The 144,179-nt window shown below is 44.6% G+C and overlaps 2 protein-coding genes across 2 annotated transcripts; both read left to right on the forward strand.

The window, feature by feature from the left end:
• The first annotated feature begins 15,200 nt into the window (after positions 1–15,200).
• Xpot (exportin for tRNA) lies at positions 15,201–58,223 on the forward strand. The gene is made up of 25 exons (XM_057757905.1): positions 15,201–15,568; positions 19,498–19,631; positions 23,809–23,891; positions 25,614–25,670; positions 26,114–26,183; positions 27,034–27,252; positions 28,612–28,796; positions 28,898–29,066; positions 31,273–31,509; positions 32,739–32,777; positions 33,502–33,564; positions 34,939–35,063; positions 35,498–35,642; positions 36,168–36,287; positions 36,544–36,638; positions 37,291–37,360; positions 38,070–38,308; positions 39,174–39,459; positions 41,638–41,827; positions 42,879–42,995; positions 43,262–43,377; positions 45,093–45,140; positions 50,287–50,358; positions 53,278–53,334; positions 55,558–58,223. The coding sequence occupies exons 2-25, from the start codon at positions 19,572–19,574 to the stop codon at positions 55,582–55,584; spliced, it is 2,889 nt and encodes a 962-aa protein (XP_057613888.1). The 5' UTR covers positions 15,201–15,568; positions 19,498–19,571; the 3' UTR covers positions 55,585–58,223.
• Positions 58,224–59,086: 863 nt separating this feature from the next.
• Positions 59,087–100,957, forward strand: Tbk1 (TANK binding kinase 1). The gene is made up of 21 exons (XM_057757906.1): positions 59,087–59,215; positions 61,822–61,937; positions 66,084–66,224; positions 70,050–70,179; positions 74,012–74,193; positions 76,600–76,760; positions 80,800–80,910; positions 83,096–83,275; positions 85,036–85,232; positions 86,943–87,001; positions 87,347–87,438; positions 90,674–90,775; positions 92,172–92,250; positions 94,214–94,335; positions 94,429–94,505; positions 94,987–95,026; positions 95,726–95,827; positions 95,922–96,018; positions 96,524–96,630; positions 96,818–96,889; positions 100,179–100,957. Exons 2-21 carry the CDS (start codon positions 61,851–61,853, stop codon positions 100,228–100,230), a joined length of 2,190 nt encoding a protein of 729 aa, XP_057613889.1. The 5' UTR covers positions 59,087–59,215; positions 61,822–61,850; the 3' UTR covers positions 100,231–100,957.
• Positions 100,958–144,179: the final 43,222 nt, after the last annotated feature.

Here is a 144,179-nt window from a genome sequence, read left to right on the forward strand (position 1 = left end):
GTCCTTTGGAATATGGCATTTAAAATATTTAAGAACTTAGGACTTTTCATGACAATGAGACACATCTGCTCCTAGCAGCACCCATTATTTCAAGAGGAAAATAGGCATTGAAGAGGCTCCTTGTGGACTTTGCTAGCCATTTGGGCATGAAACTGTTCTTGCCTGAACTGCTTAATGGGATACTGTATGAACTGGACATGCAGGATCCACAGAAAAATGACTGCTAAACTTGCCTAAAGGAAAAACAGTCCTTCAGGGTTCCTACTTCATAAAAGATTCTGCCAGAGGATATAGAAAAAAGCAACTGCCGGGCGGTGGTGGCACACGCCTTTAATCCCAGCACTCGGGAGGCAGAGACAGGCGGATCTCTGTGAGTTCGAGACCAGCCTGGTCTACAAGAGCTAGTTCCAGGACAGGCTCCAAAACCACAGAGAAACCCTGTCTCAAAAAACCAAAAAAAAAAAAAAAAAAAAAAAAAAAAAAAAAAAAAAGAAAAAGAAAAAAGCAACTGAAGAACTATCAATTGAGGCAAAACAGTTTTTCAAATATCCTGCTTCATGGAAAAGTCTGTAGGCTGAAGATAGATGCCCCAATGTTACAGAAGAACTTTGGGTGACTGTCCAGGCAGCAAGATGTCTCTGTCAACTCTAGAGTTTTAGAAGTTGCTTACAATGCACTTCCTGTTAACTTAGGCAATATTTATCCTTCTGGGGTCTTTAATGGAGTTAAAAATTAGATAATTATAATTTTCCATAGTTACGATAAAAGATAAAGTAGATATAAATATTGTAACTGTAATCTTGCTTGATAATGGTTTTGTATATGTAATTTTACTATGTTAAAATTAGAATCTTCCTTATTTGGACAGAAAAGGGAAAATGGTGTGAGAAGTCCTTCTGTATATTTGCTGCTTTTATTGGTTAATGGATAAAGAGGCTGCTTGGGCCTAAGACAGGGCAAAATAGAGAAAGGCGGGAATTCCAAGCAGAGGTAGAAGAGAAAAGAAGGCTGAGTCAGGGAGATGTCATGTAGCTGCCAAAGGAGACAGACACCAGAACTTTATCCAGTAAGCCACAGCCTTGTGGCAATACACAGAAAAATAAAAATGGGTTAAGATATAAGATATAAGAGTTAATTAAGAAAACGTCTAAGCTAATAGAACAAGCAAAGTTGTAATTCATATAGTTTCTGTGTTATTATTAGGTCTGAGTGGCCAGGAAACAAACGAGCAGTCTCCTCCTAGAAGCAAACCTTAATCCAAGGATGCAAAGCCAATAAACTGGAAATGATCTTCTCCAATCTCACCAACTAATAGCAATAGACCTCAAGTGTTTCAGTAGCCCATGAAACCGAGGGAAAGGACACTGTCAAACTCTTTTCATAAAAGAAGTATTATCCTGTAGGGCCCTGGTCTGCTCTTGTTCCTGGGGTGCATGTTGAGGACAGTTTCTGGTCAGCTAACTAAGCATCCTGTTTGTTCCTGTGCTCTCCCTGCCCCGACTGGTGATTAGCTGTAGGGCATTGACTCCATTGTTAATATGGTAATTTCCCACCTGCCTGGGCAGAGGTTCTTGTGCAGCAGTTAGGTACTTAAGGACTTCCCCAAGTCTGAATAAACTGGCATTCGGCTGATCTCCTTTCAAATGACCTAGGTCTCTTTGTGTGTTCTTTCAATCTCCAGGCCTTTGCCCGACTCGCATAAGGTACAATGGCATGCAAACTGTACAGAGGGTGTAACACAGAATCGGGTGTTACATTACCCTAAACTTTTAACTGTATAAGACAGTTTTGTTTGTTTGTTTGTTTTGTTTTGTTTTGTTTTGTTTTTGGATTTTTCGAGACAGGGTTTCTCCATAGCTTTTTGGTTCCTGTCCTGGAACTAGCTCTTGTAGACCAGGCTGGCCTCGAACTCACAGAGATCCACCTGCCTCTGCCTCCCAAGTGTTGGGATTAAAGGCGTGCGCCACCACCGCCTGGCTTATAAGACAGTTTTTAAAGATTCTACTTTCTGGCAATATCCCTGAGTGACAGAGTGGAAAATTATAAATGAGAGCAATAGATAGCACACATCAATTTCAACAGCATTTTAATAAGACCAACTTCATGATGGTGTCTTTAACAGGAACACTGAAGATTCATCTATGTACACAAACTGCAAAACAACATAACATACATACAACATTGAGGTAAGTCCTATAATCAGACTTCAAAGGAATGAAGTACCTTTTTCAGAAAAAAAAAAAACAAACAAACTTGAAACTAGAGAAAAAGTTACTGTAAACTGGCAAGTTCAACAAACACAAGTTGTTGTTCTTTCTGCGGGGTTAGAGAGAAAACACGAGATGCGCGGGGTCCCACGTGGGTAAACTTTAATGGGGGGGGGTGACGACAGGTGAGGGACGGGGGTGAAGAGACGAAAAGGGGGCGAGTTATGGCGTTCCCGTTTTTAAGGGGGATCCAGGTGCGTCTGGGGGAAAAAATGTCCTGTGCATGCGTGGCTTTTGTTGAATTGGGAATTGTAGTTCGATGGGGTGCTGCCGCTTTGGGGAATTGTAGTCCAATGATCCTTCTGCGCATGTGCGGCCTTGTCTCCAAAGGAACAGCACAAGTAATCACATTTTGTTCCCTACGGTCATGAGCAAGAAGGGACGTAGCCTTTGTATAATGGGAAGTAGAAGTCAAATTCAACGGATTGAGAAGTGAAATACAGCAGATAAATAGGACCAAAGTAGAGTATAGGCAGATATTAAAGTCATGGGCAAATTCCTTCTCCATACAGTTAATGTATACCACTACATATGTAAAATACACAAAAACACAGCCAAAAATGACAAAGAAAACAACTTGATAAAAGGAAAGTAAGTTGAAGAAAAAGGATGAACAGGAAAAATTAACAATTAAAAATTTAAAAAATCATTCTGCAGGTCACAGAAGGTAAATAAATGATACCAGGAAATTGATCAAAACATGTCTAACACCAAAAATTCATCAAAAGGATAAAAATTGATATACACCCCTTAATAATAAAGCTAAACTGGTCTCAGTTCACTAATTAATGACTATCAGACTAAATGAGAGAACAGGATTCATCTTTTTGCTTCCTCCAAGAAACATGTCTAATCAAGAGAAATAGACAAACCCATAGGGTTGGCGATGAGAAAAAGTACCCCAAGCAAATGGAGCCAGGGAACAGACAGATGTAGCTATTTTAACATCTGACAAAACAGATTACAAACTAAAACTAATCAGAAGAGATAAAGAAGGCCACACAGTATTTAACATACCAAGCTGGATACCACAATTCTAAACCCATCCACCAAATACAGGTGTCCCCACCTTCATAAAACACTATTAAATGTAAAGCTACAGATTAGCCCAACACAGTGACAGTGGGTGGTGTCAATAATGTGCCCTCATCTACAAGCAAGTCATGCAGACAAATACAAACAGAGGCACTGGAGTTAAATAACATTATAAACCAAATGGACCTACCAGACATCTATGGAACAGTCCACCACATTCTTCTCACAACTCATTGTACTTTGTATAAAATAGAGCACACAGTAGGACACAAAGCAAGCCTTAGAGAATAGAGGAAAAACAGATAACAGCCCATGTTTTAGATCAACACAAAATAAAGTGGGGCATCAAGAGTGAGGGAAATGCAGAAAGGAGTCTAAACACAGTATCGAGTGAACAGGATTCCACACCGACTGCCTAGGACCAGGCTTGCTGACTGGTGAGCTCCAGGGATCCGCTCATCTCTGGTCCCTACCCACCACCACATCCAGCTTTTCTTTGATGTAATGTGGATTCTGGGAATCAAACTTGGGTCCTCATGTTTGCATGTCAGACATGAGCTATCTCCTTAGACCCCAGTTATCAGGATGAACCAAAACATCTTGATAGTTTCCCATGGTATATACAGTGGATAAATGACCTCAGAATGAAGGCCATGTGTGCACCTCCTCTGGACCTTCGAAAGTCACCCAGCTGATCAATTTCAGCAACTGCAGAGAGGCCAGGATGGCGCCAGCCCAGACGCAAATCATCTGAGAGCATCTGTAGTCCCTTCAGCACCTGACTCAGCCCTCTGTGACCGTTAGGAAACTCAGTGGGACTTACAAATAAAGCACATGTGAGCTAATACCTCCAGCTTGTGTTTCATATCTAACCGAGTCCCAGTTAACAACAAGCCTTTATTCTGGCTCCCCCGGTGAAACAGGAAGAATTTAAGCAGTAAAGTCCCTCATGTGCCATAAGTGTCAGAGATTACTCATGATTCTTAGGAAGACTAAATGCAACTAAGAACCTCACTGGCCCGGTCTCTCTGCACAGTGAACGTGTTGTCTCTGTTTGGAGAGAGGGGCCGACCTATATGCTGATGCTCTGCACTGCACTCACAGGATTCCCCCCGAACCTGGGGTCACACAGAAATTTAATACAGATTGCAGTGGGATCTCCCAGTGTCGCCTGATGACAACGTCAACTAGAGATCTTGTGTGTCTCGCTTCTCTCCCTGAGGAGTTAACACATAGTGTTGTTGTAGATAAGCAGACCCATGTAGACTTACACATGTGGTTTTATTTAGATAGTACTCGTGATCTATAGTAAGATATACTAATGGATTAAAAAATGTTTGTTAGTTTTTAGTACCACTCTAGATTTAATTTACAACAGCATTGGTAATGCTGAAGATAATGTATACTCTTTATAAAACAAAAAAAGCTCCTTTCTACTCTGACTTACACACTCCCTCCAGACATTAATGGATTCAGAAGTATTTTTACAGAGTTCAGTAGACAAGATTACACAGTATTCATGCCCCTTGTCCTCCTCATAAAGATTTTGATGTGTTAAGAATATACAGGGATGAAAACACCCATCTTCTAACAGTGTCTTAGTGAATAAAATCTAAGTACTGAAGCTCGGAGTTTGTACAATCATTTATTTGCCTTCTGCAGTGCACTGATGTGCAGACTCAGGCTTCTTCTATCCAGCACCAACCCATGCATTTATGTATCCATGCACGCATCTATCCACAACCATGTACACCTCCATCAGCCCACTCTACAAACCATCCATCCCCCATCCATCCACCCACACACCTATCTACCCATCCTCCTACCTCTCCATCCTCTTTAATATCTACCCAACCACCCACTCATTTATCCACATACCCAACCGTCCATCTGCCCACTCACCTCCCCAGCAACCCCTCCATCTACTCATCTGCCTAAGAATATACCATGAGAATAAAGCATGCCAGATACTCAGCTAACACATGTGGAACACCAAAACTGGGAACGATTTGAGACAACCTTAAAGTCAGGAGCTGTAATCTTAGCATGAAATTTATGGACATTAAATATGCTATTAAATTCAGTTCTCCATTCGCTTTAGTAAATACTTTTAAAGCTAAAAACCAAATACTTAAAATTTGTCTTTGTTCTGTTTGTAATATATTGTATTAGAATCAAGTTGGATGTAAATTTTTTTAAATATTTATTTATTTATTATGTATACAGTATTCTGTCTGCTTGCATGCCTGCAGGCCAGAAGAGGGCACCAGACCTCATTATAGATGGTTGTGAGCCACCATGTGGTTGCTGGGAATTGAACTCAGGACCTTTGGAAGAGCAGGCAGGGCTCTTAACCTCTGAGCCATTTCTCCAGCCCCTGGATGTAAATTTTAGACTAGATCAATTTTGCCGAAAAGATACTCTAAAGGTAATCTAAATTGGATTTTATCCATTTTCCATTCTTTTCAACCTTACATAATGCATTGGGCAAAACCTTTCTCACTAGCTATAAAAAACCAAACTAAAACTAACTTGTTGATGAAAGTACGGGACAACCAACAACTGATAAGCTCATGTACATTTGTGAATCAAGCCCTAAAAACAACAGGTGTTCAGTAAATGTTTCAATAAATCAACATTTGAGAGATTACTTTCGCTATGCAATCTTGCCACAGTTTAGATAATAGGTGTTAGCAATTCAAGTTATAGGATGGGCCAAATAGTTTTGATGTGCCTGTAAAGCATCTTTGTCTCTATCTGTGTCCTTCTGGAGTTGGTGGTGTTTCACTCAGTCCTTCTCAGTGTTTGCTCAAGGCGTCCTTGGTGTTTAGTAGGTGAGAACTTCAGCTACAAAGCCCAGCTGTCCTAAAGTTATGTTGAGAGAGGACATCACAAGTGGAGTGTGAATTTCCCTCGTGAGTTCATGTGTGTTCATCAAGGAGTTTGTGTCCCAAAACACCTACATTCAAATTTACCTTTGGATGAAATTCAAATGAAGATACGCTTAACCCACCCTCCTTGATGTATGGTTAAACATAAGCACATTCACTAAACAGGCTCCATGTCTGTGTTTAGCATCATGAACCCTATGATGGAACGGAAATCATGGAGTCTGTGACTCGAATATGAAGGTTCACCTTCCCCTCCACTTGACTCCATCAGTCACATTTGGGCTCTGATTAGAGTGAATGATACTCTGTAATTTGTCAGTGATTTCAAGGACAATGAGAAGAAGTATGGTTACTCTAGTCATCCAATTCACACCAAATGTTCCCCATTCAATATTCTATAATGAACATTATGTGAAGGGTACAAATAAATATTTCCTTTGGAACATATTGTAATCCCATCAAGGCCAGGCTTCTCCCATTAGGACATCCAACCACCAGGTACCACCCACAGAACACTCTAATTGCCCTAATGGCTAAACCCATCCCCCACCGAACAGAGTAAAAGTCCCCCCAAGCTCAGGACTTGAAATCTCCACCCTGGAAAAATCGGCTCTCCTTCCCCAGAAACTATACAAGCCCTGTCTTCTGCTCAGCTCTCTGTTGTTTCTCGCCCAAGCTGAGGCAGCTACCTTCCTACTTGGCTCCCAATAAATCTCTTGTGTGCGGTTTGTTGTGCAGTATGACTTTGGGGTATTCCTAGGCTCACAACTGCCAGGATACCTTTCTCTTCATAGCTGTGATACTTATATTGGTTCCATGATTTGAATAGGTTTTCCTGGTGCCTGTGTTTCCCCTGGGTCCTACACCACACTGGGACCCTTTCCCTCATCTCCAGTCCACCCTCAGAAGACTTGCTTTCAGTGATCGTTCTGCACCCCATCCACCAGCAGCAATTAGGGAAGCTTCCCCTTTGCCTGGTGTAAACCTTTCCCTGAGTCTGATAAAGTGACTGATAAGAATCTGGTACCCCTCTGCTATTCTTGGATGCAGAGGTACCCTAGGTGATGGCCTTGAAGGCTCCGGGTGGCCCTCTTGACCTGACCATATCCCCCCACCCTTAGCGCTATAATTCTGCAAGTTCCTTAGGCCAAACTGGGCTACTGCTCCCCTTTTCGCCCTCTTCTCCCACATTCCCATTGGAGCTGCCTGTAATGCACAGGCCCCAAGACTTTTGTGACTCTATTCTCCAACCCTTACCTGTGGATAAGACCCCACCCACCCAACCAACCAAATGGAGGTCACTTTCTGTCCTCACCTTCTGACCTCTACAAAACCCCTGATCCCAGGGGCTGAGTTTGGCAAGGCTAAGCCCCTGACTCTCGTCTCTAAGCCTTCTTTATTCTCAGCTTACTGCGATTCGGTTATATGAGGATTCAGATGTCTTTTAAGTGTGAGTGGTGCCTTAGTCAGGGTTTCTATTGCTGCAAAGAGACACCATGACCATGGCAACTCTTATAAAGGAAAACCTTTAATTAAGAGGCAGCTTATAGTCTTTAGATGTACGGTCCATTCTCATGGTGGGACATGATGACATGTGGGAAGACATGATGGGACATGATGGGACATGATGGGACATGATGGGACATGATGAGACATGATGGCATGCGGAAAGACATGATGCTGGAGAGACAGCTGATGGTTTTATATCTAGCAGGCAACAGGAAGTGAACTGAGATACTGGGTGCGGCTTGAGCATATATGAGACCTCAAAGCCCACCTTCAAAGTGACAAGCTTTCTCCAACAAGGTCACACCCACTCCAACAAAGCCACACCTCCTGATAGTGCCATTCCTTTGGGGCTATTTACTTTAAAACCACCACAGGTGGCATTACACTGCTCTTCTGTGCTGTCCCCTTTCAATTAAAAGCTGGCTCTGGAGTTGGGATATGACTCCTCCTCCTCTAGACCCAAGCATGCTTGTTTAAGGATTTCCTCCAAAATTTCTGTCCCATATTAAGCGAGCCACCTACCTATGTGACAGAAAAAGGAACAAAACAAAAAAAGGGACAAAATATTAACAAAGGAGGCTATTGCTGTTCATCTCATACTCTTCTGGGGTTGGTTCAAGTCTTTAAAACTTTTGCTAAGGTATAAACCTTAATGCAAGATTTGTAAGCATATTGGGTATGATTAAAAAACTGTAAAATCTGGGTCCCAGCAGCTTTATCACTGGCCAAACTGGTCCTAGAACCCCAGAGAAGACACTGCCCAATGCCTGCTAGACCTTTAAATTCTGTCCAACAACCACAAACTGTACCCCAACCCCTTGGCTCCATATCCTCACCTAATACTTTGGGAGAAGTTTTTGGCTTTACCAGAAACCAGGCAGGATCTAGGAACCACAGGCTGTACCTCCTCTCTTGGGCTCCAAATCCAGGCCTACAAATTCAGAAGTGGACTTTAGCTTTACCAAAGCAAAAGCTTGAACTAGGGATGCCAACCCCAGCAGCCAGACCGAAGGCCAGATTGGTCACAGAGACCCCAGAGATCAGACCATCTAGGAACCTCAGACTATACCCTCTCCTCTTGGCTTTATATTCTGTTCTACAACTCTGGAAGAAGACTTTGGCTTTATACCATAGGCCAGAAGACCAGAGAGAAAGGAGAATCAAAGAACAAAACACCCATGTAGCAAAGACAAATGCAGGAATCAGCACCTACATCTATAATCACCCCAAATCCAGATGCCTAAACACCAGGAGAAGAACACAATAGCAGAAAGGGCAATATGGCATCAACAGAGCTGAACCATGCTACAACAGCAAGATCTGAACAATCCAACACAGCTAAACCACAAATCACAGCCCTGAAAGATAGCTCAGCGGTTAAGAGCACTGACTGTTCTTCCAGTTCAATCCCCAGCAACCGCATGATGGTTCACAACCATCTATAATGGGATCTGGTGCCCTCTTCTGGCAGAACACTGTATACTAAATAAATACTTAATAAAATCTTTTTAATCTTTTTTTTTTTTTTTTGGAGACAGGGTTTCTCTGTGGCTTTGGAGCCTGTCCTGGAACTAGCTCTGTAGACCAGGCTGGTCTCGAACTCACAGAGGAGATTCACCTGCCTCTGCCTCCCGAGTGCTGGGATTAAAGGCGTGTGCCACCATCGCCCGGCTTAATATCTTTTTTAAAAAAGGGGGGGGGGGCAACATCAAAAAAGAAGGAGGAGGAGGAAGACATGCATATAAAAGTGAAAGAGGGTAGGGCAGGTGTGCTCTGTGTGGCAAACACCTGTAGAGTCTGCTGCAGAACACTGCACACATTGCCCATGCATGCCCTCATCTGGATTACCTATGTCTCAAAACGACTGCTGTCCTTGTTTTCAGTCCATTTTCTTAACTTCCAACACGACAATCAATGTTAGAATCCAGCCAAATTCAAACTTAACATGAAATCTTGGTACATTTCCTCCCTCCCACCAAGCAAAATCGAGTTTTTCTCATGTTCTTTTAAGTCAGACTACTATGAGGGCAGCCTGTAAGGCCTCTCTCTGCTCCTCAGGGAGGTGCTTTCTGCCTTTTAGCCAGATGAGGGCAGCACAAATACTCGGAGGCTGGAGCAGGGGAGAAAACACTGCCACTTCTCTTGGGGGTTACTAGGTCCCCTGAAACTAGAAGAGACCTTTAACCTTATCTCTGAGGGTTCTCGTGGTTGAGTAAACTGAGGCCCATCACCACCTCAGCCCCAGCAGACACCCTCGCTTCCGCTTCCCCTGGCCGCCCATGCACACTCAGGTCAAGACGAGCTCTGCTTTCCAGAGCCGACAGCACAGCTCTCAGAGCCAGCTCTGCAGTCCTCTCATGACAAGTGGGCCCCATGCCAGCATCTCCCTGTGGAGAGAGACCAAGAGATGGTCTCAGAACTAACACCACGGCAGGTGTTAATCTTGCCTCCAGTCCGTGGTGTGGTCCCTCCATGTCTAGAGGCCCCTGTGTTCAGGAGCCTCTGAGTCTCTGTACCAAATGAGATGTTCTCTCACAAAACAAAACAAAATAAAAAAAAAAATCAAACCAAAAGTCCAGAACTAACTGTAGGAAATTAGCCTACCAAGTGTTAAAACTGTGGAAATGGGAACAAATACACAAAAGAAAATCAAATGACTACAGAATAACCCCGAGGACAACCGTAAGAAAGCAAAATGAGGCATGTGACAGAAGAAAACAGTGGAACAGACAAAAAGATACACCTAAAATCATGGTGCCGGAAATAATGGGCAAGAGAAATTCATGGGTGAAAGAAATAGTTAAAAGAGCCATTGAAGCCGGGTGGTGGTGGTGCACGCCTTTAATCCCAGCACTCTGGAGGCAGAGGCAGGCGGATTTCTGTGAGTTTGAGGCCAGCCTGGTCTACAAGAGTTAGTTCCAGGACAAACTCAAAAACTACAGGAAAACCCTGTCTCGAAAAACAAAACAAAAGAGCCATTGAAAGAAATGTGTAAGAAAACTGGTCCTTGAGTGGGTGTGGTGGCTAATCTTGGCTGTCTACCAATCTAGAATCAATTGAAACCCAAGCTGCCTGGGGGGATTTTCCTGATTGGATCTTCTGAGGTTGGGAAGACCCACACAAAATCTGGACCATGCCTTTTGGTGACAGCCCTCATAAAAGCAGTTGGAAAAAGGAAGTTTTTGCTTTTTTTGCCTGCTTGCCCTCACTATTGCTACTAAGTTAATTTATCCTGTTGCTAACCATTCCTTCTATAGTATTAGAACCTACCTCTTTGGGATTCCTGTATGGATGGAAAACCAGCAGTTCTCTGGGAATTCCCAGGGATTTCAGCACCAGATCAGGACTGCTGAGACATCCACCTACTGAATTCTTGGCCTTCCTATTGGAGACAGCCATCATTGGACTACCTGGACCACAGCCTAGAAGCCACTCGAATAAATCCCCTCTACACACCTACATTTTATATACACATAGTGTGTTTCCATCCTATCACCTCTATTCCTTTAGAGACAAATAGGATCCTCTCTAGTTGGAGTCCTTCCAGCACATCCTTAGTCATTCTGAAATAATGAGTTTACCGATCTGGAAGGGAATTTTGCAGTTCCACTTGAACTATCAGAAAGGACCAATGTTACTAAGTAAATTTAATTGTAGATAAGCTATAGACAAGTACTGTATAATGCTTACTAAAGTTCCCACAAAAATGAGTTTATAAGTGAAAAAGCAAATGTAATCACAATAGACTGAATTTTTAAAAACAGATAGTGGCCAGGTGGTGGTGGCACATGTCTTTAACCTCAGCACTTGGGAGGCAGAGGCAGACAGATCTCTGTGGGTTCCAGGATAGCCTGGTCTACAAAGCAAGTTCCAGGACAGGTTCCACAGCTACTGAGAAGCCCTGTCTTGAAAAACCAACCAACCAACCAACAAACCAACAACAAAAAGAATGAGGCAGTGAAATCTGCTCTGCAGTCACTCACACCAGGCTTAGCGCCAGGTAAGTTGTTTTACAGCTAAAGCAAAAATTCACTTAACAACACATTTGAACTGGAATAAGGGGCTGGCACAGTGCTAGACTCAGGACACACTGAAACAGACAGGAAGCAAAGCCAAGCCTGGCATTTTAAGACATAAAAAAAATAATAATAATTCGTGGGGGGAGGGGTGCCGTATGTGTGGACACAAGCAGTGGCCATTGGTTTTGAATTTCCCTGAAGTTGAAGTCACGAGGGGTTGTAAGTCCCCTGACATGGGTGCCAGGAATCAAATTCAGGCCTTCTGGAAGAGTAATATGTCCTTTTTTTCTACTTTTTTTATTTTTTGAGATAAACTCTGTATTGGCTTGACTGTCCTGGATCTGTAGACCATGCCGCCTCTACCTCCCACATGCTGGGATTAAAGGTGTGAGCCACCCACCATCAGCACCATCCACCCCACCTGTAGTATGAATTTCTGATTGTTGCTCCATCTCGCCAGCCTCATTGAGGCCTGACATTTCAAACAGTTCAAGGCTATATATGAAATGCTGTGTCTCAAACCGGTCAGCTGTTGTATAGGAATATCCTCTTAGGGCAAACTGTGGTGTCCTTACAAACGGTCATAGCAGGTAAGGCCTAGAGACTCAAATATCCAGCCAGTCCTTACCACCTGTTGCAAGCACCTCTGTTGGAACTGCACCTGACCTAGGGGTGGCAGTCCATATTTGTGGCTACAGAGAAGCCATCATCCTGGATAGGTAAAGACTTTCAGTGCAGTCTCTTTTAGGGGAGAGGAACACCTGCTTTCTAGTAAGTTATCCCTCACTCATGCTCTGTAAGAAAGCCCAATAAACTCACTGGTACCCAGAGCGAACTCTGGCGGAATCTAGGTGGGCTTGTCCTTAGACTCTTAAGATGGGTAGACTCTGCTTAAGACTCCCCCGGGAAAGAATTTTAGTGACATCAATAAATAAGTGTAGCTGTTAAACGGTTACATCAATTTTATTCTTCTTCTTCCATTCCCCTCCTTACTCCACTCCCAAGTTTTATAAGCTTTTCCGTGGTAGTAGGGCAGTGGTTCTCTACCTTCCTGGCGCTATGACCTTTAACACAGTTCCTCATGTTGTGGTGACCCCAAAGTTATTTTCATTGCTAACTTCCTAAGTCTAATTTTGCTACTGTTATGAATTGTAATGTAAATAACTGTGTTTTCCAAAGGTCTTAGGGGACTCCTTTGAAATGGTCATCCAACCCCCCTTCCCAAAGGGGTCACGATCCACAGGTTAAGAACTGCTGGGCTGGGCTGGAGAGATGGCTCAGTGGTTAAGAGCATTGCCTGCTCTTCCAAAGGTCCTGAGTTCAATTCCTGGCAACCATATGGTGGCTCACAACCATCTGTAATGAGGTCTGGTGCCCTCTTCTGGCCTGCAGACATACACACAGACAGAATATTGTATACATAATAAATAAATAAAAGAATTTAAAAAAAAATTAAAAAAAAAGAATTTTAAGAACCCCTGTGCTAGGGATTGACCTTAGTGTGGTAGATCTGAGGCAAGCATACTGTCACTGAGCTGTATCTCCAGACTTCTTTTTTACTTTTTAAGCTGGCCTTGAATTTGAGATCCTCCTGCCTTAGCTTCCCAAGCAGCTTGGATCACTGGCTTGCAGTACAAGGCAGATCTGCCTGTCCTTCATGGCAGTCTCTGACTGCACCAGCCTGTATTCAGGGTACCGAATAATCAGACATTAAATCTAAATGTTGAGCTAGATTTAGTGATGCACACCTTTGATTTCAGCACTCGGGAGGCAGGGGTAGGTGGATTTCTGTGAGTTCCAGGCCAGCCTGGTCTACAGAATGAGTTCCAGGACAGCCAGAGTTACATAGTGAGAGGCTGTCTTTAGAAAACAAAATCTACATGTTGACTTCACTGTGTTGCTTCCTCTGGGATTAACATCTTTCAATACAGATGGATGCTCAAGACACAAGGTATTAAAGGGGAGTTGAAACATTCCATCCTGTGAAGTAAACTCTAAGCTCAGGAAGTGAACAACTCAAAGGTTTCAATGTGTCTTTAAGTCATTTCTGTTCCTGTAAGTAAACAAAGTAAAAGTCACTGGTTCCCCAAGCTAGACGTTTTCCCTGTATCCCATCTGAGAACCTCTCTGAGGTGAGGAATGTTTGCTCCTGTGTCCCCAGGAACAGTGTCACAGAAGCTATGTCTAACACATGTACTAACAATCCTTACAATGGTGGCTTCTTGGGACCCCAGCACTCTGGAACTAGAGGCAAGAGATTCATCTCGGGTTGGAGGGCAGCAAGCTTCAGGCTAACCAGAGCTACATAGTGACCAACTGTCTCTAAATAAAGTAAATCAAACCAAACTGAGATGGACTTAGTAACACACCTGAAGCCAACAATAATGGAGGATCAGGCTTCGGATTCAGACCCAAGCAGCTGGAGTTGCTCCCTCAAAGTAACAGTAACGGGGTCAAATAAAAAAAGCAACATTTTGAGACAAGCACAGAACATAAGCACTAGACTTCTTAGCAATACTTTCTGTTTCCTTTTTTTTTCCGAGACACGGTTTCCTCTGTGGCTTTGGAGCCTGTCTTGGAATTAGCTCTTGGAGACCAGGCAGGCCTCGAACTCACAGAGATCCGCCTGCCTCTGCCTCCGGAGTACTGGGATTAAAGGTGTGCACCACCACTGCCCAGTTTGTTTTTTGTCTTCTCGGTGTAATCCTGGCTGTCCTGGAATTTAATCTGCAGGCCAGGTTGGATTTGAACTCACAGAGATCTCTCTACCTCCCGAGTGCTGGGATTAAAGGTGTGAGCCTCCACCGCTCGAAATGCTTTCCTTTTTGAGGGCAACATTAGAAACACCTAAACTAAGCATGGTGACTCATGCCTTTAATTCCAGGGACTTAGGAATTTGAGGGTGGTGAATTGCTAGAGTGTAGGCTAGCCTTGGTTAAGTTAAAACAAACAAAAAAACCAAACCGAGCGACCAGCCTGGGCTAGAGTGTGATCCTGAGTCAAAAGCATAACAAGTAAGTCAAAATAAAGTGAATTTTAAAAAGTTGTCAGCCCTCAACAGATCCTCAAGCTTCTGGACACTGGACACGTGGAACCCAGGTCAAGGAACTGAACAACTGACTCAACACGTGGCTTAAACCACATCCACTCTCCGATCTCGGGAGCTCAGTACTCTAAGCCGTCCACCACCTGACCAGTCCTTTCTGGAAGACGTCGAGCGTCCTTCTGGCCGCTGCTCAGGCAGGGCCCAACGAGGCCGGTCATTAAACAACCGAGAGAATCTCAGTAACCTGCTCCGAGGACGGCCGGATGCGCTCTCCCGACATGCACCACAGCCCCGCCGACCACGCCCCCACCCCACCCCCTGCGAGCTCCAGGGAGCACGTGCGCGGCCCGCCGCCAGGAAGCGCCCCTTGCGCGCGCGTTGAATGCTGGGAGTTGTAGTCCCCGGGGACACAGCCCGCGGGCGGCCGGCTTGCTCGCTCCATGAGGCTGCTGCTGGCGCCTGTCCGCGCGGCACGACGCGGGGGGCGTGCCTCGCGCTGACTCAGCGGCGGCGTTAGCCGGCCCCTGCGCAGTTTTCCTTCCAAGGCCGCCGACCCCGCCCGCCGGCTTGCCAACCTGCCCGCCCCGCTCCGCGCCACGCAGGAGAAGGCGCCCGGGGACGCCGAGCGAGCGCCGAGAGGAACGCGGCCCGGGCGAGCTCCGGCGCTAGCGTGCGGCTCGTAGTGGAGGACTACAGCGACAAGGACGAGGGCCCGCTCGCCGTCCTCCCTGCGTGCGCCGCCGCTCCTTGCGGCTGGCCGGCCCTCGGGAGTGCCGGCGAGGAAGAGATATTGGAGTGATGGTGACTGGAGGCTGGGGGCGGAGGGCCGGGGACCCTGCGTGGCCGGCCGGGCTTGGGGTTGGGGGCCAGAGGTGGCGGCCACGTCCCGAGTGCGTGGCTGCCGGTTGCCGGGTGTTTCATCACCCGAGTAGCCACGAGGCTTCGCCCAGGGAGGGATCGGGGCAAAGGATAGGGGCGAGGCCGGCCTCGGAGGCTGCCCCCCGACCCCATTCGTGATACTTTTGGAGTGTGTTTCAACTGTGGAGACCTCAAGTTGATACGCTCCCCGCCCCGGGACAAATAAGAGGAAAAAAGTGTCATTTCTGCGTAGTAATTTCCAGCACGGACAGCCCTTTCCCCCTCTTTGCTTCTTTACAGTCCTGCAGCAGTGGAGAAGCGTGATGTTTTCCTGTAACCTGAAAAACGAGTACTTTTTGAAAGCCTTAATTAGTTGTTACTGGGGGAAGTTACGTTGTATTAAAGCGACTTGTCAACTTGATGTAAAAAGGCTGGAAAGATTAAGTCAGTCTCAAACAGGCTTAAGTAGGTGTGGAGGAATTTTCCACATTGTTTGATTCTTGATGGCTAAGGAAAAATTATGGCTTCATAGTTTAAGTGTATTTCTCGCCCCCCCCACCTTTGCAGGTCGTATAAAATGTTACCATATTGTAACAGTATTTAAGTCTGCAAAGCTCTGTGGGTCAGTATACTAAGCGTCCTCTCCCGGGCTTTATTAGGAAGCTGTTACCCTTTAGCACTTAGGGGTAGCTTTTCAGTGCTTTGTTCACAGATTATTTTGATCACCCTAGTGCTTTTTCTGAACGTGTTAGATGGCGAGGGTTTGTGAGGGATTCTCTCTCTGTGGACAACTGTAACACGTTTGCTTAGGGTTTTTCTGTTGATCTGTGTTTCCGTGGGGCCTTTTTTTTTTTTTCTTGTCAAGATTAGACTGAAATGGCAGTTTTTCCCAAAGGAGTGGATAATTGAGAAGAACTTTTTAGAAGGTTTCTCAATTAGGGGTTCATAGCAATTCTTAAACTAACTTTTCTCTCTGAGCATTTATAAGAAGAATAATACTTTACTTTTCCTGGTGGAACAATTTTGCTTTCCCATCTCTTCAAAATACCATTCTAGTTTAAGAATGCTTCCACTAGTTCATCCTGTGTGCCTGCCTCTGGATTTGTAAGATTTGGAGGCATGCTGTGCCTACACTGTAGTCTTTAGGACTTTGCCTCTTTTCCTCTGATAGAAAGGAATGAATACTTCTGTTTTCTGTGTGGCCTCAATTTTTGTTTTGTTTTTGAGACAAAAATCTCACTGTAACTCTAGCTAGCCAGATAATCTGTATGTAGATACACCAGGCTAGCTTTGAAGTCTCAGAGATCCTGTGCCTCTAACCCTCCCACCCCCCCACCCCCAGCAATGAGATTAGAAGGTATGTGCTACCTTGACATTTTTGTTGTTGTTGTCCAGTTTGGTTTGGCTTAACCTTTTTTTTTTTTTTTTGAGATAGTTTCTCAGGTTGGTTGCCTTGGGACTCGCTCTGTAGACCAGTCTGATCTTGAACTCACCCAAGATCTGCCTGCCTCTCCAGTGCTGGGATTAAAGGCATGAGCTACCACCACCCCAGCTAGGTTTTTTTTTTTTTTTAATATTTATTTATTTATTATGTATACAATATTCTGTCTGTGTGTATGCCTGCAGGCCAGAAGAGGGCACCAGACCTCATTACAGATGGTTGTGAGCCACCATGTGGTTGCTGGGAATTGAATTCAGGACCTTTGGAAGACAAGGCAATGCTCTTAACCACTGAGCCATCTCTCCAGCCCCCTAGTTTTTGTTCTTTAATGACAAGATTGGAATATAAATCTACGGCTTCAAAATTACATTTATATATTTACCTTGTATATATACAGGTGTGTATGTGTGCACACACAGAGAGGAGTCAGTTCTCCTCTTTAATCATGTGGATCTAAGGAATCATTGAGCCATTTCCCTGCTTCAAATTCAGAACTTTTAAAACCCAAACCCTGCATTTTTAAATTCCAGGAGCACAGTGATGCATATTTCACAGTCCTTGTTTTTGACCGTCATTGAGAGAAAACTAGCTGGCAGTCGCAACAAAGCAGAGTTTGTAAGGGGGATCTCATCCAACTTGGTAGGGTCAGCGCCTGGGCGATCTGTAAGTTGCCATGTGAAGGCCTTGCAGGGTTTTACCACGAGGCTGGAAAGAGCAAGTGTACGCAAAAATGAGTACAAGGCCACTTGAGAGTCGGGCAATATGGTGTTGCAGGCCACTGCGTATTCTGCAGCATGGTAGGCTTGGTTGTTCAGAAATGTTTGGATCTAATCCCATGGACAGTTGGGTTTAGATGGCCTTGCAGTGGTCTGCTGACTGGCTGTGAGTGGTAAGAGAAAAGGCTGGCCTTTCTTTCCAAGGCTCTCAGGATCTTCTATTCTGATTTTGATTCCAAAAGGACTATGGAAAACAGGAATGTATAAGGATCCTGCGCCCTGGCTTCGATGTTACTAAAGGGCTGCACAGGACCCCCATTCATCTCTTGATCTTTTTTTTTTTTTAAATATTTATTTATTTATTTGCTATGTATACAATATTCTGTCTGTGTTTATGTCTGCTGGCCAGAAGAGGGCACCAGACCTCATTACAAATGCTTGTGAGCCACCATGTGGTTGCCGGGAATTGAACTCAGGACCTTTGAAAGAGCAGGCAATGCTCTTAACCACTGAGCCATCTCTCCAGCCCCTCTTGGTCTTTTTAAAAAAAGTTTTAGTTAGCTCTAATAATTTAAAAATAGATGAATAAAAAACCTTTATAGCTTTGGAATAGTAATGTAAGGCCCAATTTCCCTACCTTCACAGTGTTCCAGAAAATGTAATTTATGTGTTTGATGTGTCTGTATGTGCTTATAAGTGTGCAGTTGGAAGCCAATATCAATATCAGGTGGCTTCCCCCTTTAATTTTCACAATATACTTATTTTTTGACATTTCACAAATGTCCATACTGCCTTCTATTTCTCTGTCTCCCATCCTTGTAAACACTCCCCTCACACCTTTTTTTGAGGCAGGGTCTTACTGAAGCTGGAGTTCAGTAGTTTGACTTGAGTCGCTGGCCAGACAGCTTTGAGGTCCTGCCTGGTATTTCCCCACCTCTCTAACTGCCACACCTAGCCTTTACCTAGGTTCTGGGGAGTCACTTTATCCATGTTAGGGAGCACTTTTCCATCCCCGAGAGCACAGTGTTCGCATGGCTTTAAGTTTGTTCCATGTGCATAGAGAAAAGCATCTTGTGTATCAGAGAACTGTCTTTGGGGGCTTCCCAGGTTCTAGTTTGAGAATACTAGATTTTGTATTGTGAAGTAGATTACTTTCCAGGGATTTAGGGGAGAGGAAAGCAGGTGTGGGCCCGGGGGTAGTGCGTTCTAAAGTGAGGGAGGTCATTTACGAAGTATTTCTAGCATTGGCTGGCAAGAGCAGAGACCTGTAAAAGGCAGAATTAAGTCATTATTCAATGCTAAATAACTGGTTTTTCGCTCTTGAGCCCTTTCTCATAACTTCTCTAGGCCTACTTGTAGACACTCCAGTAAGGGCTTTAAACTCTGTGGCCTGCCATCCTAATTGTTTTAAGAGATGTCTTATGATCATATCTGAGAGTAGGGAACCTCTCATTTCCCCAGGCACACGTTGTGGGGCAGACAGCCCAGCACTGCACACATCCTTTTTTGGCTGGCAAGCTTTGCAGGACAGTAGTAGCACCTGAGAGCCTTAATGGCATGCTTGTTTATACTCCCCAAAATCAGCCCCTGGTGGTGCCAAGGGTCAGACCTGCCCCGGTCTGGTGAGAGATGTAGGCTCCCTTGACTCTTCTGAGCTGTGTCTTTTCAGCCACTTCTTATATTCCAGGTAACCATCTTTTGTTTTCTGTGTGCAGATGATTGTGAATTCTTGTGTGGGATTAGAAGCCACGTCGATTGTGATTGGAAAACTCCAGGAATAACGGCAGACATGGATGAACAGGCTCTTTTAGGGCTAAATCCAAATGCTGATTCCGACTTTAGACAGAGGGTAAGTCCGTCGATTTAGCTGTTCTTCAGAGCATGCTACACAAATGTGCATTGGAGGATTTAAACAGAAAACACATCTGACTTGAGTGAGCCTTAATACATCTTGACAGATTTGAGGTGAGTGTGTGCTGATATTGAAACATCAGGTGTTGTGATTGATTTCTGTTGATTTGGCTGAACCAGCATGCTGAAACCTGACATGTGAAGGCAGGTCCTTGTGTAACACCCGGCCTTTCTTTTGTTGTAAAGCCATAAGGCAGTTAGTTACAAGGGCAGAGTACTCTTGCAGTCTCCTAGTGCATACTCACTCTGCTTTCCCATTGCTGGCCTGGATTGTAAGTTGCTTTTCCTGTGTTGGGGACAGCTGCCTCCTTGCTGTGTAGTCGTTGCAGACTGGAAACAAGCGGTTTTGATATGCCACACCTTAAGTGATATGAACCGGTTTTGTGACAGGAAGCCCACTAGGAAGGAGATGCTGGCATGCTTGGTAAATGTAAACAATTAACCCTAAGATAGCCGATGCGTCTCGTAAGGACTTCAGCTGAGTGATGAAAGAAGACACTGAAGAACAAGCCTTTAATTAGTGCTTAAAGACGCGAGTGCTCTGAAGTTTAGGATCAAAGGAAGGAGGGGTTTTTCTCTCTTCCTACTCCGTGTAGCAAAGAAGAGAGCTTGCTGTAAGTGAGCTAAAAGTTAACCTCACCTAGCATTACAGCTGTATTTGTTTTGCTTTTAAGTACTAGAAACTTCTTTTAAAATGGTTTAAAAAAAAAGAACAAAACCTCCTAAGCAGTTTCTGATGATATGATATATGTCTCTGCTGATAAATAAGTAACTAACCCTTCAAGTATGGCAAATAATGGGAATCTAGTTGTGAGTATCTCAGAAACCTAGAAGTCCAGGCTTTTTATATATAAATGGTTTTATTTTCATAGGGATTTAAACCATCTGCTTTCAGAGGAGCTGAAACATTGCAGTCTGACCTTTAGCCTACTTTGATGTTGCAAGCTGATTATAATTAAAAGCTTTTGGCTGTTTTATATGTATTAGGTGATTGGGGGTTTGTTTGTGGTTTGTTTGTTTTAATAATATTTTTATTGATTATTTGGAAATTTCACATCATTAACCCCCAGCACACTCACTTCCCAATCCTCTCAGGTCTGCCCCCCAAAACCACCTCCCTGCAAAAAAAAAGGAAAAAAAAAGTCCAATTTGTGTTGCCCATATACTCACTGGAACATGGTCAAACTCCCCGTAGCCAGCCCCTGAGAGAAAACTTGTCCTTACCCACCAGTACCCACTCCGGAAGCTGTCAACTGTGAAAAGCTACACTTTAGCATCCTTATCGTGATTTTTTTTTTTTTTTAATGATTGGTTAAGAATTTCACATCAAGGAGAGAGGCAGGGAGGGGAGCAGAGAAAAATGTAGAGCTCAATAAATATCAATAAAAAAAATAAAGGGCGAGGGCACCGTGAAAAAAAAATTTTACATCATGCACCCCAATCCCTTCATATCCGCCCTTCACCCCTGCAGTGCCCACAAAAGAAAACTAAAAGAAATGTTTAATTATTGAAAACAAACAAACGCGCCTGTGTCTTTCCCGCCTCTGCATCACTTCTCCATTCACCTTGGTGGTGTTGGGAGCTGCCGCTGTCACATGTGCCACGCATGTCGTGAAGTCTACCCCTTTGTCCAAGCAGCTCTACTTGCAAGTGTAGCTTATGGTGGCTTCCTGGCTAGGCTGTTACCTGGGAATTGAGCCTAAGCAAGGACTCTACTGCTGAGTTTTACTCTAGTTTTTTGTTTTATGAGAACAACTTTCACTAAAACCCAGAGGTTTTAGCGGAGCTGTCTTGCAAGCACCATTCATTTTGTTTCTGGCAGCATCTTGCTGTGTCTCCTGGCCTGACGAGGTACTCACCGAGAACTGTCAGCCGTCTCCAGCTTCGTGTCCGCTGGAGTCGCTGCAGTCCGCCGCCACTGGCCTTTCTTCTGAGCAGTTCTGTTACTGTGCCCCTGGCATGTGTGTCAGTGTGGGGACAACTTCGTGGAAAATGTCCGTCTTCCCACTTCTCTGTGGGTTCCAGGATCCGTCTCCAATCACAGACAGGAAGCGCTTGTCACCTGCTGAGCAGTCTCCCCGTCCCTTTTCTCTGCTTTCATTAGTTTGTTGGACTGGTTGGACAGGGGATGGGCAGAGTCAGGGGTTAGTTTTTTCATGTATTTGGTGGGCTGAGAGCCTTGTGAGCCTGCGATGGTGTACGTGTATGTGTTCAGGGGACAACTTGAAGAAGTCTGCTTCTGCTTCCTCTACCACGTGGGCTCTAGGAATCAAAATTCATGCACTGAGCTATCTTGCTAGCTCTGTTATTTTTGTTTTGTTTGAGACTGAAGACAGGATGTAGGCCAAGCTAGCTCTGGATTAGCCATGTTGAGGATGGCATTGCATTTCTGATTTCCTCCTTCAGCCTCCCAAGTTCTGGAATTGTAGGTGTGCACCGCCATATCTGACACTTTCTGTTGGATGTTTTGTTGTTTGTGTGAGGCAAAAACTGACACTGTACCTCAGGATAGTCGCCAACTTTTGGCAAACCTACATTGATTTTTGAGTCCTGGGATTGTAGACATACGTACGTCAGCATGTCGAGTTCCTATTCTCATTTTTTAATATATTCTTTTTTAATTCTGTTAGTTTTGTTTGTTTTTGTTTTTGGAGACAGTTTCTCTGTGTGACCCTGCCTGTTCTGGAACTTACTGTAGACCAGACTGGCCTTGAACTTATAGATATACCTGCCTCTGCTTCGCAAGTGCTGGAATTAAAGAAGTGTGCCACCTCCTGGATTCTGTTAATTTTTAAGTTCCAATAGTCAACATTTTAAAAAATAACTGTGCAGGTGTGTGTGTTGTGGGGCAGGGGGATGATTATCCTGGCACTTGCATAGAGTTTGTTCTTTTCCTGAGTTCCAGGAGTTGAACTCAGGTGCCTTTTCCTGCTGAGCCATCTTACATCTTACCAGAGACCAAAATGGAAGGAATTCTAGTTATTCCCTCCCTCTTCCCAGGCTCAGACACCCAGTTTAGCTTAAAACCTTTTGTTGAATTTATTTTGAGACAGGGTCTCACTTATCCCCACCTCCCCCCAGCCTCAAACTTGTGTAGGTAGCTGAGAATGACCTTGAACTTTGGTACCACTAGGACAAGCACCGCCCCACCTGATTTCTGTTGTGCCTAGGGTTTAGCCTGGGGCTTTTAGCTAGCCAAGAACTCTACCTCCTGAGCTGCATGCCTGGCCCTTGCTGCTGTTAAAGAAAATAATATATTAATGAGGGTTTTAGCTGACGAGCCCCGCCCCTTACTTGTGAGTGAAATAATAGCAGCAGTGTAACGATGTCCTAGCTCCTGAAATGTTCACAGTGGTAGTCATAGGCTTTGTAGAAACTCTGACATTGCCAAGGATTTTAGGGCCACCCAAGACTGCTCTTCACTGCAGTTGTGACTCCAGACCGTCTGCACTGATGACTGCCTGCTGAACCAAGGACTACCAAGTCTTTCACAGATTTGATAACTGGTTATAGGAAGGCAATGTATTTAATATAGTCAGTTTGATAGAATTCATACAACTCAGAAACAGCTAAATGGAAGAGATGCCTAGAAGGGTCAAGGGTTTTTGTACCTTCGTGTCTCCTTCCTAGTGTTCACCAGCTTAGAAGGTAGAGGTTTTAAAAGAGATTGGCACCTCCCTCCCCTCTTACCCGCTACCCTTCTGTCCATCCTAGATTAGTTGTTGGCCAGAAAGTTTTGTGTTTTATTTTGTTTAGCATTTACTCATGCTGGGAGGCCAAGTGTGCTGTGTGCACCCTTCAGAGACCCTTTTATGACTATGTATACCTTGACAGTATTGTATTTGATAGAACACTTGGGCTTTTCTTCTGTCTTCTTCATTGCGCCATCTCCTTTACCATAAGGAAACTGTCTTAAGTGTCTGTTAACTGGTCACTGATCTATTTTGGGGAACCATCTGGACTTTGCACATATTCAGAAGCCTGGATTGGATGTTTTTGCTGACGTATTAAACCCAAATCGTTGTTGATTATTGGTTTACCCCGCCCTTTGTTTAGTATGCATAGGGCATCTGAATTTAGAATGAACCGTGTTGCTTTGTTTTGCAATCTTTCAGGCCTTGGCTTATTTTGAGCAGTTAAAGATTTCCCCGGATGCTTGGCAGGTGTGCGCAGAGGCTCTGGCACAGAAGACGCACAGGTAAAGACGGAGTCTCCATGTTGTCTAGAAGCATTGATGTTTCCAGAAAGTGAGGCATTTTAGTTTTTTTCTTTGGGAAGTATTTTCACAAAAACATTTTGTGATTTGCCTTTTAGAAAAACTATTAGTAGCATGCAAAGAGAAAAATAGGAAACCAATTTTTAGCCAATTCAGAATTGATTTTTCAGTAAAACTATCCTTTTTTAAAATTTTATTTATTTTTATTTTATTGGTGTTTTGCTTGTATGTGTGCGTGAGGAGTTAAAGTTATGTGGGTGCTGGGAACTGAACCCAGGTCCTCTGGAAGAGCAGTCGGTGCTCTTAACTGCTGAACCATCTCTCCAGCCCAAACTATCCTTTTCTTAATGTGTATTGTGCACTGGTATAGGTTACACTGAACTTGTTCTTGTCTTACTGTTTGTTGGAAGTTGGTGAAGGAGGTGACCATTAGTGATATATATCTTATTCTAAAGCTTTCACTTAGAGTATATCAGTATTCAGTTACTATTCCTTGTCTGGATCAAGGTCTTGTTGATGACTTCCATAGTCCATCCTGTGTGCCTCCAGCAGACCTCTGAGGAGAAGTCAGGAAGGGTCAGGAAGGGTGAAAGTGGGTCTTAGAGTATTTCCCGCCAGCTCTGCATTGCTGTTGACCGAGGCCACATACCACGCTGAAAAGGCTTGCCCCTGCAGTGTGACTTTGCGGTAGTCTCTCTGAAGCAGCAGGCGCAGTTTCATGGAAATAGGAATGTGTATGCCCATTTCATCATTAGTTAAGTTAGCTTCTTAGTAAGGATAGAAAATGGGCATAGTGAAGCTTGTGGAAAACAGTGAGCTCGCAGAGCACAGGCAGCCCGCTGATGGGAGCAGCTACGCGGGGCTTTAGTGACACCTCTGGCCGGAGCTGCTGGTGTGCTGCCCCATCCTGTTTTGCTGCAGCCTGGTTGCGTTTACTGGGACTGTTTTTCCTGAACACCTTAGGGTGTCCTCACACACAGCCTGCCACACTCACCATCTGTCTGGACTCCTAAGGAATTCTGTTAGAATTGTAGGTTGTGTTACCTCTAGAGAGAGTTAGAAATAGGTGGTGGACGGCTGTTGGGTCCTTCTCCCATCCTACAAAGGTGGGTTTGTTTATCCTTTAGTTTCTTGTGTGAACTTTGAGGTGACCTGAGTCCCTCTACCCTCTTTATTTTGTATTTACCTATAAGAGAATCAGACTAATAATGCTTAAGTTTCAAGTAAGCCATGCATGGCATCTTTGGTTTGGTCAGCCTTTGCTGCTGTTTGTCAGCTTGCATCTTTCTGACCATTATCAAATACAAAACAGAGATTGTACCAGGGACCTTGACTCTCCATATTAGCATTCGGGGCAGGGGCCTCTATGGAGCACTGTGTTTAGGGTAGGGTGTGTATTAGAGCATGTGGTCCTGTTGTTTAGAAAATGGAACAGACTGCCACGCGTTGGGAATTGTATTTAGAGCTCTATTAACCCTTTAAATCCAGGACTTGTGCCTATGGCTGATTGGTAAAGCCTTTGCCTGGAATTCATGAGGCCCTGAGTTAGGTACCTAGTACAATAATAAAAATAAGTAAAATAGAATTGGTAAATAGAAAGCCAGGCAAGCAGCCTTGCTTTAGAAACTTCACGATTGTTACTAGCATTTTGCCATTGTTTTCCCTGATTTATTTTCTGATTATCTATTTTTTTTTCTTTTTCAGTGATGATCACATAAAGTTTTTCTGCTTCCAAGTATTAGAACATCAAGTTAAATACAAGTACGTCTTTCCATTGTTTTTAATCTCGAAGATTTGTTGGAACAAGCGTGTCTAATTTTTCTGTCCTTGAGGAAACCAAAATATATATGGATAGTAAACGACCAGTGTAGTCGTTATATCTGGGCTGTGAATGTGCTTTCATTTATTTAGACTGAGCTAGCTAGTCTACAGGCTTATTCTGTAGACCACAGACTTCGGTGCATGGTTGGTTTAAGAAATCACATAGCTGTCATCTGTTTGAGCGTGAACTGAGCCGCAGATCTGAGCTCACTGACTGGCCTGTCTGGCAGGCTTGTCTGTGCATTCTTCACAACTGTGCTAATGGACTTTGCCATGCATTTTAGGAAACCAGGTGCCAGAATGCTGTAAAATTCCCTTTTGATAGATGAATTTGCATTCAAAGCCACAGACGGCAATGTAGTCACTGTTTATCACTTTACCAGGTACTCAGAACTCAGCACAGCTCAGCAGCAGCTGATCAGGGAGACGCTCCTGTCATGGCTTCAGGCTCAGGTAATCCGTTCATTTCATTCTATTGTCGCTAGAGTATTTTCCTTTAAGATCCAGCCAAAGGAAAACAACTGGATGTTTTCTTAGAAATTTTATGACCTGGGTGGCGGTGGTGGTGCAGGCCTTTAATCCCTGCACTTGAGAGGCAGGGGCAGGGAGATCTCTGAGTTTGAGTCCAGCCTGGTCCACAGAGTTAATTCCAGGACAGCTAGGGCTACACAGAGAAACCCTGTCTTGAAAAACAAAAGGCAAAAAGAGAAAAAGAAATGAACTATTAAGATTCTGTTCATGGAGCTTAGTAAAGGAGATCCCTTGGTCCATCCCTATATCTCAGTACTCAGGAAGCAGAGACAGGAAGATTGGTGTTTTGAAGCCAACTTGGAGTTTGAACAAGTTAAAGGCCAACTTGAGCTGCATAGGAGACCTTGTCACATAAAAATAAGGCATGGATGGGCTGGTCCTGGTGCCTCAAACCTTTGATCCCACACAGGCAGGAAGTTGAGTGGATCCCTTTGACTGAGGCCAACCTGGGCTACAAAAGACCCTGACTCAGAACAGGCAAACAACCCTGGTGGTATTGGGGGTTAAGAAAGGCCTGGGTAGAATCCTTAAGTAGCATACAGTTTTATCCCCAACACTGAGGGAAATACAAGTTCGTAGAGGCAGCCATTATTCACTTGCTCACATTTGACTGGTTACTTGCACGCATGGGTAATTTTGCAGTTTGCTGTGTTGCCGCTAATGTGGGCAATGTTGAAGTTTAATTGGGTTTTTGCCAACTAATGGTAAATAGAAAAAATAGTGTGCTTTTGAATTGTTTGGATTTAATTTCATGGATATTTCTCTTTGCCAGATGCTGAATCCCCAACCAGAGAAGACCTTTATAAGAAACAAAGCAGCCCAAGTCTTCGCCTTGCTTTTTGTTACAGAGTATCTCACTAAATGGCCCAAGTTTTTTTTTGACATTCTGTCAGTAGTCGACCTAAACCCAAGGGGCGTGGATCTGTACCTGCGCATCCTCATGGCCATTGATTCGGAGTTGGTGGACCGTGATGTAGTTCATACCTCAGAGGCAAGTAACTTCATGCTGTTTCTTAGTGTATGTTTTGTAGGGGAAACAAACATATGATGAAAAGCACAGGGAGTCTTACGTTGTTTCATTTGTTTGCTTCCCCCTGCTCCCTCCAAGACAAGGTTTCTCTGCGTAGCTCTGACTGTCCTGGAACTCGCAGAGATCCTACTTCCTCTGCCTCCCGAGAGCTGGATTAAAGGCCTGCATCACCATGCCCAGATGGCTCTTTTGCCTGTTCTTTGTGTGTGTGTGTTGGGGGGGGGGGTTCAAGACAAGGTTTTGCTGTGGTTTTGGAGCCTATCCTGGCGCTAGTTCTTGTAGAACTCACAGAGATCTGCCTGCCTCTGCCTCCTGAGTGCTGAGATTAAAGGCGTGCGCCACCACTGCCCAGCACTTTTGCCTGTTCTTAAATTACAAATGTATCTCACATCTTGAATTTGCTGACAATGAAATTTAACCCCTCCCACCACCGAAAAGAACATTCCATTATTTTTAAAGCTAAGCCACTGTTGTCACCAGTGAAGTACGTGTTTGTTTTTTCATACTGTGAAATGTCATCCATTCTCAGTGCTTCTGAACAAGTGTAAAGGCTTATGAGTGCAGATGTCGGGGCCACGCCAGTCGTGTGCCCAAGCCCTCCATCTGAGTCTTTATGCGTCTAGACATCTCCTTTGCCTTTGTTTGTTTGTTGTTAAGTAGTGTATTGTAGTGTTTCATCACTGATGAATAGTCTTTATAGCTGAGGTACAGCCTTAATCAAGCCGTATCCTAAAGGATATCTATATCTATCTATAGATAGATAGATAGATAGATGGAGCACTGGTGTATGGAGTGCAAGAGGCCCGGGGTTTGATCTCTACCACTTCAGTATAGAAGTGCTTAATAAAGAGTGTGGGAAGTCTCTAGCACTTGGAAACGGGGGTAGGAGCCATCCTGGGTTACTTATTGAGAACTTTGTCTCATTAAGAAAAAAACAACAACAGAAACACCACTGGAAATAGCTTTAAATGTTTATAATATTTTAAAACTATAACTACTGCACATATAAGCCACTCGTTTTTTCTAAATGCTTAAGTATCATTTGTGTCTAATTGGAGATAATTTCACATGCTTAAGATTTCTAAACAATGCTTATTTATAGTTTTAGTTAATGAATTAAGTCTGGCACCAAGGAATAGAACGGAAAAAGGAAACACAAAGAATCACAGGATGTAATTTTAGAGCAGATAAATAGGAAGCCATGGTCAGGACTGTTTAACAAGCCTGGAGGTTTCATGCAGAGGAAATTACTGTGTGCAACTGAACTTGGATGTCTAGCTCTGGCTCACAGTCTTCCTTGTCTTTTGTGTTTGTTTTTAGGAGGCCCGCAGGAATACTCTGATAAAAGATACCATGAGAGAACAGTGCATTCCAAATCTGGTGGAGTCGTGGTACCAGATTCTACACAATTACCAGTATACCAATTCAGAAGTGCTGTGCCAGTGCCTTGAAGTAGTTGGGGCTTACGTCTCTTGGATAGACTTATCCCTCATAGCCAATGATAGGTGCGTACACCTGTAATTCCTAAACTAAAGATTGGAGAGTTGGTGTCTAAAACTTGCGAGCTGAAAACGTTATAAGATCTTTATCCCCCGCCCGTCACCAGGTTTATAAATTTGCTGCTGAGTCACATGTCGGTAGAAGTCCTGCGGGAGGAGGCGTGCGACTGCTTGTTTGAGATGGTGAATAAAGGGATGGACCCCGTGGAGAAGATGAAACTGGTAGAGTCCTTGTGTCAGGTGCTGCAGACTGCCGGGTTTTTCAGCATTGACCAGGTCAGTGGATTTCTTCCCCCTGAATTTTGGGGGATGTCCTTGAACTAATAGTAAACCACTATATTCTGAGAGTGCCAATATTGTGTGATGTTTTTGCTCTTTTGACTTTTTGGAGGGGCCTACCACCCAACTCCTAAATAAATCACACACGGAGGATCATTAGTTATGAATGCTCAGCCTTGTCCTGGCTAATTTCTTGTCAGCTTTCCTTATTTTACTGTTTGTCTCTGGGCTTTTATCTTTATTTCCGTACATCTTATTTTCCTTCTTCGTGGCTGTCTGGGTTGCTGGCCCCTGATCTCCTCTCCTTGTTCTCTTGCTCCTTTTCTTCCTCCTTTCTCCTGTTTATACACTCTGCCTGCCAGTCCTACCTGTCCTTGCTTCTGCCACGTTACCACTGTTCATCTCTTGATTAGGACCATCGGGTGTTTTAGACAGCTTCACAGAGTTAAACAAATGCAGCATAAGTAAAAGTCACACACCTGAAAACAATATTCCCCAACCTCCCAACTAATATCTGTGGCATTTTCTTTGCACATTTGGTTACACCCATTCTGACACTTAACAGTCAGAGTGGTGTGTGCACTTTGCAAGTTTACAATGTTGATTGTGCCCAGAGTAACAAATCCATCATTTACATTACAGAACATTTGACCTTTGACCCAGGTTAGTCCTAGTAACCATAAAAGCTTCATTTTCATCATAGACTTGAATTTTAATGTAATTTTTCACATTTTATTTTATGTGTATGTGTGTTTTACCTGCATGGCTGTGCTTGCATCATTTGTATGCCTGGTGCCTAAGGACACCAGAAGAGGGGATCAGAGCCTCTGGGACTGGAGTTAAGGTGGATTTAGGCTGCCATGTGGGTGCAGGTCCTCTGGAAGAGCAAACAGCCCTGAGCCCTTTCTCCCACTCGTTTGAGACTGATGGCTCTCAGTGTGGTGAGTTAGTCACTTAGGTAATACGAAGACTTTTTGTTCTTGTGTGTGTGGTAGAAATGAAGTCACAGCATCCTGCTAGCACTGTCACCGAGCCCCGCTGAGCCCGTGGCAGCACTTCAGATTTAGCTACGGCTGTGTGTGCTCCAGTGCTAGAGTGCACGTGGGGACCTACCAGGTGGGTCTGAGGTGGACCTCGGGTTGTCAGCCTTGGTGGCAGTCCTGCCTGGCCCTAAGATGTCTTGTATTGGTGATGCCAGTAATATGGTTCTTGTAGATTCCTTCTTCGTGCACCACAGGTTCAGTTACCTTCTTCTGCCTTACTTAGTGTCTGGGTCTTTTAAGAGGAAATCTAAAATAGTGAAAGTCGAGCCTTTGTCTGCGGGAGAGGAGCTCATGGATAACTAATAATCGGGAAGCCTATAGCATTGGCAGTGACTCAAGCGGGCCACTCTGATAGCAGCCCGTGTCTTTGTAGGGACGTAGGGGCCGCAGTCAGACAGTTCCGGAAAGGACTGTTGTCAGCCATTACACAGGCAGTGCGGCAGCACTGATGAAGCTGAACAGTTAGGAAAGGCAGCTCGGAAACGTCTCTTTTACTTAAGGTCTTTCTTGTTTCCCTCCCTCCCTCCCTCCCTCCCTCCCTCCCTCCCTCCCTCCCTCCCTCCCTTTTTAGGTAATATCCACAGGACTGTCATCATTAGAATAGCAGTTATAGGCATGGTTGAGAACACTGGCTGCTTCTCCAGCATCTGAAACTACAGTTCCTGGACTCCAGTGCCCTCTTCTGGCCTCCGAGCACTAGACACATATGTAGCACAGATATGTGTGCAAAACACCAAACATGCAAAATATTTCTGTAATCAAAAAACAAAACGTAGTTGCTTTCAGAGTGCTATTGGCTAATAATGGTAGCAGAAAAATTCACATTCTGATAATTTTACTGCCATAATAATGAATTGATAGCTGTTGTCTTAACATTGAGCCCTGGGGCCAGCAAAATGCTCAGCAGATAAAATCCCTTACCTTGAGGTCCTTACGACTGGAGTTTCATTCCTGAAACCCCTGGTGGAAGGGGAAGACTGGCTCCTGAAAATGGCGCACACACACGCCCACACTAACCCCTCCGTGTCATAGCCGATTACATAGTATTTTATTTTTAAGACTGAGTCCTGTAATTGGCACTACATTCTTACTAAAGTTCAAGGGCTTTCCTCTTCCCAAGGTAGGTGGTTGTAATTGTGGTCTTTGCTTACTGCTCACAGGAAGAAGATTTGGACTTCGTGGCCAGGTTTTCTAAGCTCGTAAATGGAATGGGACAGTCCTTGATAGTTAGCTGGACTAAATTAATTAAGAACGGGGCTGTCAAGAGTGCTCAAGAGGCACTCGAAGCTATCGAGACAAAAGTTCCACTTATGTTACAGCTGCTAGTTCACGAGGATGATGATATCTCCTCCAACATTATTGGATTTTGTTACGATTATCTGCATATTTTGAAACAGGTGAGTCATCGTGTTCTTTTTGTCTAGTAGATATTTAAAGAGCTGTTAAAAATGGAGAATAAGAAAAAGAAAACAATCTCCTATTCCTTGTTCCAAGACAGAGAGATACATAGATGTATTCTGTTACTTATTTACTGGCTTGCTTCTTTGTAGTTTTTATTTATTTATTTATTTTATGTAAAAAATACAGACAATGTGAATAAGTTCTGAAATAGACTAGCCTGGACTTGGTGAGCCATACTTATGATCCCAGCACTTAGAATAGGGAAAGGGTTCTTCAGGTCATCATCTGCGTCACAGCAAGTTCAAGACTAGCCACGAGCAACTTGAGGCCCTTGCCTCAGAAGACAATACATTCATGAGGCATAAATGTGGTCTGGGGTTACTCTTGTTTTCTGTGTGTTCCTTTAAACCTGTGTGTTTCTAAACACAGCAACAACTTGTTAAACTCTTTGCTGACAACTGCTTCCCAGTAACAACACAAAGTGTGATGGTGAAGGTTCCCGTAGTGCAGTGTGCAGTGTTCTGAAGACTAGTTGCTTCTCATTATGACATTAAATGAAAGACCTTTCCTGTTTTTGTTAGTTTTTACCAATTATATTTAATTATATCGAGGCTTTCTTCATTCTTAGAAATGTAATTTTGCATGCAGAAGGGTTTTTAGGATTGTGTGAGCTATGATCGTTGTTTTAAGAAACTAAGCATGGTCAAGCATGTCTTTAATCTCAGTTGTCGGTGGGGCAGAGGCAAATCTCTGAGTTTGAGGCCAGCCTGGTCTGTATAGTGAGTTCCAGGCTAACCATAGCTACATACTGAGACCCTGCCTCAAAACAGCAAAAACACCCTTTACTGCCTTAGAGCTTAATTCTTTTCTAAATACAGGATAAACAATTTAATCAGTCAGATCAATTAAGTTATTTACTAGACATGATATTATTACATCTGAAGTTAGGAATTGACTGGTTGCTATCAAACTACTCAGCAAGAATTTGTGTGTTCTATTTTTTTATATTTTTGGTTGTGAGCCTAGCCTTTAACGGCTGAGCCATCTCTCCAGCCCTGTGTTCTATTTTTTTATGCTGGAGATTAGACCCAGGGATGCTGGGAAAATCTCTACCCTATAATTGTACCACCAGCTCCTTTGTGGGTTGTTTTAGAAGATACTGATTGCTTAGAAAAAAAATTGATAAGTATAACATTAAAAATAAATTGTTTATTTTTATTTTAAGCTTTCAGTGCTCTCAGATCAGCAAAAAGCTAATATAGAGGTAAGTGGCTTCTTTAAACCAATGATAGATTTTTCTTCCCCCAAATCAGTGAGTTTGCTGGGGTTCTTCACCAGACTGTGGGTGAGGGGGTTTCTTACGTGAGCAGAGACAGCTCCGAGGCAGCTGCATCCTTGAGAGCCCACCCAGCTTTGGGTGCTAACTCCTCTCTGCACAGTGTTGGAGAATCTTTTCCCAGCAGTCCTTCATGAGTGGATAGCCCTGAGGGACAGGGCTTGGTGAATCTGTTGAGTTTTAGGGACTTGTGATTTGTTTGTTTCCTGAGTCTCGGGTAGCCTTCCTCCATGAAGGACTGTTTGAACTCAGGTTTGTACCCACCACTCCACCCTTGCCATCCTACCACCTCCTCCTCGTGAGATTCCCTGAGTCTTGGAGTGAGTGGTATAGATGCCCATCTAAAGCAGATCAATCTGATCAATTCTTTTTTTAAATTTATTTTTATTATTTTATGTGCATTGGCATTTTGCCCACATGTGTATGTCTGTGTGAGGATATCAGATCCTGTAATTACAGACAGTTGCGAGCTGCCATGCGAGTGCTGGGATTTGAACCCAGGTCCTCTGGATGGGCAGTCAGTGCTCTTTAACCGCTGAGCCATCTCTCCAGCACTGACCTCATCAGTTCTTTGTCTGAAATCTACTTTGAAATGTAGCTCAACTTCTAGATTAAAAAGAACAATTAACAAACATTTCATTTTTAATTTTAGGCAATCATGTTGGCCGTTATGAAAAAATTGACTTATGATGAAGAATATAACTTTGAAAATGAAGTAAGTAATTTTACATCAGAGAACTGGTTTTAATTTTATTGTTTGTTTGCATTAGATTAGTATTTTAATTTTAGTTTGAGACCCTTTTAAAATGAGAAATAGTGTTTTAAGTCAATCTTGTTTTTACTGATGTATATTAATGTCAGTTTGGGGTAACACTCATGGAGACCTGAATCCTTAGCTGTAAGAGGTTGGAGAGGCGACTAATTTGGTCAAGTGCTTGATGTGTAAGCATTAGGATTGATGGCTGTAGACAGCTGGATTTGGTAGTGCCTGCTTGTAATTGAGAGCTGGGAAGGTGGGAAGGTAGACATCGGGGACTCCCTCGTGCATTTACAGCCAGCCTTTCCTACGTGTTGAGTCCCATGTCTTAATGAGGAAGATGGATAGCTCCTGAAGGCTCCTGAGGTGGACCTCTTGTCTGCTCATATCACTCGTACACAGAATCTTGTAAAGTGGCCTTGGTGGCCTATGCCTGAAACCCCTGCAGTTGGCAGCCTTAGGCAAGAAGATTGCCATAACTGTTGAGCCAGCCTGGGCTACATACTGGGTTACAAAGTGAGACCTTGTCTCAAAAGAAACAGAAGGAAACCTTTAAAAAAAATTGCAGGACCTGGATATAGCTCAGTGGGAGAGCCTTTGCTTGCTGCATGCAGGCCCTAGATTTTATGTATAGCAGCCCAAGGAAAGAAAAATAATAATTATTAACATTGAACTTACACCTGACATATTATTGATCTTCTCACACGGTGCATTTACTTAGGAGTGCTGGGTTGAGGCCCAGTCTGGAGGGGGTGAGTGTGAAACTCAGCTGGACTTGCTCATCTAAGTCTGTCCAGAGTCACAGGAGGACTGCTTCCCAGTGCGTCCTGGACACTGGGCGTGAGTTGCTGAGGTGTGTGCTGTGGAAGGATAACAGAGATGATAACCAGCACACTGGCCCCAGTCCTCACACTGTTAGCACGTCAGGGCCGCAAAGGGTGAGTGAAAACAGTAGGGCCCGTGCTGGCTGTGTTCTCAGCCCTGTCCCCCTCCTTAGCCTGTGTGTGCCCCAGGCCTTGAATGGCTAAGGTTATTGTTAGGATTGCTAGTTAGTGAGCAGGAAGGGCAGTGCTACTGAGCCTTTGTGATTTTTCTATCCGAAGATAAAGGTAGGAGTTAACTGATCGTTCATGTAAATCTATTGCTCGTCACTGTGAGACTAGGCCAGGGTGCTGCATCGGAGGCCCGAGGACTGCCTTGGTCAGTTCCTCCTCCCTCCCCGGCTGCAGGTAAGGAGAGCCGCTGTCAGCTCTGGCGTCAAGTGCTCCTAGCCTGCGCCATCTTGATGCTGCACTTAAACCATTAAGACCAAGCTTTTAACTTGTGTTGTAGGGTGAAGATGAAGCCATGTTTGTAGAGTACAGGAAACAGCTGAAGTTGCTGTTGGACAGGCTCGCTCAGGTGTCCCCGGAGCTAGTGCTGGCTTCCGTTCGCAGAGTGCTGAGTGCCACACTGCAGTAAGTTCTGCTGTTAGAGTAAGCTCCTCTTGTGCCGGGGTGGTATGCAGCAAATGAGTCGGCAGCGTCCATCACGCCTTATGTCCCTGCAGTTTGTTTTGCTCCGTAGTTTACTTGTGTCTACCTCTGGCATAAATTACATTGCTTGACAAAAAGGGTTTGACTTTTTAACTCACTCAGGACATTTCTAAGAATAGTTTTTATAGTAGCACGTCCGTTTAGTATACTTATGAAACTGCCATCCACGCAGTCAGTGCACTTCAGCCATCTTCCCCCACACACACAATGTTACTTCCCGCTGGGTTGGTTACAGGAGTGGGCAACTCACCAGTGGCTGTGCCACTGAAACGGTCTGGTGGTGCGTTCCTGTCCTGAGTATCAGGAGTTATCTAAAGTTTATGTCAGATCACAGACATACTTGTATGCCTTGGTAGGAATTGGCAGACCACACGCTTCATGGAGGTTGAAGTGGCAGTAAGATTGCTGTACATGCTGGCGGAAGCTCTCCCAGTGTCACATGGTGCTCACTTCTCAGGTGACGTTTCAAAAGCTAGTGCTTTGCAGGACATGATGCGAACGGTAGGTACACCAAGGGTCCTTTACTGTGACGTGATGTGCTCTGTGTGTTGTGCTGTGGGCTCACGGGTTCTTAGTTGTAGACAAATCAAGGGTCCTTTACTGTGACGTGATGTGCTGTGGGCTCATGGGTTCTTAGTTGTAGGTGCACCAAGGGTCCTTTACTGTGACGTGATGTGCTCTGTGTGTTGTGCTGTGGGCTCACAGGTTCTTAGTTGTAGACAAATCAAGGGTCCTTTACTGTGACGTGATGTGCTCTGTGTGTTGTGCTGTGGGCTCACGGGTTCTTAGTTGTAGACAAATCAAGGGTCCTTTACTGTGACGTGATGTGCTCTGTGTTTTGTGCTGTGGGCTCACGGGTTCTTAGTTGTAGACAAATCAAGGGTCCTTTACTGTGACGTGATGTGCTCTGTGTGTTGTGCTGTGGACTCACGGGTTCTTAATCGTTAGAGCTTGGTGTGTTTTTACAGAGGGAATTATGGATCTTTCAGTAAACAAAAATGGGTCTCTTCATTTTTCCCTTTCCAGTTGGTGACATCAGGTGTCAGCTCCTATCAGCACACGTCCGTGACTCTGGAGTTCTTTGAAACTGTCGTTCGATATGAGAAGTTTTTCACTGTTGAACCTCAGCACATTCCGTGTGTACTAGTAAGTGTGCGTTTCACTTGGTTTTTGATGATCAGATAGTGTTCTGTCCTTGTTCTCTAACTTTTCTCGGAGTCAGAAGTTTAATCTACGTTGGGTGACAGTTTATGTAAGTCCAGTGCTTAGGAGCTGTGTGTGATGCGCCATTCCTCCTTATTCCTGGCCCTGGCCAGAACTGCAGCTGGGTGTGAGCAGAAATGCAGTATTGACAATGAAATGCTTGAATCAGAACACAAATGATCACTGTCTCTTTCTTCAGATGGCTTTCTTAGACCACAGGGGTCTGTGGCATTCCAGTGCTAAAGTCCGGAGCAGAACTGCCTACCTGTTTTCTAGATTTGTCAAGTCTCTCAAGTAAGTATTGGCTTTCAGCGCTGTTGTGGAGTGTGCACATGGGGGCCGCTGGGGGTAGAAGGGGCTCCTCCTGCACGGGCTTCTTTCCCTGCTGACGGACCAATTACTGTAGTCAGCCTTGTTTGCATATTTTTATGTGACTTCATGTATTGGTATATTGTTTTATAGGTTCTATGCATTGAGTGTGTGATGTATGAGGGATACAGCCTTCCCACTATGGGATCAAGGTATCACCCTCAAGCCATCATGTTTGCAAGGCACATGCATTTAATTGCTGTGCCATCTCCCTAGGCTAGCGTTTTTGTTTATTTGCTTGGTCACGGAGAGTCTCTGTCTACCTACTACATACTGGGAGTATAGGCTTGCAACGTGATGCCCATCTTGCATGTACATTTTTAACCTAATCTGCTATCTGTAGTACCTTTGTAAGTACTTTTTTTTTTTAATGTGAAAAGTACTTAAGTAGGCATTCTCTTGGCAATACTTCACTACAGAGCAGGTGAACTTTTTAAATTGCTCATATGCTAATTTTAGTAATCAGATTGGCTAACATAAAACTGAGCCATGGTCCCTTCTCTTTTAAAAGGAGGGTTGATAATTTAGCAGCTCGTGAGCACATTACTTACCTTGTTTTCTTCTTGATTTCATTCAGTAAACAAATGAACCCTTTCATTGAGGATATTTTGAATAGAATACAAGATCTATTAACCCTTTCTCCACCTGTAAGTATCTTCTGGATGTCTTCCCAGATATCAACAATACCTATGCCTCTCGGGCCCCACTTGTTCTTAACTAGTGTGTGGGGGGGTGCGTGTGCACAGTTTATTTGGATCTGTTCACCAAGGTTGTTTTGATGACAAGCATATCAGTAATGGAAGGACTTTACAGTGTGGAGTATGTTTTGATTTCTCTGTGGTGTTAAGTGTAGCTGAAATTAATGGAAGAGAAGAAATTCACCTTGTAGATTGGTCTGTGATGACGTCGTACTTGCCATTGCCAGGGCCACTTAACACTGAAGTCTTGTCTCAGACTGAAGTCAGTGTCACTTTACTAGAAGGACTTAAGTTGAGATAGTTTATAAGTACATTTTGATATACATGTATATTTTGTTTTGGGGGGTTGGTTTGTGTGTATATGTGTGTGTGTGTGTGTGTGTACACATATTTTTTGAAACAAGGCTTTTCTGTGTAACAAGCCCTGGCTGACCTGGAACTCACATTGTAGAGCAGGCTGACCTTGAGGTCCTCCTGCCTCTGCCTCCCCTGCACTGGGATTAAAGGCATGTGCCACCACCATCTATCTTTATGAATGCTTGGTATATGATCCAGTGTGGTAGATTATATTTCCTATCTCTCTTGTGCTTATTCTTTATTAAGTTAAATGAGAGGCACTAAAATGTAAACATGCAGATAAGACAAAATTCCCTTCCAGGAGAATGGTTACCAGCCCTTGCTGAGCAGTGACGACCAACTCTTCATTTACGAAGCAGCCGGTGCACTGATTGTTAGCAGTGACTACCCAGCAGAGAACAAGCGGGCCTTGATGAAGGACCTCTTGACGCCGCTGATGGAGAGGTTCAAGGTCCTCTTGGAAAAACTGATGATGGCGCAAGATGAAGAGAGGCAAGCATCTCTTGCAGATAGTCTCAGCCATGCAGTGGGATTTGCCAGGTGAGCCCAAACGCAATTAAAATTAAAAAATGTGTGTCTGCGTAGGCAGAGCCTCTGCTGTGGGTCTTTTTAGCATGGACACACTAAACTGTTTTCGAAGCTGAATTCCTCTGGTTGTCTAAACCCTTGTCTCTCCAGTAAGTTAAGCTGTAGCTAGCAAAGAGGCTAGGTCATTTGCTAGCTGTGTGTTTACCAGGAAGACTGTCACTAACACACCTGCTTCTGACTTCAGTGTAAATCAATCTTGTCTTTCAGGAGGTTAGCCCAAGTTTCTCTGTAAAATAGCATATCGCGACATTGTGGTTTAGTATTGGTCCCCTCGAGAGAAGGTCCTGAGACCGCTTGGATGTTACACTGTGTCCCAAAGACCACCAAGCAGCCATTTACTTCTTCCCTGTATTGAAATGATTGAAATGATTGCTAATAAAGTTATACCGCAGAGTTGTTCTACGCCAGATACTTCAGTGCAGGAGCCAGGCCTCGGGTGATAGGAATCACCTGACTGTGAATGGAGGGGTTAGGTTGGTTCCTAAATTTAGTGAGTACTGCATACAGATTACCTAATGGCTTAGTCATAGTAAATACATTTTTTTCCCGAAGATATCTGGATTTTAGAGAAGCAGATAGACTCAAATTGTGTTAACTACTTCTTACTTTTTTAATGTATTTCACATTTGTTCTGTGATGACATCTGAAAGCATCATTTTCCCATAGCCATTAACTAAGGAGGGAAGTTAATATTGATGTAGGAAATAATCAATGCCTTAGTGTTTGTTGACAATTTGCCATCTGTTGTGCATTGTATTTTTAATACTCTGAAGTTTAAAGAAAACTAAATTTGACTGTCTGGGTTTTGGTCACATAGTCGAACCAGCAAGGCTTTCAGCAACAAGCAGACTGTGAAGCAGTGTGGCTGCTCCGAGGTTTACCTGGACTGTCTCCAGACGTTCTTGCCGGCCCTCAGCTGCCCTTTACAGAAGGACACTCTGAGGAGCGGGGTTCGCACTTTCCTTCATCGCATGATCATTTGCCTGGAGGAGGAGGTTCTTCCGTTCATCCCGTCTGCCTCAGAACACATGCTCAAAGACTGTGAAGCAAAAGACCTCCAGGAATTCATTCCACTCATCAACCAGATTACGGCCAAGTTCAAGGTACCGCAAACCCTGAGCGTCCTAAGACTCTGGTGACGGACGCATCCTCTGCAGACCTAAACTAGACGTGCGCATCTGAGTGTGGTGGAGGTGGGGTTGGCCTCCACCACATTTCACAGTATTTGTTAATACACGGTCTGTCACTAAGCTTGGAGCTCATTGATAGGGTTGCCTAGCTGTCTCGTAGGCCCTGGTGGGCCTCCCCATTTTCGGTGCACACAGCCATTCCCAGCTCTCATTACAGGAGACTGGGATTCAGACTCAGGTCCTCAACTGTGTGTAGGAAGTTCTTTGCAGGCCAAGCCCTCCTCAGCCCCACCTTTGCCTTGTAAATGACCCTGAGTTACCCGGTCACTTTGGTCATGGAGTGTCTAACATTCTGAATAGTCGACTGTCTGCCCCACAGGTAAGGCGAGGGAGATTTCTAAGTTGAAAAAAGTAATTTTTTTGTGTGTATGAGTGTGTTGCCTGCATGCACGTAAGTGCACCATGTGCATGACTGGTGTCTAAAGGATCACCAGGAACTGGAGGTACAGGACATGGAGTTGACATGCCTCCATGTGGGTGCTGGGAAAAGGACCTAGGTCCTTTGCAAAAGCAGCAAGATGGCTTAATCACTAAGCCACCTCCACGGCCCCCAAGTAGATGTTTTAATAAAAACATTAATCACTGTAGTGGGAGAAAAGTACCAGGAAAAGCAGGTGAACCTGGTGCTGAGTTCTGGCTGTGAACACGTGGCACTGGAACAAGAAAGAGTCTAGAAGTGATCCAAGGAATTAAAATAGGCATGAACTGGTTAGGGAGAAAGGCCAACATTTGCACAAGGCTTTCTGAGTTCAAACTCTGCCCTGAATGGTTTTGGATGTTGCTTTATATTCCTCATTTTATGTATTTTTATATGGTAAAAATTCTGCCTTACAAAAGAGGAAACTGGGGCCTAGATAGGTTAAGGAACTTAACTAATGGAAGTTACATATATTAGTTTAATTACAAAAGTAAGGCTTTGAGGTTTTTTTAGAATTTTTTCCCTTAGAAACTTAAATCTTAAAATATTTCTTGGCCGCCGGGCGATGGTGGCGCACGCCTTTAATCCCAGCACTCGGGAGGCAGAGGCAGGCGGATCTCTGGGAGTTCGAGACCAGCCTGGTCTACAGAGTTAGTTCCAGGACAGGCTCCAAAACCACAGAGAAACCCTGTCTCGAAAAAACCAAAAAAAAAAAAAAAAAAAAAAAATATTTCTTGGCCAACTTTGATCATGATCACTTGTTATTTTATTTCAATTTTTTTTTTTTCATTTTTCATGGATGCACATGCATGCCAAAGCATGGAGATCAGTTTTTTCTTTCCATCTTTTCATGGTTTCTGGGGGCTGAACGCAGGTCACCAGGCTTACACAGTAAGTAACTTTACCTGCTTAACCATCTTGCTGACCCACAAACAAAATTCTAAGATACAAGTTGAATTTTTTTGGTTTTTGGAGACAGGGTTTCTCTGTGTTAGCTTTGTAGCCTGTCCTGGAACTTGCTCTATAGACCAAGCTGGCCTTGAACTCAGAGATCCACCTGCCTCTGCCTCCCAAGTGCTTGGATTAAAGACAAGCCACAGCCAAGCAAGTTGAACTTCTTAAGATTCACTTTTATGTGTATGGTGTGTGGCCGGAACACGTGCTGTGCACCATGTGCATGCATTGCCTGGAGAACCCAGAAGAGGGCATCAGAGTCCTTGGAACAGAAGTTACTGATGGTTGCATTGCCATGTGGATGCTGGGAACGGAATCCAGGTCCTCTAGAAGAGCAGCCAGTGCTCTTAACCCCTGGGCCATCTCTTCAGCCCCATGCATGTTGAATTTAATCTTGAGTCCTTGGGTAGTGTATCTGTTTTAAATTTGTTAGGTTGTGCCGGGCGGTGGTGGTGCAGGCCTTTAATCCCAGCACTTGGGAGGCAGAGGCAGGCGGATCTCTGTGAGTTCAAGACCAGCCTGGTTTACAAGAGCTAGTTCCAGGACAGGCTCCAAAACCACAGAGAAACCCTGTCTCGAAAAAAAAAAAAATTTGCTGGGTTGTAAATTCCCTCCCTAGAGAGCACGGAAAGACTTTTTAACACACTCCTTCTGAAGCCTCACGGTACTGTTTTTCATCACTTCCAGGGTGCAGTAACAGATATTCTTTTTTTTTTCAGATTCAGGTGTCCCCATTTTTACAGCAGATGTTCATGCCCCTGCTTCATGCCATTTTTGAAGTGCTGCTACGACCAGCAGAAGACAACGACCAGTCAGCTGCGCTGGAGAAGCAGATGCTGAGGAGGAGTTACTTCGCCTTCCTGCAAACAGTCACTGGCAGCGGAATGAGCGAAGTGATCGCCAATCAAGGTAGGGATGTACGCCATGCCTCATGTGTCTGTTGAAGTCCCTGTCACAGTTGTACGCCCTGTGGTCAACGTGAGTGGAAGTAAACACCGAACTATGAGGGTGTGGTCTGGTGGCCCTGTGATTGTCCAGCACTTTAGAAATGAGTTACATGCATGTAAAGCACCTTAAAAGTAGTTTGTATTCAGTTTCTCTTGAATTGCTAGTGAGCAGTGTAGTGAGCATGTATCAGAATTGCCTGACAGTTGAGTCTTCCTGACTAGTTGGCCATCTTATAATTGAAAGTAGAACTAGCCAACCATAGTGGTTGTTATTGCACTTATCTGGGGGACTGCGGCAGGACAGTGAAGTGCAAAGCCTACCTGACTGCACAGTATCGGGGCCAGCCTCAGCAACTAGAGCCCTTTTCTTTACAAGGGAAGAGGGGTAACCTGGGCATAGTGAGTGTCTTCGCTACTCTATTGCTATGATGAGACACCATGGCAAAGACAACTTAAAAGACCTTATTGTTGCTTACAGTTTTGAAGGGTAAGTCCATGGCAGTCATGGCGGGGACACGACAGCAGGCACGGTGCTGGAGAGCTGCTGAGAGAACAGGCACAAGGCAGAGAGAGCTGACTGAGAATACTGGGGGCTTTGGAAGCCTCAAACCCAACCAGTGACACCCTTCTACCAACGAGGCCACGCTTCCTAATCCTTCCTAAACAGTCCACCAGCTGGGGATCAGGCTTTCAAATATATGAGTCTAGGGGTCCATTCTCATTCCAACCACCACACAGACCTTTAATTCCAGTATTGGTGTGGAAAAGGCAGGCAGACATCTGTGAGTTTGAGGACAGCCTGGTCTATTCAGCAAGGTTCAAGATAAATAAATGGATGAATAAATAATTCAGAGCAGGATATTAAAGGAGTCCTCGGTGCTTAGGTGGTTGGTTAATAAAAGAGGTGAAGACATTTTATCAATGCTGTAATGTGCTTTGATGTGGTGTGTATTTTGAAACACGTGCTTCGGGTTGTTTTTTCTTTTGCAGTTAAAGTCTCTCTTTTCTTCCAGGTGCAGAGAATGTAGAACGTGTGCTGGTTACTGTTATCCAAGGAGCCGTTGAGTATCCAGATCCAATTGCACAGAAGACATGTTTTATCATTCTCTCAAAGCTGGTGGAGCTCTGGGGTGAGATGAAGTTTTGTTTTCATTTTGTTGAGATTTTATCCTGACCTCCTCCACCCCCAGACTAGGACTCGACTTTATCCTGACCTCCTCCCCCCCAGACTAGGACTAGACTTTATCCTGACCTCCTCCACCCCCAGACTAGGACTAGACTTTATCCTGACCTCCTCCACCCCCAGACTAGGACTCGAACCCAAGGCCTCTTTTCCTTTACGTGGACTGATTGACTTTCTTTTTAACCAAGGTGAAAATTTGGATTCTCTTGGCAGGAGGCAAAGATGGACCAGTGGGATTTGCTGACTTTGTTTATAAGCACATTGTCCCTGCATGTTTCCTGGCCCCTCTGAAGCAGACCTTTGACCTGGCTGATGCGCAGACCGTGTTGGTAAGCACCTAAGTCTGTCTACCATGCACAGATCTTGTAGAAGCTTCTCTAATGACAGGTTGATTTTGCTTCATGGATTTTTTTTTTTTTGGTGGTTTTTCAAGACAGGATTTCTCTGTAGCTTTGGAGCCTGTCCTGGAACTCACTCTTCACCAGGCTGGCCTCAAACTCATAGTGATCCACCTGTCTCAGCCTCCTGAGTGCTGGGATTAAAGGCATGTGCCACCACCACACGTGTCTTTATGGATTGTTTTTATATATACATAATGACTTCAAATTAGGATTCATTGAGTTATTTGTTCTGGAGACAGAACAAGGATATCACACATTTGGTCGATCATCCCTCCTCTTTGTCGTTTCCACCTTTTCTTTGTCTTTCTCACTCTCTCCTTTCTCTCCTCTTCCCTCTTCAGTTTCTCTGTCTTTTCCTTCCTCCTCACTTGGGTTTTGCTATGTAGCCATAGCTGGCCAGGATCTCACTGTGTATACCAGACTTCCCTTAAACATGTAGCCAATCCTCATGCCTCTGCCTCCAGAGTGTTGGGATTATATGCATGTATCATCATGCCCTACTCTGAGGCTTCCCCTGTGATTAAGAGTATTAATAAACAATTTTCTTTTTGTGTGATGGGTCCCAGACCCCATTATCAGAGCACTTCATGTGAGAGTTGTCTCCTCACTTCTCATTGATTTAAAAGCCATACTTACATTAGGGCTGTGATGGAGGAAGGTCATTGGTTAAATAATAAAGAAACTGCTTGGCCTCATAGGTTAGAACAGAGGTGGATGGAGTAAACAGAACAGAATGCTGGGAGGAAGAGGGAGTGAGCTCAGATGCAGGGCAGCTCCTCTCAGAGCCAGACGCGATGCAGCCAGACGCGATGCAGCCAGACGCCAGGTCAGACATGCTGAATCTTTCCCGGTAAGTGCACCTAGTGGTGCTATGCAGATTATTAGAAATGGGCTAAATTAATACGTGAGAATTAGCCTAGAAGAGGCTAGATATAATGGGCCAGGCAGTGTTTAAAAGAATACAGTTTGTGTGTTGTTATTTCGGGGCATAAGCTAGCCAGGCAGCTGGGAGCTGGGTGGCAGGAACGCAGCCCACAGCTCCCCACAACAGAATGGCTACCCAATGTGTGGACAACTGAGTCCACAGAAAGCCTGAGAAGGCTTGGGAAAGAATAAAGCATGTCTGACCTGGCGGCTGGCTGCATCGCGTCTGGCTCTGAGAGGAGCTGCCCTGCATCTGAGCTCACTTCCTCTTCCTCCCAGCATTCTGTTCTGTTTACTCCACCCACCTATGTTCTAACCTATGAGGCCAAGCAGTTTTGTTTATTAATTAACCAATGACCTTCCTCCATCAGGGCTGCACTTTGCATTTTTTTTCTTTTTCTTTTTATGTCTATGGGTGTTTGCTTCCATGTATGTCTACATGCCATGTGCATGCCTAGTGCCTCCAGAGGCCAGAAGAGGGAGTGATCCCCTGGGACTGGAGTCACAGATGGCTGTGAGCCACTGTGTGGGTGCTGAGAATCAAACCCTGCTGGTTCTCAGGAAGAGCAGCCAGTGCTTCTACCCCAAGTCCTCCCTGCAGTCTCCAGTGGTTTGTGTTTTGCTTTCTTCTGTGCAGATTTTCCTTGCAGTAGCTTGGAGGTGGGAGGGTTTGCAATGAAGAGCTGCCCATATTAAAATCTGAAGCTTGTTTTTTGCAGGCGCTTTCTGAGTGTGCTGTGACTCTGAAAACAATTCATCTCAAACGGGTAAGGCTTACAGTCCTGCTCCTTCCCTCAGTTCCATATTTGCTCTGCTTTCAGTTGGCTCTGACTTATGCTTGAAAGCTGTGTTTTCTGAAAGGTGACTTCAGGACTGATTGTTGTGACTGTGGAAGGGACTGAATGAAAGTAGCAGTGACTGTTACTGCCTTCACATTGTGGGTCACAAGATAATTTCAGCATTCATCTTTTGTACAGCTAGATGTCTGTGCCCTGTTTGTTCTGGGCCTGTGTATAGATGTGCAGGCCAGAGGTGCCTATGGGGAGAGGGCACATTGCCTCAGGCGTACTGGACCTGGGGCTCCCTGCTGGGCTAAGCTGGCAGGGCATTCCAGGGAACCGTGGTTTCTGCCTCCTTAGCACAGGAGTTAGAAGCATCCCTCAGCATGTGGGCTTTTGTAATTAAAGTAGGTGTTGGGGTGCTTAGCCAACTGAGTTATTACTCTAGCCTTTAATGTATATATGTGTGTATGTATGTGTCTATATGTACATATGAACATATGTATATATTTGGTTCAAGATAAGGTTTCTCTGTGTAACAATCCTGGCTGTTCTAGAACTCAGTTTGTATACTGTGGCCCAAGCAATTCTTTTGCCTCAGCCTCTCACAGGTTGGGTTTACAGATAGGATTAGAGACTTCTGTTACTTGTAAATACCAGGTTCTTTCCCAGCAGTCTAATCTTATGTATAGCTTATAACTGACTTTAGGTATTTTCAGATAAATTGAATTAGTTCCCAACATTTAAAAATAAGTACCTTTTTTTCTTTTTCAAAAATTCCTATTTCCAAGTTCTCTGACCCAGCACAGACCTGCATTTCCTGAGCTGCAGTTAGCTGCAGAGTAGCCCATTCCCTGTCCCCGTAAAAGAACGAGACAGCAGCTCCTTTGCTTCTCTGAGCTTGAGTCTTTTTCTTCTGGTGGAGGACTGGCGGTTCTCAGTCCCACAGCTTGTGCCACCATGCATGCCACCTGTGCCTCCCTAGGTAGGGTCAGGGCTGCTGTTTGCAAGGAAAGGGGCGTAGGATGAATCCCCTGCTGCGGAATATTATTGAACTGTGTAAAGGTGTGTTAAGTTGTTTCTGGCTTTTGTCAGCGGTGAAAAGATGTGGTACATTTGTTTGATTAAATAAAATTAACCTGGGGTCAGGAGGCTGAGCGACAACTGACAGAAGAGGTAACAAGGGTTCTTTAGTGGGACTAAGCAGAAGGATGGCCCGTGTTTAGGGAGAGGAAGATGCCAGGGGCCACCCACACAGCCAGTCATAGAGGAAGAAGGAAAGAAAAGTATAGAGAATGAAGAAAGGTAAAAGCACAGACACAAAAGATAGATGGGATAGAAATAAGCAAGTTAAGGCCAGACATTTATAAGTAAGACTAGGCTTCCGTGTGTTTGTTTGGGAGCTGGATGCGGTCCCCAAAGAGTTTGGAAACACAGACACCCTACAATTTCCGCTACTTGTGGAGCTCAGAATCAAGGGAAAACAATGTATAAGTAATGTTCAGTAGTTTAAATAGGCATTTGAATGGGTATCTAAAATAGTAGAGGACTGAGACTGCCTAGCTGAACAGTAAGCAAGCCATAGAAAGAGGCGTAGTTTATCTGCTAGGTCTTAAGACAGATGTGCGCTGGTTGGACTGACTTTCTGGACAAAGCATGGTGTGTGAGGACAACAGATGTCCATGATGGATCTGGTGGAAGATTGGACTTAACCCTTCCCAATTATGCATATAGGTAGAAGCAATAGCTTAAAAATGCAATGGGGATAAATGTTAGAAGCTGTGTTGTTGAATTGAATGGCCGGGTGGTTGTGGTGTGGGTAGCTGGGTAGGAGAGACGGTCAGGAAACTGTTGGGAGTACGAGCAGTACATGCTTAGAACTAAATGCTGACTTTGGCATCCTCATCGTTAGTCTGTCAGAATTTATAAGATCAGGACCAAAAGAACTTTGCCTAAAGCAGCAGCAAAGAAATACCCAGAAAAAGAGGCAGCTTCAACAGGCACAGTACGTGCTGTCCTGCAGAGGACTGTGTCCCTTCACTCATGTGGGAAGGCCCTCGAGTGGGCTGTACCTCTAGCTCAAGGGATCCAGTGTCTCTAGACACACACACTCATTCAGTCACTGAAAACACACATACACATAATCAAAAATAACTTAAAAATGAGAGGGCTACCTGTGAGTTTCACCACAGTTAGGTTGTTGTGAAAGGTAAGGGCAGAGTCATGACGGGAGATACTTGAGAGTTAGGACAAGGGATGAGAAGCAGTGTAAAATGGTGATCTGAAGCAGTGCTTTCAGTCCAAATTAGTAAAAGTCCTAATTCAAACAGTTTTGCTTGGTTCTGCTTCCTGGTTTTGTGGCGAGAGGACTTCTTTTTTGGATTCAGTCTATTTGGTGTTCTGCAAGCTTCTTGTATCTTCATAGGCATATCTTTCTTTAGGTAGGGAAAGGTTTTCTTCTATGATTTTGTTAAAGTTTCTGTGCCTTTGAGTTGAACTTCTTCTGTACCTATTATTCTTAGATTGGGTCTTTTCATGGTGTCCCATATTTCCTGGATATTTTGGGTTAAGCTTTTGTTAGATTTAATGTTTTCTTTAACTGATGAGTCTATTTCCTCTGTTGTATCTTCAGCGCTTGAGATTCTCTCTTCCATTTCTTGTATTCTGCTCTTCATGCTTGCGTTTGTGGTTCCTGATCTTTTTCTCATGATTTCTGTTTCTATAATTCCTTCGGCTTGTGTTTTCTTTATTGTTTCTATTTCAGTTTTGAAGTCCTGAATAGTTTCTTTTATATGTTTGATTTCTTTTTCTTGGTTTTCTTTAAGTGATTTGCTGATACCTTCCAATTCTTTGTCTTTCCCTCAGTCTATTTAAGGGAATTTCTCTTTTCATCTTTAAGAATTTCAAACATTCTTTTGAAGTTATTTTTTAGGCCATTTTCTTCTGGTTCATCCATATTTGGTTGTTCAGGTCTTGCTGTTGTAGGGTCTTTAGGTTTTACTGGCGTTGTGTTGCTCTTTGTGATGTAGTATGTGATCTTACCTTGTCTACTCATCTTTTCCTCTAATAGGTGTGGTTGGGGCTGTCTGAGATTCTGTTAAATAATCTTCTAGGTGCCAGTGAATCCAAAGCTCAGATGGTTGTTCCTCGTGGTACAGTGTCACAGTTCTAGTTACCCTGTTGGTTACTCCTGTTCCTGGAGATAGCTCAGCGTTCCTGTGCCTTGCTCTGCTTCTTGCAGTTTGCCGTCTCAGGTCTACTTTGGCCTAGGTTGCTGGCTTTGCCCTGATTCTGTAAATCCTGTCTGGATCCCCTCCTGCAGAAGTCCCTGGCTTCTGCTCCTGGTGGAGCTTGCTTCCTCAGGCCCTCTCTGTCCTAGGTAGCTGGTTCTGAGCCTCTCCTGTGGAATTTGTTGCCCAAGATGGAGTTCCTTGCCTTGGGGCAGATGTGGCCTACTGGCTTTGATCTGTATCTGTAAATCCTGTCTGGATTCCCTCCTGCAGAAGTCCCTGGTTTGGAGTTGGGCCTGGAAAGGTTTCTGGCTCTGGTCTACTGCCTTGGAGGTCCCAGGCTCAGTGTGCCGAGACCCACAGAGGACCTGCTTACTCCCTCAGAGGTCCCAGACTCACACTCAGACCCGCAGAGGTTCCAGGTTCCTGCGTATTCCCTTTGATGTCCCAGACCAATGCCCGGACACCTGTTTCTGGTTTTGAATATTAGAATACAATCTACTTTCCCAGACACCCTTGTTTTGTGTTTTAAAAAGAAGTTAATTTATTTCTCTCTTTCTCTTCCTCTCTCTCTCTCTCACTCTCTCTCTCTCTCTCTCTCTCTCTCTCTGTCTCTCTTGCGCACGCACAACAACACAGGCGTATGGGAATGGCAGTCAGTGTGTTGGAAATAAGCAGGATGGTAGACTAAGGGAAAGGTGAGAACCAGTGTAGTGTTCATTCCCCACAGCTGACAGATTCTCTCTGGGGGGCCAGGAAGTTGAGACCTGGCCCATTTAGGTCAAGGGCCAGGAGTCAGAGCAGACAGGAAAGGAGAAGGACTGGTAGTAGTAAGCAGAAGAAAGGACAGTGGAGGGAAGCGGCCTCACCCCTCAGCAGGCTGGCACCATACTCAGAGCAGTTCTCACGCTTGAGCCTCCACCATCAATTTACTAAAGCCCTTAAAAGTTATTAAATGCAGGCCAGGAAAGATGGCTCAGCCATCGGACACAAGGACCTGTGTTTAGGTCTTCGGCACCCACAAAATAACCAGGAGTGGCGACGCACATCTGTAATCTCGTTGCTGGGGCGGGGGTGGGGGATGTAGACAGGTGAATCACCCCTGGAGTTTACTCCCAAATTGGCCAACTCCAGATTTGATGAGCAACCCTGTCTGAGAAATAAGGCAGAGAGCCAGCACCAACCTCTGGCCTCCAAGTGGTCACGTACAAGTTATCAAAAGACAGGAAATCAATTGCACTTCTTTTCCTAAGTGTTGGATTTGTTCAATATTTTTTATGGCTTAATCTTAAAAATACATCACTAGGGGGAAGCGATTTTCAAAGTGTCTCCTGGATTCCTTGGTTGTAGTTGGAACCAGAGATTGGTGGGGTCCTCTTGCTCCACTGAGTTTACCAAGGCTGACTTCAGAAGGTTCACGTGTGGGTGTGCTAGGAAACGGTCACCTGACAGCAGTGGCTTCCTCTTCCCTACTGTGTTGGGGAGGAAAGTGAACTGCACTGCTTTTAGAACATCAGTTTTTTCTGGCACCACCTCAGCCTCCCCTCCATGATCTATATTCTGTTCACTGGCAGATTGATAGTATCACCCTTTGCTGTGGTTCTTCAGTGCTCAGATGTGTCTGTAGACACAATCTTTGTTGTATATTATGTATTACATAATATATTGTTTGTATATAATGTGCACAGATATTTTTATGGGTCATCAAATCTATCCAGTAACTTAATTTTTCAGATGGAGAACTGGGGACTTAGAGCAGTTAGTTTAAGTTGGCATAGAGCCAGGTTTCAAAGAAAGTCTGATCTAGAGCCTGTGTTCTTTCCCTAATACTGTACTGCCTTTGTGTGGGAGTGCTGATCTAATCTCTTCGTGTTATTAGTGCCCAGTTGTCTTTTCATCTGCAGGGCCCTGAATGTGTGCAGTACCTTCAACAAGAGTACCTGCCCTCCTTACAGGTCGCTCCAGAAATAATTCAGGTAGGAGCTCTCCTAGCAGATTTCACTGGGAATTTTATTAAATAAATGTGAGTGTATACTTCGAATCTAAATTTTAATTCAAAAAAGTTAGCTGGGCAGTTATGGCGCATGCCTTTAATCCCAGCACTCAGGGCAGAGGCAGGCAAATCTCTGCGAGTTCGAGGCCAGCCTGGTTTACAAGAGCTAGTTCCAGGGCAGATAGGGCTGTTACACAGAGAAACCCTATCTCCATAAACAAAACAAAACAAAACAAGCCAATTAGCATTTAATTTATTTTGTTGACAGTAGCCTAGAGTCTAAAGTAATCCATGATGTTGAATGAGAACAATTTTATGTTTTCATTCTCACTGATCTCCAATACAATTTAACTTCCTACAGTTCAGTAAGTGACAGGCCACAATAATAGTAACATTGTCTGTAACCACACCTAATAGAAAGCACATTTGTATTTCCATGTGTGCATGTATGTGCAGAGCTGGAGACAAGCTCAGGTGCCATCCTCAGGAGTACCGTCCACCTCCCCTGAGGCATCTGTTTCGGGCCTCTGGATCAACAGCTGAGCTAGAGTGACTGGTCCACAAGCCCAGGTGTCCTGCTGCCGCCACTCCCACAGTGCTGGGGTTACAGGGACATGCCACCATTGGGTTCTGAGGTTCAGTCTCTGGTGCTTCCCAGCTAAGGAATCCCCCAACCTGATGTCACGTATATTTTCATGGTATATTTTCATGGAAATACTTAGAAATAATTATTTGTGGGCCGGGCAGTCATAGTGCACACCCTTAATCCCAGCACTTGGGAGGCAGAGGCAGGAGGATCTCTGTGAGTTCAAGGCCAGCCCAGTCTACAAAGCAAGTTCCAGGACAGCTAAGACTTTTACACAGAGAAACCCTGTCTCGAAAAATGGGGGGAAAGGGAAATATTTGTGTATGTCTCTATTTTGAAATTATGAATATTTGAGTAGTGCTGCTTATTTTGTTACCTAGGAAGATACCAAGTTTTGTTAAAACCCGAGTTCATGGGGCTCGGTGTAGCTCACAACCACCTGTAAGTCCAGTTCCAGGGGCTCCAGTGCCCTCTTCTAGACTCTTAAGGGCTTGGGGTGCACATAAACTCATGCAAGCCCATATACATAAGAACAAATAGAGCCTTTTAAAAACCAAAGCTCATTACGGTTCCTTTCTTTTCCAATTCTGAAGTATTGTGTGCTTTTGAGGGTGGGAGGAGTGTCCATGCAGGCAAGGTCGCCCTGCATGCAGTTCTGCCACTTACGAGACCAGGGCAGGAGTCTGAATTGGAACCTGCATGGTTGATTATAAGTGAGTTCCGGCCCAGCTGGGGCTGCCGAGTGACAAGCAAACCGAAGAAGAAAGAAGACGTGCTATCGCTTGCCAGCAGTGGCCATAGCACATGAGGAAGACGTGCTATAGATTGTCAGCAGTGGCCATAGCACATGAGGAAGACGTGCTATAGATTGCCAGCAGTGGCCATAGCACATGAGGAAGACGTGCTATAGATTGTCAGCAGTGGCCATAGCACATGAGGAAGACGTGCTATAGATTGCCAGCAGTGGCCATAGCACATGAGGAAGACGTGCTATAGATTGTCAGCAGTGGCCATAGCACATGAGGAAGACGTGCTATAGATTGCCAGCAGTGGCCATAGCACATGAGGACTTTGTTCTGGCAAGCATGTACTTCAGTGGTAGCATGTTTGCTTGCCTACCATGTGCAAGACCTTGGGTTCAAAGGCAAATAAAAATGGCAAAGAGAAAAGAAAGAGGTAACAAGGAAGGGGAAAAAAACAAAAGAACTTTTGCCCAGGTTTGTGTCAAGGTTTTGTTTTGGGGGGGGGGTTTGTTGTTGTTGTTGGGTTTTTGTTTTTTGTTGTTGTTGTTTTTCAAGACAGGGTTTCTCTGTGCCTTTGGAACCTGTCCTGGAACTAGCTCTTGTAGACCGGGCTGGCCTTGAACTCACAGAAATCCACCTGCCTCTGCCTCCCGAGTGCTAGGCTTAAGGGTGTGCACCACCTCTGCCCGGCTTTGTGTGAAGTTTTTGATGTTTAAGTCTGAGGTTGTGTTTTGAGGTGGGCGGCTAGAAGGTTACTGTGTACTTTGACATTTGACAAAGTGTAACAGCACATACGTTGTTCAGCAGCTTCCCATACTTCTTGTGCAACCAATGAAGCTTTTTCAAATTTTATTTTATTGCTTTAAGACAGTGCATGGAGTGTACCTACTGTGTAGTATTGTTAATTAAAGAATAGTGTTGTGTTTATACAGCATTAGATAGGCCTCTAGAAAATTAATTTTACATCATCTAGATTTGTTTTTTGTCTTTTGATTTTGATGTATTACAGCTCATGAAAATCAAGTCAAACCAGTTCTCACTACCAAAGGTTACATAAGGGATTTTCAAATATTACACCCAGACAAGTTGCTCTTTCATTTTCTCTGAGTCATCAGGGCAAAAGAAATCAAAACCAGTGTATTATCTCAGACTTGGTAGGTTGGTCACCAGCAAACGAAACAGCCAAACCCCTACAGTAGTAAGACTCACCAAATCAGAAAGCCGAATGGCAGCTGTGGGGCCAGAAAGAAAGTGTTGAGTGGGGACAGGCATCCATTTCTCCAGGGTGAGAAGACCTGTGAGGTCTGCCGCATGCAGGTCTGCACCGTACTGTGCATGGTAAAGCTGTGTTTATTACCCACAGTTTAAAACAAAAGCATATTATGAATTAATTAATAATTTGAATTGTACCTACTGTATAGTATTGTTAAAGAATAATATTGTGTTTATACAGCATTAGCTAGGTCTCTAGAAAATTTATTGAACTATATCATATATCATATTGAATTATATCATAGCTTGAATTAAAGAGATTTTCCTATTTCTCTTCCCTTTCTTTCCCTGCCTCCCCCAGGAGTTCTGTCAAGCACTTCAGCAGCCTGATGCTAAAGTTTTTAAAAATTACCTAAAGGTGGGTATTTGGGGAATGTCCCTGTCTTTACTCAGTGAGGTGACGTTAGAGGGTACATAGTCTGGCAAACTCACTCACCTTGGCATCTCTTTGTCCTAAGAAGATGGAATTGCAGAAGTTTTTGTGACTCTCCTTTGAGCTAAACTGTTGGAAAAAAAGATATTTGAAATGAGATATTTGCACTAATTGTCTAAATATCCTGAACATATTGGTATGCAAATGCCAGAGTTTGGGTTTTCTTGTTGTTTTATACTTTTATGATGTAATTAAATGGGTACTAGGGGATGGGAAGAACAAGAAATTTTGAGAGACACTTTCATATTAAATTGAAAGGACCTAAAAATACAAAAGCAGATGTATAAATTATTTAATTTCATTTTGAAACATTTGAATGTATAGCAAACAAAAGATACCCCTTGGATTTAACCAACAAGGCTGTTTTTTACATTCAAAAGTATTAAATATTATAAGTAAATAAAATTAAACACCTCAGTTGGTACCGCATACCAGTGATCCCTGCACTTGGAAGATGGAGGCAGGAGGATAACAATGGTCAGCCTCTGCTACCTAGTGAGACCCTGCCAAATAGAACACTTGGAGATTCCTTCCTCATACTTAAGACTGTACCAGCACAGATGACTTTTCCCTGCCCAAGGGGCTCAGTCACAGTCTGCTAGAGCCAGAACTGTTTCTCCTTTGTAGCAAAGCCCTGTATACTACATTTCTGGCTAACAAGTTACAAGTGAGTGGCTCCCTGGCTCAAGTTAGTAGAATTCTTAAATCGAGAGCTGGAGATACAGGTCAGTGGTGGAACACTTGCCTAACATGTACAAGACCCTGGGTAAAATTTCTAACATCAAAAAAACATAACATAAACTAAAGAGAATTTATGTCAAAAGCATTTGCTATCCTTTTTGATTCTGACATCATCCCTTGTCAGTTATCAGCATAAAGGGATTTTTTTTAAATTTTCTTTTTGAGAGGAAAAAGGAAAGTGCCTGTGAAAATGACTGGATCTGACTTGGGTTGGTAGCAGGAAGTCCTGGAGCCCCGTGGAAGGCTTGTGCTTGGGTGCGTTGGTTCTTATGCACTGCGCTGGCAGGCTGACTCGGCTTCTCAGTGGCAGAGAGCAGTGTCTCGGTGCTAGCATTTTCTTCTGACTGGAAACAGTCTCTGTGTCCTTTCTCCTTATGATTCCTCCCTGCTCTTTTGGATGGCTTCTGCTATCTCAGTATTCCTTCCCTTGGTATAGCTTGGCTGATCTATCAAGTCTTTCTTCGTCCAGTGTTCTTACTGGAAATGCTGTTTCCTAAGACAAGTTCATGCTTCTTATCTGTGGTTTCTGTTCTTTCCATGTTCTGATGGCAGACCATGTTTCTATTTCTCTTGTTAGAATCATCTTTGCTGTGCTCAGCTTACCTTTTACCATGCTCTGTTCTGGCCATTCTGGTGACGTGACAGATAGCATTGGCCAAAGGTTCATCCCAGCTTACAGGTCACAGTCCTCATGAGCGTGCTCCGGGCAGGAACTTGAAGCCGCAACCACCTAAGAGCACTGCTTGCTGGCTCGTCACACGCTAAAAGTAGCTAGTTTTCTTACACAGTCCAAGGCCGCCTACTAAGGGAATGGTGTTGCCCACAGTTGGCTGATCCAGCCTCTTTTAATTAACAGTCAAGACACTGTCCCACAGGCCAGATTGATGTGGGAAGTTCCTCAATCGAGACTCCTTCGCTGGGGGCCCAAGGCTATGTCATCTTGACAGTAAAAGCTAAGACAGTCTTCTTGGAAGGCTTCCTTCTGCTCATTCAGGGTCGTTCTTAGCGCTTTTTGGTTTTGGTTTATTTTGAGACAGGATCTCTCTTATGTAGCCCAGGCTGGCTTGGAATTCACTGTCTCTTGCTTTGGCCTCCCAACTCTTGGGACTTTTAGGTGTGAGTTACTGTGCCCACCCTTTCTCGCACCTAACTTGTCAGGTGAACCCAGACATCTAGGTCTTAGGAATACGAAGTCTTTTAAGGCTTAAGATTTCTGTCTTATCTTTGACTTTTTTCTTCCTTAAATTTAACTTTCCACTGTTAATTTTACCAGTAAATAAAAAGCTGCCAAAACCTATATCCTGTTGCTCATAGGAGTGTTGTTTGTTGCCAAGGGGGGACTGGCGTTCAGAGGCCGGAAAGAGCTATCTTGTCTGACACTTGTACCGTTTCAACGCTGTTTTACAGGTGTTCTTCCAGAGAGCAAAGCCCTGAGGACTGGATTTCCCTGTCCTGTGCCATGGCCAGGAGTTCCAGCTCATAATTTATAAAGAAGCAGTTTTGTGTGCCATTCACATTCGTCTTTTAACATCGTTTTGAGCGTATTGCTGTGATGTGGGACTTTATGTAAATGGGTGTAATTTTTCCCTAAATGCAGGTATGTGGCAATTGCCTGCATGCCAGTTTAAACTGTTTATAAGACATAGCTTTATCCTAGTACCTTAACTTTTTCTTTATATGAAACTCTAAAGTTCTTTATAAAAAAAACTATAGCAGTGGGAAACTGACTCTAACAATTGAATGTAAAGTTGGAAATGTTCAGTTTTATGTGTGCAGACACAAACTATGGGGTAACAATCAAAACGTAATTTTTTTCTGTAGATAGCCATTACATTTCTTTAAACTGTCTCAGTGCCAGTGGGTGTTCTATAAGAGAATGGGTTCCTAAACTAGTTCACTTAAAAGTAGGTGCTGGTGTTACACATTTTTTATAAAAAATAAATTTTGCATAGTGAAATATACCAAGTCTTTTCCAGAATTATTATAAATAGCCTCATTTTCCCAGCATAATCACTCTGATTTCCCACCTAAAGGTTTGCAGACATGAATGTGGATGCCTTATTTCATTGACTGTATCCTTAAAGGTCACTCGACGGGAGTCTGTTAAGTTAGTCTTTTAAATGCACTAGAAACAGGCTCTGTGAATCTATGATAGGATTATAAATCCCAGTGTTTTTCTATGATATTAGGTATTCATAGAGCATAATAAGTACACTTGGATTTTTGTTTGTTTTTGCCTTGAGACAGGGTCTCGCTATATAGACCAGACTGGCTTCAAATTCAGAGATCGCCTGTCTCTGCCTCCTAGCTGCTGGGATTAAAGGTGAGCGCCACCAGGTCTGACCACTTGTGTGCTTGATTACTCCAAGTCCTGCTGTGTGCTGCGAGAGGAGGGGGCTGGGGCAGGGGCAGGACTGCAGTAGCCTAGCCGCAGACACTGAAGGCCCAGGCCGTCCTCAGATGCATCGTGAGTTTGAGGCCGACCTGGGCCAGATGAGAACCTGCCTAAAATTGTAGAGAGGGAGTTGTGAGTGTATTTCTTAGTGGCAGAGTGCTCGCTTGAGGATCTAGTACCACAGAACGGGGAGGAGATAAAAAGATTTCAGGAGGGATTTGTGTGTTTTCTATGGATTTGTGACCATAGATTCCCTAAAATCTTTTTAAAACGTGTGAGTGTGTGTGTGTCTGTGTGTGATATTCAGTGTGTGTTCATCTGTATGGGGTGGGTGGGGGTTGATAAGAACCCTCTTTATTGAGAGCATCTTTAACTGAACCTGGAGCTGTTTAGCTAGGTTGGCTGGCCCATGAGACACAGTCCTCAGCTCCCAGCGTTTATGTGGGTGCTGGGGCAGGCCCTCATTCTCGTTCAACCATTTACCTGCTGAGCGCTTCCCCCCCCCCCCCCGATTTTACTCTAAATTGTGCACAGGAATCTTTCTGATTTAAGTCCACAAGAAATAGCATTTCCTACATTATAAAATAACGGCAGTAAAATTGACAGCTAGGAATAGTCTTTTATTAAATGATAAAAATAGATTAGTGAAGTGTATATAACACTTCAGGAAATAATGGGTTTTTAAAAATGGGAAAGTGGGCCAGGTTTGGTGGCTTATGCTTATAATCACAGCCTTTAGAGGATGCTAGGGCCAGTCTGGGCTAGAGTGAGACTTGGTTTCAAAAACAACAACAAAACAAGACAAGCAAAACTGGGGTTTTCCTGTGCACTCTGAGATGCAGTGGCATCTGTCGCAACAGTGTGATTGTGCAAGGTGTTGTAGTTAGGAGCCCTCAGAGTAGTGAAGATTTGTGTACTGTGGACTCGGGACCCACGCACCACTCACCAGTAACTGATTTTAGGACCTTGATTGAACAAGTTAAATGACTTATTCCTGCCTTGGTTTCCCCCTCAGAAATGGGGAAAATAATGGTAGCTACCTCATAACTTGTTAAGAATTCAATGAGTTAAAACATAGGTCTCAGTATTAACTTGTATTACTGTACTATTGTACATGGCTCTCTAAAGCCCTAAAATAGATTCACATGTGTTTAGACTTAAGGAATCAGAGTGTTTAAGTAAGGAACTTCATGTCAATTTAATCATGTGTAAGAATGCTCATCTTCATTCCTTGAGGTTACCGCCATGGTAGGAGACTGTTCCCGTCATTTATAAGTACCTTATTTTTGAAAGCAAGCTAGTGAATCTCATTTGTTGCAGGTGAGAAAACAGGCGAAAGACATGGGTTTTATGGTGCCTGATTTATGGTCCTGTGCCTAACCATTTGTTTCAGTCTCGATGCTTGCTAATGGGATCACAGGTGGCTTGACTTTAAGAAAGTACTATGTGGTATTTTAGTGTGTATCACTTATGTGGTAAACATGTGAAGTCCTTTGGCTTACTCATATTTCCTCCATAATTTTTGAGCTGTGGGTTTTTCTGTTGGCAGAAACTTGGATGCCCATGCTGTCAGAACTGAAATAGGTTTTAATTGTAAGCAGAAAGTGCATTTGCTGTTAGAATGATTTCATTACCTAAACTGTTTAAAATTCTAATAAAATAACTTTGTTTTTAAGAACTCATTGGGTTGGGCTTTTTTTGATCGCCATTGTGCACTTGATGAAAATGGGCCTATGGAGTTTCAGGTCAGGAGTGGGGACTTCATCCCCTTGTCTGTTCCTGGGGAAGCCTGTGCCCTTAACCGTGTGGTGTCTTCAAGGGCAACCTGGCCGCGTACAATAGGGCCCAGGCCGCACAGCTGCCAAGGCAGGCAGCACCGGTTCCGGTTCCAGGAAAAGCCATAAGCTGACACCACCCAGGGAGGGCCAGCGTGTAAAGGGAAGTACTTGATATATCAACCGTTAGATAAGATCACCAGATGTCCCGGAGCCCAGGACTCACTCCCCTTTTCCCAAGACCCCTAGACAAATGTATGTCAATCACCCCAACTTCTATGATAAGAACCTTACCCCGACTGGGCTTGGCGCGCTCTGCTCTGCTCTCATCCGCTACGTTGGGGAGACTGAGAGTCCAAGCTTAAAGGCTTTTTGCTTTCACATACGAGTGCGGACTCGTGATTTTTGGGGGACCCAACGATATGGGCGTAACACCGTCCACTGGAGTCTGCCTTGAGCAGAACCTGATCATAGGGCTGGTTTAGCGCTTTTAAGTTCGGTGTTTAAATTCTCCAGTATTACCCAAAACCAGAATGGACATTATAAACTGATACTTGCTCATGCCGCCAAGTGATGTTTAAAACACAAACCTGCCTCCCAGTCATCTACTCGGCGAAAGCCCTCAGGACCAGCATTCTACCCACCTGTCACTGGTCAGAGCGGTGCCGAGTTCCCTAGCTCCACCCGCGGGCTGAGCGCAGTCGGCACAAGGCACTGCAGCCAGCAAAGCTCGGCCGCCGCGGCCGCGTAGACCCGCAGGAGTACGCACGCGCAGGCGCGCCCCGCCCTCGCCCTCGGTCACGTGCTCCGTGGCCCGGACTGGCGAAGCCGGAAGTAGCCTGGGGCGCGAGAAGGCCCCGGAGCTGCGGGCTGTGCGCGGCGGAGACTCGGCTGGGTAAGAGGGATCGGGCAGGGTCGGTGGGGTCGGGCGGAGCGGGCTGGCGTCCCCGGGAGTCGGGGAGGCAGGCGGGTGCTGAGTCAGTGCGGGGCCGCGGCCCGGAGGGGTCCCGCAGCCTCGCGCTGCCCCGGTTCGCCCCGGCTGGGCCCTGGCGGCTGGGCAGAAGGGCTGCCCAGCCCGGAGCTGACTCCCCGCTCGCACCCTTGGCCCAGCTGACACGTTTTAAATGGACTGGCAACTGAAAAGACGTCCTCAAAGGTTGACTCACCTGAGGCTACCAGTACGAGACTTTTTTTTTTTTTTTAATGTACACAGGCAAAATTGCAAATTCCCATGTTTTCTAGTTCCTCTTTGACCTGACTTTTGGATTTATTTGCCTCATCCGTTTCCCTGGTATTTTCTGTCGGTCGTCCCAAGAGAAGGTCTCCCCAAGAACTGCCAAATGCATGATCAAAACCCGACCTTTTCCACTCTGGAGCCTCTACTATCTATCGAATAAATGGTAGACCTGAGGTAGAGTTTGGAAATCCTGGAACGTTGTCCGTACACCATGCCACCAAACCTGTTTTATCCTTGGTAACTTTCGTTTTAAACAATTAAAGGAAGTAGACTGGCGACAGCGTCAGCAATAATGTACTTGTTGAACGCCAGTTTATATGCTTGTCAAAATTCGGGGAGCCTCTGGTGGGTGTGCTGAGTCATGCATTAGTTGTGGGGGGGTTGTTGGAAGAAAGTTTGAAACCATCACTGTCATGGACCCGTCTTTGTATATTGGCATATAGAGGGCAGGTAAGCGTGCTAAGCGTATTTTCAGTTATCCACTAGATACATATAAGTACTTGATACTGTCTTTCATTTAGCTATCTGACAGCAAGATAACAACTAGGGAATGTTTTCCATACATATTTGGGCTTACCACCTCTTGAATGAAACGCAATAACTGGTAAATGCATTTATTATTTATGAAAATAGAGTCTTATTCTCTTTCTCTCTCACACACACAGGACATCCACCCAGCTAGTGAGTGCTATTCTTATTGCTTACTTTCAAATAGATTGATTGGATGGGCAATTACTTATCTAAATTATACAGGTGATAAAATTATAAAGATATCTAGTGTAGAAGAGATTGGTGAAACGTGGACTGTTGGCCATTTTTTATGTTCCTAACCATCCTTGGATGACTGGAATGTTAACTTTTGGAAATGGATGGTAAGATTTTTGTGCTCTGAACTTATAGGAGGCTTGAAGGAGTCTGACACGCCTAGTGTTGGTGCCATTTTTTTAATTGCATGGCTTTCCCATGTTAAAAGGACAAGTCACTGTTGACACTTCTTAAGACTTGGTCATATGACTGGGCATGAGTGGCCTTTAATCCCAGCACTCAGTTAGCAGAGGCAAGTGGATCTCTGTGAGTTTAAGACCAACCTGGTCTACAAGAGTTAGTTCCAGGATAGGTTCCAAAGCTACAGAGAAACCCTGTCTCAAAAATAAATAAATAAAATAAAATAAAGCCTTGGTCATATGTACTTGATATGTGGCCGCTTTTTAATGTTTTTTACATTTTATTATTGTGTGTGTTTATGCATGTTGTAGCACAGATAGTCCTTTCCTTCTGCCACATGGGTTCCAGGACTGAACTTGGATTGCCAGGGTTGGGAGCAAGCGCCTCTGCCCACTGAGCCATTTATTTTGCTAGCCCAGGAACCTATCCTTAAACAGTGGCCGAGGAGTTACTGACTTTTCAGGAATAATAAGTTTTGTTTCTCTGTAGATGAAATTTTGCATTATGGAACTATTACATAGTGATGATTGGTTTTTGTTAGTATTGTGCTAATTTCTTTTAATTTGCCTCTGAGCATTTGGGAGGTGAAGGCAGAAGGATTGCAGGTTCAAAGCCATTGTGGACTATATGAGACCCTGTGTCAATTTTTTCTTTTTTGTAAATCAATGATTAATCTTTCAGAACAGTTGGAGGAAATAAGTAGTCAATATTACTCTAATTGGCAGAGACAATATTAGATAATGAAGGGATTTTTTTTCAATTCTGAGATGCAAACTAAATTGAATATCTGAAGAAAAAAGGCCCAGCATGGAGGTGTTGGAGAGATGGCTCAGTGTTGAAGAGGGTGGGAGTTGAGCTCCGAGCACCACAGCAAGTGGGTCACAACGGCCTCTACCTGGGGTCCGACACCCTCTCACCTCCTTCAGCATCACATACACAGACCCACACACATGCACAAAAAGAGCCAGGTCTACCTGCAGTCCCATCATTCTGGAGGCCAAGGCAGAAAACCAGGCTGGGTTATATAGAGCGCTCAAAGCTAGGCTGGGTAATATGGTAAAATACTATCTCCAAAGCATACAAAAACAACTGATTGTGTGTCAGTGGTTTAAGATTGTGGGGCTTTTTTTCTATAGTGCCCACATAGTGTTTTATCCTCTAATATTGTTAGGTCCATTTTTAACACTGGACTCTTTATGCAGTTCTGCTTGGCAGTAAATAATAAATAGTCCTACTTCAGACTAGATGTGGCTGGCATTTGTTTCTTGGCTGTGTGATTTCGTTAACAGCACACATACAAATCTCTTCTTTTCCCTCAGCGTGAGGAGAAGCGCCCGAGCGAGCCGAGATGCAGAGCACGTCTAACCATCTGTGGCTTTTGTCTGATATCTTAGGCCAGGGCGCCACTGCAAATGTCTTCCGAGGAAGACATAAGGTAGGTACAGTGCTGCCCCTCTTTTCCTCACTTTGTTTTCCTCTGATCAGCATATTTATATGAAAACCTTTGGCTTTGTGATTTTGACATCTTGGAGCGGGGAGGGGATGTCTAAAGAAAAGTGATTTTTATGATTTTTGTGATTATTTAAGATTTAGTTTGTTTGGAGGCAGTGCTAGCGTTTATGCATATACAGAATGGAAGAAACTGGAAGTTGATTGGAAAGTGTTTCTGCCTTCCTACTTAACTTCCCAATGGTGGGAGAGATGGTGGGTAGGCAGATGCCACAGAATCACCCATGGGTGATTCTCATCTGCTCAACCAAGGGCTCATGCTGTCTCTAAAACAGCGTGCTACACAGTAGATTGGAGTGAAAAGAGATTGTCAACATGGAAACCAGAGTTAGTAGGCTGTGTCCTCGTGTGAGACATTCTGACCCTGGGAGAAGTGGGAGTGGGATTAAAAGGGTTCCAGCAGCAGGTCAAGACCCCAAACAACTGTACTGGAGAATAAACTAGGGATAACCACTAGAATAGTTTAAAATAAAGAAGTCGAAGATAAACGTGAAAAAGGCTGGAAAAATAATCAAGTGAGAATTTCTTTTACCGGTCAAATAATGACTGGTTTTTTTGGCACTTTGAATTTATTTGAGTCATTTTCGGAGTTGTAATTCTTATTTTCAGATAGAGGAACGCTGAACGTCTTAGTAGGGAGGACTCTTCTATTTTCCCATTATCTTTGAGACAAGCATGCGTGAATGAGAATATGGTTATAAACAGCTGTGTGGCTCATAAAGAATGAATCATAACTGGCACATGGGTGGCTTTTAGCATTTCCTCCTGACTCTGGACTGTGCAGGGGCTCTGGGTCCTTATTTAAGTTCACTTTGCTCATGCTTGGATATTTCTTTGCTAGAAGAGAGTAGCAGAGTTTAGTGTTGAAAGCAAGTCTGACCTTCTGCCCTCCTTTGTTTCAAATTACTGAACTGGTTATTTTGTGGCAGGCGCTGTGGTGGGCCTGGAGTTGTTACATTATAACTAGTGAGCAATGCCTACACATGACAAGTTTGATTTTGTATGGAAGTGCCTTTAGAGAGGATATAAGTTGGAAACTAAATGACAGTCAGTAGTGATAGTTTGGTTGACGTGTGTTTAAAGTGCTGGCGTTACTAGATAGTTTATGTCTTCTGGTCCTGTGCCCTACTTAGGCACTCGGTATGCTTTGTGTAAGTGCCTAGGCATGGCCAATCCTCTGAAATGTTCACTGAATGAAAGAGTAAATGAATGGATAAGGTCAGATTAGATACCCTAAGGCAGCATAAAGTCCTTAAAGAAACAAAGGTGCACTTTAAAAAATATATTGTAGAAACCTAATATAACAGATTTGAGGAGGATAAGAACGGACCTGAGGTTCCTATGATCCAGTTTATTATTTAGTCATTAATCCCTCCAGAGATATGTTTCCAGAAATTGTTCTTAGTGACATCATGTCAACTTCAAGTATCTAAAAAGCAGGATTGTAACTGAAAGTTTCTCTTCTGCCTGCCACTTCCTGAATAACCACTCTGAGGCTTAATATTAATTGCAAACTGTTTGGCCGATGACTCGGGCTTCTTACTTTTTACTCTACATGTAAAATTTACTCTACATGTAAATTAACCCATTTCTAATAATCCATGTATCGTCATGTGCCCCGTGACTTACTTGTATTGCTCTGGCATCTTACTCTGGGGGCTGCGTGACTCCGCCTGCTTTCTCCCTCTAGCTCTGCTTGGATTTCCCTCCCACCTAGCTATATTCTGCCCTGCCATTGGCCAAGGCAGCTTCTTTATTAACCAGCGGTAATAAAATATTCACAGCGTTTGGAGGGACATCACAGGATGTGGGGTGTGGGCTGGAGCGATGGCTCAGTGGTGAAGAGCACACATACTGCTCTTGCAGAGGACCTGAGTCCAGTTCCCAGCACCCGGTGTCAGGTGGCTCACAGCTGCCTTTCACTCCAGCTCCAGGGGACCTGATGCCTCCGCTCTCCACAGGCATCTGCACACACTCAAGTGCCCATGATAGAAACAGGAAAATTAGTGGTGAAGGGTTCTGGCTGCTCTCACAGAGGGTTTTGTTAACAGCATCCACATGGCAGCTCACCATAGTTTGTACCCATTTACAGAATTATGCTTTCTTCTGCCCTTCAAGAACACCAGCAAACACATAGCATACATGCAGGCAAACATGCATGCTCGTAAAATAAATATAATAATAAAAAATAAAAATAAATATTTTTTAAAATCCTGCTTCCCCTTTAAATCTTTTTTGATCATGATATTCACCCTTTTGTGTATTGCTAGGATACCATGTTCTTAAATGTACTGTTATTAAAAGCATATCACTTATTTAATCTTTAAGGCAGTTTTGTTTACAGATGTGTGGTATATGTGTGCAGGCACACTGCCATAGCATACGTAGTGGAGGTCAGAGGGCAACTTCGATTCTGGGGATCGAACTCAGGTCATCAGGCTTGCTCGACAAGTGCTTTTATCCACTGAGCCATCACTGTGTTCCTTAGCTTAATCTTTCTTATTAAGTTGTCACTAGCTACTGTTATATCAGATGGAATATATGGGCATGATAACCGTGGTCAAGGTGATGAGAGGTGGCTTGAAGGAACTCTTATAACTTTGATTTATGGCAGTGGATGGCAGGTGATAAGCAGAAACGGTACATTCCCATGTTCCAGTTCCCTCACAGATAATAGACTACAGGCCTTTCCACAGTGCTGACCCTGATTACCCTGGGCACATTGCTACGTTGTATCGTTTCTACTTCTTGCTCCTCTGTTAGAAACCTCCCATTTGATCTGGCAGGTGGCTTGGAGGTCAAGGCCATTGCCACCAGGTGTAACAACTTAAGTTTGGTCCTCAGGTCGTGGTGGAAAGAGAAAACTGCCTGCTGCATACTGCCCTATCCATACCCACCATACCTATCACATACCCGTCACACCCACAGTAAAATAAAGAACTGTAACCAAATGTTTTTAGGGAAAACAATCTGTTAGACTGAGCGTGAGATAATTATAAGGAAATATACATTTCTTTGTACTTGGTGTGACTTGGGCAGTGGGGATCATTTAGACTCAGTGGTTCAAATTTCCATATAGACAGGATTATTGACAACAGAAAATGGTTTTAAAGATGGTGCTTCTGTGCTGAGAGGAGGACAGTTGGATCTATGTCCAAAGGAGAGCTGCAATTCAGGGACCTGGCCTGTCCTTCAGCAGACCATGCTTGCCAAGGAGAACTGGCTTTGAGGAAATTGAACTTGAATAAATAGGGGGAAGTGAAGCTGAATGCGGAAAGGCTGGGGCTGGCCACCAGGGGAAGCTTTCTGGTTCTGGGGGCTGAAAGGAATTGGGGGTGGGGGCTGGATGAGTTCAGAGCAAGGTTAGTTTTGAACTCCTAAAAAGCTGTGATTGTGTCTGTGAGAGGGCATGTCATCATGCCCTCAGCACTGGAGAAAGGGCTGCAGGGATTCTGCAGCATGTCATGCCAGTAGATCCTTGCTCCCCAGAGGTCACTGACGAAGGAACACACTGCCCCCACCCTGACATCTAGGTGTGCTTGGCAGCAGTGGCATGATCCAAGTAGGAAGTCCATTTTACCCTGCAGCAGCATAGTCCAGCCAGGAAGTCCACTCTGACCTCGATTCTCAGGCTCCTGCTTATCAACATAGACATTAACATAGCCAGTGACAAAAGTGTCTGAAAATTGAATTGCATTGCTTTGATAATGTTGATAACAAACAGTTGGGTAGGTAGAGTATAATTTTCCATCTCTTTGTTCTTATTTGCAAATGTTTGGCTTTGGGAAATCGTTGGAGTTTCACTTTCCTTTTCTTGTCCAGAAGTTTCCCTTTTGACACTAGAGCTGCTCCCTTCTGCTATGTGAATACTGTTTTTGCCACTAGTGTACCGTTTGTACATTCTGTTCGTAACGTCAAAAACAGTGACCTTTGGGGAATTCCAAATTCTTTGCCTTTAGAGTTGGGAGCTCTGGTCCCAGAGTTTGCTTGGTCTGAAGGATGCAGAGTGCTGAGAATACAGATTGCTATAGCATGTTAGTGGCTAACTCCTTCTTTTCCTCTGTTTTTTTAGAAAACTGGTGATTTATATGCTGTCAAAGTATTTAATAACATAAGCTTCCTTCGCCCAGTGGATGTTCAAATGAGAGAATTTGAAGTATTAAAAAAACTCAACCACAAAAACATTGTCAAATTATTTGCTATTGAAGAGGAGGTAAGTATCTAAGGTTGCCATGTGTTTTAGTAATTCCCACTCAGAAGGTCACCAAGTGTTCCATCCCCAGCATTTCGGTAGCCAGAGAATAGAAACAATGTATCAAGAATGAGAACAGAAAAGAGCATAAGGAGATGTGTAAATTTGATCCCTCATGTTATATACAAAAAAGGAAAAGAAAAATAAGCTGAAGTAAAGTTCACATAATTATAGAAAGAACAAGGACTGGCGAGATGGCTCAGCAGTGAAGAGAACTTGCTGTTCTTCAGAGGACCAGAGTTCAGTTCCCAGCATCCACAGCAGGCAGCTCACAGCCACCTGTGATCCCAGGTTTGGAAGAAGCAATGCTCTAAAGGATTGATTTTAGGGAAAATGGCAAAAATTAAATACATCATTAGGAAAAGTATTCTAGAAGTACTCTACAAATAATGAAGTAGTGGTCTTTTTACTTTTAGACATGGATATTCAACAAAGATCTTCTCTTAAAATATTATATATTCTTTACAGTTCATTCTTAATGATTATTTCTTAGGGTTGATCAGGTATGAATTAAAGTTTCATGCATTAAAATGTGAATTGGTATCAGGATATTATAGTAAAGACAGATTGAAAAGCTGAGTCGTTAAGATGTGGGGTGAAGGGAACAGAATTGGCTCAGAACTCCCAAGACAAAGTTCTCACCACAAAGCCAGGCATAGTGGTGCAAGTCTGTGACCTTAGCACTTGAGACACTGAGTCAGAAGAATTTCTGCAAAAGCCAGACCAGCCTAGGCTGCAGAGTGTCTAACATTATCTCAGAAAACAAAGATAGCAACAGAAAAAGAGAGCAGTCTTCCAAACTGCCAAGGCTGTGGAAGCCCTCACTGCAAAGGACTCTGTCACGGTGCAGAAAGCATAGTCCACAGTGCCGCCCTCACCTCTGACCAGCCGAACAGGGGTCTCCAAGGCAACTCTTCCTACAAACCACGAGTATCAGGAGTTCTTAGACATTTGATGATTTCAATTATCAAATGGATAGTGAGTCACAGGACCCAGAAAAGTACTATGTTTTTTATTGTACAATAGCACAAAGATACAAATTAGAACAGCCACAGCAGGGTAGACTGTGAGCTCATTCCAGGCATAGACATGTTAGCTCCTTTGGTGGAAGATATTTCTTCTGTTCGTTTGTTTAGTTTTTTGATTTTTCGAAATAGGGTTTCTCTGTGTAACTGTGACTGTCCTGGAACTCACTCTGCAGACCAGGCTGGCCTTGAACCCACAGAGATCTACCTGCCTCTGCCTCCCCGAGTGCTGGGATTAAAAGGATCATGTTGTGCCTGCATGACTGCATGGCAGACCCTTGGTCTCTACTTCTTCTCCAAGTCAGAACACGTGTGATGTGCTTTAAAGCCTCCATAAAAATCACATTGCTTGCTGATTGAAGTGGTGTATTCTTATAACACAAATCTTAGGAAAATCAGGGGTTCAGGGAGAGCCTGAACTGTGCAGTAAGAATATGTCTCGATTTCTTTTTCTTTTTTAAAGGGTTGGCATGAGAGCCCAAACCTGTAATCTAAACACTCAGGATGCTGAGACATGAGACAGGAGGATTGCTGATTTTAGGCTAGTCTGGACTGTAATGTACCTTATCTAAACTTTATTTTATTTTATTTATTTATTTATTTATTTATTTATTTATTTATTTATTTATTTATTTTGGGTTTTTCAAGACAGGGTTTCTCTGTGGCTTTGGAGCCTGTCCTGGAACTAGCTCTTGTAGACCAGGCTGGTCTCGAACTCACAGAGATCCGCCTGCCTCTGCCTCCCAAGTGCTGGGATTAAAGGTGTGCGCCACCACCACCTGGCTCTTATCTAAATTTTAAAAGAAAAGAAAAATCACATAATTAGTTACCCATTGGCTAAAGTCCTGGATCAAAAACATTTCTTTCAAACAGATTTCAAGGGCCATAGGTTATTTCCAAAAGAGAAAATTAGCTGATCGTGGTGGCAACACACAATAGATTTTTTTGTTTTATAATTATTTCTCTTTTCATGACTACTGAACAGAGAAAATAAAATACATTATGTAAGTATTTGGGGGCTGTGTTAAAAAAAATTTTAAAGAATCAAGAATTAATACTAGGGGCTGGAGAGATGGCTCAGAGGTTAAGAGCATTGCCTGCTCTTCCAAAGGTCCTGAGTTCAATTCCCAGCAACCACATGATGGCTCACAACCATCTATAATGGGGTCTGGTGCCGTCTTCTGGTCTGAAGGCATACACACAGACAGAATATTGTATACATAATAAATAAATAAATATTTTAAAAAAAGAATTAATACTAGATTTTATTAATTAATACTAGATTTTAAAATTTATTCAAATTTTAATATTAGATTTTAAATTTTATTCAAAATTACAGATTTCTAAAAAATGGTATATATCATATGATCACTGTATATTATGTAGTTCAATGGGGTTCCTTTTTATAAAACTGTTATATTAGCTGGGTGGTGGTGGCGCATGCCTTTAATCCTAGCACTGCGGAGGCAGAGGCAGGTGGATCTCTGAATTCGAGGTCAACCTGGTCTATAAGAGCTAGTTCCAGAACAGGCTCCAGAAAAGCTACAGAGAAACCCTGTCTCAAAAACCCAAAACCAAAAAAAAAAAAAGAAAAAGAAAAAGAAAGAAAAAAATGGCTGCTATAATAATGACATTTGAAATGGCTGAGATGGGAATGGGCAAACCAGAACTTTACTGAGACCCAACCATTCCGCTATCCAGTTTTGTTTCTTTTTTCCTTTTCTTTAAATTTTGTTTTTATTTTTAGTTATGTGTATATGTGTACATTACTGGTGTAGGTACCCTTTCAAGCCAGAAGGCGGCATTGGATCCCTTGGAGCGGATTGCAGGCAGCCACCAGTGAGCTGCCTGACATGGGTGATGGGAACTGAACTCGGGTCCTCTGGAAGAGCAGTACATGCTCTTCACCACTGAGCCATCTCTCCAGCTCGCCCGTTGCTTTTTAAAACTAGGACTCCATTCCTTAAAGTAAAGTAGTTATCATAAGAAGAAGATTTACCTGTTGTGCCGAAGAAACGAAATGATTTGAAGAAAAACATTCACCAGTGCATCCGTGATCTTGTGGTTAAGTTTCAGCTAGTTGTCACTGGTTTGTCTTTCAAACAAACTCCACTTTAGTTTATATATAATATAATATAGCCAGGCAGTGGTGGCAGTGGTGGCGCACGCCTTTAATCCCAGCACTCGGGAGGCAGAGGCAGGCGGATCTCTGTGAGTTCGAGACCAGCCTGGTCTACAAGAGCTAGTTCCAGGACAGGCTCCAAAACCACAGAGAAACCCTGTCTCGAAAAACCAAACAAAAAAATAATAATAATAATATAATATGTCTGTATATTAAATTTTGGGATATATATATATATATATATATATATATATATATATATATATATGCATGCTCACATGTGTTCCAGTGCCTGGGGAGAATAAAAGACATAGGTGGATGCCTGGGGCTGGAGTTACAGGTGGTTGTGAGACACCCAGTCTGGGTGCTGGGAGCTGAACTCAGTTCTTCTGGAAGAGCAGCAAGTGCTTGTAACTGCTGAACTCTCTATCCAGCCCCCCCGCACACACTTTACTAAATAGAAACTGAAAGCTGTTTATTATATAAACATAGCATTTATCAGTACTGGAGTCACAGTGGTTTTGTCATTGCAGCACATCCTGCCTTTGAATGGGGTCAGGCAGGCAAGTGCTGCCCTGGAATCAGATCTGGTCTTGATGCTTTCCCATTGATTCTCGGTCATTGACTTTTGTTTTGCAGACAACGACAAGACATAAAGTCCTTATTATGGAATTTTGTCCTTGTGGGAGTTTATACACTGTTTTAGAGGAGCCATCCAATGCCTATGGGCTGCCGGAATCGGAATTTTTAATTGTTTTACGGGATGTGGGTATGTTTATTTATATGGTTTTTACATGTTTATTTATATTGTTTCAAACATATATTACCTAAAGATTAGATTGAAAAATTAATTTCCTGCATTCAAAGCAAAAGACTTTTATACATGTTTTCTTAGAAATCACATCAAAAGCACAAGTACCTAAAAGAAAAGTTAGATAAATTGGACTTTATCACCATTAAAAAATTATTTCAGACGCCTTTAATCCCAGCACTTGGGAGGCAGAGGCAGGTGAATCTCTGTGAGTTCGAGACCAGCCTGGTCTACAAGAGCTAGTTCCAGGACAGGCTCCAAAGCCACAGAGAAAACAAAAAATATTTCAGGGCTGGAGAGACGGCTCAGCTGCTAAGATCCCTGGCTGCTCTTTTAGAGGACACAGGGTCAGTTTCCAGCAGCTCGTAAGCATGTGTAACTCCACCCTCCACAGGCCCCAGGCATGCATTTGGTGCACAGATACACATGCAGGCAAAACATACCTGTATAAAATAAATAAAAATTTAAAAGCCACAGCTTATTTGAGACAATAACTGGAAAAGAGAGCCCATGGGACATAAGAGTTTTTGTAGGTCACATATAAGATATCTTGTCCAGCCACCCTACCAAAAACAGTTTTAAAATTTGTCAGAGGATTTGGCCAGACATTGATAGACAGATGGCCAGTGAGTGCACTAACCAGTGCTCAGCGTCATTAATTTCTAAGGAAGTTGTATTGAAAAGCCACTTCTTACCAGAAGATGGACAAATCCGAATACTAAGAACCAGCACCGACAAGTGGAGAGTGGGGTCTGTGTGTGCTGCTGCAGGGCTGTAGAAATAGTTCAGCAGCTCCACAAAAGACTATGCTGCAACAGTTCTGACGGGCACACACAAAGTTTTAAAAACACATCCACATGGCAGTTTTACATATCTGTGTTTGTTGTAGCATTATTCCTAATAACCAATAAATAAAATCAGGACAACGCAAATATCCATCACCTGACAAATGGATTAAGATGTTGTACATCCATGGAATGGAATATTACTCATTCATAAAAAGAGATGAAGCCACGTATGGTGGGGCAAGTCTGTATTCCGGCATGTGGGAGGTAGTGATAGAAAGGTCAGGAGTACAAGGGTGTCTGTCCTCTGCTACATGCCAAGTTCAGGACAGACCGCCACTACATGAGACTTCCCCACCCAAAAACCTCAGTGTGTGTGTCTCTATATATCTTCTCTCTCTGTGTCTATATCTCTCCTCTATCTTCTCTATCTTTATCTTCTCTTTCTCTCTCTCTCTCTCTCTCTCTCTCTCTCTCTCTCTCTCTCTCTCTCTCTCTCTCTCTCTCTCACACACACACACACACACACACACACATACACATGCTTACTGTTATAGTTTGATTCTTCTTGTTGCAATAAACATGACCAGAAGCAACCTGGGGAGGAAAGGGTTTGTTTGGCTTATACTTCCTGATCACAGTCCATCATTGAGGGAGCAAAAACCAAAAGCAGGAACCAAAGCAGAAACTGAGGAGGAACGCTGCAAACTGGTTTGTTCCTCAGGCTCATTTTCAATCACTTTTCTTAGACCTCCCAGGCCACCTGTCCCAGGGTGGCACTGCCCACAGTGAACTGGGCCCTTCCACATCACTCAGCAATCAGAAAGTACCACAGATGTGGCTAAAGGTCAGTCTGATGGACGCGTTTACCAACTGAGGTAACTCCAGTTTGTGTCAAGCTGGCAGAAACTAATCACACATACTGTGTGGTAGTTAGCATGTAATTGACCCCCATGAGCTGGTTTTATTTTATAGAGGATTACAGTTAAGAGATTGCATGAATTTCAGAAGACTTTGAACATTGCACTTTTCAATATTGCTGAGACCGTGAAAGATGACGAGGACTTTGAAGTTGGACTACATGCATTTTGCTTTATGATATTGTTATACATCTATGGGGGCTGGGAAGTGGAATGTGGTGGTTTGAATATAATTGGCCCCCATAAACTCATAGGGAGTAGCACTATAGGGAACTGTGGCCTTGTTGAAGTAGCTGCATCACTGTGAGGCAGGCTTTGAGGTCTCTTTTGCTTAAGCTTTGCTCGGTGTCACAGACCACTTCCTGTTGCCCTCTCATCAAGATGCAGCCAGCACCATGTCTTATCTACACGCTGCTATGCTACCAGCCATGATGATAATGGACTGACCCTCTGCAAATGTAAACGAGCCACCCTAATTAAACTTAAAAAGTTTCCTTTATAAGAATTATACAAGAATTATATAATGTCTCTTCACAGCAATAGAGACCCTAACTAAGACACATACATTTAAAAAAAATTCTTAATTGAAAAGGAAAAATAAAATTTTGATAATGCTAAAATGTAAGTGAATCTTGAAAGAAGCAAGAGACAAAAGATCACAGTGTCATATAATCCCACTCACGTGAAATGTACAATACAGGACAAAAAGCCGCTGAATGAGCATGCTCAGAGGACAGAATATGAGAGCGCCTGCTAATGCCTGCGGGGCTGCTCTAACCCCGCAGAGAGAAAGTTGTCACTTGGAGCATGATAAAACTGTGCTGGTGCTGATGTCAAGAGTTGTACAACTCTATTAAAAACTATTGAATGATATACTTTTTAAAAATGAGTGGTAAGTCATAATAAATACACACACATATTTCATTTATCCTGTTATTTTTAAAAAGACAAGTAACACCTTCTTGGAAAGAAGTGAGTCAAATGTTTGAGGAGGTCCGAATGTAGTAAGTGCCTTAATCTCATCTGGTGACCCTGCCTGTCAGCTCCCCGGGGTTAATGTGTTAATTCCAGCAGTGTCAATGCCTTTGCCCTTAAGAACACAGACTGACCGGCACTAACCATAAAAACATCTCTATGGAAACAAGAGTCACACTGTGCCCTCCTTTTGCTACTTCTTTACTGACTTATATGTTGAAGCCAGTTCGTTTTTAGTGATTTTTTTTCCCCAAAGTAAAATAACAGTAAAACAAGAGCTGGGCATGATAGCACACCTTTAATCCCAGCTCTCAAAGGATCTCTGTGAGTTTGAAGCCAGGCTGGTCTACAAGGCAAGGTCCAAATCAACCAGGGCTGTTACACAGAGACCCCGTCCTAAAACAACATGTAAAACTGTTTCTGGGCTCTTTGTTAGTTCCGTAGTCATTGCCTTAAGACTCTTGTTCATTTATCAGACAGCAGACTTCTGTGGGCCGTAATTCTTATCTAAAACTCCTTGTGGTTGAAACATGAGACTGTACATATGCATACTTGTGCATGTGGGTATTTGTAGAAGAGGAATCTCTTTCTCAGAATAAAAGGGCATGGGCTAGAGAGATGGCTTAGTGGTTAAGAGCACTGACTGCTGCTCTTCTAGAGGTCCTGAGTTCAATTCCCAGCAACCACATAGTGGCTTACAACCATCTGTAATGAGATCTGGTGCCCTGGCCTGCAGGGCATACATGCAGACAGAATACTATAGACATAATAAATAAATAAATCTTTTTTTTTTTTTTTTTGGTTTTTCGAGACAAGGTTTCTCTGTGGTTTTGGAGCCTGTCCTGGAACTAGCTCTTGTAGACCAGGCTGGTCTCGAACTCACAGAGATCCGCCTGCCTCTGCCTCCCGAGTGCTGGGATTAAAAGTGTGCGCCACCACCACCCGGCATAAATAAATAAATCTTAAAAAAATAAAATAAAAGGGCATTGAGCCAACTTGTACAAAACCTTAAGTCTGAGTGAATATGAATGTCATATCTGTGAATTTGAGACGTGTGTACACACAGAGGCCTCCATCACAATTTCCTGTATTTTGTGTTTGTTACTGAAGTGGGTGGAATGAATCACCTCCGAGAGAATGGCATAGTGCACCGTGACATCAAGCCAGGCAATATCATGCGTGTCATAGGGGAGGATGGACAGTCTGTGTACAAACTCACAGACTTCGGTGCTGCTAGAGAACTGGAGGACGATGAGCAGTTTGTGTCTCTGTATGGCACAGAAGAGTACTTGGTAAGTCACATATTACTAGAAATTTCATTTTAATAACATGGTGTATTACACATGGAGTGATTGGTCACAGTCTGTAAAATAGTATGTAATTTTTATGACAAAAGATCCCATTTTCTGTTCAGATGAGTATGGTGTATAAGAAGGGAACTAAGAAACGCTCTCTAAGTGTACTGCCATTTTCTCTTGGCTGTCCCTAGTTGTAGTAACTCACAGCTTTGATCCCAGCACTTAAGAGGCAGAAGAAAGAGAATGGGTACAAGTTCAAGACCAGCCAGGTCTACATACAACATTCCAGGACATCCATGGCTGTATAATGAAACCCTGTCTCAAAACAAAAAAGCTAGCAACAAAAACTCCTGGTTGTTTTATAGCTATATACTAATTCAATGCACCTGGAGTTTTGGGGGGGGGTTGTTTTTTTAACTATGTGACTTGGCATTTTGCCTGCGTGTATATCTATGTAAAGGTATCATTTCCCTGGAATTGGAGTTACAGATGTTCATGAGCTGACATGTGGGTGCTGGCAATTTAACCCAGCTTTGGAAGAGTGGCCAGGCTCTTAACTGCTGTGCCATCTCTCCTGCCCCAATGCAATGGATTTGTACTAAAAAACAAAGGCATCTGAAGACTTGAGAAGCATCTGGCCAGGCAGGGCCCAGTTTGGGCTCAGTGCACTGAGGACTGGGCAGTTTTGCTTTGGTGGGAAGTAACAAATTGAGTAATTGCTGAAAAGGAGCATGGGACACTTGAAGGTGGTTAAGTTTTAAATTTTATTACATTTATTTATTTTTTTGGTTTTTCGGGACAGGGTTTCTCTGTGGCTTTGGAGCCTGTACTGGAACTAGCTCTGTAGACCAGGCTGGTCTCGAACTCACAGAGATCCGCCTGCCTCTGCCTCCCGAGTGCTGGGATTAAAGGTGTGCGCCACCACCACCCGGCTTTATCACATTTACTTATGGGGTGGGCATGCGTGTGCTGTGACAGCCTGTAGAGGTCAGGGCAGCTGCAGTAGTCACCGCTCCCTTTCCATGTTGGTACTAGGGGCTGAAGTCAGGGGTCGTCAGCCTTGGTTACAGGTACCTTTACCCACTGAGCCATCTCACCAGCCCAAGATTTATTAAATTTTTTATTTGTTCTGGGGGTCAGGATCTAATATAACAAAGGGTCATTTCAATCTTGATATGTAGCTGAGGATAGCCTTTCTGAGAGCTGGAATTACAAGTGTGGACCACTAAACCCATATAGAGCTGTGTTGGCAATGGTGTTGGTGTGTGTGTGTACATATGTGTATGTGTGCATGCATGTAGACATGCGCATGCACTCACACATGCTTTCATGGTTTTATATGTATGAGTAGGTGATGGGTATAGGCAGAGACAGGAAGATAACCTGATGTGTTATCCTCAAGAATACCGTGCATCTCCTTAGAGACAGGGTTTCACTGACCTGGAGTCTGTCAATTAGCCGATGCTAATGGGACTAGAACCTGTGCCTCTGCTTCTCCAGCTCTGGGATTACGAACACATACCACCTTGCCTAGCATTTTTATGTTATTATTTGTTTGATTAGGTTTCTTAAATGAAAGGTATTTCTTTTTTTTTTTTTTTTTTTTTTTTTTGGTTTTTCGAGACAGGGTTTCTCTGTGGCTTTGGAGCCTGTCCTGGAACTAGCTCTGTAGACCAGGCTGGTCTCGAACTCACAGAGATCCGCCTGCCTCTGCCTCCCAAGTGCTGGGATTAAAGGCGTGCGCCACCACCGCCTGGCCCATGAAAGGTATTTCTATAAACAGAAACATGATCCAGTAAAGAGGGGAATACTGATGCATAAAATGAAGGAATAATAGTGAGCAAGCATTGACTTCTGGAATTGGTGAGCTCACATGATGGCGTAGCACAAACACAAAGTTAGCCTTCGATAGGAGGGAATTTTCTGTAACTGAACCAGAGGCCTGACAAGTGCACAGGCTCACTCAGTGAGTCAGTGTTTGGAAGGGCCTAACAGAGCGGTGATCTGATTATATCAGCTTTCTCCAACTAGGGACTGAGGTCATGAAATTGGAGGATCAAACAAAATGGTATCAGGAGTTTAAGATAAGAGGGGAAGTTATGCATAGCCTGTTACCTTCCTTTTCCCTCAGAGATTTGAGGGGTGCACCCACGTGTGCTTGTGGAGATCAGAGGTCAAGGGTAAGTGTCTACTGTTTTTGAGATGGTCTCTTGCTGGACCAGGACCCCAACAACTGGCTAGATTGACTGGTCAGCAAGACCCAAGGTCCTCCTACATCCACTCCCCACCTCGGAGCTCCAGGCAGGTTCCATTGTGCCAGCTTTTTACACGGCCTTTGCTGTGAATCTGAACTAGGTCCTCGTGCATATAAGTCATAAGCTCATAACGTTTCTGTTTTAGCATCCTGACATGTATGAGAGAGCCGTACTAAGAAAAGATCATCAGAAGAAATATGGGGCTACAGTTGATCTTTGGAGTATCGGAGTGACATTTTACCATGCAGCTACCGGATCGCTGCCATTTAGACCATTTGAGGGGCCTCGCAGGAATAAGGAAGTGATGTAAGTGCTTGTTCCATCCAAAGGTAGACATAATTTTTAATGTATATTATCTTGTTTTTCCATAAGTTTGAGGAAATGAAATTGAAAATGGCTTTTTCTGATACTTGATGCTACCCAGATTTTACTAAGAATGCAGCCTTCTAAGAGTGTTGGCATAGTTTTCCAAATGGTGTTTAAATGTCTACAAAGTAAACCTAGTATCTAGTCTTGGGTTCAGTGTTACCTCCATGTCCCTGAGTTTTACTTTAGCACGTCTCATTTCTTTAGTCCACTTTATGTTTGTCACTTTTTCTCCATGCAGAAAAAAAAAAAAAACAAACAAACAAACAAAAAAACAGTATAATTCTGTAGAGAAGAACAACAAAGGAATTTTTTTTTTTTTTTTTTTTTGGTTTTTCGAGACAGGGTTTCTCTGTAACTTTGGAGCCTGTCCTGGAACTAGCTCTTGTAGACCAGGCTGGACTCGAACTCACAGAGATCCGCCTGCCTCTGCCTCCCGAGTGCTGCCAAGGAAAGTTTTTTAATTAATTTTATTTTTTTAATTTTGTGTGCATTGGCGTTTTGCTTTAATGTATGTCTGTGTGGGTTTGTCAGATTCCCTGGAACTAGAGTTACAGACAGTTGTAAGCTGCCATGTAGGTGCCGGGAATTGAACCCATGTCCTCTGGAAAAGAAGCCAGTGTTCCTAACCTGTGAGCCATCTCTGTAGCCCCGGGACCAAGGAAATTTAATTCCAACCTTCCATTGAACTGATTGACTACCTTAAAAATAACATTTTGGCAGTAATTTTGTCGCAGGTTCCATCCAGAGATAAACCTGGTAGCGTAGTATACAGTTTAAAATTTTTATTTTATGTGTGTAAGTGTTGAAGATTGAAGAGGCCAGAAGATTGCCTGGAACTGAAGTTAAAATGGTTGTGAATTGTCGCGCTGTTGCTGGGATCAAAACCCAGATCCTCTGGAAGAGCAGTCAGTGTTCTTAACTGCTGAGCCATCTCTCCAGCCCCATAGCATTGTATGCATTTATATGCCACCATATTATTGGGAAAATGAGCAATGCACAGTCACTAATAGTAAACAAAGAAAAAAGAAAAAGGTAGAGAAATTTCTGGAGTGAAATTTATTATGTAATTCATGTGTACACTGTGTGTGTTTGGGTCTCTATTGCTGTGGTAAAACTCTAGGACCTCAAGCAGCTTGGGAAGGGAAGGGTTTATTTCATCTTACAGCTTGTAGTCAGGGCAACAACGCAAGGCAGGATCCTGGAGGCAGGAGCTAATGCAGAGGCCATGGAGGGGTGCTGCTCACTGGCTTTCTCCTTCTGGCTTGCTCAGCCTGCTTTCTTTAACCCTTCAGAACCACCCGCCTAGGGTTGACACCATCCCAGTGAACTAAGGCCTCCTTTGTTAATTGTTAATCAAGAAATTGCCTTGCAGATTTGCCTGTAGGCCAGTGTTACACAAAGGCATCTTCTCTGTTAAGATTTCCTCTATCCAGATGTCAAGGTTTGTGTCAAGTTGACAAGAAACAACCAACACACTGTGCTTCATTTCATTTTAAAAGAAATTGTCAAAGCCATTCTGCCGCAGCCCTGAGTGTTGGAATTGTGTGTATAGCCACCATCCCAGCTTACCCACGTGCATGTGATTCAAAGTAATCACAGCTGTAAAATTAGAGTCTTCATCTCAGAAAATTGGGGAAGAAGCATGTTCTTCCTTTTGTTGTTTTAAGGAAGTAAATAAAACAAGCTCAGATAATATGATGATGCTTCTGCTAAAGCTTGAACATTTGCATGCATGCTAGTGAGCTACAACATGTGCGTTTGCGCATCGAGAAGACGTACACTAATTGCACTAAGATGTTGCAGTGCCCGCCTGAGCCTGCTTTACAACAGTGCCCTTTTTACTAAAACCCTCCTTTAGCAAAGGCCAGATCTCCTTTCGTTTCCTCATTAAATGTAAGTTGTCCTGACTCATACACACTTCTATGTTCACAGATACATTTTAAAGCAGTGACAACTTTAGCTGTTCTAAAAGTGGATGAATAAATTAAAGTCTGCTACTTGTAAGAAAGGAAACATGATTCACCAGCCACCCAACAGCTCTGATGATCACTCTGTGGGTACCTGTACAGTACTGGGGTGTCTCTGTTTGTATAGAGCACACCTCTGTGTACAATACTGGGGTGTCTCTGTTTGTATAGAGCACACCTCTGTGTACAGTACTGGGGTGTCTCTGTTTGGATAGAGCACACCTCTGTGTACAGTACTGGGGTGTCTCTGTTTGTATAGAGCACACCTCTGTGTACAGTACTGGGGTGTCTCTGTTTGTATAGAGCACACCTCTGTGTACAGTACTGGGGTGTCTCTGTTTGTATAGAGCACACCTCTGTGTACAGTAGTGGGGTATCTCTGTATAGAGCACACCTCTGTGTACAATACTGGGGTATCTCTGTTTGTATAGAGCACACCTCTGTGTACAGTAGTGGGGTATCTCTGTTTGTATAGAGCACACCTCTGTGTACAGTACAGTAGTGGGGTATCTCTGTTTGTATAGAGCACACCTCTGTGCCAGCACTGATAGCGACATTTAGTGTTGCCTTGACCTTATTAATGACCGTCTGACTGTATCGGTGAGTGGTACACTCCTCCCGGCACAGCCATGTAGCCTTGGCATTATTAATGACTGTCTGACTGTATCAGTGAGTGGTACACTCCTCCCAGAACAGCCATGTAGCCTTGGCATTATTAATGAATGTCTGACTGTATCAGTGAGTGGTACATTCCTCCCAGCACAGCCATGGTGCTTTGGCATTATTATTGACTGTCTGACTGTATTGGTGAGTGGTACACTCCTCCCAGTACAGCTGCATTGCACCTGCATCACATTTGCACATGATTAAGGTTCACATGTGAATCTTGTAAAGATTAAGCTCTTGAAGAATTTGCACTCCTTAGCAATGCTGTCATTAATTCTCTTCACTGCTCTTCTGCATTAACTTCACATCTCCATTTATTCCTCCAGAACTGGACCCGGCACATGTGAGCACACCTTATTTTTCACAAATTTGGTTTTTTGAGACAGGGTTTCTCTGTGTAGCTCTGGCTGTTGTCCTGGAACTTGCTCTGTAGACCAGGCTGGCCTCGAACTCAGAGATCTACCTGCCTCTGTCTCCTGAGTGCTGGGATTAAAGGTGTTTGCCACCACTGCCTAGCTAATTCCTTTATTTTAAAGCATTTCTTGAGGCAGAAGTTAAGGCTGCTTCTGTAGAGAAAGCAGTAGTCTGCATCTGTCCTACTGGTTGGGTCTAGTTTTTAAAAAATACATTAGTGTGCCCAGAGCACATTTGTTTAGATGTTAAACTAAAACTGATCAGACAGAAATACTGTTGACTGTAAGAAGGCACTGCCAATTGATGCCGAATGCTTTCGTTAGGATACAGGTGTTCCTAAGAGCACAGCATGGCGCAGGCTGAGAGTCCTGCTGCCCTAACGTAACCACATCTCCCTGTCCCCCGCTTCCCCAGCTAGCCCTGCTGTTGCACATGTTTTTATATCACTCTCATCAGTTTGGCTTTTCATTTTAGTGCATCTGTTCCTACATGTGTGTTACTTTTTGACTATGAAGAGGGTTTTTCTGATACTGTGCTATGTATAGTTTTATCTCCCTCTTTAAAAAAAAATAATTCCATGACTCATTTTGCAGTAATATTATAGTCTGCTTGGCTGTAATAATATGGGTATAAAAGATTAGGATTTATTTTATAGTCTAGAGATTTCAGCGATAAAGCTTTTTTGTGTTTGCTCCATTTTTCAGATGGAAAAATTAATGTTTTTTGTTGTGAACATAAATGCTGTTCACTCTGGGCTCCCAAATGAAAATTTGTTATGACATATAGATAGTATCCCTCCAACCACCATTCCACTTCACAGGGCTTTGCTTGTCCGTCAGTCCCACAGTCTGCTCTTGCAGGCACTTGATGTGCAGCAGAGGACACAGTGCATCACGACCTGCTTATCTTACTCTGCTGCTCCTCCCAAGGTACAAAATCATCACTGGAAAGCCTTCTGGTGCCATATCTGGAGTACAGAAAGCAGAAAATGGGCCAATTGACTGGAGCGGAGACATGCCTGTTTCTTGTAGTCTTTCTCGGTGAGTGTACCTAATTCTTAACCTTTGACATCTTGTGTTTAATCTCTTGGTTGCCTAAAAGTCACAAACACATTCAAATATTTAAGCATATTTTCAGTGCTGGCTTTCTTTCTGTTGGTTTGTTTTTTGAGGCAGGGTCTTGTATGTAGCCCAGGCTATCCTTGAACTCAGTGTGTAGCCCAGACTGATAATCCTTCTGCCTCGATGTCCCACGTTCAGGGATAGCTAACAGGCCTGGACTACTCTCCCACATGCAAGGATAATGGGCATGGACTCTCCCACTGTTGGCTTTTTTAGTGGAGTTTTATTTTGATTTTTTTATTTGCATTTGGGGGTGATGTAAACATTCTGAACCTTGGGGATAATTTCCTGATGATAGAAGGCATGTGTTCTTAAGATTGGTTCTCACTTGTCTTGAAATTCTTTGCAATGTAGGGCTCATACAAAGGACTTTGATACTGATGACCACAAATAGTGGTGTAACCAGGAGTAAGATTTTCCTGGTGGTGGTGGTGCACTCACTGGTGGCACACATCTTTAATCCCAGCACTCGGGAGGCAGAGGCTGGCAGATCTCTGTGAGTTTGAGGCCAGCTTGGTCTACAGAGTGAGTTCCAGGGCAGCTAGTGCTACACAGAGAAATCCTATCTTGAAAAACCAAAACAGGGAAAAGGTGAAACCAAAAAAAAAAAAAAAAAAAAAAAAAAAACCACCACCACCAAGTTTAATATTCTCCTTACATTGAAAAAGTATTCAGGTTATTAAAAGAATAAAAAATAAGTATTTCGGGGCTGGCCATAGTGAGACGAACCTTTAATCCTAACACTTGGGAGACAGAGGCAGGAGGGTCTTTGTGAGTCCCAGGACAACCATAGAGTAGCTCAAAAAAAATACCAAAAAAGGGCTGGAGAAATGGCTCAGTGGTTAAGAGCTTTGCCTGCTGTTCTAGAGGTCCTGAGTTCAATTCCCAGCAACCACAGGGTGGCTCACAACCATCTGCAGTGAGACTTGATGCCCTCTTCTGGCCTGCAGAGATACACTCAGGCAGAATACTGTATACATACTAAATAAATAATTTTTAAAAATACCAAAAAAAAATAAGCATATATAGTACTTTTCCAGCATTTCAGATGTTTACAGGATCTTACATAATTGATCAGTCAGAACTCTGTTATATTGTCAGATTGTCCCAAAGAAAGGATTAATGTAAATTGAAAGTAGTTGGGCAATGTGGTAACACACCTATAAACCCAGCACTCAGGAAGCAGAAGCAAGAGTATCAGTATAGGTTCAAAGCTAGCCTGGGCTACATAGTTCTAGGATGGCCAGAACTGCACAGCAGTGAGTCCCTGACTCAAAAAAACGTTTCAAACTAACTAAAAAAACTGGGTGGTAGTTCTTGCCTGTGACCCCATGGGTTTGAGGCCATCCTGGGCTACATAATGAGTTTCAGGATACCCTGAACTACACAGTGAGACTATCTCAACTGCCCCGTCCCAACTCCTGGGGAGGGAGCAGTACCCTAAGTTTCATTATTTTACTTTTTTGGAAAACATTTTCTGAAAGTAAACTCGTGTAACTAGATGTGTTGTGTTAGAGAGTACAGCTTTACAGACACAGCGCTTCGTGTTCTAGTCGGTGGCAGAACCGTCACACTGACGGGACCTCGGGGAGCCTGGCAGAATGTAACGGCTCAGGCCGGGGTCCTGTGCTGGTTGTTGGTATATTGCTGAGTCAGTGCTGTCGTGGTCTGAGCTACAGACAGACGGCTGATTTCTGGACTAAAGCAAACCTCATCCACAGCAGCTGTTAGCATAGAAGTCTTTCGTCAGAATTACTAGGCTTAAAAAGGTGCTTTTCGTGATTTTTGTTTATGTCAAATGGTAAAGATTTTAAGTACCTCAAGGGAGCAGTGAAGACCTCTAAGAAAAAGAGCTAACCATTCTTCTAACTGTCAGGACTGGAGGGAGATGCGGGGGGGGGCAGGGAGGGACACGAGAGGCGGGGGGGGGGGGGACACGAGACACCAAGACCACAGAACAACACGTGACTAAGCATTCAAATACACGAGCCTCTGGAGACCACTCTTATTCAGACCGCCATGCAATCCTTGATTTGTGTTTTCTTTGTATCTTGTGGCTCTGTGCTGTGGCTCTCTCCAGGTAACTTTGTAAATACTGTTGTAGGGGTCTTCAGACACTGCTTACCCCAGTTCTTGCAAACATTCTTGAAGCTGACCAAGAGAAGTGCTGGGGTTTTGACCAGTTCTTCGCAGAGACTAGTGATGTCCTTCACCGAATGATAATCCACGTTTTCTCGCTGCAGCAGATGACAGCACATAAGATTTATATTCATAGCTATAATACGTAAGTGCTTCTGTGTTCTTCTCCCGTCTATGTGTTGTATAATATAATAAACATCTCAGCCAGGAGAACAAATGGAAAAGATGCCTTACCGTCATCAACAGCATCCATGTGTCGGGAAAACTGAGTTTAAATGCTTAGTGAATTCCTGGTCACTAATCAGAAATAAACTCTTTTACTTTTTTCTTAATACACAGATAAGTTTTACTGTGTACTTACACTGCAAGTTTGACAGAGCTAAATCTATGACTTCTTTCAAGTACCGTGTACTGGTAAAAATGAACTGCTTTATTGAAAGTATACCCTCTTTAAAAACAAGGGTGCTGGACGGTGGTGGTGAACACCTTTAATACCAGCACTTGGGAGGCAGAGGCTGTTGAATCTCTTGTGAGTTCAAAGCCAGCCTGGTCCTTAAAGCAAGTTCCAGGACAGCCAGGGCTGTTACACAGAGAAACTGTGTCTCTAAAACAAAAAAAGCCTAAGTTTTAAATATAGTGGAATTTCTAAATTTAGTATAGCTTAATTTACAATAATTAGCATGAAAACTTTATGGATACTAAAGAAGTAGTCAACATTTGTTTTGCATAAATAAAAATACCAGATTACACATGACTAAATATTCACCTGAGTGTAAAACTTGGGAAGAAGTTAGATGGATTGTATCAAAGTAACCGTAGGTAGTGGTGGCAGCTTACTGTGTTGCATGGTGCTGCCATTGAGAGAACAGCCCTCTGCTGAGTTACGTCTTACAACCACGTGTGAATTCTACAGGGATGTCAAAGTAGGATGAAGAAGCTGTGTGGGCGTTCTTGGGAGATATGGGCAGGAGGATCACCACAAGTTCAAAGCCAGCCTGGTCCACATAGACAGCTCTGGGCCGACGGGTGTTATATATTGAGACCTCGCCTCAAAACACAGTCCACCTCCCCCACCAAATTAAGAATCAGATTCATACTTTGTGCCTTAGTCTGTTCAACAAAATTTATATAACAGTCTTGCTATCTCATAAAATCCATGAAAAGGGGTCTGGAGAGTTGGCTCAATGGTTAAGAGCACTGAAGAGGACTAGGTTTGATTTCCAGTACCCACATGGTGACTAACAATTGTCTGTAACCCTTAATTCCAGGGGTGGGAAATGTTTGCTTAGCCTGCATGAGGCCCTGACTTCAACCACAAGCACCAAAAACTAAAAAGAAAAAGAATATAGTTTACACAAAATATTCAGATATTAATAACCTAATAACTAGATCTAATACAACATAAACAAAATATAACCTTAGATTATTTCGTCATATTCTGGTTCTTTATAGCCTAAATCAACTGATGTCATTGTTGTGGACATGCACTTGAGCTTAAAATAGCACCCGAGCCTGCGCCGGTCAAGTCAGCAGCTTCAGGCAGAGCCACATCTCACTGCTGGCCGCCTTTGAGTGTGTGGACATATTCAAGGGGACTTTACCTTTTCCTCCGAAAACATGATTTTGAAAATACTCTAATTTCTTAGGTGTTTAATAAAAGTTGTATTTCAGGTCCTGTTCTTGGCTCTGCATATTTATGTCACTTGACCTTCAATATAAAGAGACATGATAGGGTCAGGTTATATGGAGTTCCCATGTTAGTAGGTCTTTAGTGTCCACATTAACAAGCCAGGGCTTAGAAGACGTGTTCAGTCGTAGAACACTTGAGAGGAGTGTTGCTGACGTGCAGGTTTGACCTCCAATTCCATCAGCATCTGTCATCCTTTCTTAACTTCCCTCACACAGTGCTGCTGTATTCCATGAACTGGTATATAAGCAAACTAAAATTAATTCTGCAAATCAAGAACTTATCTATGAAGGACGACGCTTAGTCCTAGAACTTGGAAGACTAGCCCAGCATTTCCCTAAAACCACAGAGGAGAACCCTATCTTTGTCGTAAGCCGGGAACCCCTAAGTACCATAGGACTGAAATACGAGAAAAGTAAGTTGTGATCTTTGTCATGTCCTCACTGGCCACTAAATCAAACGTCTGTCGCTGGAAAACTGATGCTCATTTTTGTAAAATTGATACTGATTTTAATGTAAACTATAACTATTAAAATTTCATAAATTAGTTTATAAAGATTGCAAAATTGAAAAGCCTCATAATTTTTCTTCTATTTTGCTTCAGCGTTTTGTTTTATGAAGTGTTAGTTTGTCATGCTTTACTGTAAGTGTTTGTAGTGTTTGGTAACTCCCAAAATAACATTCCTATCATAAAGTTCAGAGAATATTTATTCTATCCAGTGTATGTAGAACATTCTGCCATTCTTTAGAATTTAAGAAAAAATTAGATTGAAATCTTCAAAATTTTTTAAATTGTTTGTCCTACTTGTGGGGAAAAAGGACTTATCCAGAATTTTGAATCCATTTTGAGACTTCAATATTAAGTTTAGATTGAAAGACAGTGTAGAGATCATTGTGTTAGAATATATTTAAGAAACAAAAAATGAGGCTTGGGGCTGGAGAGATGGCTCAGAGATGAAGAGGACTGACTGCTCTTGCAGAGGTTTCTGAGTTCAAGTCCCAGCAACCACAGGGTGGCTCAGAGCCATCGGTAATGAGATCTGGTGCCCTCTTCTAGCCTGCAGCAAACATGCAGGCAGAATGCTGCATACATAATAAAATAAATAAATAAATAAATCTTTTTTAAAGAGTGAGGCTGGCGAGACAGCTCAGTGGGTAAAGGTGCTTATCCTGGAAGCCTGACACCTGAGTTCAATCCCAGAGCCCATGCGAAGGTGGGAGGAGAGAACCAACTCCATACAGTTGTTCCATGGCATCTACATTATGCCATAGCATGTATGCACATAATAAAAAGGAAGGAATAAAACACTTGAAAAATATTTGAGGTTAACTGGTCAGTGACAGCACACACCTTTAATCCCAGCACTCTGAAGGCAGAGGCTGGTTGATCTCTGTGCATTCAAGGCCAGCCTGGTCTGCAGAGTGAGTTCTAGTACAGGCTCCAAAACTACACAGAGAAACCCTGTCTCAAAAAACCAAGAAAAAAAAAAAGAAACATTGGATGTGGCTGTTAGGAAATGAGCATTCTAAGTGCACGAGAGAAGGGCCTGGAGTCTGTTCTACCCTCTCTGTCTATCCCCTTGAGTCAAGGTCTCTCACCCAATCTGGACCGCTCCTTTGTTTTTGTTTTTTGTTTTTTGTTTTTCCAGCCAGGCTGGCTGACCAGCAAACTCTGGGAATTTGCCCATCTCCACCTCCTCAGTGCTAGGGTCACAGGCTCAACCAGCCATTCCCAGCTTTTTACATGAGTGCTGGATCTGAACTTAGGGCTCACAATTGCACATCAAGTTCTCTTACCCACCCACTTGAGTAATCTCCCAGCCTTCCTTTTTTCCTTTCCTTTTTTTTTTTAGTCTCTGTAGCTTTGGAGCCTGTCCTGGAACTAGCTCTTGTAGACCAGGTTGGCCTCAAACTCACATCCGCCTTCCTCTGTCTCCCGAGTGCTGGGATTAAAGATGTGCACTACCACCACCCGGCCCAGCCTTTCTTTTAAAGCTAGGAAAAGTGCCTTAGAAGATTGGCTCCTGTGTGTTTAATTTAGACATTCTGCTTGCCGTAGAAAGAATAAAATTATGTATCCACACATATTTGTTTCTGACTTTAAGTTTTTTACTTCATATTTCAGTTTCCCTACCTAAAGTGCATCCACGTTATGATTTAGATGGTGATGCTAGCATGGCCAAGGTTAGTATCTTGTTGAATTACCAGTAGTGGAAGTAAGAATCGTACTGTGTTCTCTGGTGCCTGAAGAAAATATTTAAAGTATTATCAGTCCACATTGTTTTACAATCTAGTTTCCTTTCTTGAACTCAGTAAGAGGAAATTCTCTCCATTAAAACATGCTTATATAATGTCAAGAATTGAAATATTTATTACAGTTACATATGTCTAGCTTTTAGACAGTGGTAATTTATTTACCTGATGAAAATATGAAAGCCTTTGGAATATGGAAATATGACTGCTTTTGTGTGACAGTTTCTCTTACCTTGTCCACTCTCAGCACAAAACACTACCTTTCTTTCTCATCAGGCAGTGACGGGCGTCGTGTGTTACGCCTGTAGAATTGCCAGTACCTTGCTGCTCTATCAGGAATTAATGCGGAAGGGGATACGGTGGTTGATGTAAGTAACAGACTGCAACCTGAAATGCATCCTTCCCACTGACCTCATTAGCCCGGCCGTGCCGCGTCACTGACCGCTGCCACTGCAGCAGCTAGGGTCAGCTTGATTCCGCTGCCACTGCAGCAGCTAGGGTCAGCTTGATTCCGCTGCCACTGCAGCAGCTAGGGTCAGCTTGATTCCGCTGCCACTGCAGCAGCTAGGGTCAGCTTGATTCTGCTGCCATTGCAGCAGCTAGGGTCACAGCTTGATTCTTCTGCCACTGCAGCAGCTAGGGTCACAGCTTGATTCTGCTGTACGACGTTTGCCTCACACTGTTGTAGAACAGTTGGCATTATTTCTGTTGAGACCTACAGGATAAACAGTCTGAGTTTCAAACCCACACAGCTCCATAAAGTGTATAGTCCTCCTTCAAAGACCTTGACACGGGTTCATTTGCTCTCTTGGGCGACTTTGACATTGACATAATTAAGCAGTGATAATTTGTGCATTTCAAATGTACAAGTCAGGGCCTTCCAGTGTGGCACAGAGTGATGCAACCATCCCTGCTGAGCTTAGACCATTGCATCACCTCAGAAGTGCCCAGTAGCTCTTACCCCTACCCCCCAACCTTATACATCACTAATACACCATAGTTTTGCCTATTGTAGACATTGCATGTACATGGATGCACAGCTACGTGTATATACTCATCTTGACAAGCAGACTAAACTTTTTTTTTTACTAATCATCTAATACAGTTATTCTCAAACAGAAATTTGATCTAATGAAGTGTTGTCATCCTAAAAATTACCTTAAGAAATACAAGTGTTAGACTGAGGATGTAGTTTAAGGTGGTCAAGTGCTCACTTTGCAAGAATGAAGACTTGAGTTCAACCCCATTTTTTTTTTTTTAAACAAAGGAGGTGGAGGCACAGTGTCAGAGGCTTGTAACCTACCACTGAGAAGGCAGAGACAGAGTCACTCAGCCTTGCTGGCCAGCCAGCCTGACTGGCAAGTCCCAAGTCTCAGAGGAAGACCCTTCTGAAAAAGAAAGATAGCACTTGAGAAAAGCCATTGCTTGGCCTCTGGCTTCCTCTCTCTCTCTCTCTCTCTCTCTCTCTCTCTCTCTCTCTCTCTCTCTCTCTCTCTCTCTCTCATGCATGCACGCACACATGGAAGATGTGTGTGATTTGAGTCTTTTTTTTAACCGTCTATGGCTGATGGAGGTCATCTTTCTGTCTGGTAAGAGTAAATGCATCTCATTTGAGAACCATGCTGTTGCTGTACCCATGTTGACTGCATTCTGCAGATGCAGTGAGACCTGGTACCAAAGGACACCAGGAATGCTCTCCCGGGCTCACCTCACTGTAGGTCCTGGGAACCTAATGCTTGAACAGCCCATATAAGCTTACAAAGACATGTGTGTCCCTGCAGCATTCTTACTCCTGAGCCAGGGGCTCGCTGTGTAGCTCAGACTGTTGTCAAATTCATGATCTTCCAGCCTCCACCTCATAAGTGCTGGGACCACAGGCATTTTGCCATCTTAGCTGGCTCTTGGTATTTAGGTTTCTGTCCTGTGGCTAGTGTTGTGTCAAACAAAAATACAGCCTTGTGCTTGTCATGATTTTCAACCTGACATGGCCTCTGTTTCTAAACCTGGTTTTCTGCCTCCATTAAGAAGCTTTGTGCTGCCGGGCGGTGGTGGCGCACGCCTTTAATCCCAGCACTTGGGAGGCAGAGGCAGGTGGATCTCTGTGAGTTCGAGACCAGCCTGGTCTACAAGAGCTAGTTCCAGGACAGGCTCCAAAACCACAGAGAAACCCTGTCTCGAAAAACCAAAAAAAAAAAAAAAAAAAAAAGGAGCTTTGTGCTGGGAATGGCTTAGTTAGTGCCAGGTGGCCCTAGTTAGTGCTGGGATGCCTTAGTGTCAAGATAGCTTAGTTAGTGTTGGCATGGCTTAGCGCCAGAGGATACCTTAGTTAGCACCAGGATGGTTTAGTTAGCACTGGGATAGCTTAGTGCTGGGATGGCTTAGCTAGTGCTAGAATGGTTTAGTTAGTTCTAGAATGGTTTAGTTAGTGCCAGGAATGTAGAAGGAGCAGCGGGCTGCATTCCTGCCACCCGGCTCCTGGCTGCCTGGCTAGCTTATGCCCCTAAATAATTACACGGAAACTGTATTCTTATAAACACTGCTTGGCCCACTAGCTCTAGCCTCTAACTGGCTAATTCTCATATTTTGACTAACTCATTTCTAATAATCTGTGTAGGACCTGTCCTACCGGGAAAGATTCAGCATGTCTGACCTGGCGGCTTGCTTCATAGCGTCTGCCCTGGAGAGGAGAGGCATGGCGTCTGAGCTCACTTCCTCTTCCTCCCAGCATTCTGTTCTGTTTACTCCACCCACCTATGTTCTAACCTATCAGGCCAAGCAGTTTCTTTATTAGTTAACCAATGAAGTCAACAGATTGATATATGACACTCCCACATCACAGGAAGGCTTAGTTAGTGCTGGGATGGCTTAAGTGGTGAAACTGGTTCTTGGCATGTCTAGAAGAAATCTAAATGCGCCAAATACAAACAGCTTTTTTTTTTTTTCCTGTTTTTCTGTCCCCAGTTCAGTGGTGTTATTTGCTATAGCTTAAGTTTAAAAAGCCTTTTTCATGTAATCACAGTGTCAGATTTTTTTAAAGGGTCAGTCATATGTTAGACTTCCTTGGCCACATGTGATCTCTTCCTTGTCTTTTATATCAATCTCTCTAAAGTGATTATAGGCCACAAAGCACAGATTTTAGACCTTGTTTGCTGGTCATTGTTGTAGCCCTTCCATTTGCTGTATGTAATTCACAGTGCCACCCTCTTCAGAGATCACACATGCTGCTCTAATAGCAATTAACTATAATAACAAATATTACACAACTTGTTTCTGTAATTATAGTTTTTGATCCTTAATATATTTTTAATGCCGTGGGTTTCTACAGTTTTGTCCTAATTAGTGAAGACAGCCTGTGAAGTGTAGCTGCCCCAGACGTGTAAGAGTCATACAAACGCTTTTGCTTTGTTGTTGTTTTTAATTGAACCCACTACAAGAGGGTAACAGACTGGCTAGAGTACTGCCTGGCACAGATATGCTTTTAATAGTACCCTAAAAATGTGATTTGGCACTTAAAGTTTATCAAATGTGTTTGAAGTAGAATTTCAGTCTAATTAGCGGTAGTCCAAAAATAGTATTTTACTAATAGGAGAACATTATTTTCAGTGGATTGGTGAGAGATGATTACAATGAAACTGTTCACAAGAAGACAGAAGTTGTGATCACGTTGGATTTCTGCATCCGAAACATTGAAAAGACTGTGAAAGTGTGAGTAGGGTCATCGCAGACCTCTGTCTTAATTTCCTCCAGCATGGCGGGACAAAGGGGCCAAGGGTTTGTTTATGCGGCAGCCCTGGATTCGTGGCTGCTCCATCTCAACAGGGAGAACATCGGGTTTCTTATAAGGAATTAACACCATCATTTTGATGGCATTTCCAACACCTTTTCTGAGTGGCAGGCAATGGGAGGTAGGACTATCTCTTACCTCTCTTGGGAGGCAGAGGCAGGCGGATCTCTGTGAGTTCGAGACCAGCCTGGTCTACAAGAGCTAGTTCCAGGACAGGCTCCAAAACCACAGAGAAACCCTGTCTCAAAAACAAACAAACAAAAAAAAAATCAAAAAAAAAAAGAAAGAAAGAAAACCTTCCATCAACTAAGCAAGTAAGAAGCAGCAGCTGAAACAGCCTTTGGGTAGTATTTTGGGAATTTTAGGAACAACTTTTTGAGGGGCCACTGAGATGGTTGAGTGGGTAAAGGTGCTCTCTGCACAGTGTGGTAACTCGAGTCCTATGTCCAGACAGGCTGGAGGAGAGTACTGATCCATTTTCTTCTGACCTCCTTATGCATACTGTGGCATGCACGGCCCATGCACACACACATACTCACACCATTAATAAGTTTTATTTAAAAAAAGAAACTACAGAATTTTAGTAGTGACTTTTAATTTATTCTTGTTATTCTTCTGTCTGCTAAAGTATACATTTTTTAATATGCATATATAATTCTAAAATCTGGTATTTTCACCATTATCCTGACATAACAGGATAATGATTTGAAATTAACTTCCTTCTGTACTTTTTCCTAATCTGCACATTTATATTGGAAGTACACAATATATAATGGAAGTATACAGTATACAAATATGTACTGATTCTCTGTATAGAGTCCAAGATTCCCAGTAGAAATTCCGATCGTGTCAAAGCATGATATCGAAGCCCTGCTGTTCCTCCACAGTTCATCCCATGACTAAGATCACTACTCAGTAACTGTGAAGTGTATAGCACATACATTGTGGATCCATAGCACAAGGGCAGGGTCTGTCCTAGGCTGGACGAGTAATTGGCATGTAACTTCATTATACTCAGATGGTGGGAAACTTAAAATATAGGAAATGCTAATAGAATTGTCCACAAAATATTCTCTGACTACCATTGACCCCTGGCACCTGCAGCCACCTGGAACAAAAACCACAGATAGAGGAGGAACGTCTGTTAGGAAATGCCCCCTTTAGGAAGGCAGCAAAGGTTTCTTAGAATCTCTTACCATATAGACCTTGAGTAAGTTTTTTATTAAGTGATTATAGTAATAAAATTCACTTCATAAACTACCTCTAGAAATCTGTATTTGTTAGTCTTATTCGTTTTCTGATGTGTTTTTCATACAGATATGAAAAGTTGATGAAAATTAACCTAGAAACAGCAGAGTTGGGTGAAATTTCAGACATACACACCAAATTGTTGAGAGTAAGTATTGGTGAATCATGACAGTTACAGGGTGGGCACAACCTGTTCTCTGCTGGCGAGAGCTCACGTCTGCGCTGCCTGAGAAAAGTGTCACTTCCAAAGCTCTATGGAGAAAAGAGCTGCCTTTTCCATTTTAAGAGACTGTGTGTGTATGCTTGATATGATTATATCTTATTCTATATGTATTCTTAACAATATATATGATAAGCAATTATATTTTATTCTATATATATTCTTAGATATACACATACACCGTATCTGCCGTTCAGTTCTTTGTGCTATTTCCAAATGCTTTCTGTATTTTCAACACATGTAAATTTTATCTCTCCTACCTCCCATCCCACATTTTCTGCATTTTTTGTTTTTAATTTTTCATGCTGTCATGTAATAATGGATGTTCATAATTGGTTCTTTAACATGCAGTCAAATATTGGTGATTAAACTTGCTTAGAAATGACTGCAAATCCAGAAACATCAGACCCCTCTGAAAAGTAAAGAATTGGGAATCCCTCGGCAGAAATCCTTGGGTTATTTCTATAACTAGAAAAGACAGTAAGGACACAAGTTTGCTGAACACAAAATAGATGTCAGAATGGATTTCTCTTTAATGCAGAAGTCCACACAGTTATGTACTGTGGGAGCTGATTACCGACTCCCGGGCTGCCTGTTTACCCAGACACTCCTGATGGGCTGAATAAGGCCTTTCAAAAAGACCTAAATTATTTTCAAGTTATGCATATATATGTGCTGCTCTGTGCATGTGTGTACAGGTGTCCCTGCCTTGATCCCCTTGAAGCTGGAGTTAGAGGCAGTTGTGAGCCACCTGATGTAGGTGCCAGTCCTCTGGGAGAGCAATAGTGGAGCCTTCTCTCCAGCCATCATAAGGCCTTTAGTAGTTCTTTTGTAGTTTTGGTTTCTCTGTCTCAAAAATTGTCAGCTTCTTTATCTCATCAGTTAAATAAAGGTAGAACTATGTGTTCCTGCAAGCCTGTAGCATTTAAGGGATTCATAAGGTGGAAGCTAGGATGTAAAGGAGGACCCACAAGACAGCTCAGCGGATAGAGACACTCGTTGCCACGCCTAAACGCCCTGAGCCAGTTCCCAGAATCCTCCCAACAGAAGCTCCACAAATTGTCTGACCAGCACAAATACACTGTGCCATGTCTGCACCCATGCACACAGAGAAAGAAACTGTAATTAAAAACCTTTTTATAAATAAGGAAATCTGAAGGCAGGGATTGAATAGCTTGCTTGGTAGGACCTGAGCTCCATCCCCAGAAGCCATGTGATGTGCACAGCCAGTAACCACGGTGCTAGAACGCTCCCTGGGATTTACTGCCAACTGCTCAGCCCAGTCAGCCGGTGGGTTCTGACCTACTCATGCATGTACCCACTGCACACAGACAGGGAACGCGGTAACAGCCTGCTCCTCTTTCCATAGTGGACTGATCTTTAGTTGTTCTTGTCCATGGTTTTAGATCTAGAACAGTGGTTTTCCAAAGGCTGAATCACAATGAGTAATGGACTATGAAGTTTGGTGCTTGCGGTCGGTGGCATCCTTAGAGAGGATAGAAAACGTCAGAGCACATCACATACTACAAGTCTCTGCCCCGTGAATAAAACTTTCACTTTACTTACTCACACACTTTAAATGATACTTAAAACATTGGGAAAAATTTTAGGAGATAAAGTTATTTAAAAGTCAGAAACAAGAGGAGACGTAGCTCATTTGCTTGAGTGAATCCTTAGCATAGACGTTCTGATTTTAAAATAGCACAGATGCCTACCGCCACTCCCCCCCCCCCAAACAACAGCAACAAAAACAGTAACTAAAGGTGTTTGTGGGTATCCTGCAGCAGTCAGCAGAGTGGATCAGCCTCACCTGAAACCAGGATAAACAGCGGAGACCCTTAGACCAAGCCTCCATGGTTGGCATTCTGACCTAACCCATTGCTGTGTTTAGCTCTCCAGTTCCCAGGGGACCATAGAGAGCGGCCTTCAGGACATTGACAGCAGGCTGTCTCCAGGGGGGTCGCTGGCAGACACCTGGGCCCATCAGGAAGGCACTCATCCCAAGGACAGAAAGTAGGTTCCAGCCTTGGGGGGTTTCTGTTCCTGTTAATTGTCCTTTGTTGCATCAATCCCAATAATTTACTTGGGTTTTTCTTCCTTACATAGTGTAGAAAAACTCCAAGTCCTGTTAAATTGCATCACAGAGATTTACTATCAGTTCAAAAAGGACAAGGCAGAGCGCAGTAAGTAATGTTTGCTGTTCCTTCATCTCGCGTGGGCTCGTGAGTGTGGGTGGAGCAGCACACACCCCTCTGTACCATTTAAGGCGGCTGCTTAAGAGATGTGCAGGAAAGGCTCCTCAAACTAAGGCCATGAACCCTAGATCTTCTGGAGGCCTGGCAGGCAGCACACAGAAAGGGCTTCCTGGTGGCCTGGGGACAGTCAGCAGCACATCTGGCTGTGCCCTGCTCTGCTGCCCAGGCCTTTCTTTCTTAAAGAAAAACTAGAGATATGAGCTTCATTAAAAATATCCTGACTTAAATGTTGATAGTTTTCATTTTTAAATCATAACTTCATACTAACCAAATTAAAGTGTAAACGAGCCATATGTAGCCCGTGGGCCCCAAAACTTTGATACCCACTTCAAACTCTTAGCCTTTTGGAAGCAGTAATCTCCAAGGAGCTCAACTCTGCATTAACAGAAGTGCGCTTTTCCGTTTTCAGGACTAGCTTATAATGAAGAGCAGATCCACAAATTTGATAAGTAAGTATCCAGGCTGGGTTAAAACCGGTTCTTTTTGCTGCTGATTTGTAATATCTTTATTTCTTGTTAAAGTTGGAATTAGTTACAGTTTCCACTGTGGGTCCACATTGTTCAAGCCCACACATCTGGTTCCTGGTTGGGAGAGGCCTAGGACAGAAGAGTGGCTGAGAGAAAGACCCAGTTCTGCTCACTCAGCTGTCTCTGCCTCCATGATGTGCTTACAGAGGGCAGTGAGGGGGCTCCTGAGGCCAGCACAGCCCTTAACTAACTCCAGCCAATAGGTTTTGGAGCTGGAGGTGGCTCAGTGGTTAAAAGCACTGGCTGCTCTTCGGAGGACGTGAGGTCAGCGCCCAGCACCCACATCAGGTGGTTCACAACCACCTGTGCTACGGCTCCAAATCCACAGTAATTCTAAAAGAAACAAACAAACAAAAAAAAAACCCACGAATTTCATGTATTTTAAGTGTTTTTTTTGTTTGTTTCATTTTGACTTTCGAGTCAGGGTTTCTCTGCATAACCCTGGCTGTCCTGGAACTCACTCTGTAGGTGAGGGTGGCTTTGAACTCAGAGATCGTCCTGCCTCTGCCCCCCATGTGCTGTTATGAAAGATGTGTGCCACTGTGCCTGGCTTAAAGTATTTTTAATCAGAAGTAGAAATTGTGAGGTTATTTTAAGCCTCTGGTTCTTTCTAATTTGCAGACAAAAACTGTATTACCATGCAACAAAAGCAATGAGCCACTTCACAGAAGAGTGTGTTAAGAAGTATGAAGCTTTTCTGGATAAGTCAGAAGAGTGGATGCGGTAAGGAGGCTGCAGTGGGGACGGGAGGCCGGCTGTGTGGTCAGCTGTGCAGTCCCAGGAGGCTGCTTGCTAACAGGCTCTTATTGGTTTTCAGAAAGATGTTTCTTCTGAGGAAACAGCTGCTATCTCTAACTAATCAGTGCTTTGATATCGAAGAGGAAGTGTCCAAGTATCAAGACTACACTAATGAGGTACAGCCCTGGAGTGGAGCAGAGGAGAGCTTTTCTGTGAGAGGACTGTGTAGTGTGGCCCTGATCACGACTGCAGGAGACATAGGGCACCGTGTGCCTGTGTGTGTGCACGTGCATGCCAAGAGGACAACTCCCCCCCAGCGGGTGGGCTCCAGGGTGACTCGGGTTGACAGGCCTGGCAGCACCCATGCTGCTCACCGTCTCTCCCTCGCTCACTTTGCTTCCAGATGTTGAACAATTGAAACACCTGATAATTCATCTTTTATTGTTTGTAAGGAAGATTGCTTTAGAGGTGTTGGCTTCAATACTTAGCATCGCTGTCTTTGAAACAGAAACTCAAAGCTGTCCTGGGCTCTAGACTAGTGGTTAAGCGCCTGCCGGAGTGCATGAAGTTCCCCACGCCCCTGCAGAGTGGGTGTGGGGAGTCCAGCCTTCCCGAAGCTCTAAGTGGTCCTTGATTGGCAGTATGTGCCTTGTCTAGAGACACATTTGTTTTACGTTGCAGTTACAAGAAACTCTGCCTCAGAAACTGCTTGCAGCCTCTAGTGGAGCCAAGCACGCCATGACCCCGATTTACCCCAGTTCTAACACTTTAGTGGAGATGACTCTCGGGTAAGCAACTTTGTTGGAATTTGGAATGGCACTGCTTGTTCTCATTCCAGTTTGAAATCTCGTTCTCACATTTCAAAATTCTCGATGTTTACTATGCTTGGTGTTATTTCTTGACGGCTTAGATTACACAACTAAAACGCTGCAAATTAATTCTCGGATGCTGAGCGTCTTTGCTTTATCCCCCTAGTATGAAGAAATTGAAGGAAGAGATGGAAGGAGTGGTTAAGGAGCTGGCTGAGAACAATCATATTTTAGAACGGTGAGTGGCGCAGGCTTGGCTGGCGATGTGGCTGCAGCTGGATCAGTACATCTCTGCTTCTCTGTCCTTCTCTGTTGGGAAGGTGCAGTGATGAGACAGGCAAGGGACATCTTGGCCCTCACTCTTCCTTCTCGGTGTGATGGGAAACTTGTGATGCCCTTTGGCATTGGTTTCTGTTGTTACTGTTTTGTTTTTGACAGGGTCCCACTCTGTAGCCCTGGTTATCCTGGGACTCACAGAGCTCCACCTGCCTCTGCCTCCTGAGTGCCGGGATCGAAGGCGTGCGCCACCACGCCTGCTTATTTGACTCTGCACGGGGATCTTTGTCACTTGATTTTCCCATGGCCGGTGCACACCTTTTATTACTGAGGAGGAAAGCAAAGTTCTGTCCTAAGGAATGTGCTTGTCTTAACACAGTATAGTTCATGCTGAGGAATGGCACTGGGAAAACATCTCCCATAATTAAACTAAGAGCAGAAACTGCATTCTCAATGAAGACAGTACAGTTCATGATATCACAGTCTCAGATCTGAGCCATGCCCTGCGGACAGGGCTCATGGGTGCATGGCATGATGCATGCGGGTGTTCAGGGCTTCAGAGGAGTTGTGTCCTGCAGTGCCAGCTGTCAGAACACCTCAGCTTCACTTGACTTTTTTTAGTATTGTGTATTCAGAAGCCTTTGGCTGTGCTAATTTTTCATGACTCCTCCCCCATCCACACATACGTTCACTTGCATGAGTGAAATGTTTGGAACCAGAAGTGTTTGAGGCTCCTGGATTTTTCCAGATAATGAAATGTGGGCCCAGCACTGTGTGTGTTCCTTATGTCCCTTATACACAGCCAGATGTGGGCCCAGCACTGTGGGTGTTCCTTATGTCCCTTATACACATCCAGATGCGGGCCCAGCACTGTGGGTGTTCCGTATGTCCCTTATACACATCCAGATGTGGGCCCAGCACTGTGGGTGTTCCTTATGTCCCTTATACACATCCAGATGCGGTCCCAGCACTGTGGGTGTTCCGTATGTCCCTTATACACATCCAGATGTGGGCCCAGCACTGTGGGTGTTCCGTATGTCCCTTATACACATCCAGATGCGGGCCCAGCACTATGGGTGTTCCGTATGTCCCTTATACACATCCAGATGCAGGCCCAGCACTGTGGGTGTTCCGTATGTCCCTTATACACATCCAGATGCAGGCCCAGCACTGTGGGTGTTCCGTATGTCCCTTATACACATAAGCTGAAAGTAATTTTATACAGAGTTTGCTATGCCTGCATTATAAATGCATCTTGTCATAAGAGATCAGAATTTTTATTTTGTGGCCTCTTGTCAGTACTCAAAAGTTTCAAGTTTTGGATTATTTCAGATTTTAAGATTCAGGGTGTTTGATTTGTAATGAAAGCCACGGCAGCAGAGAATATTATATAACCTATATACATAGATATCCTGGTTTTACTTCTAGGAGTTTTTGTATCTGAAATCATTCTGACTCAGTTTTCCCTCTAAATGTCCCATGCTGCTCCAGGGACACCACTTGCTACCTCTTGAAACATGAATTCTTAGAGGCTCACTCTTTTGCTTCCCCTTGACTAGTTTGGTGCTCTTCACAAGGCTTCCTGTCTCCCTCATCCAGACTTCCCTTCTCCTGAAGCTGCAGTGGCAACCTGTTAGCTTGGTTCTACAATCACAGTCCTGGTATTTACAGCCAGAAAGCCAGAAGAATCTTCTAAAGTACTGATACGATCATGTTCCTCCCTTGCCTTAAAAACTTCTAGCCAGGTGCGATGTCTTTAATCCCAGCACCGCAGAGGCAGGGACAGGGGGATCTCTGTGAGTTCAAGGCCAGCCTGGTGTAAACAACCAGGGTTACACAGAGAAAACCTGTCTCCTCCCCCCACCCAAAAAAAAAAGAAGAAAGAAAGAAAGAAAGAAAGAAAGAAAGAAAGAAAGAAAGAAAGAAAGAAAGAAAGAAAGAAAGAAAAAGGAAAAAAATTCTAAGGCTCTGTTACAGGAAGTACAGTCTACATCCATGTCTGCACTGAGGAAGATGTGGTGTCTTGGTCTTAGCCTGTGCTCCAGTATTACTGCTTTCTACCTGAACGTAACGCCCCGCAGCCAGGCTCCTTCCTTCACTCGCCCTGGAGAGTGCTACTCCCAACTCTGTTTCAGCTTTAAACCTAACCCCTCACTCAGAAGAGAATCTCTAATTCTTATAACACTTTTTAAAGTACATCACTTCCCATTTTCTCTTAAAAAATGTTTTTCAGGTTAGGGAACTGGTACTTGCTAAAGCCTGACAGCCCACATGCAAGAAAGACCTAACTCCTCCACGCAAGCACCATGGTGCGTGTGTGCGGGGTGCACACACAATGAATAAATACGTGGGATTTTCAAAATATATTTTCTTGAACATTTTATTTATTATTTTTACATGTTTCAGTGTTTTGTCTGCATGTATGTCTGTGAATCACTTGCATACAATGCTCCCAGGGGCCAGAAAAGGGGCTGGATTTCTTGGACCTGAACTTGTAGATGGCTGTGAGCCACCATGTCAGTACTGGGACCAGCCCGAGTGCTCTGGAGAACAGCAGTCTCTACCTGCTGAGCTAGCTCTCCAGCCCCAAGATATGGGTTTGTTTTTGTTGTTTGTTGTTGTTTTGTTTTTTGAGACAGGGTTTCTCTGTACAGCCCTGACTGTCATGGAACTCACTGTGTAGACCAGGCTGGCCTCGAACTCACAGAGATCCACCTGCCTCTGCCTCCCGAGTGTTGGGAGTAACGACGTGCGCCACCACTGCCCAGCCTTGTTTTTGTTATTAAGCTTCCCCAAGCCACTGAATTGTATTTCTTCATATAATAATGCCCCTCATTTTCAGTACGACATAGAACAAATCACAGTTGCTTAAATTATTTTAAGACAAGCCTGGCAGCCTGAACTAAGTCCACAAACCATGTTAAAAGCGCAAGGAGAGAACGGGCTCCAAAGTTGTCCTCTGACTTCTAGCTGTGTACCCATTAATAATAAATAATAGTATAATGATAATAGTAACAATAAAGCATTCTTCTGAAATTTTATTTCTATTGTGCAAATTATATTTTATTCTGTAATTCTTCTCTGGAGTCAGGAATTTCTCTGGCTGTGAGGAACTGGCATACAGCTCATTGGTAGAGTTCTTGCCCAGCTTGTGTGAGGGTCCTGTACTCCATCTTCAGGATACGGGGACCCCAGAGAGCAAATGAGTAGATCTGCTGAAATTTTCTTTTTTCTCGTTTTGTATGTTTTAGGTTTGGTGCTTTAACAATGGATGGTGGCCTCCGCAATATGGACTGTCTTTAGCTTTCTAGGAACTCTGGGAAGTTCTAGTTTGCACAAGAAATAACACTGGGGCATGAAATGAACACCTTTATTGGTGGTTCATGTTTCTACAATTCAGTATTTGATGAGGTCGTGTAAATATGTACAGTTTGTAAATATAAAAATATATATATATATATAAATTTTTGGCTGCTGTTCAGATGTAATTTTGCCTTTTAACATTTGTAAGTCCTCAAGGCAGACTGACCTCAGTGAGCTGCAGAAGAAAGCCATGACCAGCCGATGCTTTGGGATGCTGTCCCCAGTGCTTCAAGTGAGGCTGGAGACATCTACTGCTTGGTGCCTACAGAAAATATTTTTTAAATTGGCATCCTTAAAACTCAGAAAGGACTGGTAGTGGAGACCTTTGTGAAGGGTGGAGTGGTGGCTTTTGTGATGGGACAGAGCCGACCCACTGCTGACCAGGGCCAGGTCCTCTGACACAGATGAAGTGGCGTTATTTTATTTTACAAGGTGCCCAGATCTCCATTCTCCTTGTATGTCTAATTTCAGGTGAATTATTGAGCAAAAAAATTTAAAGTGAACTCATTGTTTAAACTTTGTTTTTTCTTTGCTCATAAATGTGTAATTGTCATTCAGATTCTAGTATCATTTCAATTGTTTTAAGCTGTACATTTCTGTACTTTAATTCTGTTAACTATTTCATGAAATATTCTGCTTACTATTTCATGAAAAAATAAATTTCTCAATTTTAATTAAGCTTGTGTGCTTTCGTATCTCTGGTTAGTGAAACAAAACGGGGTGTTATTGTCTGTTTAAACCAGGGAACTGACTGTCCCACCGCTGGGCCACGTCCCACCACTGAGCCACATCTTCAGTCCACAAGTTACCCTGAAGGGAGCCAGTCTCATGGTGATGGGAAATTATTCTCAGAATATTGATGTGGGATAGCACTGTCCCTCTTAGAAACTTCATGTTGTACAAAATGAAAGGCAGTGTTGTCCTTGAGAAACCTACCCGGAGCTCTGGGCTGAAGAAGTGACTTCATCTAGAAAATGTCTGTCCGTGACGATTTTGATTGGCTTGGGTTTTGGTTTGTCAGATTGCTGAAGGACAGTTAGACAGGACCTCTGAGCTCTGAAAGACATTTGGGCAAGGCAGCAAACAGCTGTCATCTGGAACTGAAATGAATTAGCATTTTATGTCACTGATGGACTTTAAAACCGTTTCCAGTGTCACCTACACCAGTGGATGTAAGAGGCGATCCTTGCGCTAGGTAGAACAGTTAGGTGGTGTTCAGTCTCAAATAAGCCAAAGGAGTATTTAGGCCCACATCCCCTTTTTTCCTGAAGCTGGCCATAGTGGTACTCACACCAGCCATTCCAGAGGCTGAGGCAGTACGAGCACGGTCCTGCCAGGGCCAGCAAAATGGCTCAGTGGGTTATGGTGCTCTATTCCAAGCCTTATCTGAGCTCAGTCCCCAGGTGGGAGGACAGAACCAGCTCCCATCACTTGTCCCCTGACCACACATGCACAAGGTAGGTAAATCAAATAAAAGCAGAGCTTGTGAACAGACACTGTTGAAACGTTGAAAGAGATGCTTAGGAACATTGTTTTAACCAGGAACACACCTTTAATCCAGTACTCAGGAGGCAGAGGCAGGAACATCTCTGAGTTTGAGGCCAGCCTGGTCTATAAAGCAAGATCCAGGACAACGAGGGCTACATAATGAGAACCTGTCTCAAAAAACAATGTCAAAAAAAAAAAAAAAGTATGTGTAATTTTAGCTAGAATCCCTTCCCCATATCTCTTTGGAAGAACAATGTACCTGAAAAAGCCTTAAATTTGCAGTTTCTTAAATCCATGTTTTATTTACATGATAGTGGTGAGATGCCCACAGAGGCAACAGGCTTAGCTCTCCTGGAGCTGGAGTTACAGCAATTATGAGCCATTTGACATGGGTGCTGGGAACTGAACTCTGGTCCTCTGGAAGAGCCGCAAGCACTCACTGTGGGCCCATGCCTCCTGCCGCCACGCTTTTAATTTATATGAATTTGTAACCCACTTATCACAGGAGTGAAAATCCAAATCCCTAACATGTACTGAAAACAGATTAGGAATTAAAAGGATCTGATCTGAACTAACACTCAGCAGGATAACAGCCTTGATGGAAATCAGACCCAAGCAGTTGCCGTGGTAACATGCTGTCCTACCACGTGGTTTCCCTTGTTATTTTAAGGATAGCCCCCAGTAGTCAGTCTGGCTATTTTAGGAACCAAAAGGTGTGAGAAGAGGGACAAGCTTGTGTCTTTTGACTCAGGTAGAATGCATGAAGACTGTTAGGCATTGATGTCCACTGAACAGTGGCACACTCAGGAGGCAAAGGCAGGAGATCACCAAGTTCAGGGCCAGCCTGGGTATAATAGTAAAACTCTGGCACAAAATATGATGATGATGGGGCTGGAGAGATGGCTCAGTGGTTAAGAGCATTGCCTGCTCTTCCAAAGGTCTTGAGTTCAATTCCCGGCAACCACATGGTGGCTCACAACCATCTGTAATGAGGTCTGGTGCCCTCTTCTGGCCTGTAGACATACCCACAGACAGAATATTGTATACATAATAAATAAATAAATAAATAATTTTGAAAAAATATGATGATGATGGTTTCTACAGCATTGTTCGACAAAAAAACACTAAAGACTAAAACAGTTAGAAAAGTCTTGTTTGTTTGCATTGAGACAGGGTCTCTCAGTAGCTATGGAGCCTATGCTGGAACTCACTCTGTAGACCATGTTGGCCTCAAACTCACAGAGATCCTCCTGCCTCTGTCTCCCAAGTGCTGGGATTAAAGGCGTGCGCCACCACCACCCGACAAAAGTCTTGTTCTTTTACACATTTCTGGACTCCTAAGAATCAGTCTACTTTCTTTCTAGGATAAGTTCTTTTTTTTTTTTTTTTTTTTTTGGTTTTTCGAGACAGGGTTTCTCTGTGGTTTTTGGAGCCTATCCTGGAACTAGCTCTTGTAGACCAGGCTGGTCTCGAACTCACAGAGATCCGCCTGCCTCTGCCTCCCAAGTGCTAGGATTAAAGGCATGCGCCACCACCGCCCGGCTTCTAGGATAAGTTCTTGCCAACGTGGAAAACACACCAATCCAATGTGATCAAGGCTGTGGCACTAGGAGATAGACTGGCAGTGGTAACTCCTGAGGATCGATGGGCAAAGACCGGTCTGTTGGGTGCTGAGTCTACGAACATGGCTCTTGTCACTCCTCTGAAAATAACAGATGAAGGGAGTCGGGCCTGCACCTGAACATTCTCAGGGGTTGCAGTAAGTTAGCAATTCCCATACGTAAAACACCTTAAAACTCCCCAGAAAGCATCTAAATACAGTTTCTAGTTATGAGAGAGTATTTTTTAATAGAAACTACAATTGTTTTCTTTTTTTTTTTTTTTTTTTTTTTTGGTTTTTCGAGACAGGGTTTCTCTGTGGTTTTGGAGCCTGTCCTGGAACTAGTTCTTGTAGACCAGGCTGGTCTCGAACTCACAGAGATCCGTCTGCCTCTGCCTCCCAAGTGCTGGGATTAAAGGCGTGTGCCACCACCGCCCGGCCTACAATTGTTTTTTTCTCTGCACTTTTTTTAAAAAATTATTTTATGTGTATTTGTGTGTGTGTGTGTGTTGCACTACATTTGCAGTACCAACAGAAGCCAAAAAAAAGGATACTGGATCCCCTGGAACTGGAATTACAGATGGTTGTGAGCCACCACAAGGATGCTGGGAATTGAACCAGGTCCTTGAAAGAGCAGCCAATGCTCTAACTACTGAGCCGTCTCTCCAGTCAATCCCACTGTGATTCATGCTGATGGCCCTTCACATAGACAAGGCCCAGACATGTTTTCAGAAACAGAAACATATGTAACGCATATACACTAAAGGTCACCAGCGGATACCAATCTGATTAGAACCTCAAATCTCACAAAACAAGTAATAAATCTCACACTGAAGGGCCAAAGAGATAGCGATGGAGTCGGTGTTCAGAACAAAACCTGTGCTGCCGAAGGCAGAGGGGCCAAGGGCAGGGAATCTCCACATTATTACAGAGGCAAGAGTCTGAATCAGTCTCAGCCATCTCCCATGGTTCTGGTCCTGTCAGCCTCAGCGCCCTGAAGATGAGCCTATAGAGGACCTCACACCTGAGGAACCATGGAAACGGGAGACTTGGTGACAGTGAAACTTGATAAAATGTAAGTGAAGGAGAGTGAGGCTGTGCACGGGTGTCCACATCCCATCCAGACTGGGAAGGTCACCCAGCTTGTTTCCTAGGAAACCACACAGCTACATGAATGTGGAATGCCAAGTTGCAAAAGCCTCGTCTTCACAGGAATTGGAAATCAAGACTGCCTACTGCGTCAAAGCCACTTAGCTTCCCGAGGCAAGAATGAGATGTCTCATCCGTGCACTTATTTCAGCAGGAAAGTCTCATACCAGGGCCATCGCTGGGGCTCAGTGGGACTAGTCTCAGAATGTGTGCCCTAGGGCCATCGCTGGGGCTCAGTGGGACAAGTCTCAGAATGTGTGCCCTAGGGCCATCGCTGGGGCTCAGTGGGACAAGTCTCAGAATGTGTGCCCCAGGGCCATCGCTGGGGCTCAGCAGTTGCAATGCATGCATTTGCATCAGCATTGTTTGCTTCTAGTGTTCAACTCTATTGAGCACTAAGGACAGTTCAGCTTTCTCAGTCTTAGTCAGGGTTTCTATTGCTGTGAAGAGCCACCACAAGCACAGCAAATCTTACAAAGAAAAACATCTAATTGGGTGGCTTACAGTTTTTTTTTCTTTTTTTCTTGATATTTATTGAGGTCTACATTTTTCTCTGCTCCCCTCTCTGCCTTTCCCCTCCCCTTCAACCCTTTCCCAAGGTTCCCCATGCTCCCACTTTACTCAGGAGATCTCTTTTTCTACTTCCCATGTAGATTAGATCTATGTAAATCTCTCTTAGTGTCCTCATTGTTGTCTAAATTCTCTGGGATTGTGATTTGTAGGCTGGCTTTCTTTGCTTTATGTTTAAAAACCACCTATGAGTGAGTACATGTGATAATTGTCTTTCTGGGTCTGGGTTACCTCACTCAAAACAATGTTTTCTAGCTCCATCCATTTTCCTGCAAAATTCAAGATGTCGTTTTTTTTTCTGCTGTGTAGTACTCCACTGTGTAAATGTACCACATTATCCTTATCCATTCTTCAGTCGAGGGGAATTTAGGTTGTTTCCAGGTTCTGGCTATGACAAACAAAGCTGCTATGAACATAGTTGAGCACATGTCCTTGTGGCATGATTGAGCATCCTTTGGATATTGATGTGGGAGTGATTTCTTTCTAATCTGTTGCTTTCATTGGTTAATTAATAAAGAAACTGCCTAGGCCTATTTGATAGGCCAACCCTTAGGTGGGTGGAGTAAACAGAACAGAAGGCTGGGAGAAAGAAGCCAAGTCAGGGAGTCGCCATGATTCTCCCATCTTTCCTGGTAAGCCAGCTTGTGGTGCTACACAAAATATTAGAAATGGGTTAGATCAATATGTAAGAGCTAGCCAATAAGAGGCTGGAACTAATGGGCCAGGCAGTGATTAAAAGAATACAGTTTCCGTGTAATTATTTCGGGTAAAGCTAGCCGGGTGGCTGGACGCAGCCCCGCCGCCGCTCTTATTACAACAGGATATATACCCAAAAGTGGTATTGCTTGGTCTTGAGGAAGGTTGTTTCCTAATTTTCTGAGAAATCACCACACTGACATCCAAAATGGCTGAACCAGCTTACACTCCCACCAGTAATGCAGGAGTGTTCCCTTTACCCCACAACCTCTCCAGCATAAGTTGTCATCCGTGTTTTTGATCTTGGCCATTCCTACAGGTGTAAGATGGAATCTCAGAGTTGTTTTGATTTGCGTTTCTCTGATGACTAAGAATGTTGAGCGTTTCCTTAAGTGTCTTTCATCCATTTTAGATTCCTCTGTTGAGAGTTCTCCGTTCAGGTCTGTACTCCATTTTTTTTATTGGATTATGTGTTCTTTTGGTGTCCAATTTCTTGAGTTCTTTGTATATTTTGGAAATCAGACCTCTGTCTGATGTGGGATTGGTGAAGATCTTTTCCCATTTTGTAGGCTGTTGTTTTGTCTTGTTGACCGTGTTCTTTGCTTTACAGAAGCTTTTCAGTTTCAGGAGGTCCCATTTATTAATTGTTTCTCTCAGTGTCTCTGCTGCTGGGGTTCTATTTAGGAAGTGGTTCCCTGTGCCAATATGTTCAACTGTACTTCCCACTTTCTCTTCTATAAGGTTCAGTGTGGCCGGCTTTATGTTGAAGTCTTTGATCCATTTGGACTTGAGTTTTGTGCATGGTGATAGATATGGGACTATTTTCATTCTTCTACATGTTGATATCCAGTTATGCCAGCACCACTTGTTAAATACGCTTTCTTTTTTCTATTTGATTTTTTTTTTTTTTTGCTTCTTTGTAAAAAATCAGGTGTTTGAAGATGTGTGGATTAATATCCGGGTCTTCTATTCGGTTCCATTGGTCCTCCTGTCTGTTCTTATGCCAATACCAGGCTGTTTTCAGTACTGTAGCTCTGTATAGTAGAGTCTGAAGTCAGAGATTGTGATGCCTCCAGAATTTCTTGTACAGGATTGTTTTGGCTATCCTGTTTTTTTTTTTTGTTGTTGTTGTTGTTGTTTTGCTTTTCCATATGAAGTTGAGTATTGTTCTTTCAAGGTCTTTGAAGAATTTTGCTGGGATTTTGATGGGCATTGTGTTGAATCTGTGGTGGCTTACAGTTTAGAGGTCTAGTCCATTATTGTCATGGCAGGACATTGTGGCATGCAGGCTGACATAGTGAAGGAGTTGAGAGCTCACATCTTAATCCACAGACAACAGGAAGTGAACTGTGATACTGGGCATAGCTTGAGCATAGGAGGCCTCAAAGCCCACCTCCACAGTGACATACTACTTCCTCCAACAAGGCCACACCTACTTCAACAAGGTCACACCTACTTCAACAAGGCCATACCTCCTAACGGTGCCACTCCTTATGAGCTTATGGTGCCAATTGCATTCAAACTACCCCACAGATCAAACTAATTTGTTCCCTCTCATTAGTAACTGTTGAATTTTTAAAGAAACTCTCCATTTGATTTGAGAAATAGCATTCATTTGATACCCAGTCCCACTGAAGATTATTTTTTTAAGAAGATAAAAAGACAAGTTGGTTATTCAGTCGTCTCTCAGTATAGTCACTTTTATTTTTACTCTATACGTATGGGTTTTGCTGGCATGTATGTATGTGCCTGTGGAAGCCAGCAGAAGACACCTGATCCTCTGGAACTAGAGTCACCGATGGTTATTAGCACTGTGTGGGTGCCAGAATCAAACCCAGGCCCTTTGCAAGAGCAATGATGCTCTTAACTACTGGACCATCTCTCTATAACCATCACCCCAATACAGCTGTGATTTTTAATAATTAAATAACCATAAAATGTTATCCACAGTAATTTCATTATCCACAGTAATGAATGCAAATACTAATAATAATCAGAAAGCAGAACCTCTGGTAGAATGTGGTTTAGCTCAGCGCATTGCGGGGGTGGCAGTACATTCGATGGTCTCTGCTATTCATGGCCTTAAGGGTTCCATGCTGAGGTGAGTGTGCAAAACACTGCCCCCTTGTCTCCTTGGCAACGCCCAAGGTCAAGGAGCACATTAAGGTTCCGCTGTACACTGTTAACCTTGCTGACTCAAGATTTGTGGACAATTCAGACTGAGTCTGGGCCTGAGTTCCTACACTTCTCTCCCTCTTCGCCTCCTCAGTGCCTGGGACATTCAAAGGGCGATGTGGTCCAGACAGAGAGGATGACAAAGTAAACCAAAGTGCCATTGTGTGGTGTGGGCACTGTTCTTACTACATACACAATACAGAGGGCAACGTTGGCAGACCTTAGTCTGTAACTAGAAGCCCCCCAAAGTCATAATACTGACTGCATGGATTTGTGATTTGAAGACCCCACACACAACACACACCCTCTCTCAAATGACTTTTAAAAAAAACTAAACAGTATTAGCTCTAAGGGTGATAGAAATTCAGTCCAGGGTACCTGACAGGCACCAAAGGGGGCTAACTGCAGGAGCCAGGAGCACTAACAAAAACTTGCCACAGTTTGGGGCTGTGGGTCTACAGGTCATATGTCAGAAATCTCCCAACCTCATTCTGCATTTTATGCTTTGTGAACTCTAGTCAAGGGCATTGTGGGTAAAAGGACTTGAGTCCTAGAACCAAGCTGCCTTGACCCTTAATCCTGTCTAGCACCTCTTAAGTTCCTCACTCACGGCTCCTGCCTTGTGGGCTGGTGGAGAAGACTGACTTGAAAGAGATAATGCATTTATACATCAGAGCCCCACACATGACTGGCAATGTAGAGAGCTGCGTGGAGTCACACCTGATGGCAATGTAGAGAGCTGCGTGGAGCCAACCTGATGGCAATGTAGAGAGCTGCGTGGAGCCAACCTGATGGCAATGTAGAGAGCTGCGTGGAGTCACACCTGATGGTGCTGGCTCCCGCCCTCCGCGATCCCAAAAGCGAGTGCTCTCTGTGATAATCAACTCCTATGGCTAAAGCCTGACTTATGCTATTATCACGCAATGATTGTCAGCTGCTTGCATATGCGTGGCCCTATGGGCAGTGCCCACCTGGCAATCTGGGGTTGGCGGCCCAGTGCCTACTTAAGGGCTGGGAGAGGTTTGCCTGGAGAGAGAGGGAGAGAAAGAGAAGGGAAAAGATTGCTGTGAATAAAGTCCTGAAATAAACTGCTTAGCAAGAAGAGCTCCGGTGTTGTGCGTCTTCCTTGCTGGACGAGGGGGCCGTGACATGACAGTGTCAATGGATGTTATCTTCTGTTTCTAGTTACAATGGTGCCTGTGAAAGACCCCCAATGTGAGGAGACTCTCGCTCAATTCTCGGGATAACACGACCCCCCCGCCCCGCCAGTAATTCACAAGAGACCGTCCTTGCTGCAATCACACGAGGCTTTAATTGATAAGATGAGACGGGAACCAGTGCACTGGGGCCAAGACTCATAACCCACGCAGGGGAAGAGTTTGACCCCGAGTGACCAGGAGAAGGAGTTTTTAAGGGAAGAAACCACAGCCCAGTAATCCAAAAGGGTCATAGAAAATTCCGAAAATCCAGTGACGGTCACAAGGGGGCCTCTCAGGACCACTCCCAAGGTCATAATCAGCTAGTTCCTAAAACAGTACAGTAATAATCACAAGGGGCAAACTCCCTGTTTCTCAAGATTATTCTCAAGATTACAATCTAACTTTATCTTCAGTTAGATCCTGAAACACAGTCACGAACCTGCTAATCCTAGATTTGATTCTTCTCCTGCTTGGATTTTTGGCTATTTTCTTCCTGCTGGAGGGGGGGGGGGTGTCTGGATTTATCCGGGTCTTTCACCTGTATGTAGGAAGGTAGCTCATTTTAAGTCCTTTAAAGCCAAAAATAAAAGAAGCCTAGCTATAAATTAAATAGAATTTGATATTTATATCCCCAGATTCCCTGTTACTATTTCTGCTACATAAAAAGGCCTGAAAAGAAGCCATTGAGAATAAAAAGAACTAACAAACAGAAGAAGATGGGTTGAACGGCAGTTGGCTGTACGGGGCGGGCGGGGGGGGGGGCAACACTCCTCCACTATTGCCGTCACCGTGGGATCAACTGTGTTTGTTGACTGTGGGTGGTCCCTCACAAAAGGAGGGAGGCAGGATGCCCTGAGCCCCTCACCTGGATTTCTTTTTTTTTATCTTTTTTTAAATATTTATTTATTTATTATGCATACAATATTTTGTCTGTGTGTATGTCTGCAGGCCAGAAGAGGGTACCAGACCTCATTACAGATAGATGGTTGTGAGCCACCATGTGGTTGCCAGGAATTGAACTCAGGACCTTTGGAAGAGCAGGCAATGCTCTTAACCACTGAGCCATCTCTCCAGCCCCCCTCACCTGGATTTCTAACCACTCCTCCCAACCAGTCTTATGCAGTTCTGCCCAGAGTGCAGTGGCCTTGGCGTCTTGGGGAGGGGCCAGAGCATATGAACTAGAGAAGACTTCCTGGAAGGGGAACTCCATCTGCTCAGCAGTGGGAAGCCACCATCCCTGCTGGGCGCACACTTTCCAGTAAGGTCTGTTTAAGACCACCCCTGCTCCCACCCGTAACCCTCCCCCATGTTCTGTGAGCAGCTCTCAGAATCTTACTGGTTCTCCAGGGTGCACATCAGTGAGATTGAAATTCTCTTTGTCACTGGGACCTCAGGGAGAGGAGGGGGTTGATGTTTTGTGGTCGCCCACTACCAAAGACTAAAATTCTCAAGGCGGATATAGGTACAACCTCGGCATGGTGGTTTGAATAGGAATGGTCCCCACAGACTCTTGTGTTTGAATGCTTGCTCATCACGGAGTGGCACTATTAGGAGGTGTGGCTTTGTTCAGAGGAAGTGTGTCACTGGGGGTGGGGTTTGCTGGTTTCAGATGCTCAATCTAGACCCAATGTCACTCTCTCTCTTCCTGCTGCCTATGGATCCAGATGTAGAACTCTCAGCCACCTCTCCAGCACCTTGTCTGCCTGCATGCCGCCATGCTTCCTGCCATGATGATAATGGACTGAACCTCTGAACCGGAAGCCACCCCCAGTTAAATGTTTTCATTTATAAGAGTTGCTGTGGTCATGGTGTTTCTTCACAGCAATAGAAACACTAAGACATTCTGGGGAGTCGACATTAAAATCTTAAAATAGAGAGGCTGTATCTACAGACTCCAAGGAGCTAGAGATGACCTTCTTCCGAGTAAGGGAAAGTGGTGTCAAGTGCTTAGTCAGGATTCCCAAACGCTCCGGGGATAGCTTTCTGAAGAAAGAGGTTGGCAAGCAGGGAGAAGGGCTATGGATTAAGCCACGTGCTGCGTCCCCTGCTGAAGATGGCCTACAGGGACATTCATAGAAGACTGGAGACTGAGGCTCCCTCGTATGGCCTGTCCAGATGCAAAGACTTAGACACCTCCACAGACCCGAGAACTAGGCTCTGTATCACTCCTTTGCCACTCTGAAGGACACTTCTGACCCTTGTAACCAGTACCACAGTGATGGGCAGTTGTGCCCTAAACCAGTTATAGTGCCAAAGTAATAGAGAGATGACGTTAGGGCAGGCAGGACTGAGGAATGGCCTCCAATGGGGAGGCTGAGATCAGGGTCCCAATCCAGTTATGACATTCCGGTTACTGCTCTACCTCCTCCATGACCAGCCCCATGCAGTATGTCCCCAGTCCTGGGAGGAACTTGATTGACAAAAAAGCCCTAAAGAGGGCAGATCCTCCTAGGCCAGACCCGAACTTAGGAAGTCTCTTTTAATGTTGACAGTCTTTTTTGTTTGTTTGTTTTGAGACAGGGTCTCTCTGTGTGGCCCTGGCTATCCTGGAATTTGCTCTGTAGACCGGGCTGGCCTTGAACTCAGAGATGCGCCTGCGTCTGCCTCCCAAGTGCTGGGATTCATGGAGTGCACCACCACCACCACCAAGCTCAATGTTGACAGTCTTAACCTGATGATCTGATGCTGAAAAATGACATATGGATCCTCTGGCATGCACACAGGAAGCAGCCTGTGTGTTTTCCTGGAAGCTTCCTTCCACAAACCTTCTTGCCTGTTTTTCGTGACATCATCACACCTGATAGCTGCCAGCATCTGTACTGAAACTCTGTGACCAGCATGGGGACATTGTTGCAAAGTAGCTCCTTCAGGGAACACTCAGATCTTAAAGTCCGATAGAAAGTCTTTATAGCCAGCTGGTGGCTACACAGGGAACTTGCCGAGATCATGCAGAACCAAGCCATACCTAATTCTTGGGTTTTAAAGCACAATCCTGGGTTGACCTATTTCAGTTAACAAAATCAGTTAGCAAGAAGCTGACTTACAGAAACCAAAAAGCAAGCTTAGTACATTTGGGGACTTCCCCAGCTCCATCCTGGAACCATTGACTCAACCTTTGTTCCTGTTTTGGCAAGGATCAGTCTCCATGTTGGGTTCCAAGGCTTGCATGGACTTCTACCACGGCATCAGTCATGCTAAGGGCTGGCCGCCTGTTGATAGTCCGAGCTTGTAATTTCAGCACTTAGAGGGCTGAGGAAGTAAGAATACATGTTCAAGCCAGCCTGGGTTGTAGAGCAAGTCCCTGTCTTTTTTTAAAAAAAAAATGGATAAGATGAAGAAATGTGTTAGGCCTCTTCCCCAAATTGTAGGATCCGTCCCACCTACTGGCTTGGTTGAGTCGGGGCAATGCAGTGAAGTTGACTTACAAAACTCTTACATCCTAATTTCACATTCATGAGTTCTTAAAAAAACAAAGCAAACAAACAAAAAACTCCAGGGGGCTGGAGAGATGACTCAGCAGTTAACAGCACTTACTGCTCTTGCAAAGGACAAGGGTTCAATTCCCAGCACGCACACGGTGGCTCACAAACATCTATACCTCCAGTTCCAGGGGATCTGGTACTCTCTTCTGACCTTCCTGAACACCAAGGCGCACCTACAGACATGTAGGCAAACACACATAAAATAAAATGAATAAATCTAATAGCAACTCCTAAACATTACAAATAAACTCAGGCTCAGAAGGTGGGTCGCTCACCAATGTGTTTGCCATGCAAGCATGAGGGCTTTGGTTCAGCTCTGGCACAACCACGTCAAAGCTGGGGGTGGTAGCACATGCCTGTAATCTCAAGGGTGGAGGGTGGAGGCAAGCGCCCACCCCCCACATGCTGATCAGCCAGCCTAGCCAAACCGGTAACATCCAGACTCAGTGAACAGTTCCGTCTCAAAAATAAGGTGGACAGCAACTGAAGAAGACACCTAATGCCAACTTCTGCCCTTCACACACACTTACACATGAGCGTGTACACATATGAACACCACATGCACACGCTCGGCGGTTAAGCATGTGCCTAGCACGTGTGAGTCCCACAGCTCAATCCGTAGCATCACACTAGAGACATGCAATAAAACAGCCAGCAAACTTTCCGGAAGTAATGAAAATGAATAACCAACCTTGGAGGTGCCCTGTGCATTGTTCTCCAGACAGATCTGGAAAGAGAACTCAAAGGAGACCACCCGGGAAAATGGCACAGGCGCTGTGGTGAGGAGGGGTCTTCAGGCACAGAACCAACCCACCTCACTCCCCCTGCCCCCTCTTTGTCTCTCTCCCTTCCTTCCCCTTCCCTTGGCATATAAAATAAAAAGCAGAAATCTAGTAGCGTTTCTGATCCCCAGATGTCAAACCCACAGTGAATTTTCATCTGGGCTCCTACTGAGGACTTGCAGGGAATTAGCAGGGATCCAACTTCAATGTCCTCCAACCACCGGGCACTGCCACTGTGGTGGGCCCCGGTGATGAACTGCACGGGTAAAATGTTTAAATGGCTCGTCATCGTCGGCCCCCACCCTACCTTCCCACCAGGCTCCGCGTGCACACAGCAGCATAGAAACATTACACACATTTCTGACCCCAGATTCTTGATGTTAGCCATTTGAAGCTGTCAACTGTCTTTGACTAGGGTTCCTGTTGCTGTGACGAACACCATGACCGAAGGAGGAGGAAAGGGTTTATTCAGCGTACACCTCCGCATCACCGTTCATCATCAGAGGAAGTCAGGGCAGGAATTCAAAGAGGGAAGGAACCTGGAGGCAGGAGCTGATGCAGAGGCCATGGAGGGGTGCTGCTTACAGGCTTGCTCTTCATGGCTTGCTCAACCTGCTTTCTTACAGAATCCAGGACCACCAGCCCAGGATGATATCACCCACAATGGGCTGGGCACTCCTGCACTGGTCACTGGTTAAGAAAATACATACCCTACAGCCCCATCTTCTGGAGGCATTTTCTTAATTGAGGCTCCCTCCTCTCAGCTGACTTTAGTTTGTGCCAAGTTGACACAAAACTAGCCAGTGTACCAACTCTTACATGGTTGGTACGATCTGAATTCTTAGGCTTTTCACCAGGATGATTGAGCGATATAGATTAGTTTGTTCTTCAAGACAGGATTTGTCTGTAGCTTTGGAGCCTGTCCTGGAACTCTGTAGACCAGGCTGGTCTCAAGCTTAAGGAGATCCACCTGCCTCTGCCTCCCAAGTACTGGGATTAAATGTGTGCACCACCACTGCCCAGCAAGCACTGTAGATTGTTTTTAGGTATGTGACTTTTGTTTATGTTGCTTTTGTTTAACTCTGTGAAGCTGTGTTACTGTGCCTTCCTAAAATACCTGATGGGCTAATAAAGAACTGAACGACCGATAGCGAGACGGGAGAGAGAAACAGGCGGGGCTGGCAGGAGAGAGGCTAACTATGAGGTGAAATCTAGATATAAAGGAACGAACCAAAAGGAGAACTTCAGGGGCCAACACCCAGCCGCCCAGCCACCCAGTCATCTAGCCAGACACGGAGTAAGAAGGAAAGAAAAGGTATACAGGAATAGAGAAAGATAAAAGCCCCAAAGCCAAAGATAGACAGGACAATTTAAATTAAGAAAAGCTGGCAAGAAAGCCAAGCTAAGGCCGGGTATTCACAACTAAGAATAAGCCTCCAAGTGCAATATATTTGGGAGCTGGGTGGTGGGCCCCCCAAAAGCCTACAGAGTTAATCAACTGACAACTATTGAGGAGTTTTTGTTTCTTACTGTGATAGTGACTGGAAGCTGTGGACCAGGGGTGGGCCAAACCAGCAAACGAAGGAACTGTCCATCCACCTCATCCCTGAAACCATCAAACGAAGGAACTGTCCACCTACCTAATCTCTGAAACCAGCAAAGGAAGGAACTATCCATCCACCTCATCCCTGAAGCCATCCTGTCAGGTGTGGAGACTCGTCTCTTGTTTTCTGCTAAAGCAGTTGGGAGTTTAGATGTTTACCTGTCTCCGGGGGTAGGGCAGGCTATTATTTGTGAGGTAGGGTATGCAGCCCAGGCTGACCTCAAACTCAAATTCCCCTGCTTAGAGAAGGTTGTGAGGGGCCATGTGAGTGCTGGAAATCCATCCCAGGTCCTCTGCAAGAGCAACGAGTGCTCTTACTCACTGAGCCCTCACTCCAGCCCACGGTAAGCACTCTTACTCACTGAGCCACTTACCAGCTCCACCCCAACTCTGCAACAGCTCAGTCTTCACTGCTTTGTGACTCAGCCACTCACACACTCCCTCTTCTTCTGAGCCTCTTTCAGCCGTCTGTCTGGCCATGTGTAAAGTCATGGTGGAGCCTTGCTTGGTTTGGAAGAGGAAACGGGGTATTCAGGTAACAGTGTGAGCGTGGGTTAAATGGGCACGCAGGTAACAGTGCGAACATGGGGTAATGGGCATGCAGGTAACAATGCAAGCGTGGGGTACATGGGCACACAGGTAGCAGTGCGAACATGGGGTAATGGGCATGCAGGTTAATAGGCACGCAGGTAGCAGTGCGAGCTGGGATAAATGGGCACGCAGGTAGCAGTGTGAACATGGGTGAGATTCCTACAGACTAAGGGTTGTTTGCCTCTGCCTTTCCCGAGTCTACTTTCTCTTGCACCTGCTTTGAAGTTTATTACGTTACTGCCAGTGTGACCAGAAGTCCTGCCAGGACAGATGTGAGAATCAAGGTATCATCGAACGTGTCGTTGAGCCTGTGATATAACTAGAAGGGAAGGTGAGGCTGGGCCTGGGGTCTCCTCAGGAGACTGAGGGAGGCAGGAAGATTTCAAGTTCAAAGGCCTACCTGGTCACAGAGTGAATACAAGGTCAGCCTGGGCAACTCAGACCTGTCTCAGAATACAAAGTAAAGAAAGGGCTGGGGATGAAGCTTGGTACTAGAGTGTTTGGGTAGCAAGCTTGCAGCCCTGAATCCACTCTCCAGTGCACCCTGTAAACTGGGCATGGTGGTTGTGAGGTGTACTTTTGTTGACATCTTGACCTAACATAGCATCGCCTATGGCGCAAATCTCAAAGAGAAGTTGTTGAGCTCAGGTTGGCCTGTGCGCAAGCCTATGACAGGTTTCCTAAACCGGATGAATCAAGCCAGAAGACCTGCTCTGGATGTGGGTGGCTCCATTCCTGGATGTGGGTGGTCGCCTTAGCTAGGTTTCTATTGCCAGAATAAAACACTGAAAGCAGCTTGGGGAGGGAGGGGCTTACAGGTCACAGCCCCTTGAGGGGAGCCAAGGCAGGAAGGTAGAGAAAGGACTGAAGCTGAGACCCCAGAGGAGCACTGCTTACTGGGTTGCTTGGCCAGGGCCACCTGCCTGAGGTGGCACCACCCACAGTGGGTTGGGCCCTACCGTGCCAATCACAGGCCAATCTTGTGGAGGCATTGGTTTCTCTGTGGCTTTGGAGCCTGTCCTGGAACTAGCTCTTGTAGACCAGGCTGGTCTCGAACTCACAGAGATCCGCCTGCCTCTGCCTCCCGAGTGCTGGGATTAAAGGCGTGCGCCACCACGCCCGGCTCTGAGCAGCATTCTTTACAGATAACTCTAGCTCCTGTCAAGCTGACGGGGAGGGGAGGGGAGGGGAGGGAGCTCCACCAGGACTGCAGTGAGCCGAGCACCTCGAAGCATGCATGCATGCGTTCCTCTCTACTTCCGGTTCCTGCCTCGGCTTCGCAGCAATGAAACGCTGTAACTCACAACTGTGGCTAACTAGGCCCTTTCTTCCCTAAGCTGCTGTTGCCTGAATGTTTTACCACCAAGTCTCACGAGTTTGGTCTCTAGGAGGGATGGAGCTAGGGCCTGCTGCCACAAGCTGTCCTTGCACTGCCATACAAGTGCTGTGACACACACACACACACACACACATACACACACACACACATATATACACACATACACACACATACATACACACAGACCAGTCACTGTAAAATAAATAAGAATTAAATTGGAAGCTCTTATTTCCCACCAAATCTAGCATGTCCCAAACACCAGTCAGCATCAGGACATGCTGGTCTAATGAAACTGGGTTCAGACAGCTGAGGCCCAGAGAGGCTTCAGATGACCACACAGGGGTCCTCAGGAAGGCCCGAGTGGAAGAGCTTAGGTTTCTGTTCTCACTAGGCCAGCTCTCTATTCCACGACAAAGCTGCAGCTCTGGCGATACTCTTTAAAGCCATTTGAAATGTTCTGAAAGCAGACATCCTTTGGTGAGCCCGACCCAAGGAGACCGAAATAAGCTTGAATCAGCTCTAGAGGAGCCCTGCTGTCAGCCTGCAACAGAAAGGGCGGGTGACAGCTCACGGTCACCTCACTTCACCCCTGCCACCCTGAGTCAGCGTTCACAGCAAGGCCCGGGTGTGTGCGTGTGGTGGGGGTGTTGGTAGCCTCACAAGCCTGACCCAGGGCCCTTCTTCTGAGTCTGAGTTCCCTCGACTGTAACATTCGGATAGGCTTGTTGAAAAAATAAAAAAGAAACGGTACTGGTCATGCGCACATCCAGCTGAGAGAATCCGATTCATACAGCGGTGCTGGTCATGCACACGTCCACCTAACGGTGCCTGTTCTTAGACCAGTGGTTCTTTTTTTTTTTTTAATTTATTTATTTATTATGTATACAATATTCTGTCTGTGTGTATGCCTGCAGGCCAGAAGAGGGCACCAGACCCCTCTACAGACGGTTGTGAGCCACCATGTGGTTGCTGGGAATTGAACTCAGGACCTTTGGAAGAGCAGGCAATGCTCTTAACCTCTGAGCCATCTCTCAAGCCCCCAGACCAGTGGTTCTTAACCTGTGGGTCGCAACCCGTAGGGGGGTTCTAACACTACTTTCACGGGGGTCGCCTAGGACCACTGGAAAACACAGATATTTACATTATAATTCATAACAGTAGCAAAATTACAGTTATAAAGTCACAATAAAATAACTTTATGGTCAAGGGTCAGCACAACATGAGGAACTGTGCCAAAGGGTCTCAGAGGAAGGTGAGAGCCACAGGTTTAGACTGCACAAGGCAGGAGGTGAAAGGTAATTAACTTATTTGTTTGTTTGTTTTTGAAGGCAGGGTTTCTCTGTGTAGCCCTGGCTGTCCTGGAACTTGCTCTATAAACCAGGCTGGTCTTGAACTCAGAGATCCTCCTGCCCCTGCCTCCCAGGAGCTAGGATTGAAGATGCAGCTGAGAAGGAACCAGGCATGGAAAAGCCTCTATATTGAGAGGGATGTTTTTAAATGTCTCTTTCTAGTCTTGTTTCCATGGTTCTCTCTCCTTAATGAAAACTGCAATTACTTTCCAAAAGTCAGTTTTTCAAGAAATCAGATGCATAAAGCTGACCTTCCTTGGGGAGACACCTGTCTGCCTGCAGTGAGTTCGTGAGTGAACACGTGACCCTTGTCATTGTAGCCAGCACTTTATCTAAACTGATGCTTAATTTTTTGAGAGAGGGTCTCACCACGTAAGCTAGGCTGGCCTCACGCTCACAGAGATCCGCCTGCTCTGCCTCCTGAGTGCTGGGATTCAAGTATAGATTATATAAGACTTACGTCAGGTTAAAATATCCATCTCCGGAAACATTTATCCTTCCTTATGGTGAAAACATTCATAATCCTGTCTCCCTGTTTTTGGAAATACATAGTATGTGATTCACAGTCACCCTGTTGGTCACCAGCACACTGGAACACCTTGCTTCTCTCTGACTGCAATTTAGAGCCCATTGGCCAGTCTCTCCCAACTGCCCTGCCTCCACAGTCCCCAGATTCTGGTAACTGTTCTTCTGGGTGTCTTTGAGATTAATGTTTTATACTTTACATTTGAATGAGACATGCAGTCTTTTCTTTCTGTGGCTGGCTTACTTAGTTAAAGACAGAATTTCATTATTCTTTATGGCTGACTAGGATCTGTTGTATACATGGGGGCCATCTTTTCTTTATCCATTCATTAGTTCATGGGCTTTTATCTTTCTTTCTTTCTTTCTTTCTTTCTTTCTTTCTTTCTTTCTTCTGCTATTGTGAACAGTGCAGCAGGGAACACAGTAAGCAATTATCACTATAAAGTACTGGTTTCATTTTCTTAGATATATATACTTATCTCTTATTGCTATAACAAAATGCCCTGATGAAAGTTTAAGGGAGGAAGGGAGGTTTCTTCCGGAACTTTCTCACAGTTCAAGATACAGGTCACCATTGCAGGAACTTGAGGTTCCGGGTCACACGGTGTTCATAGTCAGGAAGAAAAAGTCCTCTCCTTATGCAGTCCAGGACCAAGCCTAAGGAATGGTGATGCTCTAATGGTAAAAGTAAAATGCTGCAGGTCCCCACGTGGCTGCAGCGAGCAGCAGGCCATGAGACCACGCTGCAGGTCCCTGAAAGTGGCTGGTCCAGGGCAGGGAGCCACGTGGCGGGCCAGGCAAGAGACAGACGGATAGGCACACCATGTAGAGTGAGGTTGGATATTTATTTAGTGGGTTATGGAAGGGAAGGGGAGAAGGGAGAAGAGCAGAGAGAGAGAGAGAAGTGGGGAGAAGGGAGCCAGTTAGGAGGGTTTTTATTGGTTAAATAAAGAGACTGCCTTGGCTTTTTTGTTTTTGTTTTTGTTTTTGTTTTTGTTTTTCGAGACAGGGTTTCTCTGTGGTTTTGGAGCCTGTCCTGGAACTAGCTCTTGTAGACCAGGCTGGTCTCGAACTCACAGAGATCCACCTGCCTCTGCTTCCCGAGTGCTGGGATTAAAGGCGTGCGCCACCACCGCCCGGCTGCCTTGGCCTTTTGAGAGGACAGCAGCTTAGATAGGCAGAGTAGACAGAACAGAATGCTGGGAGGAAGAAGGCAGTGTGGCAGACGCCATGGGTCTCCTCTCCTGGCTCTCCTCTCCGAGACGGACCCTGGTTAGACTCATGCCGGTAAGCCACAGTCAAGTGGCGATACACACTAATGGAGATGGGTTAAACAAATATGTAAGAGTTAGCCAATAAGAGGTTAGAACTAACGGGCCAGGCAGTGTTTAAATAAATACAGTTTCCGTGTAATTATTTCAGATGTAAGCTAGCCGGGCTGCTGGACGCAGCCTGCTACACTCCTACTACAGATTTGGTTGGGAACTGGGGTGGCGGGAATCAGGGAGAGACAGAAGCTGCCTCTTTGAGAGGGAGACAGAAAAGGGAGGACTCAGGCTGGAAGCTGAAGATCAGCTTGCCTCCATGGATAGGGAGGGAGTGTGTGTGGCTTGTCTCTTAAAGGGACAGAGCAGACCATTACCGCTGCCCACTAGGGCAAGTCTTCCCATCTTGGTAAACCTAATCAGAATAAAACCTCCCAGGGGCTGGAGCGATGACTTGGGGTTAATAGTACTTCCTGCCCTTCCAAAGGACCTGAGTTCTGTTCCCAGCACCAGTATCAAGTGGCTAACAACTGCCTGTAGCCAGTCTCAAGGAACTCTATGTTGTCTTCTGGACTCCTTGGCCATCCCCTCCTGACTCCCCCAACACACATAAATAAAAATCTCTAAAAGAGAAAGATCAACCCTCACAAGCATGCCCATAGGCTTCCCTAACAAAAACAATTCCTTACAGGTATTCTCGAAGGCTTGACTCCTCCACACTTCTGATAATCATGTGATAACCACATGCCCCTAGAGGAAAATCACACAGCACTTCTGTTTTTAACTTTGTGGAGACACCGCCACACCACTCTCCAGAATGGCTGTCCTGGTTTACACTCCCGCCAGCAGTGTGCAAGGGCTCAGATTTCTCCACGTTGTCGCCAGCACCTGTCACCTTTGTCCTTTTGATACAAGCTGTTTTTATTGGAGCGTGGGGGACTGTCTCCTTGCGGATTTCATGTCTGTAGAGCAGTGGCATTGAGCGTCTTTATCTGTCAGGTCTTACGGAAAGCCCCCGAAAGGTCCGCTGGGGTCTCTTGCCTGCTTATCTGGGTTGTACTCTGCTATTAGTGTCTGAGTTCCCTACATAGTCTGGATGCCCATGACAAACATACAGCTTGCAAACTGTCTCCCTCTGTATACTGCCTCTTCACTGTCGGCTGTTCCCTTTGCTGTGCCCAATCAGCATTTCCTAACACCTTGACAAATGGCGTAAATCCATCCAATGGAGCTGTTAGGAAAATAAACACCCTCTTCTAGACGTGGACTTAGACCTCCTGAGAGCCTTCTTATGTGACAGCCGTGTGTGTGTGTGTGTGTGTGTGTGTGTATACACAGTAACACTACATCACTCAGCCAATTTCAATTCCCTGTTTCAAGCAAGCCTCCTGCCTCAGCCTGCAGACTATAGGCATATACCATGTACCTAGGTAGAGATAGATTTGTTTTGTTTTCTTTTTGAAACAGTTTTGTGTATCCCAGGTTGACCCTGAACTCTATGTAGCTGAGGCTGACTTTGAACTTCTGACCCTTGTACCTGGGATTACAGACATGCACCACCACACCAGTTTATGCGGTGACGTGATCGAATCCAGCACTTCCTGTCTACCAGGCGAGCACTCTTTCAACTGAGCGACCGCCTCAGCTGAGTGTTCTTGATTTTCATGTTCAGTTTTTTCAACTCTTTCCATTTAAGACTTGTGATTCTGGAGTGGTGGTTTAGCTCCATGGCCAAGCAATCGGTTTTCAGTGCACACGCATGCATGCACAGGCGCAAGCACACACACACACACAAATGCAATACGGATCTTTGCCTAAGGTGTTGTATTCGTCCAGGTTTTCTAGAGGAACAGACTGAACAAATGACTCTGTGTTTATATAGATAAAGGGGATTTATGAGACTGACTTGTAGCCTGTGGTCCAGCTAGTCCGGCAAAGGCTGACTACCAACAGAAGGTTCAAGAATCCAATAATGGTTCCGCCCCCGAGGGCTGGCTGTCTCAGCTGCTCTGCGCTATACATCAGAATCCCGAGGAAGTGGGCTCTGCTGCCGGTGAAGAGATGAACTTGGCAGCGAGAGTAAGGCGAGCAGACAAAGGGCAGAGTTTGCTTCTTCCGTGTTCTTTCTCTACAGGCTGCCAGCAGAAGGTGTGGACGGATTAAAGGTGGATCCCCCCGCCTCAAAAGACTCAGGTTAGAAGTTGGTCTTCCCACTTCAAATGGTCTAATTAAGAAAAAAAAAAAATCCTTACAGTATACTCAGCCACTAGAGTTTAAGTTAATTCCAGATGTGGTTGACAACCAAGAATAGCCACCACGGGTGTCTTGAAGGTCTCTAGCTCTGTCCCCACAGCCTCATCCGTGGGGTCAGCATGGATAGGTTTATTAGTGTGCAAAGATGTCAGAGTTGCTGCCTCAGTGCCGAGTGGTTGGAGGATCCGCCCTTTTCCTCTGAACTGCCTTTCTGTGTTTGAAGTCGGTTGACCAACGATGGTGGACTTGTTTCTGTACTCTCTAGTATACAGAAGGACGTGTTGTCATGTTAGCGTTAAGTTTGGTTGGTTTGGGCTTGTTGTGATGGGATCTCAGGTAGCTCAGGCAGATTCTGAATTCTGCTATGCAGCTGAGGATGGTCTTGAACTCATGACCCGTGGCTTGCGACACCACATTGGGTTGAAGACTGCACTTCGGTGTTTTTATGAAAGTGGTATAACATAAAATTTGCTGTTTTACCACCCCCATTTTGAGAGACAGAGTCTGTTAGTCAAGGCTGATCTCAAACGAAATCCACCCCCACCACCTCACCCCAGCCTGCCACCATCCTAAGGGTTGGAATTACACATTTTAGTCATTTTAAATACAGGACACAATAACATTAATCACATGTACACAATGTAATGCTATCATCAGTCACTCCTATTTTTCCCAAAATGAACATTCAAAAAAAAATCTTTTCAAACTTTGGAATTTTTTTTAAAAAAATATTTATTTATTTATTATTTATACAATATTATTTATTATTTATACAATATTATTTATTTATTATTTATACAATATTCTGTCTGTGCGTATGTCTGCAGGCCAGAAGAGGGCACCAGACCTCATTACAGATGGTTGTGAGCCACCATGTGGTTGCCGGGAATTGAACTCAGAACCTTTGGAAGAGCAGGCAATGCTCTTAACCACTGAGCCATCTCTCCCGCCCCTAAACTTTGGAATTTTGAATCCCACTTCCTAATTCTCTAGTTTTGTTTCAAGAGAAATGTTAGGGATGAAAAACAGCTCAGTCGGGCGGTAGTGGCGCACGCCTTTAATCTCAGCACTCCGGAGGCAGAGGCAGGCGGATCTCTGTGAGTTCGAGGCCAGCCTGGTCTACAAGAGCTAGTTCCAGGACAGGAACCAAAAGCTACGGAGAAACCCTGTCTCGAAAATCCAGAAAAAAAAAAAAAGAAAAGAAAAAAAGAAAAACAGCTCAGCGGTAGAGAACTTGCCTAGCATATGTAAGACCCGCCGTTCAGTTCCCCAGGACCACAAAAATAAACTTAAAATTGCTGATGTCCCAGAGAGGTGGGTCTGAGTCTTAAGGAAAGCAGGGCATTTCCAGGGCTCCCAGAGGTCCTGTAGAAGCATCACTTGTCTCAGAGAGGTGACAACTGAGACCCGGGGGATAACGCCACTGAGTGACAGAGCCAGCTGAGGAAAAAAAAAAGAACTGCTATTTTTGTGCGGCTGGGGGATTTGACCAAATCCTCACAGCCTCCCTCTGTGAACATTTTGGTAAAATCCGCTTTCCTCACATTCGAAAATGTCTTCGGGGAGTAACCAAGGGAGCGGAAGGCAGAGTTGGGACGGGGTGGCGGTAAGAAAAGGGTGGAATGGCTCATCTGAAGGAGAGCCTGCTGGGGCTCGGGGATGCTGAGCCAGGCCGCGTTCAGCGGCGCCCTCCTCTGGCACGAATTAGAAACTGCATCGGAGCCAGGCCTCGAGCCTCGGTGGTGCAGACGTGGAATCTCAGCTAGTTGAGGCAGAAGCCCAAGTTCAAGGCCGGCCTGGGCTACAGAGCAAGTTCAAAGCTAGTTGTAGCAACATAGACCCAGTCTCAAAATGAAAAAAAAAAAAATTGTTTGCCTAGCCTCTAGCGCATACAAGTCTCAGTGAGTTCAACCTGGGGTACCATAAAAATGACCTGAATCAAGTGGGAACCATTTTCCTAGCTTACAAAAGAAATGGCTAAAGGGTGAGAAGGTGTTAATAAAGTTGCCAAACATTAGCCAGTTCTAGGTGTGTGATTTCAGAGGTCTCTTAACTAGTATAGAGGAGGCACCTCTAATTAAACCACCCGTCTCTCAGTCTTTTCCAATGCAGTTTATGGACGTAGATGTGAAAGTACGGCAGCCCCGAGAGGAGAAGCTGAGCGCGCTGGTGGCCCGCTAAAAAAATAAACAGGGAGCCGGCACTGGAGGGACCGGGCCCCTGTCTGGTAGGCTCTGAGTCACACAGGTCAGTGGGGCTGGCCCGCTCAGCCTGTCACCCTCAGCTGTCTCTCAATGCTACACAGCCGGGCTGGGCTCCGCTCAGAGATGGGGACGGCAATATATAAGCTCTCAGATAAAATCAACTTTCAGGGGAAGAAGACCCACAGGCCCGGTAAGCTTTCCCCTCGTCTGAGATGGCTGAGGGCCCCAGGACCACTGGGGGGGATCAGGGACCCACGTTGATTCGATTGTTTATACCTTTGATGTTGCAGGACCCAGCTGGTTCTGGGGGCCAGGGATGAACACTTCAGGCAGGCCTGCTGCTGGGGTTTCTCATCATCTGAGTTCGATTATAAGTCGTTTCCCTAGGAAACGTTTCTTGTAAACTGAAATGCTTTCAAATGTTGCATGAGTTGAACAAAGGGTGGCCAGCACAGCCACGGGATAGCTCAGAGGGTCTGATTCCCAGTAACAGATGGAACGGTGCACTCCAGCGTTATTCTGACCAGTTATAAATATCAAGGACATGTGTTTTGCTGTTCAGGGTCTTCCTAAAAGGACACAAGAACTTTCAGGCTGCAACTCCAGGTTCTTAGCAAGCAAGGAAACATTTGGGTCGTGGCACTCGGCGGAAAATAGTGGGGGGAATGTACGCAGGTGCCGTATCATCTCTGGAGAGTGTCTAGAGGGGCTGGGGTTCCCTGGGTTTTCAGAAAACAGGGAGGCCCTGATTATCAGCAGATGTGCCTTGAAGTTTCAGCAGAAAGGAAATACTGAGATAAAGTAGGGCTGGGGAGGCCTGGTCCCAAGACTTGTAAAGTCCTTGCAAGATGTAAGTGCCTTGCAGGGTGTGTGTGTGTGTGTGTGTGTGTGTGTGTGTGTGGTGAGAAAATGAGAGAGAGAGAAAGAGAGAGAGAGAGAGAGAGAGAGAGAGAGAGAGAAAATGAGAGAGAGAGAAAGAGAGAGAGAGAGAGAGAAAATGAGAGAGAGAAAGAGAGAGAGAGAGAGAGAGAGAAAGAGAGAGAGAGAGAGAGAGATTGTTAAGGTGAAGAGGGTTGGAATGGTCTCAGAAAGGAAACCTATGACCTTGATCCATGGTCTGCTTTTTCTTGATGTGTACAGCAAGCTGCCAGGCTTCATACTAAGCTATGACATATGTCAGGGCTGCGTGTTCGCCATGAGACCATCTTCCTGATGTTAGAGGCTCTTACTCATTTGTCTGGAACAGCTTGCCTTTAGAAAGCCCAGCATGACTGTCGTCACATCTGAGGCACAACGTTGTTGTTTTTCTTTATTTTTAAGATTTATTTATTTATTATGTATACAGTATTCTCAGTTCTCTGCCTGCATGTATGCCTACAGGCCAGAAGAGGGCATCAGATCTCATTACAGATGGTTGTGAGCCACCATGTGGTTGGTGGGAATTGAACTCAGGACCTTTGGAAGAGCAGGCAATGCTCTTAACCGCTGAGTTATCACTCTAACCCTTGTATTTCTTTTGAGACAGGGTCTCACTATGCAGACCAAGTAAGCCTCGAACTCACAGATCCACCTGCCTTCTTCCTGAGTGCTGGGATTCAAGCTGTGCACCACCACTGCTCAGCACCATTTTTTTTCTTCCCAAGACAGGATACTTCACGTGTCTCAGGTTGACCTCAAACTCACCTACAAGGATGACCTTGAACAAGGATGACCTTGAACTTCTGACCCCCACCTGCCTCTATTTCCCCAGGTGGAATTACAGGCAAGCACCATTGTGTCTTGTATATATGGTGCTGGGGTCAAATCCATGGCTTTGTATATGTTAGACAAGTACTTGACCAACTGGGCTATGTCCCCAGCTGAGCACCATTGATTTGGATAAACACCATTATTTTATATCTTTTAGAATGAAAAATGCTGTCAATTATATTGAGCATGCCTCTCATTGTAAGATGTATGCCATCTTACATACGTTACAAAAAATACATGCCTTTTAGGAAGCTGAGGGTGTGGCTTAGTTGGTAAAGGGCTTGCCTAGCATGCACAAAATCCTGGATTCAACTACCAGCACTCCATACACAATGGGCATGGTGGTACATACCTGTAGACCGGGAACGTGGGAGGTAAGGTTGGAAGGAGCAGATGTCCAAGGTTCTCCTCAGCTACAGATTAAGAAAGTTCGAGGCTCTGTTGCAAAAGCACAAAACAAAAAGTGCCTTTTAATAAAGATAAAATTTACAGATAAGCCTAAGACCTTGGGCTTAGACGACAAAGAAAAGCCCTTTGTCTCGTAACTCAGTGCTCCTTCAAAAGAGCATTCCCAATCCATCAAAGCTACGTATGCAAGGAGAGCTCAGCTTGCGCCTTGCTCGGGGTTGTGTTTGCTTCTTGCAAGTGTGTTAGGAGGAGAAGGTAGGTCTGTTGTGGACTCAACATCACAGAGCTCAGAATTAGTCTTGAGTGAGGGAGAAAGTGTTTACTCTCGTTATGACGGCGCCCCTCTTAGGAAAGTGTGGACGCTCACACACCTGGCTAACTCGGTTCACGTGTTGACTTTACTACCATGTAAGCAGACGTAAATAGCAAAATGATCAATTTAATCTGCTTCTCAGGACAGAGCAGACAGCCTGCGACTGGTTTTTGTTTTTTTAAGGTAGCTTTAGAAGGAGAATAATGTGAAGTGGATTAAGGAATTCAAATCTTCGCATATCCTATTCTATACTGAGTATACTGAGTTTAAATACATAATTCTGTCGAAAAACCACCTTAGTCCACGGGATGGGGGATAACAGGTAAAGAACTTTGCCCTCGGGGACTGGAGAGAGGCTCAGTGGTTAAGAGCATTGCCTGCTCTTCCAAAGGTTCTGAGTTCAATTCCCAGCAACCACATGGTGGCTCACAACCATCTATAATGCGGTCTGGTGCCCTCTTCTGGCCTGCAGTCATACACACAGACAGAATATTGTATACATAATAAATAAATAAATTTAAAAAAAAAAGAACTTTGCCCTTTCCCTCACAATACAACATCCATATTTTCCTAATTACCAGCATGGCAGTATCCATGTTCTCTGTGAGCAGGATCTCTTCTTAGTGTCCCCTGAGTCTCCCAGGGAAACAGCCAGATCTCTCTGTCCTTTTAAGACCAGTTTCTCTGCCTTAGACTTTCCCAGCACCTGGCCCCTTGTCCATCTTCTCTGCTGTCACGATTTGCATTGCCAACCTAATTGTTTTCTTTAAAAACGAAGGAAGGAAGAAAGCATCTAATTCTATTTTTTATGTGTGAGTGTGTATGGGTTTGTATGTATGTGTACATGATACCTGTGGCGTCCAGAAGGGGGCGTCAGGTCCCCAGGAACTGGGGTTCCAAATGGTTGTGAGCTGCCATGTAGGTGCTGGGAACGTAGCTTATGTCTTCTGCAAGAGCAGCCAGGGCTCTTAACTCTTTCTTCCTCTCCCCAACCCACTATTTTTATTTCCAAATGTATTTATGTCTGATTCTGTTTGTGAGTGCACGTACAGTTGATAACAAATCTGGAGTTGGAGTTACGGAGGGTTATGAGCTAGCGCAGGGTACTGGAACAGAACTCAGGTCCTCTGCAAGCGCAGCCTGCAATCTTAACTGCCCAGCCACCTCTCCCGGCGCGTTGTTTCCTTGAAGCTCATTGGTCAGGACTTCCGGCCCTTCCCTCCTCCTTGTTTTCCTCCCTCTTCCCGGGCACCGCCCACCGCCCACCTTCCTCTGAGCACCCCTCTACAGCAGCAGTAAAAACAGTCGCCACCGTGTCTGTAGTTCCTACTCTAAACCACGCATACCGGTTATCTCCAACTTTACGACATTGTGGCACTATACGGCGTTGTCATGTACAAAGTTCATGCTCAACAGGCACCCGACTGAGTCACAAAACAAAGAAGCGACTAATGCGACTCAATGTTCTAAGTAGGTTTATGATTCAGTGTCAGCTCCATTCATAGTTATGTTGGAGTGCTTGTGGCCAGCAGGCTGCCTGATGGTACTAGGGTGGACATGTCTGACTCTATAACATACCCCAGTTCACCTGTGTGCTTGTGTTCTGCATATGTATGTGTTTACGTGACGCAGGTGCGTCAGGGTATGTGGAGGTCAGGGTCGATGTCTGCACCACAGGGTCGATGCCTGCACCACAGGGTCCGCACCATAGTTTTTTAAAGATTTATTTATTATGTATACAGTGTTCTGGAGAGGGCACCAGATCTCATTACAGATGGTTGTGAGCCACCCTGTGGTTGCTAGGAATTGAACTCAGGATCTCTGGAAGAACAGCCAGTGCTCTTAATCGCTGAGCCATCTCTCCAGCCCCCTCACCTTGTTTTTAAGCAGGTTCTCTCACTGACTCCAGAGCTTATCACATCACGTGTGTTCTACTCTCATTGTCTGAGTTTTTAATCACAGTTATGGCTGAGCTTAGAGTTATCACGGCTAAGGGGACGGTAATTGATGCAGGCAGAAAGAAGGAGCAACCCCAAATCCACAAGGGATGAGTGAGTGATCAGACCATGGCCCATTCATACCCTGGAATACTGCTCGCCTACACAAAGAGATGAAGTGTTGACCTGCTGCAGTAGACAGACCTGGAAAATATTCTGCTGAGACAATGTTGCTAGACCGAAAAAAAAGTGCCACATAGCGTACATTTCACTTGTATAAAATATCTAGGTTAAGCAAATCCGTACAGAAAGAAAATAAATTAATGGTTGCTACAGAAACGGGGATGGGAAGTACCCACCAACCAACCATGTGTGAGTTAGGGTTTTTTTTTTTTGTTTTGTTTTGTTTTGTTTTTTTCTGGGAAGACAGACATGGATAATAGTTAGTGGCCATTGTTGCACACATATCTTAAACATATTTTAAAAAGTGGATTTTGCTGTTTAAACTATGAAGTTCATGTTACGTGAATTATGTTTCCAACATGGTTGTGAACACCTGTCATTCCAACACTGGGGTTGGGGAGAAGATGATACGACAAAGGGCTTGGGGCCAGGTCCTGGAGAGATGGCTCAGTGGTTAAGAGCACTGGCTGTTCTTCCAGAGGACCGGAATGATGGCTCACTACCTGTAATTCCAGTTCCAGGGGATCTGATGTCTTCTTCTGGCCCGTGTGACTACCAGGTACACATACATACATGTGATACCCATACACACAAAATACATTTTTAAAAAAAGCTTGAAATCAACCTAAGCTTCATATTGAGACTATGTCTCAAAAACCAACTAAGCAATAAACCCAGCACACTGCTTTTACAAAAGATAATCAACAAAGTTATGACTGCTGGGCAGTGGTGGCGCACGCCTTTAATCCCAGCACTCGGGAGGCAGAGGCAGGCGGATCTCTGTGAGTTCGAGACCAGCCTGGTCTACAAGAGCTAGTTCCAGGTCAGGCTCCAAAACCACAGAGAAACCCTGTCTCGAAAAAACAAACAAACAAAAAAAAAACAAAACAAACAAACAAAAAAAGAAAAACAAAGTTATGACTGGATTTCATAGAAAGCCAAGATTTCCGAGAATTAAACCGTTTCGCATTTTCTTGTGAGCAGACAGGGCCAACGCTTCTACTTACATTGCTTTACGTTGGATAGAGCTTTGTTATAGGGGATTTAGATTTCCCTTTGCCTGTGGGATGGATAGGGGTCCCTGTTCATCTCCACGAGAGCCGTGTGTGTTTTCTGTTTCAGAGGGTAGATACATCTGCCACTCTCTCTGCCGAGACCTGCTACATCTGGACTGCCCACAGAACGGCAAGCAGCCCCGCTGCAGCTCTGCTTCTGAAGTCAGACACTCCAGCAAAAGGGACAGTCAGGTGAGCAGGGATGTCAGTGGCGCAGGCAGCATTCTGAATTTCAGGCCATCTGTCACTCCTGTGCTGGTGGAATGACCCTGTGGCTTACCAAGGTGGTCCGGGAGGAACAGATCTGTGTTCTCTCCTTATTGTTATGTCTTTCCTATTGAGCCAGAAGCTCAACTCTGGGCTATGATTTTAGAACGGATGTGTGGCTTGTGCGTGTATTACCCAACAGATTTGTCACAGAACACAAGGCTTTAATCTGCTTGATCGCTTGAATATCCAGGGTCAGTCATACTGAGAGGCATATGTCTGTGCTGCCAGAACATGGAATTTGAATTTGGGATGCTTGTTTTTTCTTATGTATTCATTACCTTTCTGTTGCTATACGTATGTGACGAAGGCAACTTAAAGGAGAAAGGATTGGTTTTGGCTTCTGGTTCTGGAGGGTTAGGGTCTATCCTGCAAGCAGCAGGAATGGCAGCAAGGAGCGGGAATGGCGGTGGCGGGAATTGGATGCTGAGCCTCCCATCCTGAACTGTAAGCAGGAAACAGAACAAACTTGAAGAGATTTCAGGGTCTTTAAGCTGCCAAAGCCACCTTCAGTGATACTCCTTCCAACAAGGCTCCATCTCTCTCTCTCTCTCTTTGTTTTCTGAGACAGGGTTTCTCTGTTTAATAGTCCTAGCTGCTGCCCTGAAACTCGCTTTGTAGACCAGGTTGACCTCGAACTCACAGAGATCTTGCCTGCCTCTGCCTCCCGTGTGCTGGCATTAAGGTTGTGTGCCACCACCGCCCAGGTTCCATCTCTTAAACATGCCAAATCGCACCACCAACTGGGAACCAAGTATTCTAATGCCTGAATTATGGAGGACAGTTGTCTTTTAACCACCATCCCTCTCACAATGAACCTAAGCATTGAGACCATGCTGCAGTCCGACTTCTTGTGTGCCTTTCCAGTTAGGACAGTAGATGCACCTTGTCTATGACAGATATGTTCCAAGTCCCCTCCCCCAGTTGATGCTTTGGACTGAAAAGTGTACCAAATATATAAAAATATATATATTTACTGAAAACCTTTTTTTTAGTAATTAAGCATAATAACAGATTAATAATGACTAATAAGAATATACAGTGATAAATTCTTCTTTTTAATATTTATTTATTCATTTATTATGTATACAACATTCTGCCTCCATGTATGCCTGCATGTCAGAAGAAGGCACCAGACCTCATTATAGATGGTTGTGAGCCACGATGTGGTTGCTGGGAATTGAACTCAGGACCTCTGGAAGAGCAGCCAGTGCTCTTAACCACTGAGCCACCTGTCCAGCCCCCAATGATAAATTCTTTAAGCCAGGCATGGTGGGTATCTCAGGATTTCTTTTGCTGTGACACATGGCAAGAGTAACTCAGGCAGGAAAGGGTTTATTTGGTTTACACTCCTCATCATCAAAGGAAGCCAGGGCAGGAATTCAAACAGGGCAGGAACTTGGAGGTGGGAGCTGATGCAGAGGCCATGGAGGAGTGCTGCTTACTGGCTTGCTTTTGTGACTTACTCAGCTTGTTTTCTTTTCTTTTTTTTAATTGATTTTTATTGAGCTCTACATTTTTTTTATGTTCCCCTCCCTGCTTCTCCCCTCCCCTTCAACCCCTTCCCAAGGTCCCCATGCTCCCAATTTGCTCAGGAGATCTTGTCTTTTTCTATTTCCCATGTAGATTAGATCCATGTAAGTCTCTCTTAGGGTCCTCATTGTTGTCTAAGTTCTCTGGGATTGTGATTTGTAGGCTGGCTTTCTTTGCTTTGTGTTTAAAAACCACCTATGAGTGAGTACATGTGATATTTGTCTTTCTGTATCTGGGTTACCTCACTCAAAATGATGTAGTCTAGCTCCATCCATTTTCCTGCAAAATTCAAGCTGTCATTATTTTTTTCTGCTGTGTAGTACTCCATTGTGTAAATGTACCATATTTTCCTTATACATTCTTTGGTCGAGGGGCATTTAGGTTGTTTCCAGGTTCTGGCTATGACAAACAAAGCTGCTATGAACATAGTTGAGCACATGTCCTTGTTTTCTTATAGAACCCAGAATTACCAGTCCAGGGATGGCCGCACCCTCAATGGGCTGCACCCTCCCCCATCAGTCACTAAGAAAATGCTTCACGGGCTTCTCTACAGCCTGACCTTAAGGAGGCATTTTCTCAATTGAGCCTCCCTCCTCTCTGATGACTTTAGTTTGTGTCAAATTGACATAAAACTAGCAGTACAGCAGGTTCACCCTTATAATCATAATCCGATCTCTCCAGAAGCCGAGGCAGGAGGATTGCCATGGGTTAGAAGACAGCCTGGTCTATATAGTGAGTTCCAGGAGAGCCTGAATTACAAAGTGAGACATTGTCTCAAAAAATACAACAGGTCAGGTGGTGGTGGCACGCACCTTTTTTAATCCCAACACTCAGGAGGCAGAGGCAGGCAGATCTCTGTGAGTTCGAGGCCAGCCTGGTCTGCAAAGTGAGTTCCAGAACAGTCAGAGCAGTTACACAGAGAAACCTTATCATGAAATACACACACACACACACATGCACGCACGCACACACGCACACAAACACAGTAGTAATTTTTAAACCTAAGAATTACCCATTTCTGTAATCTGTCAGATTAAGTGTGTCTAAAATAACTGAAACTATGGGAAACAGAACATCTTATGAAGGAATGAGTTAGTGGAAGTGATAACCTCCTTCCCAAAGGGTCTCGGCTGGTTCCTGTCAGCACTCCAGGGTCCCTCTGCCCTTCACAGTAGCTGAAATTCTAGACATGCCACTGGCCACCCCTCTGCAAACTCAGCCTAGCATCCTCTCTCCTGACATATTAGTTTGTATTAAAAAGCTGGTATTTTCCCCCAAAGGTTGGGCACTAGCCTTGAGTGATCTTTCAGTATCTTGTCTGAAGTTACACAGCACTATTCACCCTCCTTTCTTTGAGAATGAAACTCTTTGAAACCAAAGATCCAATTCCCCCGGCCCCTGGCCAACACTGAACACAAAGACTAGACCCACAGTTCCGCCTTGTTCCTTCCTGACAAAACTGACTCTTCTGAAGAGTTTGTTCTGCGTGTGTGGTTCACATGTGGAGGTCCCCATGCAGCTTAGTTACACTTGACAGGAGCAGAGGGGGCCCCCCCGGAGGAATCCGTGGGGGGCATGAATAATGAATGGCCCTCCTGGCAACTGGAAGGCTTTGTTCTCCGTAGGGACTGATGAAGAGAATGGCTGCCGTGGATAAGGGCTCCTATAAGATGTGCCGGCCTTACCAAGAGCTCCAGGAGACGCCCCCTTCTCGCTGAGATCAGAGGGGATGAGGGTTGCAGCTGGTACCTTCGCAGGATGACTCTGGAGGGAGCAGAGGGTAGCAGGTTCTCGGAGAGGCTCTGGAGATGGCAAACCGGCACTGGATGGGCTTAGCGCTTGTGGAGTTGAAATAAACGCTGCAGGAAGTGGCTCGCGGGGCACCTGAGACGCCCATACATAAATCACCTGTCCCTCCTAACTCACAGATAATGTTTGCACATAGTTAAAGGACACAGTCAGCCAGGTGTGGTAGCATGCACCTTTAGTTGCAGCACTCAGGCAAGAGACGGAGGCAGGCGAGACTCTGTGTGAGTTCGAAGACAGCCAGGGCTATGTAGAGAGACTGTCTGGACCCACCTCCCACGCCTCCAGAAAAGAGTGTCAACGATGGGTTCTGGGGTTCCAAGTCCAGGTTGTAGTGTACATAGAAAACAGTTTAGCAACTAAGCCATCAAAATATTGTGTTAAAAAGATTTTTCAAAACGTGTATATGCATGTGTGTGCACACGTGTGTATGCGTGTCTGTATACATGTCTGTGTATGTATGCGTGTGTGCACATGTGTGTGTCTCTCTGTGTGTGTGCGTGCGTCTGTGCATGTGTGTGTGTAGATGGCTCAGTGATTTAGAGCACTTGTCCCTTTTGCAGAGTTTTTGAGTTCAGTTCCCAGGGATTCACAATCATTGGTCACTCCAGTCCCAGGGAATCCAATGTCCTCTTCTGGCCTCCTCAGGCACCAGGCATGGGTGTAGCCCTGGCTGTCCTGGAACTTGCTCTGTAGATCAGGCTAGCCTCTAATTCAGAGATGTGCCTGCCTCCACCTCCCAAATGCTAGGATTAAAGGCTTGTGCTACAACCATACCGGCAATGGCTCTTTTAACAATGCTTGTTATTTTAAGGTGTGTGTGTGTGTGTGTGTGTGTGTGTGGTGTGTGTGTTTGAGTGGTGATGCCTTGGAGGCCAGCCACATTGGCTCTCCCTGGAGCTGACAGTTATGAGCTGAGCCATGTGGGTGCTGAGACTGTAACTCCAGTCCTTTGCAACCGCAATATGCACTCTTTTTGTTTGTTTGTTTATTTTTCGAGACAGTTTCTCTGTAGCTTTGGAGCCTGTCCTGGAACTAGCTCTTATAGACCAGGCTAGCCTTGAGCTCACAGAGATCTGCCTGCATCTGCCTCCTGCCTGCTGGGATTAAAGGCATGCTCCGCTCACTACGACCAGTGTATAAGTGTTTTTAAAAATGTAGGGTCTGGCCCAGTGTTGTCTACCTGCAACCCCAGCTACTTAGGTGGATCACTTGAGACCATGAATTCAAGACAGAATGAGCAAAGTAGCAAAATCTAATCTCAAAAAAAAAAGAAAAACACACATAAATTTCAAAAATTAAATCCACATAAAAATTTAAAATCCACTAAAAAAAAATGTAACTACTTCAGATTTGATGGGGGTGTAAGAATGGTGGAGTGGTTTGTTCTGTTCCAATTAGACTGGCGAGCCTGTTGCATTTGTGGCCAGCAGAGGGCGCTCTAACATCGACGCCTAATATTGCGATGTTGGTATATTGGTCGGTTTCCCATGAAGGACTAAAGTTTATGTCACTCACTACCTCTGGTCTCTGTCATGGCTAATGTTGACGTTCAGAAAGCCTCCTCCAAAGCTGCAGAGAAACCCTGTCTTGAAAAAGAGAGAGAGAGAGAGAGAGAGAGAGAGAGAGAGAGAGAGAGAGAGAGAGAGAGAGAGAGAGAGAAAAGCCTCAGAGTGCTGCTCAGATAGCCTTCTGGTCCACGCTAGCTACAAGTGTATGGTATTTCTAAATTATTTTGCGTGCGCGTGCGTGCGTGCGTGCGTGTGTGTGTGTGTGTGTGTGTGTGTGTGTTACACACGGGGGGTGGTGGCGTGTGGAGTTCCCAGGACCCCTTTGTGGAATCAGTTTTCTCCATCCACCTTAATGATGGTTCCAGGGCTCGTCCTCAGGTCCCCAGCCATAGCCTCTCCATGCTGAGTCACATTGCTCTCTCTTACCAAGATAATTCTGGGGAGGGAGTGGAAACAGGGATATCGATGTAAACTGAGAAAATATTGTACTAAAAAAAAAATCTTGCCGGGCGGTGGTGGCGCACGCCTTTAATCCCAGCACTTGGGAGGCAGAGGCAGGAGGATCTCTGTGAGTTCGAGACCAGCCTGGTCTACAGAGCTAGTTCCAGGACAGGCTCCAAAACCACAGAGAAACCTTGTCTCGAAAAACCAAAAAAAAAAAAAAAAACTTAATAAAAAAGATATTAAATGACTTTTACAAATAAGGAAAAGATAAACGAATTTTTATATTTAGGCTCAATCCTCCACTAGGATTTTTTCTTTTTTCTCTTTTCCTACTGGCACTCTAAAGGGTGAAGATTCTGCTTTGAGGGTGTTGCTTCATGGGAGAACATTTGCCCGGCACATGCAGGGCTCTAAAGCGAATCCCTGGTACTTTGGACATCAGTTAATTAATTCAAAAAAAAGAAGGAAGGGCTAAAGTTGAAGCCCAGCTGGTAAAGTGCCTGTTTAACAGCCCTTTAGCCTTGGGGCACGCGTCTATAATCTCAGCACCTTAGAGATAGAGACAGCAGGACCAGAAGTTCAAGGCCACATACGGTTGCTCTGTGCACGTAGCCAAGTCTTCCTTGTCAGAGGCCCATAAACATAGAAGGGGAGGGCTAACTCCAGGGACTGAGCCCGTGTGCCCCCTGGTATGATATCCTTGAAGTGACTGGGCACTCCCCTTCTCCGCTCTCCAGTTAGCTGGGTAAATGCCTGCAGGTTTCTCCGAGGAATAGCTGTGAGAATGGTTGCAAGAGACACTTGCCAGTGTGGCAGGGCCCTTCCTCCTTGGAACCCAGCCACCCTGACAGTCAGTGGGATCTGAAGGGATTCAGCTTTTTATTGGAATAGCTCCCTCTCACCTTTCTCTGGTATAGATATTACACAGCGCTCTAAATACCCATGATTCTTGCTCCCCGGCACACCACACTGTCCTAACTACCTCACGAGTCCCTTGGGTCAAGCCCCCTTGCCTGCCCCTCTGCCCACACGAGTCAATAATAGCAATTGTAGCCTCACAGCTCTGGAAACATCCGTCACACACACACACCGGCCTCTATTATTTTGGAGCCTCGTTGTACCTCGTTAACGAGCGCAGTCTATCACTGTACTTCTACCATCAGTCCTGACCTGAAGGGAGAGCCACCTCCAAGCTTGTTAGTGACCCCGGGGCCCCATTGAGTCTGGAAGGCTTTAAGGACAGCATGCTCTCTGGAGCCTCACAGGTTCACCTTTCTAGGCTCCTGAATTCCTTTTCCTTCACCAGGGCAACCAGCATTCCCACTTCCCTCTGCGTTGGCAATTATTTCTCCAGGTTTTGAAAAGTCACCTTAGCAATGGGTTTGACTTGTCCTCCGGAGTTACTAAATCCTGTCTTATTAAATCCCATGCCCCACACGGAGGTGTCCTCTAGTGAAGGAATTATTTTTGAAAAGGAGATTAGCATGTGGGGAGAATGGCTCAGTGGGTAAGAGCACTTGCTGAGCAAGCGGGAGGCCCTGTGTTTGCATTCCTAGCACGCATGTTAAAAAACTGAGCACGGCCGTGTACACGCCAGTAATCCCGGCATCTGCAGGGCAGAAACAATACGATTGGTGGGTTTGTTGGCTGCCAGGTCCGCTGCAGGCTTCGTGAGAAACCCTATTTCAAGGTGGAGAACGACAAAATAGGATATTCGATGTCTTCTCCTGGCCTCTGGGAGCTCACGCACCCCTACACACACCCGCAGAGAAGAGAGCTTGGAAGAATGCCTCAGAACATGCATTTAGCATGTGACAGGCCCTGGCTTTAAGTCCTTATGCTAGAAAAAGAAAGAAGCAAAAAAAAAAAAAAAAACCTGTAGCCGGGCGGTGGTGGCACACGCCTTTAATCCCAGCACTTGGGAGGCAGAGGCAGGTGGATCTCTGTGAGTTCGAGACCAGCCTGGTCTACAAGAGCTAGTTCCAGGTCAGGCTCCAAAACCACAGAGAAACCTTGTCTCGAAAAACCAAAAAAAAAAAAAAAAAAAAACCTGAGAGGAAGAACGCAGGTGAGAGAGATCAGATGCTGGTTTTAGCTGACAACAGTCTTGGAGGTTCAAGCAACTGGAATAGCATGAGGCAGACAGACAGTGTTACATCCGCATCCATCACATGAAGGGACGGGGTCACGTGGTAAGACAGGAAGCCGGAGCAGGCAGGAGACAAGCTTATTACAGCCTCTTTTGTAGACACTCCTCCAGGTCCTGTGAGAACTGTCTTAATTTCACCTAAGGGTAGCTTCTCCCAGTGACTCCTGCTGGGTCCCCACCCTGCAAATGCTCCGCCACGTCGCAGCGTTGCCACTCAGAGGACCAAGCTTTTATAACCTGTGGACCTTTGGGCACAAGCCATAGGGATGCCCTGCGAGCTGGGTCTGGGGCACAGGCCCGGAGTCCCAGCTACTCCAGAGGTGGAGGTGGCCCTGAACTACAGAATGAATCAAGAGGGTCACACTGCACAACTTAGTGAAACGCTGTCTCAATATTTAAAATAAAAAGTGGGCTATAACTCAAGGGTAGAGTGCCTGCCTAGCATACATAAAGCCCTGAGTGGTCCTTAAGTCCCTCCCTCCCACACATGGATACACACATGTGCACATATACACACACAGATACACACGAATACATACACATATATCTAAGCACATTCTCATGTGCACATACATATAAACATGCATACACATATACACTACATCTCACACACAGATGCAAACATATATACAAGCACACACATATACATACACATATATGTATATATATGTGTGTATGTGTATTGTGTACACATACACACACACACGCACCCTAATAATCTAAATCTAGAGCTTGTCTGTTTCACTGATTCTGGCTTGTACCACTGTGCACTCCATTGTCAGACACCCACTGACCTTGCCCTGTCCCTTACATATGCAAGCTCAGTCCCTCACTTTTCAATCACCTATGACATTCTTCCCAGCTTCTTCTGCCACTCACTCCTTATCAGCCTGAGCTCGGACATCACCAGCGACTCCATGCCTTCTCTCTGACGAGACACAGTCCTGGTCCATTGTCTCCACGTTAGTTAGCAGCACGCAGCTTACTTTATCGCTTATCCCCTCCACCTAGAGTGTACTTGTGTCACTGAAGGAGTGGTGCCTGTCTTCTCTTCAGTGTCCATCCCAGCCTGGCACAATGGCTTCGGCAAACCGTGCCCAGCGGCTCCGTGTACACTGGTTCTTTTCCTATCTGACGTCACCGTGGGTTCTGATCATTACATTAGAGTTTTGGCTATGGATGCATAGTATCCTGAATGCTGGGTTCTGTCTCATGTGCTGTCGATCTGACCTAACAGTTTCAGTTCTCAACTGATAAACGATACTTGCTATTGGTAATGTAGTTTCCAAGGCAAATGACAGGAGGACCCTGACTCTTGATAACTATTATTCTAATGTTAATGATTTCCTTTTGTTATTCTCTTAGAGCCAATCACTACTTCCCTCCTTCTATATTTTGACATGTTTGACAATGTAAGCATGAATTTATTAAGGAAAAATGAGAAAGAACAGCAAAGAGCAGGAGGGACGCGGAGGGAGAAATGCCTTCCCCAGGACAGTTCTATAAATTGTCTTCTCCGAGGGAGAACAAACACGTCCTTTCAGAAGACATCTTGATTGCGTCTCGGTAGTTCTTGTCTGCTTTAGTGAGTTCAGGTTAAACTCTGCATGAGGAAGTCGATGGTGAATGGAAACAAACCGTTCTGGGAGCCAACAAAAGGTTGGTACATGACTGGGGAAAAAAAAAAGTGTCTTGCTTTGGAGTTGGGAGCATAGTTCAGTTGTTCCTTGCCTGGCCCTGGGTACGATCTTCAGCATCCCTTAGAGTGTATGCTAAAACACACTTGTCTTTTCGAACCAACTATTGATGCCCAAAGGATGGAAAGGTTTTGTAGATGCATCTTCCTTACTAGTAACATTTGTGTTACTGTAACAGCGTATTTGAGGCAGTCGGCTATATGGAGAATAGAGGTCTGTTTAACCTACAGCTTTGGATCCTGAAAGCGTAAACAAGCTCTGGCCACAGCCCCCTTGGCTTGGTTACATCACAGCAGGGATGATGGATATCAGTGTCTGTCTGATAATACACTCTTTCCCTCAGAGGCTATCAGGATTGGTCGGGAGGACTTAATCTAATTGAATCGCTTTCCAAAGCCCCACCTTTGAACTCAGTAGGTAGGGGTTAAGTTTCCTTTTTTATCCTATTAACCTATAATTTTGGAGACTAAACTCAACCATCAGGTTGAGAGTGTGTGTGTGTGTGTGTGTGTGTGTGTGTGTAACTCCATATTCACAATATAAATGAAGAAAGCTTTTCTAAGAACATTCACCATCCTAGACATTTCTGCTTTTTCCTCCAAGGAACGTGAATCACCTTGCTGCACATTTTTGTATTTGATCATTCAGTCCATTTCTATGGCACTGTTGCCGAGCACCCAAGAGACACATTCCAAAACAAAACTTATTGGAAACAAAGCCAGTGGTTTCAAAACTCAGGGTCCAGTGGAGCCTGCTACCTAGCAGGTACTCAGTAAGTCAGACATGGGGTACTGGAAGGGGCCAGAAGGAGCTAGGGCCCTCACGAAGGGCTCAGTCAGCGAGCTCATTGCTATAGCTACCCAGCACAGGTGGGGAGGAGTCCAAGGCAACAACAGATACATCCTCAGTTAGCCACGTTGATAGTTCTAAAAACGACTAAGAATCCAGGTTCCACACCTGACGCTCCTGAATTTTCTCAGGCAGACAAGGAGACCACAGGCTGCTATGTCAAAAAACACACATTAAGGATAAAGACCTGGGTCAGTGATCGTAGTCCCTGCCTTTAATATCAGCACTCAAGATGCAGACGCAGGCCAGCCTGGTCTATGTAGTGAGTTCCAGGACAGCCAGAGCTACGTAGTGAGTCCCCGCCTCATTGACTGCTTAATTAAATAGCTAAAGTCCACTTGGGCTGGTGGAACAGCCCAGCCAGTTAGGGCAATTGCTGGCAAGCCTGGTAACAAATTCAATCCCTGGGAGGCACAGTGGAAGAAGAGAACCGAACTCCCCGAAATTTGTCCCGTGACCTCCCCCTAATATTGTGGCATGTGCGTGCACACACAAACCAAACAAATAGGTACAGAAATGTAATTTTTAAATGTGAAGAGATAAAGCTCCGATAGTCACTTGTGCACATGGCGTCTGGAATGGAAGTTGCAATGCATGCTGGTCCCTGTCTCCGGAGGGGTAGGGTTTCTAGACTCCCGATAGCTGAGACCGTGTTTATCATGTTGCCAGGTGGGGACCAAGGACAAAAGGCAGTTGTTAGGGTGCTTAGGTCCACATTAAGGACAGCTTTGTAGGCGTGGCTGGGACACAGGCTGCAGCAGCCAAGGTTGGGGATAATTGATTCTCTCCCCACTGCCTGAAGGGGCCGAGCACCAGCTGGGGCTTGCAACTGTTGAGCAGATGGATTTCAAAGAGGCCTGGACAGAGGAGACCTGTTGCAGAGAAGCTGCTCAGAGCCAGATGCCTCCCGATGACAGTAATTCCCCCCCCGGGGGGGGGGGGACCTGGCTGACATCTGACTTGAACTTAAGGGAGTGACTCTTGGTGACTTGAACTTAAGGGAGTGACTCTTGGTCCTGCCTTCTTCCGTCTCAGCTAGGACTGGACAAGAACAGACACAGGGATGTGGCCAGAATGTCCTGCCAGGGACCACAAGCCACCATTTCCTGTGTGGAGAGTCAGTGACAGGCAGACTCTCCATTACACCCCCAGCCTCCCTTTCTCTGTGACAGGTAACAGCCCTCACTTCCTAAATCTGCCATGCTCAAACATCTCCACACACACTGAGCTGAGCTAAGGGACCTCCATGCTGCAGCCTGAAAGGAGCCTTGGCTTCCTAGTGATTGTTCATGCCCATTCGACTACCTCCTGAAGAGGAGGATTTGAGACTTCTCTGAAACAGTTAACAAACCATCAGAAATAGCCGGCCTTGGGGTCCGGCAGCTACGAAATGCCATTCCTGAAAAGGACCTCAATCCATTTTCTGTGGCTATAGCAGATAACCTGAGACAAGATTCTTTCTTTCTTTCTTTCTTTCTTTCTTTCTTTCTTTCTTTCTTTCTTTCTTCTCTCTTTCCCTCTCTCTTTCTTCTTTCTTTCTTTCTTTCTTTCTTTCTTTCTTTCTTTTCTTTTTTCTTTCTTTGGTTTTTTGAGACAGGGTTTCTCTGTGAAACAGTTCTTGTTGTCCTGGAACTCACTTTGTAGACCAGGCTGGCCTCAAACTCACTGAGATCCGCCTGCCTCTGCTTCCCAAGTGCTGGGATTAAAGGCGTGCGCCACCACCACCTGGTGAGAAAAAGATGATTTCTGAGGAGAAGAAATTTAACTCTGGGATGTTGGATACTGGGAGAACAACACTGTGTGTCCACTGTCGTGGTCTCAGGCTGTGCCACACAATAGAAAGCAGATGTAAGGACACAAAGGCCTCCTACTGAGACCTCCCAACACTGCCACAATACAGGATTAAAATTCTAACTCATGAACTTAGGACATACCCAGCCACAGCTCAGAATCATCGAGTCCTTCATGGTGCTGCAAGCTTGGGAGATGGGTCTCCTAAGTCCAAAGGCTTCTGAGACCAGCATGCAGGGCTGTCCTCCTCCCTTCGGCCCCAGAGAGGCAACTGTTCACCGGGAGGGCCAACTGCAGCTCCTGCTCTAATTCAACAGACCATGAGACTGTATAGGTCCTCTTGCCTTTCCCAGCCCCCGTGTGCACGTACATGGGTGTGTGTCTGCATACTGATGCCTGTGTGTGTGTGCACGTGTGCATGTGTGAGTGTGGGGTGGGGTGCATGCGCACACGCGTGGGGGAGAGGGCATAAACCAGGTATTAGATAAAATGTGCCTTTTCATTTATTTATTTTCAGGACAGGGTTTCTCTATGTAGTCGTGGCTGTTCCAGAGTTCACTTTGTAGACCAGGTTGGCCACCTCAACTCATAGAGATCCACCTGTCTCTGCCTCCTAAGTGCTGGGATCAAAGGCGTGTGCCACTACACCAGGCAAAATTTGCCATTTTTGACTACTTGCTTGCTTCCCTTGCCTGCATCACCTCAAAGGGCCTGTGTCTTGGAAAGTATCATTAATGCCCGTTCAAAGTGACATGGGGTCACTTTCCACAGCTTCTTCCCCTCACGGCTTGGTGAGGTTTCTCCCCAGAGCAGGGACAGTGGGCACTCTCTCCCGTCCACTTAGGCCTTCACTCTCCTGAAAACTCTGTTTCTTGTATTCTTCTTTCCTCTAGCACCAGCCTAGCCACTCAGCCCCTGAGGTAGCTGTGTTGACTAGGAAGTCTCAGAATGAGCCAGGGGGAGAGCCAGTGAGGCCCAAGTTCTGTTTCCACAAGAGATTTTTTTGCTAGGACAAGGTTGTGTCTACTGCAATGTGAACCAAATGACCCAGATGTATAGTTGTGTATAAACATGGCGACTTCTCTTTGCCTCTCCTTGCCCCTCGCTGTTGCCATGGAAGCTTCCAGTACTCTTTGGGGGCCTAGCTCTTTGCCAAGGTACAGCAAGGCTCCCTTTCTGACAGAGGCTTGCCCTGGAGGCCCAGCTTGGCTGCCACAGCAAGGCTGGCTTTTACCCTCTGCTTGGCCTCCAGCCTGCTGCTCTGCGCAGTGCACAGCCACACAGCTGTGGTGCTGGCCCTTTCCCATGGCTGCTGAAGCCCCCCCCCCAGCATCACGGCTAGTTCCTCCCCCATCTCATCATTATTCCCTCTCAAGGCATAGATCCGGATCTCACAGTGGTCAGGGGTCACTGAAGAGTGTGCGTGTATGTGTTATACATGTCTGTGTGTGTGTGTGTGTGTGTGTGTGTGAATGGCACGGCATGGTTTTTCTTCCAGGTGGGTCCCAGGCATTGATCTTTGGCTGTCAGCCTTGGCAGCACGTGCCTTTACTCACTGAGCCATGCTGCCAGCCACAAAGGTGCTTTTTATAGCGTGTCAACTGGAAATCTGTGGACTTATTTATAGGAATACATAAAAGATCATTGTTCCTAGCAGAAAATTGTATTTCTGGGTTTTCCCAAACAGCTCAGATCTTTAAAGGGCCATCTTCATGTTAGAAATTCAGGGTCTGGGGCAGGCAAGGTGGCTCATGGGTGACGCTGCTTGCTACCAAGTCTTATTACTCTGATCCCTGGGACCCACGGGTGAAAGCAGAGAACTAACATACTACAAGTTATCCTCTGACCTATACAAGCACACTCATACACTCGTGTACACACACCACACACACATGTACATGCACATATGCATGTGCACGTACACGTG

The sequence above is a fragment of the Chionomys nivalis genome, chromosome 25 (genome assembly GCF_950005125.1).
Source record: "Chionomys nivalis chromosome 25, mChiNiv1.1, whole genome shotgun sequence".
In the NCBI taxonomy this organism is placed as follows: Eukaryota; Metazoa; Chordata; class Mammalia; order Rodentia; family Cricetidae; genus Chionomys; species Chionomys nivalis.

Coding starts and splice junctions, on each gene's coding strand:
- Xpot (XM_057757905.1), top strand. CDS start 19,572: ATGGATGAACAGGCTCTTTTAGGGCTAAATCCAAATGCTGATTCCGAC. Junction 26,184..27,033: donor TGTCATGGCTTCAGGCTCAG/GTAATCCGTTCA, acceptor TCTCTTTGCCAG/ATGCTGAATCCCCAACCAGA. Junction 28,797..28,897: donor TCCCTCATAGCCAATGATAG/GTGCGTACACCT, acceptor GCCCGTCACCAG/GTTTATAAATTTGCTGCTGA.
- Tbk1 (XM_057757906.1), top strand. CDS start 61,851: ATGCAGAGCACGTCTAACCATCTGTGGCTTTTGTCTGATATCTTAGGC. Junction 61,938..66,083: donor TCTTCCGAGGAAGACATAAG/GTAGGTACAGTG, acceptor CTGTTTTTTTAG/AAAACTGGTGATTTATATGC. Junction 87,439..90,673: donor AAGGGGATACGGTGGTTGAT/GTAAGTAACAGA, acceptor CATTATTTTCAG/TGGATTGGTGAGAGATGATT.